Source organism: Budorcas taxicolor, chromosome 7 (assembly GCF_023091745.1).
Source record: "Budorcas taxicolor isolate Tak-1 chromosome 7, Takin1.1, whole genome shotgun sequence".
In the NCBI taxonomy this organism is placed as follows: domain Eukaryota; kingdom Metazoa; phylum Chordata; class Mammalia; order Artiodactyla; family Bovidae; genus Budorcas; species Budorcas taxicolor.
The window spans coordinates 5,920,417-6,024,871 of NC_068916.1; the positions used below are offsets into that span (position 1 = coordinate 5,920,417).

A 104,455-nucleotide genomic window follows, 5' to 3' on the forward strand; every position below is an offset into this window, starting at 1 on the left:
AGTACTCTTGCCTGGAAAATCCCATGGACGGAGGAGCCTGGTGGGCTGCAGTCCATGGGGTCGCCAAGTCCGACATGACTGAGCAACGTCACTTTCACTTTTCACTTTCATGCATTGGAGAAGGAAATGGCAACTCACTCCAGTGTTCTTGCCTGGAGAATTCCAGGGACAGGGGAGCCTGGAGGGCTGCCGTCTATGGGGTGACGCAGAGTCGGACACGACTGACGTGACTCAGCAGCAGCAGCAGCAGCAGCAGATGTGGTTCTTCCCTGGTAGCTCAGTTGGTAAAGAATCTGCCTGCAATGCAGGGGACCCTGGTTCAGTTCTTGGGTTGGGAAGAGTCCCTGGAGAAGGGAAAGGCTACCCACGCCAGTATTCTGTTCTGACTGTATTAGCCCATGGAGTCACAAAAAGTCAGACACAGCTGAGCGACTTTCACTCATTTCACGATAGATGCACTTGCCGATTTCCGTACACCTTCACCTGCGTCATGTGTCATCACTTGTTGCCTTGGCCAGCTTATTAGGTGAAAAAGAATCTCTCTCTGTGGGTGTCACTTGCAATTCACTTGTCACGTGAAGCTGACCGTCCTCCACTTCGACCTTCGCTGCCAGCTGTTGAGTAAATCATAAATCATTCTCAGTTCCAATACACTGTCACCATTAAAATATGCAAAACCTCCCTCTTGTGAAATTTATTATTTCCTTTTACTTATATGTCCTAACTTGTGTTTCTTGGTAATCTGAAAAGTGTGTATTATTTTATCGAGCATATTTTGTAGCTTAACAGCCATCTTGTTTCCTTTTCTTTGAGCTTTTTGTTCATATCCTTTGCCCATTTGGCTATTGGATTATTGGTTGTTGTTTTTTTTTTCCTGTTGTGGACTGGTAGCTCAGTGGATAAGAATCCACCTGCCAATGCCGGGGACACGGATTTAATTGTAGGAGCTCTTTAAGGCAACAATTCCATTATCTCTGATCTGAAACTTGTTTCCAAGCTTGGCATTTGCCTTTTGATCTTGTTTATATTGCTTTTTGTCATTACTGCTTTTAGAATAACGCCCACACTCCTCATGCAGCCCATATTGCCCTGCGTGGCTCATCCTCTGCCTCTCTGACCTCATGTCCCCCCACTGTCTACCTCTGTCACTCTCTCCCAGCCACTATGGACAATTTACTGTTTCTCAAATGAACCATGTTCCCTTCTGCAAGGAGACTTTCACTTTTACTCTTCCCTCCACCTGAAACTCTCTTGCTTTCTTCCCTTCTTCATCCAGCTAACACTATTCTTCCTTTAGATTCTGTTCACCTCCTCCAGGAAGATCTCCCTGACCACCTCCCAGGCATCACAATCTGTCCTGTTCATCACTATCTCCCCAACATCCAACATAGTACATGGCTCATAATAGCTGCTCAGTAAGTCCTTGCTGAATGACTGAATGAAGGTGTCAAGAGGCAGGTTGAACTGTTAAAAAATTTTATTAAAATGTCCAAGAAGTACAGTAATGTCCACAGTGTCAGATACCACAGACCCACGGAACACTGCAGCTGGCAGCAAAACCAACGGGACCCAAAGCTGTTCACGCGCACACACACTCACACAGATGCCACACACGCGGCACACGCAGACACATGCACACCTCAAAGGGGAAGACCAAAAGACAAACCACCCACTTTAGAAAAGATCGAAGCCCCCTCCTGCCGTGGAGCTGGGGTGTGGGCAGGGCAAGGGGCGGAAGGGGCCAAGGGCAAGGAGCATAAACCAAGACCTCTCAAAAAGGTTGCACCTCTAGAGTCCCTCACCACTCCAAACAAAGGGAGATTCTTCTGTGACATGGATGACTGAGATGTGTTATTATGTTTTTTAAACCAAGAGGAATTATCAAAGCTAGAAGGCAAACCTATATTCCTGGGCTTTCTCAACAATAAGCGTAGGGTGGGATAGTGGATAATGTCTACGGCAGGGAAGACTAAAGATCATGGTCAAGGATGTGGGTCTAGTTTGGACTTCTCAATCTTTTCCTAAATCTTCCTGTGTGTTGAGCATAATTAAGTTTCAACTCCTTTCCCCACAATAGAGAGCAGGGTTTGGAAGCAGCCAGAGGCAGGGCCAAATCCTTATTCGTCTTGCAAGCCAGTGCCTTTTGCTTATCTGAGCCTCAGTTTTGTCTTGTGTAAAATGGGAAAATAATGGTTCCTAAGTCACCGGGCTGTTGAGAAGATTCACGGAGGCAGTGTGTGAGCCCTTAGCTTGGTACCTAGTCCATAGCTGTCATCTATGATGATGACTTCCCTGGAGGGATACAGGCTCAGTCACTCCACTTCTTCCTCTACTGAACCCTTCCATGGACCACATATTTGCTTATTTTTCTTTCCTGCACAGGGCCATGCTCCACTGTGGTTTTTAACACTAATCCACAGATGTTACCCAAACTAGAGAGGCTGAGAGTGGACAAAGGGCGTGGAGGAAAAGCTATGGATCTTTCCTTGCCAGAGACCAGGACACTGATCCAGAGATCTGGCTTGGGGAGACGTTTTACACATTGTAGATTCTGGGGAGGAAGGCAAGGTGATTTCTTTATCACTTGAAAAACTAAAAGACTAAAAGAAAAATGTGTGTGTGTATATTTCGGTTTTAACACAGCACAACTCTCTACATTACCATAGGTAGATATTACTACTTCAAGGGTTAAGCATTTCTAGTCCACCAGGCAATGAATGGGCTGAGGGGAGGGATGGGACCCAGGGCAGGAGCACTACCAAGGTCTGCTTGAGGGATGGATATGGGCACTGAGCTAGAAAACGTGGCACCTCCTTGGTCCACAAAGGAGGTTCTTTGTCTCCCTGAGAGATGGAGGGGGAAGAAACCTGGGCTTGTCAAGCCCTAAACGTCCTCTCATCTGTGTGTGTGCGTTTGGGTGTGCATAAAATTCACCACACATGGAAAACCACCAAATCTCAGCACTGGACTAGACCTGGGAAAGTCAGCAACACAAATGCCCTTCCCTGTCCACAAATTTCTCTGACTATTCTGACCCCTAACCCTGAGGGCATGGAAGGATGTTGTTCAAAAAAACATTCCTAGAATTCAGCACATAGGAATTCCACACTCAGTTTATCCACCAAGACTAAGGACCAAGCTTGGGCGGAAGTCCACGTTCAAGGAAGGGCAGTCATCAAGTTCAAGCAGTGTGCTTCCAGGTAATATTCTACTCCCAAAGCCAATGACCTTCACTAAAGGCTTCAGCCTGCGCCCAGGACATCTGACAGTTAACTAATCTGGAATTCTGGCAGTCAAAGCAATTCCTTAGTGCAAATCCAAACACACATTCTTGCACCCTTATCAAAGCCTTATTTTCACAACTGGCAATGAGCCTTGCCAGCAAAAGACTAAACCCCTGCAAAGAATGATCTCTGCCAATTGTGCTTCCCTCCACTGGGAGATGCTCCCAGAGGTCAGCCTCACTAGAACTGACTTTCCAGACACATGGCTGCACCTGCCAAGAGGACCCTGTGTATGTGAGAAGGAGGAGAGAGGAGCTTTTTACAAGTGGGAATGTATGGTGGGGGGATGTGGTTTGGGGCTTAGGGGCTTCCGGACCCTCTTGTTTCTCTCTGGGCTCTGTCTCCCCAGGTGAAGGCTCCAAGGGAGGTGTGGGAAGGAGGTTGTGCTTTCTTATGCCTGGTTCTTCAACAGAAATTCCCTTCTTCCTTCTCCCAGTCCTCTGCTGGGTGCTTCTTGTGTTTTCTGCGCTCCTTGCGAGATTTGTGGTGGCGATGCTGGTGGTGATGCTGGTGGTGATGGTGGTGTCGCCGCATCCTATGGGACCGTCTGGCTGCAGGGAAGCAAGGGAGGACAGAAACATGTCAAAAGCCGGTGGGGGGGGGGGGGGGCTGACACAACAGGCCTCCTTGGAGGAGGGGGAAATGGAGGGAACACCAGGTAGGCTGGTAAGTTCTCGTTTATCGGCAAGGGCGTATTATGGCAGACAGCCAGTTGGATCAATGTGTATAGTCACGAGGTGTTTAACTGGAGACTATATATAGCTGGACACATGGGTTGGGATGTCTGGGGGAAGCCACTTACGTTTGGTGCAGACGATTTGGGGCCGGTCCCACTTGCCATTGCTCCGGCACCGGATGACGGCCACATGGTGCTGGGCAAATCCTTCGTCGCACTGGTAGCGCACTGTGGCATGGACGTTATACTTGGCTTTGCGGGCGCCAATGGGCGAGGCGTTCTCCACTGCTGGAGGGGGACCACACAGCACTGGGGACAGAGGGGTTTCCCGTTAGAGAAGCGGACGGGACTAGCGCCAAACTGGCTTCAACTCCTGTCGAGAGGGACCCGCAACAGGCCCCCCTTTGCCCAGCTGTGACCCTGAAAGGCTAGAAGTGAATATGTCTGTCTCCTCCACTCAAACCAGGAGCCCTCTGAGGGGCAGGAACCTCCTGGACCCATCTCACCCTGTAATACTCAGGCATGATGTGAACGAAGGAGATGGGAGGCAAGAATAATCCGAGCAAATGAAATGAAGAAAGGACACGAAAACTGGCAAAGAAACAGAAGCCAGAATGAAGAAAAGTGTAAGAGAAAGGAGGACATGAGAATCTCTCTCTATATATATACATATATATATACTTAATATGTAAAGAGCTCTTACAAATCAATAAGACCAATGAACCTATAGAAAATTACACAAAGGCAATTAACTGGTAGGCCACAGGAAAAGTACATGCAAAGAGCTTATCAACATATAAAGAGCTGGTTATTCTCATCCTCAAACATACGCAAACTGTGAAAACAATGATATACTGTTTTTTTCAGGACTTAGATGAACAAAGAACAAAAAGTGTGAGAACACACAGAGTTGGAGAGGTTGGGGGGAAATGGGTACTCTCACGTGTGAAGAGTGAAAACAGGGCTGGAGTGACGCCACACTTGTGAACTCAGACGAAAAAATGGATCAGTGACGGGCAGGAGGGACAGTCGGGGCGACAGGGTGGGAAGCAGGCCAGAAGCATACCTGTGCCCTTCTTACAGACATAGGGAAGGTTGTAGTTGCAGGGAACGTCGTTCCAGCGCCCGCTCTCGTGTGCAACCATCACCACGCAGTCCTCCCCACCCGCGAAGAAATTGTCCGGCTGATTTTCCCGCCAGTTCTCAAATTGCTGTAAGAATGGGGAGCAGGGGGTGCTCAAGGGACCTGCGTCCTGACCCAGACTCTGGCACTGTGGGACCACTCACATTCTTAGGGACTCAGTGTCCCCACCTCTACAATGAGCACTGGTCTAACTTCCCTGAGGGTGGCTGCCACTGCAGGCTAAGTCAATCTTCTTCTAGCTGGGAGGCTGTGGTGCCCTCCTCCCTGGTCCTCATGCCTTCTGTTTCACTGCCTGACAGTTTCCCACATGGGTCACACATTGTTATATAAATAGTTGAACAAAAAGTGACTTCAAACTGGAAGTCCAGGAGGGCTTCCCTGAGGAGGCAATAGGAGAGCTGAAGACTCAAGGATAAGACTGATGCAGGCAGGGAACAGAGTTCTAAGCAGAGGGAATAGCTAGTGCAAAAGCCCAGAGGCAGGACTGAACTTGTGCTGTCTGAGGAGCCGAACAGAGTCAGGAGGGCTGGGGCTGCTGGATCCAGGTAGAGTGTGGTCAGGAAGTGGGCAGGGGCCAGTTCCCATGGTGGAGGAAAAGAGGTGGATTTTTTTTTCTAATTGTGATAAAAATATAGAATACAAAATTTACTATTTTAACCATTTTTTTTCTCTTTTAACCATTTTTAAGCATCCGATTCATTAGCATTAATTGGATTTACAATGTTGTACAATCATCACCACGGTCTGTTCCCAGAACTTCTTCATCACACCAAACAGAAACTCTGTACCCATCAATCCCTCACGCCCCATCGCTGCTCCCCACCGCCCCTGGCAACCACTGATCTACCTTCTGTCTCTACGGATTTGTCTATTCTAGATATTTCATGTGAATCGAATGTGACTCCTTTTATGTCTGGTTTTTTTCACTGAGCATAATGTTTTGAAGCTTTATCTACATTGTAGCATGTATCAGTGCTTTTTCTTTTTTTGCCTTCTTTTTAAATTGAAGTATAGTTGCTTTACGCTGCTGTGTCCGTCTCTGCTGTACAACAAAGTCGATCCACTATATGGACACACATATCCCGTCTTTTGGATTTCCTCCCCATTTAGGGTCACCACGGAGCACTGAGTAGAGTTCCTGAGTACAGGAAGTTCTCATCCGTTATCTAGTTTAGACACAGGAGGCTTTACAAATAGTTGAGGAAAGAAGAGAAGCGAAAGGCAAGGGAGAAAGGGAAAGATATACCCAACTGAATCCAGAGTTCCAGAGAATAGTAAGGAGCGGTAAGAAAGCCTTCTTAAATGATCAGTGCAAAGAAATAAAGGAAAACAACAGAATGGGAAACACTAGAGATCCCTTCAAGAAAATTTGAGATAGGGAACATTTCCTGCAAGGATGGACACAATAATGGGTAGAAATGGTAAGGACATAACAGAAGCAGAAGAGATTAAGAAGTGTCAAGAAAACACAGAAGAATTACACAAGAAAGGTCTTAATGACCCAGATAACCACGATGGTGTGGTCACTCACCTAGAGCCAGGCATCCTGGGGTGTGAAGTCAAGTGGGCCTTAGGAAGCATTTCTATGAACAAAACTAGTGGAGGTAATGGAATTTCAGCTGAACTATTTCAAATCCTAAAAGATGATGCTGTGAAAGTGCTGTTCTCAATATGTCAGTAAATTTGGAAAATTCAGCAGTGGACACAGAACTGGGAAAGGTCAGTTTTCATTCCAATCCCAAAGAAGGGCAAGGCCAAAAAATGTTCCAACCAGCACACAATTGCGCTCATTTCATATGCTAGCAAGGTTATGCTCAAAATCCTGCAAGCTAGGCTTCAGCAGTATGTGAACCAAGAACCTCCAGATGTACAAGCTGGGTTTAGAAAAGGCAGAGGAACCAGAGATTGAATTGCCAACATCCGCTGGATCATAGATAAAGCAAGAATTCCAGAAAAACATCTACTTCCGCTTCATGGACTACGCTAAAGCCTTTGACTACATGGATCACAACAAACTGTGGAAAACTCTTAAAGAGATGGGAGAACCAGACGATCTTACCATCTCCTGAGAAACCTGTATGCGGATCAAGAAGCAACAGCTAGAACCCTGCATGGAACAACTGATTTGTTCAAAATTAGGAAAGGAGTGTGACAGGGCTGTATATTGTCACCTTGCTTATTTAACTTATATGCGGAATACATCATGCAAAATACCAGGCTGGATGAATGACAAGCTGAAATCAAGATTGCCGGGAGAAATAACAACAACTTCAGATATGTAGATGATACCACTTCAGATATGCAGATGAAGAGGAACTAAAGAGCCTCTTGATGAGGGTAAGGAGGAGAGTGAAAAAGCTGGCTTAAAACTCAACATTCAAAAATCTAAGATCATGGCATCCAGTCCTATCAGTTCAGTCACTCAGCTGTGTCCGACTCTTTGTGACCCCATGGACTGCAGCATGCAAGGCCTCCCTGTCCATCACCAGCTTCCACAGTCCACCCAAACCCATGTCAGTTGTGTCGGTGATGCCATCCAACCATCTCATCCTCTGTCATCCCCTTCTCCTCCTGCCCCCAACCTTTCCCAGCATCAGGGTCTTTTCAAATGAGTCAGCTCTCCGCATCAGGTAGCCAAAGTATTGGAGTTTCAGCTTCAACATCAGTCCCTCCAATGAGCACCCAGGACTGATCTCCTTTAGGATGGACTGGTTGGATCTCCTTGCAGTCCAAGGGACTCTCAAGTCTTCTCCAACACCACAGTTCAAAAGCATTGATTCTTCTGTGCTCAGCTTTCTTTCTAGTCCAACTCTCACATCCATACATGACCACTGGAAAAACCATAGCCTTGCCTAGACTTGACCAGTCCCATCACTTCATGGCAAACAGAAGGGGGGAAGTGGAAGCAGTGACAGATTTTACTTTCCTGGGCTGCAAAATCACTGTGGCCAGTGACTACAGCCATGAAACCAAAAGATGCGTGCTCTTTGGAAGGAAAGCTATGACAAAACTAGATAGGGTATTAAAAAGCAGAGATGTCACTTTGACAACAAAGGTCCATATAGTGAGAACTATGGTTTTTCCAGCAGTCATGTACAGATGTGAGAGTTGGACCATAAAGAAGGCTGAGCACCGAATAATTGAAGCATTTGAATTGTGGTGCTGGAGAAGACTCTTGAGAGTCCCTTGAACTGCAAGGAGATCAAACCAGCTAATCCTAAAGGAAATCAACCCTGTATATTCACTGGAAGGACTGATGCTGAAGCTGAAGCTTTGGCCACCTGGTGCGAAGAGCCCACTCACTGGAAAAGACCTTGATGCTGGGAAAGATTGAAGGCAAAAAAAGAAGAGGGAGGCAAAGGAGGAAACTGTTAAATAGCATCACCCACTCAATGGACATGCATTTGAGCAAACTCCAGGATATAGCAGAGGACAGAGGAGCCTGGCACGCGGCAGTCCATGGGTAGCAAAAAGTCAGATACGACTTAGCAACTGAACAACAGCAACAAGAGTATATATAAGCCAATCTACTAATTCATCCCACCCCTCCCTGCCCCTTAGGATCCCTGTGTGTTCTCTATGTCTGTGTCTCTATTTCTGCTTTACAAATGAGATCATACCATTTTTGTAGATTCCACATACCTGGGTTAATATACAAAAAACAGTGGTTAGATGCCACGAATTTGGAGGCAACGCCTTAACCGTAGGCTTGTCAGGCCCAGGGGCCTCTTCCATCCTTGTCAAGAGAAGTACTAACCTTCTCTCCTTTCGTACAATGCTCTCACTACTTTTTAATTAATTTTTAATGACCAAATTGTACTTGTTACACGTATGGATCGCATCCTCTTCATCCGCTCATCACGGACGGCCATCTGGGTTGTTTCCACCTTTCGCCTACTACGATCAGTGTTGCTGTGAACACGGTTGTACCGGTATCTGTTTGAGTCCCTGCTTTTACTTTTTTTGGCTATCTACATAACGCAGGCGGCGGCGGCGGCGGCAGCGGGCTGGCGCACTAAGCGCATAAGCGCGGCCGAGAGCTACCCCACGTCCGGAGTCAGGGACAGCGCCCAGAGTGCCAGGCTGCGACGGCGCAGGAACGGCCGGGAGGAGCCACCCCGCGTCCGAGGTCAGGGGCAGCCGGGAGAAACCACCTCGCGCCCGAGGCCAGGGGCTGCAGCTGGGAGGAGCCACCCAAGCCCGAGGCCAGGGCCGGCGGCCAGGAGGAGCAACCCGAGGAGCGGTGGCTGAGCAGGCACAGGAGGGCCTAGAGGAGCTATCCCACGCTGAAGGTCAGGAATGGTGGCAGTAAGGAGATACCCCTTGTCCAAGGTAAGGAGCAGCAGCTGTGCTTTGCTGGAGCAGCCGTGAAGAGATACCCCACGCCCAAGGTAAGAGAAACCCAAGTAAGATGGTAGGTGCTGCAAGAGGGCATCAGAGAGCAGACATACTGAAACCATACTCACAGAAAACTAGTGAATCTAATCACACTAGGACCACAGCCTTGTCTAACTCAATGAAACCAAGCCATGCCTGCGGGGCAACCCAAGACTGGTGGGTCATGGTCCACTGGAGAAGGGAATGGCAAGCTACTTCAGTATTCATGCCTTGAGAACCCCATGAACAATATGAAAAGGCAAAATGATAGGATACCAAAAGAGGAACTCCCCAGGTCATTAGGTGCCCAATATGCTACTGGAGATCAATGGAGAAATAACTCCAGAAAGAATGAAGGGATGGAGCCAAAGCAAAAACAATACCCAGCTGTGGATGTGACTGGTGATAGAAGCAAGATCTGACGCTGTAAAGAGCAATATTTCATAGGAACCTGGAATGACAGGTCCATGAATCAAGGTAAATTGGAAGTGGTCAACCAAGAGATGGCAAGGGTGAAGGTCGACATTCTAGGAATCAGCGAACTAAAATGGACTGCAATAGGTGAATTTAACTCAGATGACCATTGTATCTACTACTGCGGACAGGAATCCCTTAGAAGAAATGGAGTAGCCATCATGGTCAACAAGAGAGTCTGAAATGCAGTACTTGGATGCAATCTCAAACACGACAGAATGATCTCTGTTCGTCTCCAAGGCAAACCATTCAATATCACAGTTATCCAAGTCTATGCCCCAACCAGTAACGCTGAAGAAACTGAAGTTGAACGGTTTTATGAAGACCTACAAGACCTTGTAGAACTAACACCCAAAAAAGATGTCCTTTTCATTATAGGGGACTGGAATGCAAAAGGAGGAAGTCAGGAAACACCTGGAGTAACAGGCAAATTTGGCCTTGGAATGCAGAATGAAGCAGGACAAAGACTAATAGAGTTTTGCCAAGAAAATGCACTGGTCATAGCAAACACCCTCTTCCAACAACACAAGAGAAGACTCTACACATGGACATCCCCAGATGGTCAACACCAAAATCAGACTGATTATATTCTTTGCAGCCAAAGATGGAGAAGCTCTATACAGTCAACAAAAACAAGACCAGGAGCTGACTGTGGCTCAGATCATGAACTCCTTATTACCAAATTCAGATTCAAATTGAAGAAAATAGGGAAAACCGCTAGACCATTCAGATATGATGTAAATCAAATCCCTTATCATTATACAGGGGAAGTGAGAAATAGATTTAAGGGCCTAGATCTGATAGATAGAGTGCCTGATGAACTATGGAATGAGGTTAGTGACATTGTACAGGAGACAGGGATCAAGACCATCCCCATGGAAAAGAAACGCAAAAAAGCAAAATGGCTGTCTGGGGAGGCCTTACAAATAGCTGTGAAAAGAAGAGAAGCAAAAAGCAAAGGAGAAAAGGAAAGATATAAGCATCTGAATGCAGAGTTCCAAAGAATAGCAAGAAGAGATAAGAAAGCCTTCTTCGGCGATCAATGCAAACAAATAGAGGAAAACAACCGAATGGGAAAGACTAGAGATCTCTTTAAGAAAATTAGAGATACCAAGGGAACATTTCATGCAAAGATGGGCTCGATAAAGGACAGAAGTGGTATGCACCTAACAGAAGCAGAAGATATTAAGAAGGCATGGCAAGAATACACAGAAGAACTGTACAAAAAAGATCTTCATGACCCAGATAATCATGATGATGTGATCACTAATCTAGAGCCAGACATCTTGGAATGTGAAGTCAAGTGGGCCTTAGAAAGCATCACTACGAACAAAGCTAGTGGAGGTGATGGAATTCCAGTTGAGCTATTTCAGATCCTGAAAGATGATGCTGAGAAAGTCCTGCACTCAATATGCCAGCAAATTTGCAAAACTCAGCAGTGGCCACAGGACTGGAAAAGGTCAGTTTTCATTCCAATCCCAAAGAAAGGCAATGCCAAAGAATGCTCAAACTACCGCACAATTGCACTCATCTCACACGCTAGTAAAGTAATGCTCAAAATTCTCCAAGCCAGGCTTCAGCAATACGTGAACCGTGAACTCCATGATGTTCAAGCTGGTTTTAGAAAAGGCAGAGGAACCAGAGATCAAATTGCCAACATCCGCTGGATCGTCGAAAAAGCAAGAGAATTTCAGAAAAACATCTATTTTTGCTTTATTGACTATGCCAAAGCCTTTGACTGTGTGGATCACAATAAACTGTGGAAAATTCTGAAAGAGATGGGAATACCAGACCACCTAACCTGCCTCTTGAGAAATCTGTATGCAGGTCAGGAAGCAACAGTTAGAACTAGACATGGAACAATAGACTGGTTCCAAATAGGAAAAGGAGTACGTCAAGGCTGTATATTGTCACCCTGCTTATTTAACTTGTATGCAGAGTACATCATGAGAAACGCTGGGCTGGATCAAGCACAAGCTGGAATCAAGATTGCTGGGAGAAATATCAATAACCTCAGATATGCAGATGACACCACCCCTATGGCAGAAAGTGAAGAGGAGCTAAAAAGCTTCTTGATGAAAATGAAAGAGGAGAGTGAAAAAGTTGGCTTAAAGCTCAACATTTAGAAAACTAAGATCATGGTATCCGGTCCCATCACTTCATGGGAAATAGATGGGGAAACAGTGGAAACAGTGTCAGACTTTATTTTGGGGGGCTCCAAAATCACTGCAGATGGTGACTGAAGCCATAAAATTTAAAGACGCTTACTCCTTGGAAGAAAAGTTATGAGCAACCTAGATAGTATATTCAAAAGCAGAGACATTACTTTGCCTACTAAGGTCCGTCTAGTCAAGGCTGTGGTTTTTCCTGTGGTCATGTATGGATGTGAGAGTTGGACTGTGAAGAAGGCTGAGTGCTGAAGAATTGATGCTTTGGAACTGTGGTGTTGGAGAAGACTCTTGAGAGTCCCTGGGACTGCAAGGAGATCCAACCAGTCCATTCTGAAGGAGATCAGCCCTGGGATTTCTTTGGAAGGAATGATGCTAAAGCTGAAACTCCAGTACTTTGGCCACCTCATATGAAGAGCTGACTCATTGGAAAAGACTCTGACGCTGCGAGGGATTAGGGGCAGGAGGAGAAGGGGGCAACCGAGGATGAGATGGCTGGATGGCATCACTGACTTGATGGACGTGAGTCTGAGTGAACTCCAGGAGATGGTGATGGACAGGGAGGCCTGGCGTGCTGCGATTCATGGGGTCGCAAAGAGTCGGACATGACTGAGCGACTGAACTGAACTGAACCTAGGAGCAGAATTACAGGGTCATGTGATAATTCAAGGTTTAAGTTTTGAGGAAGTGCCAGAATGTTTTCACAGCAGGAAGAGGTAGATTTATTTTTATCTTAGTTCAGTTCAGTCACTCAGTCGTGTCCGACCCCATGAATCGCAGCACGCCAGGCCTCCCTGTCCATCACCAACTCCCGGAGTTCACTCAGACTCACGTCCATTGAGTTGGTGATGCCATCCAGCCATGTCATCCTCTGTCGTCCCCTTCTCCTCCTGCCCCCAATCCCTCCCAGCATCACAGTCTTTTCCAATGAGTCAACTCTTCGCATGAGGTGGCCAAAGTACTGGAGTTTCAGCTTTAGCATCATTCCTTCCAAAGAAATCCCAGGGCTGATCTTCAGAATGGACTGGTTGGATCTCCTTGCAGTCCCAGGGACTCTCAAGAGTCTTCTCCAACACCACAGTTCAAAAGCATCGATTCTTCGGCGCTCAGCCTTCTTCACAGTCCAACTCTCACATCCATACGTGACCACAGGAAAAACCATAGCCTTGACTAGATGGACCTTAGTAGGCAAAGTAATGTCTCTGCTTTTGAATATACTATCTAGGTTGGTCATCACTTTTCTTCCAAGGAGTAAGTGTCTTTTAATTTCATGGCTGCAATCACCATCTGCAGTGATTTTTGTCTTAAGAGGGCTTAAAGCACAGACAATCCTGATCTGATATATGATCTTTAAAAGGCCCCTATAGGGAATTCCCTGGTGGTTTAGTGGTTAGGACTCAGCACTTTCACTGCCGAGGGCTTGAGTTCAATCCCTGGTTGGGGAACAAAGATCCCATGAGCTGTGTGGTGTGACCAAAAGAATAAATTAAGAAAAGAAAAAATGAATGGCCCCTGTGTACAGGGTTACCTTTTGGGGTGCTGAAAATATTCTGGAACTAGATCAACATGGTTTTTGCACAATATTGTGAAAGTAATAAAGTCACTGAAGTACACACTTGAAAATGATTAATTTTGTGTTATGTGAATTTAAGCACAAAATTTTTTAAAAGCCCCCAAAAGCTGCCAGGTAAAGGGGCAGGAGAGGTGGTAGTTGGGGGGAACTGGTGTAGGTGTCCAAGAGAGTGCTAAGAGAGACTGCGGAGGCTGGAAGAAGAGGGGGAGTGGGGACCCTTGAGAATTCACGTCTCATGGGCCAGGCAGAGTGAGCGAGGTGGGGCTGTCAGACTGAGCCCGAGGTTGGCCGCCTCAGCCACTGGGTGACCAGGCTGTTCACAGGGCTGGGAAGTCAGGTGTGATGGGGGACTTCACTGAAGTTCCTTTACCCGCTCCAGCATCTCAGAGTCACTGCCTTTTTTTTTTTCAATTTGTTTGTTTGCTGCACCGAGAGGCTTGCGGGATCTTAGTTCCTCATTCAAGGATTGAATCTAGGCTGTTGGCAGTGCAAGTGAGGAGTCCTAACTACTGGACAGCAGGGGAGGTCCCCACGGGGGGCTTTTGATGGCCACTCCTGGTGGTACTTTTGCCCAAGATAGCAAAGTGAAGCCAGAGGGTCTGACTGCTGCACTTCACCCAGCTCTCTCCATTTCAGGCAGGGTTAGAGTCAACAGTCTGACTGCAGGGCCCCAGGCCCCCAGGCTCCCGCCACTCACCAGCCCTGTGTTGTCCGTCCACTGGAAATCCCTTTCCACGATCCTGTCATTCAAGCCGATCCATGTGTTTTCACGCCCAAAACCTGTGGGGTGGAGGTCATGAGGGCAGGGTACCCACGCCTCTGCCAGCCTAAGTTACTGGCTGGGGGCAGGGGGACTGGGGAGCGGGGCTGGGGCACAGAAAGGGCTGGGATTAGGCTCCTGGCCTTGCCACACCTTGTGACTTAAACCAAAGGCCGGAGGAAACAACAAAGACAAGTCAGGTCTCAGGAGAAATGAGTGAGTAGGAGCTAGGAGAGCTGTTGGGAGGGCTGGACAGGCAGGCGGGTGAGTCCGAGGAGAAAGCAGCTGGATGTGTGTGTGTGTTTGATTACATAGAGGGGAAAAAACCTGTGAACCAGGGAATGGACAAATGAAAGAATTAACAGGGGATAGGATGGGGCAGATGCGAATAAATAAGTGGACGAAAAAGGGCAGAAGGGGTGATGAGGAAATCGGTAAAGGCTGCATTTAATTTGTGGGATGCGCCTCTTTCTCTTAGTCTCTTGTTCTCCCTCATTTCATCCCCCACATCACAGATATTTCTCCATCACCCTTTGACGCCTGGCCCTGTTTTAATTTTCATCAGTGCACTTAAGACCAGTTAAATTATAGGATGTGTGTGTGTGTGTGTGTGTGCCAGGGTGGCTAAGTCGCTTCAGTCAAGTCTGACTCTTTGCAACTTTATGGACTGTAGCCCGCCAGATTCCTCTGTCAATGGGATTCTCCGTGCAAGAATACTGGAGTGAGTTGCCATGCCCTCCTCCAAGGGATCTTCCCAACCCAGGGATCGAAACCTCGTCTCTTAAGTCTTCTGCTTTGGCAGGTGGGTTCTTAACCACTAGCACCAGCTGAGAAGCTCCAACATTTAATTAGACGTTTACTTGTTTGCCTATATCCTCTGTAAGAACCTTACTCCTTCAGGACGGGACAAAGTGTTTCTCTGTGCCTGGAATGATGCCTGGACCATAACAGGTGCTCACTAAACAGTTGGTGAATGAATGAATAAAGTGAATGGGTAAATGAACTGACAAGTGAATAAACAGACAGTTGAGTTCATTATTGGTCAGGGCTTGCATTGACTTCCCTGGTGGCTCAGTTGGTAAAGAATCTGCCTGCGATGTGGAAGACCTGGGTTCAGTCCCTGGGTTGGGGGATTCTCTGGAGGAGGGCATGGCAACCCACTTGGGTATTCTTGCCTGGAGAATCCCATGGACAGAGGAGCCTGGCGGGCTACAGGGTTGCAAAGAGTCAGATACGACTGAGCGACTAACACTCACTTCCAGGGCTTGCATTCATGAACACGGCTTCAGAAAGGTGGTGTCTTCGGAACCCTGGGGGGAATCCCCCTGACAAAGGGCCTGTAAAGGCTACCACTGCCCACCCCAGAGTCCCTACTGTTAATGAAGTTGTGTTCTTCTGGTGAGTGGATGCTGGTTAGGTGGCCGGCTCGGCGGCGGCAGTCCCTCTCGGCGTCCTCCCACGCCCGCCGGTGCGCAAAGTAGCGGTAGCAGTGGCCCAGAAACTTGTGCCAGCCGTGGTCACAGCCCTCTGTATCTGGGGGGCAGAAAGAGAGCATGAGGGGCTGGCATCGGGCTGAGGTCGGCCTTGCCAACTGTGAGTGCAGCCGGGCCACCAGAGAGGGGGCTCAATCCGAGGTCACTGTGCGGCTAAGCCACCCCTTGCTGGGGTCCATCCCCACCCCACCCCGGCTCTACCCCATCACCCTGTCACCGCCCTCCTCCCCTATTCAGATCTTTTCTCTTTGCAAAGTAGAGATTCAACTGGAGGATCATTACAGCCATCCCCTCTCGTCCTAACTCTGATGTCTCCTTCTCTGATCTGGCCACATCCTGGGAACTCAGGAAATGGTCTCAGGAGATTTCCCTCCTGGGCAAAAGCTCCAATAGACATTTCTCCCCCAAAGATATACAAATGGCCAACAAAATAGACATTTCTCCCCCAGAGATATGGCCAACAAGCCCATGGAAAGATGCTCAAAATCATGATCATTAGGAAACGTTAATCAGAAAATAATCACAAAGATAGTAAGTGTTGACAAGGATGTGGGGCAGTTGGAACCCTTGTGCATTGCTGGTGTGAATGGAATGGCATCGCCCCTTTGGAAAACAGTCTGGCAGCTCCTCAAAAAGTTAGACACAGAATTACCATATAACCCAGCCGTTCTACTCCTGGGTACACCAGAAAGAATGGAGGGGAAGAAAAGAATGGAAAAGAGGTGTTGAAACAAACTTGTATGTGAACATTCATAGCAGCACTATTCACGTTAGCCACAAAGGGGAAAACAGCCCAAATGTCCATCAAACAACACGTGACCCATGCAATGGAATATGATTCACCCACAAAAAGGAAAGAAGTGATGACATGTGCCGCAGTGTGGCTGAACCCTGAAAACATCATGCCGAGAGGAAGAAGTCAGACAAAAAAGGGACACGTAGCAAATAACCGCCTTTGTATGTAAACATATTAAATAGGCAAATCCATAGGGACAGAAAGCAGATGAGTGGTTTCCAGGGGCTGGAGAGGAGGAAGGGGGAGTAAGTGCTCTTGGGAACAGGATTTCCTCTGGGGATAAAGAAAACGGCTTGGAACGAGCTAGAGGTGGTGGTTGCACGACACTGTGATATATGAATGCCACTGAGTCACACGCTCGGGAAAGGTTAATTCTATGTTACGTGACTATCCGAGGAAAAGATTTGCTTCCTGTCTGAATCATGGCGGTGGGACCAGAGGCAGAGGCCTGGAGCTCCACGTGTGGGAAGCCTGTGGCCCAGCACCCGACCCCGCTCCTGTACTACTCCTGGGGTCTTGGCAGAGACTCACCTTTCTCGCAGAGGCTTCCCCCATAGCTGGGGAGGCAAAGGCAGATGAAGGCGTTGACCTCGTCGATGCAGGTGCCACCGTTCTCACAGGGGCTGGAGATGCAATCGTCAATGTCTGGAGGGGAAGGTGGGGCTGAGTCAGAGGCCAGTCTCCCCTTGGCTCCCAGTCCACGGAAACCAGGCAGAAGATGCAGTCCTGCCCCTCCCATCTACCCCAGACCCGAGGACATCAGCAGTGGTCTGCCCTGATGACCCGCTGGCTCTGGCAGTCAAGGGAGTGGGACCTCAGACAACTGACATGAACTTGCATCAGTGAGAGCAGATGCCACTAGACCGGCTAAAGGCCGGAGTGTGCAGAACGTTCCCCCTGGTTCCAAAACAGTGAAGGTGGGTCTGCAAAAGACCCATAGAACATTGAAGCTGAAGGGTCTTCAAAATGTGGAACCTAGGAAATTGGGTTCCAGAGCATTTCAAGGGTTTGCACACTCACAAGGCTGTTTGCGGGCATAGGGAGCTATCCACTGACACCTATGCCAACCCCTGTGTAGACAGTGCCCGAGGCACTTAAATGCCAGGCAAGTCACTGGCCCTCTCTGAGACTCAGTTTCTTTTTTTTTGCAAAGTCATGATAATAATACCTCAGTGGTGGCTGTGAGTAGAGGGTCAATGGAAGAGCTCAAGAAATTATGTCACTTATAATTATTTTTATAATTTCATAATTTGGTGTATTTCTTGTGTGGGGCTTTGGGGCTGGCATGCAACAGTTCTGGTGGTAGTGCCTATACCCCTGCCCATCCAGAAGAGGGTAGGAGATCCCCAGGGACAGTCTGAACCTTACCATCCCTTTGTCTTCCCCTCCCCCACCTCTGCCTGGTAGTAATGGGAGGCAGCAACCCAGAGCCTCAGCCCCCAGAATGAAAGCTCAGATGTTTGGCGATGAGGCTGGTTTACTGGACCCAAGGAGTGAGGGAGGGGAAAGGAGCATTGGAAGCCAGCCTCTTGTGATCCCGTGATCCCTCATGGAGATGTCTGCTGGGACATCAGTGTTTAGATCCTGATTCCGCAGTACTCACCGATCTCACAGTTCTCTCCAGCGAACCCCTGGTCACAGCTGCAGCCGTACACGGTGCCATTGGCTCTACAGGTGCCCCCATGCAGGCAAGGGTTGTTCTCACAGGGATCCAAGGGGACTGCAGGAGGGAAAGGCAGTGTCGGAAGGAGTCAGACCATCAGGCGGCCTCTCACAGAATCCAGAACTCAGACCTCGAAAGGCCCCCTCATTCAGTCCCTCTCTGTGGGGTACCCTCTATACCTTCCCAGTAAGTGGCTGCTAACTTCCTCTTGCATGACCCTGTAATGAGCTTACTCCTTCCAGGAATCTGTTTCCAAAAAAATGCTCTTTACAAAGCATCTGTTGGCTGCGCTGCCTATGGCAAGGGCTTTCCTTGGACTGAACTAGAATGGGATTCCTGGTTAAGACGCCACGCTTCCAGTGCAGGGGCCATGGGTTCAGTCCCTGGTTGGGGAACTAAGAGTCCACATGCTGTGTGATGGAGCCAAAAGATAAAAACAATAAAGTAAATTTAAAAGAAGCCAAGGATTTTTTTTTCAAAGAATGGGATTCCTTCAGCTTCCCTTACAAAGTCTTCTCCTAGAACATGGTCTAAGTGGCCTCCTTGACTTATCCCCCCTTCTAGACATACTCTGCTTTCATTGCGCTCCTCATACTTCAAGGGCAAAGTAGACATAGATTCTAGATGGGGAATGAACAGCACCGGGACCAGCAGGAACCATCATCTCCTTCATTCTTGTGGCTCAGGCTCTTCTGATGCAACCTCAGTGGTTACAATGTGGAGAAGAGGTGAATTACAGCAGTTACTGAGCATAGGGGGTGCAGTCAGAGAGTCTGGTTCAATTCCTGCCTCTGCCACTCACTAGGAAGTCCTGGGCAAATTCTGTGAATTTCTGTTGCCTCATTTACAAAACAACAATAAAAAGAGCTCATCCTTCTCCCATTCCTGACCATAATGCCATGTCTGGCTCTGTGTATATCAGCCTGGGGCCTCTTGAGGCCTCTTGTCCATTGCTTACCATGGACAGGGGGAGTGACTGTGAAGCCCTCTCCCCCTCTCTCATCCCTTCAGCGGTGTTTCTCTGGAGGCAAGAGGGTCTCCCCTCCCCATCTCAGGGGCCCAGATGCCTTGGTGGGTGGGCTCTATCCTGGAGCCTTGGAGGGGCACAGCAAGAACCCCCAAGCACTCCAGATGACGCCCATCTCGTCAGGGCAGTGGCCGCTTTTCCACTGCAAGACACTAGAACTGAGACTCAGAGAAGACCCAGGGACCCAGGGCCTACCTCAGAGTCACACAGCAGGAGAGCACAAGAGCCGAAACTGGCCTTCGGGGTTCTGACGGCCCAGCGTAAAGCCCTCTCTCCAGCCCCCATCACCCGGAACGTGTTCCTGCTTTGTCTTTGTCTGGGGCCCCAAAAGAAACAGACAGTAACGACAGGCGCCTCCTCCCTGGCCTCTTGGCCTCCACCTTCACCCTTCGCAGGGTGGTCCCCCACAGCTGCCAGGGGAAGCCCGTGTAAACCTGAGTCAGATCCTGCCCCTCCTCTGCCTAGATTCCTCCACGGCTCGTAGGGAAAGTCAAAATCCTGACCTCAGCCCTCAGGGCCCTGTACAACCTTGCCCAGTATCTCCCGGCCTGATTCTCATCTCCCTCCTTCTCTTACTCAGCTTCCAGCCATGCTGGGCCTCTGTGCCTTCACTGGACCAACCACAGTCCTACCTCAGGGCATTTGAACAAGCCGTTTCCTCTGCCTGAAATGCTCTTCCCCCCACATCTCCGTATGGCTCCTTTCTCAGCCTCCTTCAGGCTTGCTCAGATTTCATCCTAACCCCCTCCCAAAACCGAAACTGCCCACTGGCATCCCTCATCGCTTGCTTTATTTTTCTCTTTTGTCTTTCTTACTCTCTAACCTCCAATATAACTTATTAAGATCATTTCTTATCCATGCCTCCCGCGAGCAAGGTGATGGTCCACATGGCAGTCACACCTAGCTATTTAAGTAAAATGGAATAAAAATTAAACTGTAATTCTGGGACTTCCCTGGTGGTCCACTGGTTATAAGAATCTGCCTTCCAGTGCAGTGGGTGCAGGCTCAGTCCCTGATCAGGGAAGTAAGATACCACATAGTGCCAGGCGCCTAAGGCTGCGTTCCACAACTTCTGAGCCCACACACTCCAGAGCCCTTCCGCCACAACTGGAATGAAGCCTGACTGCCAGGATGAAAAGCCAGCGTGCCACAGTGAAGACGCCGTGTGCTACAAAGAAGGCCCAAGTGGCTGGCTGCTATCGTACCAGACAGTGTAGCCTGAGAACATTTCCATCACTAGGAAAGTTCTAGAGTACTGCTCTAGCATGTCAGCTTCCAGAGCTGTCTCGATCTCACCCTCCTGCCTGGAATACAGCCAGCACTCAGGAGTTGCTTGCTAACTGAATGAAGGTAGCCGCTGGCCCTCCTGCAGCGACAGAAGCCTGTCCCTGGGGTGGTAGCTTGCGCCCTCGCGGATGGCCAGAGAGGCCTGTGGCTATGTCTGTGCCTGGCGCCACCCGGGCACGTGTGTGCACACATGTGGGGCTGCCAGGCACCAGGATGCGTAAGCCCCACCAGGTGCCCCGTGCCGCTGACACCTGCCCACGGGCTGGCGGTGACTCAGTTGCTTGCTGGTGCTGCGTTTATTTTGGGCCTCATTAGCATTTCTGCTGCATGCAGTAGGTGAGTAGGCGCCTGGGTCTCCCCCAGCACTGGCTGCCTCCCTCCACCTCGGCTGCCAACGGGGAGAGTCTGGAGCCAAAACACCGACAAAGTCCAGCACAGATCCAGCCATGGCCCTGGGGGCTCCTCTCAATGCACTTTCCTCAGCACCCCAATATGTGGTCTCCCTCCCAACCTTCTGACCATTCCTCCTCTAGCTCCTCTGAGCCCCTTCCCATACCCATCCTCCACAGCCAGTCTCTTCTCTGCCCCCCTCCCAGGATGAGCTTACCCCACCGCTCCAAAACCTCAGGGCGTTTTTTTTTTTTTTTTTACGCCAGTGAAATAAACATCTTAGATTGAGACAAAGATTGTTGTCAGACAGCCTGGATTCAGACTTTATCCTTGACATTCCCCAATTGCAAGGCTCTGCACAAGTCACTTGACTTCCCTGTGCCTCAATTTTGCTATCTATACAGGGAGAATCATAGTAGAACTTGCTCCCTAAAGACATTAAAAGGATTAGCTAGGGGTTTCCCAGATGGTCCAGTGGTTAAGACCCTGTACTGCCAATGGCGGAAAGGGTGGGTGGGTTCAATCCCTGGTCAGCTAACTAAAACCCACCATGCTGTGCAGAGTGGCCAAAAGATAAGAACTCTTAAAAAATAATTTTAAAATAAAAAGATTAACCAAGTTGATTCCGGTAAAGTGCTCAAAATAATCCAAACACAAAGGCAATCACCGATAATCATCAGCCTTTACCAAAGCAAGTGCCCCTGCCCAGGGTCTGCCTGCCTCCTGGGCACCTAAGAAAGGAAGATGGGGCCCCAGACACAGCCCAGAGATGACAGGGTGGGCGATGAAACCCTGCATCAGCCGTTTCCATCGCCGTGACAGCCTTCAAAAAAAGGAGCAAGTGTAAAACCAATTGTGTTAATAAGAGTGTTTTGCAACTCAGAAAAAGTGACTTTTAATTAGCTGCTTCTTTTTTTTTTAAGCTCACTTGACCAAAAAAATAGCTCAATATGACAGGACCTAAAAACTAAAGGGCTGGAATTTGCAGGCTGAGCTATGGGCAGACCTGAGCTCAGAACAGGGTGGTGGCTTTCTCTGGACTCCGCTGGGCACACAGCAGCTAAGGCGCGTGTGGACTTGAGGTCTGATCACTGGCTGGTAGTGACATACCTTGCTGAGCTTCAGTTTGCTATCTGTGAAATGGGGGCAATGCAACCACTCCCGCCCCTTCCCAGCACGCACACTTCCTTGTGGCAAGAGGTCCCTCAAGACGTGCACCACTGAATTCCAGCTGCAGTTCAACCCTTGTCCAGGAAGACCTCCCTGCCAAGCCTCTTCCTTCCCCCACCCCACCCAGGGAGGGGTCTTTGCCAGCCTCATCTTCAGACGGAGGCATCACTGAAGGCAGGACCCCGGCCTTGCCCAGCGCTGTCAGCTCAGAGAAGACACGAGCATGATCTGCTGATGGTACTCATTCCCCAAACCAAACTCCGCCCAACTGCTCATCATCGCCTCACCACTCACGGTGTGCAAAACACATCATACACAACTTCACCTCGTGCCAACTCAGGTTGGTGCCTCTGCCAGGAACACCCTTTCTGGAATTCAGCCCTGTCTGATGAGCCCCCATCTTGAACATCATCCCCTGCTAGACACCTTCCCAGGCACCAGCCCCAGGTCCCTGAGCACCAACGCAGTGGCCTGGATGAGACCACAAGCTTCGAACTCACCCTCCTCCACACTCCCATTTGCAGGACTCCCTGGCAGGGCGGGCTCCTCTCCACTTGCTGCCTCCTCCCAGAAGCTCTCCACACCTGGGCTCCCCATCAGGACCTCCAGCTCAAATTCCTCTGGGCCCAGGGAGGCAGGCAGGAGGGTGCTGGGGGAGTCCCACGGCACTGTAGGCTCCCCCGAGGAAACTGAAATGGGCTCGTCCTTGTTGGCTGCTGTCGGCGTCCAAGGAGGAATGGGGTCCCCTGAGAGGCTGCCCTCCTGTGGAGGCTCCAAGGCTCCCAGGGTTCCCTGGGTCACCAGCTGGCCCTTTGGCTCTGGGTGGGGCTGGGAGCTTGAGGAGGCCACTGTGAACACGGCCAGGACCCCGACCTTGTCCCCCAGGTCCAAGGACGTGAGGGGTGTCACCACACTTGCATCCACAGCCATCTGAGGGCTCAAGGTGGGGCTTTCTGCTCCCTCCACCATGTGGGATCCAGGTTCCCAATGCCCACCAGCGTCGCTGGTGCCCAGCGTGACTGTGGGGTCCATAGGATCCACCGTGACTCCTCCATCAGTAGCAGCCCAAGGCCCCAAACGTGGGCTGACCTTCGGCATCAAGGAGACTTCAGGGACCCCCAAGGGTGCAGATGGGGAGTGGGGGTCCAGCCCTTCCCTGTGCAGCGAGGCCCATATTCCCTGCGTCTTGACAATGGAGGCCTGCAAGCTGGAAGTAGGACTCTCTGCTGTGTTGAAGACCCCAGGCTCAGACTCCGAGATGCCTCCGGCTCCCATGGGCTCAGTGGCAGCCTCAGAAATAATGGCATCTGCCACCACACTCCCGTCCACAGAGGCCTGTGGGCTGGATCTGGGGTGCTCAGCTTTGCTGAGCTCAGTAGGGCTGGCCCCCCTAGTGTTTCCAAAGTCTGTTCCAGGGGAGCTGGGACTGGCTCCAGCTTGTGTGTCTGTGGCTGCCTGTGAAGGGGCCGGAGGACTTCCTTCTCTGTGGCTGCTGAGTGACAGGGAGGTGGGCCCTCTGTCTTGTCCTGCAAGGCCCGAGGAGGAAGGCAGGGAGTACACTTCCAGATGGATGGGATCCTGCGGGCTGGCTTCGATTTCTGAAGCAGAGGAGGGCGGGGCAGTGGCCAAGGCCTCACTCCCCCCCTTGACCCCATTGCCCTCAGTGGGGAGGGGTGTAGGAGGCGCCTGTGATAGGAGCCACAGTTTGGGGGCACGAAGCATGGCCACGACAGGGAGGTCTGGAGAAATGAGCGCGGGAGAAGCCTCCCAGGGGGCAGGGCTGGGGCCACTGGATGGGTTGGGAGTGGTCTCCGAGGCAGACCAGGGCAGGTCAGAAGTGACTGGTCTCATACTAAAGCGCTTGGCTTCTTCTAGTTCCAGGCCAAGGGCTCTGCTGGGGTCTGGGATGATGGGTGGGACCACGGTTGGGGGCCACAGCCAGGGCTCTTGGGGGCTCCTGCCACCAAGGGAACCTGAAACAATATCAACAGTTATTATTATTATCTGTCAGCAGCTCCTTCTTCTGATGGTCTCCTTGGCTCCAGGCCTGAGGAAGACGGGTCTTCAGAGGCTTGGGGAGGCCAGGGGACCCAGCTGTGATTCGGAGCTTCCTCCCCTGCCTCCCTTAGAGCCCCAGGCAGGTCCCATCTCCCCCGGGGACCCCACTCACCAGCTCTGGGCATTTCCACCTCATTTGTCAGCACAGCCCAGGGGCTTTGGCTCTGGCCGCTCCCCAAGGCGTCTGTGGCTCCAGTGGTCATGGGAGGCTCCACATAATTCCCAGCAGCCTCTGGGGTGGGGGGCTGGACGCTGGCCTCGAGTGCCCCCTTCAGCCCTTGCTGGGGTTCCTGTTGCTGGAAGTGGCGCCCGTTCAACCCTTTAAAGCGCTCCCTCTTCCTGGGCGTGGTGCTGGCCGGGGCTATGTCTGTGTGCGTGCCCACAACAGTGCCTGCCTCCACGCTGCTGTGGCTGGGGGCCACCGTGCTCAGCCACACCTCCTCAGCCTCCAGGGCAGGACTTGAGGCTAATGTGGGGACCCCAGGGGCACGGCTGGGGGTCGCTTGAGACTCCTGCTTCTCTGCCAAGATCAGAGACTCTTCTTCCCCACTAGACACGAGAGGCTCTTGTACGTCTGGGGTGACTACCTCCTCCTCCTCCTGCAGACTGGGCTCCAGTTCCCCAGCAGGGGGCCCTTCTGCCGACAGAATCTCCCCCTCATCTCCAGATGAGGGGGTCTCTGGGTCTCCATGTTGGGATGTGGGGTGATGAGCTGTGGGAGAAAGCAGAAGAGGTTGTGCTAGGCCCAGGGCCTAGCTGGGAAGTCCTGCCTGAAGTCTACCCACATTCCAGCATGCTGTAGCACAGATCTTCTACGTATTTCTGTCTCTCTGTGCCCTTCTGACTCCCTGGGTTGTTTCTGGGATCCCCCTGACTGAGAGACGGAGGTACGAAGTTTTCATCCCCATTGTTTAGACAGGTCCACTGTCAAAGTCAGAGTCAACTGGTCGCAGTAAAGGGTCAAGAGACATCTTGGCCAGTGGGTGAGGCTCAGGCAGTGCCAGCTCAGGGGGGCAGGTCAGACCTGCGCGTGGCTCCTTCCCAGGGAGATAAAGCGCCTAATGGGCATGGCCTCCCTACGAGGAGATTCCCTCCGACTCCCGGCCTTTGACATAGACTCAGCTCCTTTGGATTTGAGGTTGGCAGCTTCTGAGGGTATGGAACCAACCCAAGGGCGGGGGTCATCCCCTGGTCCTGTCCCTGGGGCCGTGGCCTTGCCTAGGGGGCGTGGCTAGCCGAGGCCCCTTCTAAGCGGGTGCTCCCGTGCAAGGTTCCAGGCAAGAAACTTTCCATCCAGAGGTCTGAGATCCTCTCTTAGAGATCTCAGGAGACATACGTGCTAAGTCGCTTCAGTCGTGTCCGACTCTTTGCGACCCACGCTCCTCTGTCCATGAGACTCTCCAGGCAAGAATACTGGAGTGGGTTTCCATGTCCTTCTCCAGGGGAGCTTCCCAATCCAACTATCAAACCCGCGTCTTTCGTGTCTCCTGCATTGGCAGGCGGGTTCTTTACCGCTAGCGCCACCTGGAAGACCTAGACCACGCACTAAACAGGGCTTCCCCGCAGAGCTTGGCTTGCCTTGGGCTTGTCCTAAGGAGGGGCGGGGCTCCTACGGAAAGCCTGTCTCAGGGGTGTCACCTTTCCCTGGGGGCGTGGCTCACCGCGGAGTAAGTTTTCAACCTGTTTCTCCCCTGCCTGACCTCCGCCTCCACTGGAAACCCAAACTTCCAGGGGCGTGGCCGTTAGCAAAGCGCACGCCCTCGGGGCGTGGCCACCAGGGGACGCACCCTCCAGGGGCGAGGCTTCACACATACCTCTGAAGCAGTAGGCATCGAAGCGCTCTCCAGGTGCCGGGAAGCCGGTGCGGTTGGCAAAGCGGTATACGGTGCGCACGCCAGGGGCTGGGCCACCGCAGCGCCGACGCGGCGTCTGGATCGGGTAGCGCACGCTGCCGTCGGCCAGCCAGCCCGGGTCGCACTGGTCCAGGCCCTCATGCCAGGCTAGGTGCAGCTGTCCTACCGAGGCCAGCACGGCGCCCTGGCGTCGGCACTGGGCACGCGCGCCGGCCAGTGTCAGGCGGCGGGCCAGGCCTACGTAGAAGACCTCGCCTGCGGGAAGGCGCGGGAGAAGGTCAGAGGTGTCCCAGGGACCCTCCCCCGGAGCCCGGGAAGGGGGTCTCATCTCAAATAGCCCTGATCTGGCCGGATTTGGGTTGTGGCTAAACGAGATGGAGGCAGCCGCAGCTGCGCGCCCCCGTCGCCAGAGCATCACTGTCATTGCCTCTCAGGTAGTGCTAAGACGGGGCTTCCCTTTTTTTTTTCACAAATGAGGTAACTGAGGCGCCTGAACGAGTTGGGCTTCAGAGAGAGGAAGGGGCTTGGGGAAGGTGTGAGGAGGGAGGAAGTAGGAAGAGGGAGAAGGGGGCAGGAAGGGGGAGAGATTCGGAGGAAGGGAAGGGGCACAAAGGAGAGGGCCTCAGGGAGTGGAGGAAAAACCGGCGGGTCCAGGTCTTGGCTGTGGGTTTAGAGAGGGATGAAACTTAGGAGACCTAGGCAAGGACTTAGGGAAGGATGAGGGTTAGGAAGCATAAAGGGGCTCAGAGAAGGGGGCGTTCTACCAGCCCCAGACTTACCCCCCAGCTCACGGGCAAAGCAATACACATCGTAGAGTTCCCGTGGGTCTCGCCTCCCATAGTTCCTCACCCCCGGAAGGCTGCTACGGTCACCATAGCAACCAGGACGGGACTGGGTGATAGGATATCTGACAAGACAAAGTGGGGGCCTCTCTCAGATCTGTGCTCCGGGGGCTCCCAAGGAACATCTTTCTCCAGCGGCTAGCTCTCCGTCTCCCTACCCCGTGTACCCGCTCACCGAACAGTGCGGTCAGAGAGCCACCCGGCATCGCAGTTGTCAAAGCCGTCCTCAAAGGCAGCCTGCAGGTGCCGCGGGGCTGCAATGGTGGCTGAGTTGAGACGACAGGCCTCCTGAGCCTCAGCAAAGGTCAGAGAGTAGCGATCCAGGGCTGCTCGGTAGTGGAACACAACACCTATGCAGAAACACCCAGGGTAGGGAGCTGATTTACACGGAAATCTTCAAGCACAGACCCCCCTCTTACAGAATGCCCCGACTAGACTAACGATGACAGACAACCTGCTGCCCTGCCCTGCCCTGTGCCATGTCTGCTCACTCAGCACCAGGCATAGGGCTAAGGTGATGATGGGGAGTGCAACTGATGTGCCCTGGTTTTACAGATGAGGAAATTGATAATGGCCATAAAGGGCTAGAATCTGTTAAACATTTGCTGTGTAAAAAACATTTACAAGCACTATGTACGTACATGCTAAGTCACTTTAGTCGTGTCTGACTCTTTGCACTCCCATGGATTGTTGTTCACCAGGCTCCTCTGTCCATGGGATTCTTCAAGCAGGAAGAATGTTCATGGCATGGGTTGCCATGCCCTCCTCCAGGGGATCTTCTCCACCCAGGGACTGAACCCAGGTCTCCTGCATTGCAGGCAGATTCTTTACTGTCTGAGCTACCTGGGAAGCCCTGTGTTGGTCATGAGCCAACAATGTCTCACTGCATATTTTATTGGGTCGACCAATCATTCGCTTTCCAAGGCCTTTCCAAGGGGATCTTCCCAACCCAGGGATTGAACCCAGGTCTCTGCATTGGCAGGTGTGTCTTTACCACTAACACCACCCCAGAAGCCCCTTTATACTCATTACCTCATTGAAATCTTACAACCCTATGATTATCCCCATTTCCAGAGGAGGAAACGAAGGCTCAGAGAGGTTGAGGGACAAGTCTAGGGCCACATAACCAGTGTAAGGGAGAGCCAGAATTTGTATTCAGGAAGATCTGGACTCCAAAGACAGCATTCTTCATGCCACGGTTAGGGACTGGAGGTAACAGAAGGCACGGACAAGAGTGAGAGAGATTCCTCCTTTCAGGAGCTAAATGCACACACAGGGAGAGGAAGCAGAGAGCAACCGGGGATCAAACATGGCTCTTGCCCAGTTTAGAAATGGAGTCGCTCACGGCTTCCCGGAGAAGGTAACGTGTAAGTCACATCCTGCTTTATCAGATGTGAAGCATCAGTAAGCTCCGTGTGACTCAAATTCTGATTTAGGGATGAGAGAAATGGCTGAGCGAGACAAAGAAATTAAACATTTTGCTCCGTCTTGTTACACTGAGAGCTCCCAGAAGGCAGAAGCTGTGTCCCACTCATGGCTGTGTCTCCAGCATCAGGCTGTACATGGTAGTTGCTCAATAAAGGTCTGGCAGAATGAATGAATCAAACCAACCCAGAGGTGGAATTCCCTTCTTTCATCACTTATCAGTTTTCTTGAGGTTTATTAGTTTTGAGAACAAGGCCTTAGAAAGGGAATCATTGGCTGACCCCACAAAATACGCACTGAGACACTGGGTGTGGAAAGACTGTGTTCCAGAACAGGGGTTGCAGGCACTTTCCTTATGGCCAACATAGGGCTTCCCAAGTGGCTCAGACAGTAAAGAATCTGCCTGCAATGTGGGAGACCCAAGTTTGATCCCTGGGTCAGGACAGTCCCCTGGAGGAGGGCATGGCAACCTATTCCAATATTCTTGCCTGGAGAATACCATGGACAGAGGAGCCTGGCAGGCTACAGGACAGACTGACTAACACTTTCACTTCCACTTTTCAACACAGGTTAAGGGAAATTGACGTCCCAGCTGGCATCCACAGGCTGTTCTCCACACAACGGTCCTTTCATTGATTCAATGCTCAAATATCTATTGAGCATCTTCTGTGTGCCATGCCCTTTTCTAGGACTTTGGTTTAATAATTTAAAAAAATATATTTGTTTGCCTTGTTCATCTTGACTGGTTAGGAAAACAGAAGCTACACTGAATATTTCAACAGAAAGAATTTAATGTAGGAATTGGTTAAACAGATATTTGAGAACTTTCACTTCCTTAATATATAATTCCTTTTCATAATTTTTTAAAATGAATTCTACCTGCATTTTAAAATGTTTATTATTTATTTATTTGGCTGCACAGCTCTTAATTGTAGCATGCAGGATCTTTAGTTTTGGCCTGTGGGATCTAGTTCCCTGGCCAAGGATCAAACTCCAGGCCCCCTGCATTGGGAGCGTGGAGTTTTAGCCACTGGATCGTCAGGGAAGTCCCCTTAACATATATTTTCAATCGACTTTTTAAAAAGAACTTCCCTTTTAAAAAACATGTATTTACTTTAAAAGGAAATTTGTATTCCTATTTTAAAGACAAAACCAATATCCTCTGCCTTATGTGAAAGTAGATGGCCATGCCTTGAACTGCAGGTTATGAAATCCTGTGAAATGCTGTGGCCTATAAGAGACTGGTCAGAGGCTGCTCTCTCTTAGCTAAGAAACGGAGATGCTAAAAAGAGAGGTGTACGCATACAGGCTTTCTTTATGATTCTATCAGAATTTGGGGCAAATCACTGTACAGGGAGTATTTCTTTCTTTCTTTTTTTTTGCCTGCGGGATCTTAACTCCCCTAAAAGGGGTTGAATCCAGGCCCTGGAACCCAGGCCCTTGGCAGTGAAAGTGCAGAGTCCTATCCACTGGACACCAGGGAATTTCCCAAGGAGTGATTTCTAAGATGACATTCAGTGAGTGCACTTCCCCGTCCCAGCCTTGGCCCCTCCCCTTCCCCCAACTGACCTGTCACCTCCAGGGGCACCAGGTCCTGCTCATCCTCGATGCCCCTCACCACCTGGCAGCGGTAGAGCCCGGAGTCGCTGGCCCTCAGTGGTCCCAGCAGCAACGTGGCGTTGGCCCGGTGCCGGGGGTAGGCGGGAAGTGACACACGTCCCTGCCAGCCCTTGGCGACTCGGACCACGTTGTCCTTGGCCACCAGGATGGGCAAGTCCTGCCGCTGGCCTGATGCAGTCCGCACTTTGGTCCACTTGATCCGTGGGGCTTCTCGAGTTGCACCTGGCCGTGGCCGCAGGCTAAAGAGACAGGGCAGGGCCACCAACTCCGCCAGTGCAGCCCGGACTGACCCAGACCCCACTTTCTGCATGTGGAGCCCCTTCTCAGCAGTGGCTGCAGCTGCGGTGGTGTGCTGTGGGCCTGGGGTGGAAAAGGTGGAGAAGAGGGCCTGATTGAGAGGCAAGGACCAGCAGAGACTGCAGTTTTCCTCACTTTACAGACAGGGAGACTAAGGCCAGAGAGGTCAGGCTGCCTATACAACATCACAAGGCAGCACACAGATCTGAGATCTGCAGCCCAGTCTGTGAGCAGAAGAGGGGTAACCGAGTCGAATCCTTTCCTGGTTCTGCCTCCACTCAAAGTCCAGATCCTGGAGACCAGAGATTTGACTCTCAGTGTCACTGACGTGGCCATGGGAAAGTCAGTGTTCTCCTCTGAGCCATGGTTTCCCTAAAAGTTAAACGAGAGGCAACCATCGGAAGGGAAACGGTGTTTGTGGAGTACCTTCTATATACCAGGCACTATATAAATAGCAATCAGCTCATTTGATTTTCATAACCATCTGCAGAGGTAGCCATCTCTCATCCTCTTCTGGGGGAGTTGAGGAAATTGAGGCTCACAGACATCATACTTGCTTAAGGCCACAGAGCAAATCAGGAGGCATTCCTAAAGTCTGGCCTTTTGACCACCACTGGGGAGATGCCAGGGAGAGGCATATGGGGTTTTATTTCTATTGCTACACCCATGGCAGGCATCACTAATCAATCTTCATATGATTCTCTCTCCCTCTTTTTTTTTTTTTTTTTCCTCTCTCCAGCTCATCTCAGCAAAACAGTGAGAGGCGGGAACCTCTAGCCTCTGCTGGCAATGACTAAAAATAACCTCTCAGGTGTCTTGTTCGCTTTCGACTGTTCAAAGACCTTTTTCATCTATTCTCATTTTATTCTCCAGACCAAGCCAGAGAAGCAGCAGGAGAAGGCTCTCAAGTTAAAAGGCTGCCCCATCTTGTCAGTTCTCCAGACCCCAACCTCTCCCACCTCACAAGCAAACTCACCCTGCTCCCCAGCCACAAAGAGAAGCATCTGGAGAGTCAGGAGGCCTGAGACCCAGACAGGCAAGGCCCCCATCCTGGACCTGAAACAAGATGAAGAGGGAGTAAGGGGGGAGTACATCCCTTCTAGATAGTTGACATGAAAGGACCAATTCCTCCCCCTCTACAGATCTGGAAACATGGGCTAAAGAGGCCATGCATCACTCAAGGTCACACAGTCAACAAGCAAGGGCAGATCCGGGATCTGAATCCAGGACCAACTTACTTCAGAACCCCAGCAAGTGAAGTCTGATGGTCAGAGCATGAGTGCTCGAATGACTCAAACCGGGGTTGTCTCTCTGCCTGTTCCTTGCTGTGTGACCTTGAGCAAATAGCTTAGCTTCTCTGTGCCTCAGTTTCTTTGCAAGTCAGATGGGGATAATATCAGGTATTTGGAAGGAATAGATCAGTCAATTCAGTCAATACATACAAAATACTTAGCACTGCCTGGCATGAAGGGGTGAATTTCAGCTGTTATTATTATTGACTCTAACAGCCAAGATCAAAATCCCATCTTACAAGTTGGCCTCCTAAATCAAATTGGGGGCTCCTAGAGGGCAACATCCAGTCCTAGTCTGCCTGGGGTCCCCAGTTCTGGCAGTAGGCTGGCCTCCAAGCCAGCCTGTAATCTGGGTTTGCTGACTGACACGATTCTCAGCTTCAATTCCAGGATCTGGTTGTCGCCAAGATTCTATTCCTGGTTTCTGGGATTTTTGAAGAGCTGCCAAGTCCCAGCTGGAGGAAGGGGCCTCGCCCTTGCCCATCCCATCCTCCGTCTGAATTCACACTGCCTGGTGAGGAGGCCTCCTCGATCCACAGAGAAACTCCCGCTGTGGGTCCAGACTTCTGTAGAGGTTGTGGCACATGATGTTCAAGTGCACAAATACTGAGCACTACCTGTAAGCAAAGCCCGCTACAGACACTGGGACACAGCGTGTCCTCCCAGACTTCACATTCTTCCCGAGACTAGAAACCCTGGGGTATGGCTCCTCCCTAAAGCCTCCCACTCCTCTGAAAGGCCCCTCCCGGTGTCTCCCCACCCCCCACCCCCCCCCCCCCCCCGCCCACCAACGCGCCTCAGCAGGTGGGGACAGATGGGAAGTTAGAACATTACCTATAAACCCAGCCCCTGCACCCTCTTCCTGATAAAAGAATAGCCCCGAGTAGGGGAGTGTGAATGGAGTCGGGAACAGGGTCCTGCGGGGGACGGCGGGGCCCTGCCAGGTTCCATCTCCCAGAGGCCCCGTAGGAAGGCAGGCCCGGGACCTGTCCGTGGTGCTGAACTTTGGGGCGGCAACATAGCGGCACTACCCAGTCTCCTTGCCTTCTTAGGGCAGTGACTCGGGGTCCAGAGAGGGTGAGTGGTTTGCCTAAGACTGCACAGCAGGACAGACGTCAGCTCCTGGTACGGTGTCCGTAACTACCAACCTGCAAACCTCAGCAGTTTCAACCTACATCCCTGGCTGTCCTCATTTCCCCCTTTCAGAACCCTGAGCGGGGCAGGGTCCCCTGAGAGCTCAAGTCCTGGATAGGTATTAAGGGGTGGGGCAGGACTCTGGCTGTGCCTGCCCCAGGAGAGCCTTGCGTGAGTGCGTGCTAAGTCACTTTAGCCCTGTCCAGTTCATAGCCCGCCAGGCTCCTCTGTCCATGGGATTCCCCAGGCAAGAACACTGGAGTGGGTTGCCATGCCCTCCTCCAGGGGATCTTCCTGACCTAGGGATCGAACCTGCGTCTCTTACATCTCCTGCAATGGCAGGCTGGTTCTTTACCACTAGTGCCCCCTGGGAAGCCTTAGGAGGGGGCAAGTACAGAGAATTCTCATGCACACGCACAACCACACACCCCACCACACACACACTTTGTATGATTAACAGCTCAAACTATATCCTCATGACTAGGTCTCAAGGCCTGTCTCTACTCCCTACATGTTGCTTCATCACTCTGTGCCTCAGTTTTCCCACTTGTAAAATGGGGATCACCCAGCACAGACCTCAGCATGTTACTGAGAGAATGGAATGAGCTGACTTCTGAAGCCTAAGAAATGTTCACTTAAAGGACTGCTACTTGTACACAAAGGCTTGTGTACACACACAAATATACAATGGTGATCCAACAAGGTGAGAGACACAGGTTCCGGTGCACTCTCCTCCTGCCACACACATGCCTTCCCACACATACCCCATCCCCTCCAACAGCACTCTCACACACCCACACCCTTTCTCTTAAAATACCTCTTCTGCAGGGCCACCAGAGGTGAGCATTTACACAGCTGTCTGGGGCTTGTCCCCTTATTAATAATGCATGAGTCTCATACATATGCAAGTAGGGGCCTGTGGGCTTTGGGGGAGGGGTGGCCAGGAAGAAAGAGAGAGAAGAAAGTGTGTGTGTGTGTGTGTGTGTGCACGCGCGCGCGCACGCGTGTGCACGTCTCCCCCTCCCTCACACCCACCTCCTGTCTCAGAAGGCATTGAGTGAGGGTGAGTTTGCCAGCAGGCGTTTTTTTGTGTGTTGCGCCTGGTTGTGCATCAAGGTGCTGTCCAGGCAAGGATGCGCTCTGTGGTATGGGACCATGTATGAGGGTTCACAGTGGCAGTGTGTACTGGGTGGGGCACAGGGGACCGAGTGTGGTCCCTGGGTGTGTGAGCACCAGTAATGCTTAGCAGAGGCTATGAGCACACACGTGTATGTTACTGGCCTTGGAGTCAGGGTGTATTTGTGTGCATGGGTTCAATGCATGAACTCCTTGGAGGAGAAAGGAAGCCGGGCTCAGTTAATCAGCCCTGGTTGCCCCTTGGAGACCTGAACCCCCTGCCAATGTCTCCCCTATTAGCTCCCCAATTCTGCACACAGACCACATCTCACACTCCCCCACCCAGGGGCCACACTGCCAATCACATGGAGAGGACCTGGCTGTGCACACGGGACACACACACAGCCACACACTCTAGGCTCAGAGCCTTGGAGACTCACACTCACAGATTCTCAGTGACTTTAACAAAGAGAGACAATACGGGCACTTACAAGGCAGGCAGCATCTTCTACACAAAGACACACACCCACAGTCTCAGGCTCCCCATGGAAAGCCCTCGATGAGGCCATGCTGCCAGACACAGTTCCCCACACGCACTCACACATGTAGCTGCCAGCCCCTGGCACAGACCAGACTGGGCAAATTGTGGCTTTGGTGACTGGTGGCACATCATTTTGCAACCAGGTGATGTGGCCTCGGCACAAGTTTCCTGACAAAGACACAACCTCGGTCACATTAGACTCACAGAGGACACCATAAGCACCCACCTCCTCCCAGCATGGGGTAGACATACGCGCACGCACACACATACACACACGTCCCTAGCTCCTGGGGGACAGCTTCCATTTGGGAATGTCCCCATGCCAGCGAGGCTGCTGAGGTTCTGGGGTCCCACGGTCTGCCCAGGCTTCCCTCCCTGCCCTTCCCCCACAACCCCCGCTGGGGCCCAGCGCCAACCCTCTCTTCAGCCTGGCTGTCTCCCATTAATGCTGCCGAGAGGAACAAAGCCCCGCACACAGGGATGGGGGTCGCTCCTGCCCAGGCTGGGCCCAGGGCCCCAGCCCCTTACTTCCCAGTGTCTGTGCCCCCAAACCAACCCAGGACTTCCACATGCATCCATATGGACAGACAGAACTGAAGGGGTGAGGCAAGGGTCTATGTCTAGTGGTGAGGACGTGGCCAGATGTGAAAGTACTGGGGGCGGCTCCCCCTTAGCGACTGGGTGCTCTGATCGCTAGCTGGGGGTTTTAAGGGACTCTCACCTAGTATTCACCTCGGACACACAGCGTGCTCCCCGAGAGAAGGGACAGCACCCCAACTCTAGGTCCCAGGAAACAACAGGAACCACCGTGGGATGGAGCGCCCCCAGAGCCTCCTGCCTGAGTCAAGATGTGGTAACAAGACCTGAGCCAAAAGGGCAGAGACACCGCAGGACACCCCTTCCCTATGGGGGTTCAGTCTTTGTACAGACCCCCTTCTATCGGGCTCAGGCTGGTCTGGGGAGCCCCCTCACCGCTGCAGTCCATCCTGGAATCCTGCATTCATCTGCAAACTGGGAATCCCCACTTAAAATCTTGGGGTGTCTCAGCTCAGACACGGGGTGCCCAGTTCCGGAGTCCAGCGCTCAGCGGGTGGCTCTTCTCCTCTTATCTCTAAACTTGGGGCGCCCCTTCTTTAGCCTTGGTTTCCAGTGCCTCCCCGGCTCTAAGACCCACCCCCAGCCCGGCCCCTCCCCATCGAAGGGTTGTCTCCGCATTCTCTAGACAACCTTACCCCGAAATCCGAATCCCCCTGACAGTCTCAAGCCCTCTCCTAGTTTGCGTTCCCTCCCCAACTCGAGGCTTCCCTCCCCCTCTAAGCCACCACCCCATGCTAGGGGCTTCTCTATGATCCCAGCCCCCCACCCCAATCTTGAGCTCTGTGTGAATGCCCGAGGACCTCTCCCTCAACGTAACCCCCTCCCCACGACCGACCCCCACCTGGCTCCTAGCTCCAACGCATCCCGGGGCGGTCGACCGGCACAAAGGACGCTCCGGCTGGGCTCAATCCGCGCCGGGTCCACCCCTGCGCCCTGCGCTCTGCTCGCCCCAGCGCCGCCTCAGCGCTTATAAAGGGGCTGCGGGGCTGCTTTGCGCATGCGCCCCCGCCAGCCTGGAGCCTCCAACTGTGCGAGGGAGGGGGCTCTCTCTGCCTAAAATCCCCTCCCCACTCCCAAGACCACTCACCCCACCCCAGAGACGACTGTGCCAGACTTCCTCCCCATTCACAATAACTGTCCCCAGAAGTCCCATGGTGGGGCCCGCTCCATCTTACAGATGGGGAAACTGAGTCTCCAGGGAGATGAAGTCTCTCTCAAGGTCACGCCTAGGCAAAGGGCAGAGCTGGAATTCCAATCCTGGTCTGTCTAGCTCTCCAGGTCTCACACTTGAAACAGTTTTGGCTACAGTTACTGTTTTACACCACAGTATAGAGAGGAAGCAAGACTCAGAGAGGAAAGAAAGCTCCTTAGGTCACACAGATGAAAAGAGGCTTGCAAAGTCAGGGCCCAGGTGCGTCACACCCAGAGCTGTTTCTGCCAGTGCCAGCCAGAACTACATCATTCATCCACTCATTCTATTATCTAGCCAGCTTTTACGGAGCACCTGGGGTGGACCAGGTATTGTTGTTACAGAAATATTTTTGCTTTGATGGGGGTGTGGTGTGCCTGTCTTTGTAGGAGATCCCAGATCTTAAAGGGTCTACAGTGGAATATTATTCAGCCATAAAAAAGAACGAAGTACTGATACACGTTCCAACACAGATGAACTTTGAAAACATTATGCTGAGTGAATGAAGCCAGCCACAAAAGCGTCACAGTCTGAGTCCCTTTATATGAAATGGTCAGAATAGATAAATGCAGAGGCAGAGAGTAGATCGGGATGACCAGGAGCTGGGGGAGGGGAAATGACTGAGAGACTGCACGTGGGTACAGGGCTTCCTCCGGGCACGTTGGACATATTCTAGAACTAGACAGTGGTGATGGCTGCACAGTAATGTGGGTCACTGCCACTAACCGTGCACTTTCAAATGGTAAATTCTGTGCCCTGTGTATTTTCCCATAATGACAAGTGGAAATGAGGGAGGACAGAAATATAAAGAAATCAGCCCCTTGCCCAGCAAGCCTTTCTTCCCAGGGTCTCCGTTTCTCAGCACCAAGACTGGGCTGTGCTGGCTGAGTGTCCTGCATCCATGTATGTGTGTGGCTGCACCTCTGAGAGTGGGTCTCGACTGGTGGAAAAACAAAGAAACAGGGACGTGGATGATTTCAGCAAGACTGTCCAAAAGGGGGTGAGAATGAGTGAAGGATGAGGGAAGACCCCAGGGGAGCAAGTTTGCCCTGGAAGGTCTGTGTCAGCAGGCTGTTCTAGGGGTGGGCTAGTGGTGGCCGTAGGGACCAAAGTGACACACTGGGGAGCTTCTCATCACAGAAGAGGGATGGCAGTCAGGGATCACAGTAATGTGTCTGCAGGTGGCAGGCAGCAGGGACAGGAGTCTGGGTGACATGTGTCGGGGCAGCTTGGCCCCAAGTCCAGAGTTCAAAACCCCTTTCTGAGGAGTTCCATGCTGGTCTAATGGTTAGAATTCCACACTTTCACTACCGTGGCCAAGGTTCAGTCCCTGGTCAGGAAACTGAGATCCCACAGGCTTTGAAGCATGCCCCCCACCCCCACCAAAAAAAATCCTCTCTGAAATCCCTAACAGTGTAACTCTGGATCAGCCATTTCATTTTTCTGTGTCTCAGTTTCCCTGTCAAAAACAGGGATCATTAAAAGTAAACCACCTTACAGGGTTACTGGGAGAATGAAATGGGAAGTAAACACACAAGCTGGGAGCGGCTATCAAGCTGCTGCCCATTTTTCAGCCAAGAAAATGGCTCAGGGAGATAGGACCACCTGCCTGAGGTTGCAGAGAATGGGTAGGGGCCAACTGGGAGCCCTGATGCTGAAGCTGAAACTCTAACACTTTGGCCACCTAATGCGAAGAGCTGACTCATTTGAAAAGATCTTGATATTGGGAAAGACTGAGGGCAGGAGAAGGGGGTAACCCATGGTGAGATGGTTAGATGGCATCATTGACTCAGTGGACATGAGTCTGAGTAAACCCAGGGAGACAGTGAAGGACAGGGAAGCTTGCATGCTGCAGTCCACAGGGTCACAAAGAGCTGGACACGACAGAGCTTCTGAACAACAACAAGTGAGAGATCAGGTCTGTGGCTTCCGAACCAAGCCAGTCCCCACCTTGCCTCCCCCCACTTGTTCCCTCCCCACTCCTCCCCACTCCCAGGCTCCCCTCACTGGTGCCAGAGCTGAGCTTAGAGGGACTGGCCTGGGGCCTGGGAGCAGGCTGTTGCTGGGGGCTTGAATGAGGCAACCTTGCCTGGGAATCTGCTGGGCTCAAAGAGCTATTTATAGGCCTGCACTGGGAATGAGCCAGCAGCCTCCCACCCTCAGCCCTGAGTGCCCTCTCTGTCTCCCCCACACTGGGTCTTAGGCCAGGGACTGCTGCGAGTCGGGGGCGGGAACAGGGGAGGAGGCTGGTTGCCCAGAAGATGAGCTAGGAGGCAGGACCCTCCTGGAGAGCCGGGCCTCAGGGACAGACACTGTCCCCTGAAATGCCTCTCACACACCAAGGGTGACATATCCACAGGGCACGTGCAAGCATATTCACACCTGTCACATACAACGTCACTACCAAGCACTGATACGAAGTCATATCCCAGACATACAGTAACAGCACGCACAGCCCAGCCACACCTGGCCAGGCCACATGTAAGTCCCACAGGCCACACACAGTCACCTGGCCACACACAAGTCATATCTACTGTACAACCAAACTCACAACTCTGAGCCCAGCTGCACCCAGCCCCTTCACACTCAAACACACCTGTTGCTGTGCATACCCACGGAAACTTAGCCTTCCTGGCAGCCACAAACAGCTCATGGCCAGCTCAGCTCAGTACCTTCATGTGCGGCCACCCCCTCTCCTGCCCACTGTCATCTCCACTTACCCAGGCTCCCAAGCTTACCTCCTGCAAGACCGACGAGTCCTGCCAGAAACAAGTGAGCATCCTTTTACCCTGAGCTGGGCCCTGCGGTACCCATGCAGGCCCCGGTGGATAAATCAGACCCAAATCTGCCCCACAGGGGGCTGCCAACCCCAGAGGATTCCATCACCCTTACCTCTACAGACTCTCCAGGGTGCAGCCTTGGGGCAATCATTACACTTATGCCCCAGGGGTAAACTAAAGCTCAAAGCAATCTGAGGGCTTTTCCCTGCTCTTCTCCAGGGTGACAAACTTATGGGAAGTGGGGCCTGTTTTCTGCCATGAGGGTGGCTGCCTCCCCAGAGTCCTTGCTGACCCATACTTGCTGTGTGACTTCAGCAAATCCATGACCCTCTCTGAGCCTCCATTTCCTCTCCTGAAAAATGCAGAACTCAGCTCAACTCCAGAGTGAGACTGAAGTTTGCATCCCGGTTCCCCTGGGTGACCTTACATAAACGACTTCTTTGCCTCAGTTTCCCTCAGCCAACCAGAGTTACAGTTCCTGGCTCTTCTAAACTTCCCTCTGCCCCACCCCCTGGGGTGAGGAAGGAGGGAGTGATTAGTCTCTTCTCACTAAGGAAAATGAATGGACCACTTTTGGCTGCTCTGCTGGGAGCTTAGAGCTGCTAATTCCCTGGAGAAACAGGAGGTTCTTTCATACCCAGGCGCCGGTGGGGTGAGGAGGCGGGAAGAGGGTACGAAGCTGGCTTCATCCCAGTGGGCATGGTGGCTCCATGCCAAGACCAGGAGTGGTAAGGGGGGCCTTGGGGCTGTGCATATCCTCCCTGGGGAACCTTGGCTGCTGAGTAGCTGAGTGGCTGTATCCTTAGCTGTAAAATGGGAGTGACAAGGACCAGCACAGCAGATTTAATGATCTAGTGGATGGAGACAGACGTGGCTTCAAGTTAAACACAAGGTAGGTGCTCAACAAATGTCAATCACTGTTGTTACATGTCAGCCTGAAGAGTTCACTGAATTCTCTAGCAGTCCTATAAACAGAATTCTCAGCGAGGTCAACATATTTGTCCAAGATCACACAGCCAATGAGTGAATGGCCTAACCAAGATTTGAACCTGATCTGGACTCTCCAGGGTCCATACTCTTCCTAAATTCTTCTAGAGGTAGGGAGGTATTTTTTTGACACCCCTCCCCCAACCCCACCAGCCCTGGCCCTCAGACCAGCAGAGCCAGGTCTGGATGGCACGAGGCCACGACTGAATGCAGGAAGTCCTGGCAGGCAGGGGCTGATGGGGTGGCCCTTCCGCTGGTGTCCCAGTTTCCCAGCCAGCCCCCACTCCTGGTGTGGACTTGGGCAGACAGGAGGACCATTCCCCTAGCCCTTGAAGAAAGGGGCTGGATCCCAGACCATTCAGTTACAGCCAGGAACTGCAGCCTCTTGCCAGTGGCTGCTCTGTCCAGAAGTCTCCATTCACGCAGATTGGATGGTATACCGCCTTTCTCAAACACCTTTCTTGACTGCTTTAGGCCCAGCAGGATCTGGACTCACATATTTTATTCAAATTCATGGTCTTTTTATTCAACCAGGCTTGTGCTGCCTGCCCATCCACCTCCCCACTCCAATTTTTCTCACCTTGGTGAATTGCTGCCCACTCAATAAGGTACAGGCACAATACCCCCTCTCCCAGGAAGCCCTCCCTCAGGTAGACCCTCTACTTCCCCAGCCTTATCTCTCCCTCTGGCTCAGCTCTGGTTCCGTGGGGCTGGGATTATATGTGTCTAGTTCTTTCTTCCCCAGATTGGGAGATCTTCAGATAAGGGACTGGAACTGAGATCTTTCATAGTCCTCAGAATCACTCATCACAGGGCTGGGCAGTAGGGAGTGGCAGTTGTTTACTGAATCAGTGAGCCAAAACTTTAGCCATGGCTTTGTATAATCCAGATTGGCAAACTCCTGTTCATCCTTCAAAACCCACCTCACGTTACCCCTCCTCCAAGAAGCCTGTCCCAGGCAGCATTTACTACGAAGACAGATTTGGAGGCCAGGACTTCTGTGTCCCAGTGGTGACACACAAGGCTGATAAAGACGCCCAGTACTCGCACCATCATGGCTTCTTCCTCAACTCTTCCTTTGGCCTCTGGGAGGCAGTGAAGTGCAGGGATTCCCAGGCTTGTGGGCTTCCCTGGTGGTTCAGTGGTGAAGAATCCTGCTTGCAATGCAGGAGACATGGAAGATGTGAGTTTGATTCCTAGGTTGGGAAGATCCCCTGGAGAAAGAAATGGCAACCAACTCCAGTATTCTTGCCTGGGAAATCTCATGGACAGAAGAGCCTGGAGGGGATTGCAAAAGAGTCAGACGTGACTTCCCTGGTGGCTCAGACAGTAAAGAATTCTTCTGCAGTTAGGGAATGCACTCAGCAGACTTCATTCTACTGGTGGGAAGACATCATTATAAGAAGTCTCTTGCATTCTAAAACTAGCGCTCTATACCCGCAGGCACCAAAGGACAGCCCCCTCCCTTTCCCCCACAGTGGGCACACACTTGCTTTAGATACCTGCATTTTCCCTCCAGATCCGAGAGACTTGCTTGTGGAAATCCATGGCCCCCTTGTTTTCCACCGAAGTAGGAAATGTCACTGCCTTTCTCCTTGTAGGGCTGACCTTGCGGAAGTCCTAGGGAAGGAAGGCTCCTTCTCTAGTAAGCATCTCCAGCTTCAGTTTGTTGTTGGTCATTGTGCTGTGCTCTTAGTCACTCAGTCAACCGCCATGGACTCTGTCCATAGGGATTCTCCAGGCAAGAACACTGGAGTGGGTTGCCATGCCCTTTTCCAGGGCATCTTCCCAACCCAGGGATCGAACCCAGGCCTCCCTCATTGCAGGCGGATTCTTTACCGTCTGAGCAACCAGGGAAGTCATGTCTGACTCTTTTGCTACCCCCTGGACTGTATCCTTCCAGGCTCTTCTGCCCCTGAGATTTCCCAGGCAAGAATACTGGAATTGGTTGCCATTTCTTTCTTTCCAACCCAGGAATCGAACTCAGGTCTCCCACGTCTCCTGCATTGCAAGCAGGATTCCTCGCCACTGAGCCCGCAGGGAAGCCCGCCATCACTCGATGGGGCCCTTTAAGAGACAGGCACTGAGGGGCGGGGCAAATTAAACCACGCCCCGGGCGTGAGGGCCGTGCGCGCCTGCGCGGCTTTCACGCGCTTCCGGGTCTTGCTTTTGGTTCCGAAAGCAGTTTGAGAGAAACTGAGGCTCCGAGAAGGGGCGACCGCTCCCTAAACCGATAGGAAACCTATTTACCTTCCTTGGACCCACTGTGAAAGGCCTGGCCTGGGGTCGTTAGCAGTGTCTCCGAAACTCCAGGCTTTGCCAGCAAGGGGTTGGTTGGTCAAGGCGACATTTAGGCCTGGAGAGACCGGGCAGTGACGGATCTTGTGCCCCGCTACAGGGGAGGACGCGGAGATTTTCAGGCGTGAACAGGGTCGCGCTCTGGCTGCCTGGATTCGAACCTGGACTGAGCCCAGCTCTGAGTCCTGCGAGGCCTCGTGGAACCGAGATGTCCCACTCTTTGGTTTGTCCAGAGACAGTGAGCAGGTGAGAGCCCCGGGCAGGGGTGGGGTGTGAACGGGGGCGGGCAGTGGCAGACGAGGCCCTTGGCCTGGAGTGCAGTCCCTAAGGGGCAGACAGAAATGAGAGAACCGGTGGTGAGGAAGGGGTGAGCCAGGGAGTAGGCGAGCCCTCGCCACGGTGCTCAGCACCGCTCCACGCTGCGACTCTGCCTTTAGGGTGAGTTCGGTGCTGAATCGGAACACCAGGCAGTTTGGCAAGAAGCATCTGTTCGACCAGGACGAGGAGACGTGTTGGAACTCGGACCAGGTGAGGCACCCTCTCCCTGGACTCTCCACCCCTGGTGTGAATCAGAATCAGGGCGGGAAGTCTAAGAGATTCCCTGTTGGGCCAGTAGTTGAGACTGTGATTTCCCTGCTGAGCGTATGGGTTCAACCTCTGATTTTAGAACTAATATCCTACAAGCTGTGCTGCACCGCCAAAAGAATGAATGACTTAGGGGTCTAGTGTCCCCTGAGAATTTGGGGGCTCCCTAGCTGGGCAGGTTGGCCAGGAAGGGAACCTGTGCTCACACTGTGCTCCCCACCCCTCACGGACTGTGTGAATGAGAGACAAGCATAGCAGGGCTGAGTCTGAAGTGCTCATGGGCCTTTCCTTTTCTGTCTGCTTCCAGGGTCCTTCCCAGTGGGTAACACTGGAGTTTCCCCAGTGCATCTGTGTCTCCCAGCTGCAGATCCAGTTCCAGGGGGGCTTCTCCAGTCGCCAGGGCCGCCTGGAAGGTACTGGAAAACCCTGGAAAGTGGGGGACTAGAGAGGGCTCTCTGGCCTCACTGCTTCTTTCTCTGCTGCAGGTTCTCTGGGGAGAGAGGCTCTTAGCAAGATTGTGGATTTTTACCCTGAGGACAACAACTCACTTCAGATATCCTGTTTCAGCCGCTGGGTGGGATGATCTGTGCCTCTGAAAGCTGTGGGCCCTGGCATGTGACCTTGGGCAAGTGGCCTCTAGGTCTCCACTGGTTCAGCTGTAAAATGGGCTCATAACAGTCTGTTCTGTGTGAGAGCTTCTGAGGGACCAACAGAGTGCTGGGTCACCCAGCACGGTGGATGTATCTGAGGTGGGGCTGGCAGGTGGGAAAAGATAAAGAAATCTGTTTCCCTTGACTGTTCCGCTTACACCTTCCCAGTGCCACCTGCTGAGGTGGACCGGCTGAAGGTGACGTTTGAGGACACCACTGATTTCTTTGGCCGAGTGGTCATCTATCATCTACGTGTGCTAGGGAAGAAGGTGTGAGGCTGCTGGGTGGCTGCCTCCTCCAGGAAGCCCTCCAAGAAGCACAGCAAAGTCCTTCAAGTTCTGCACAGAAGGTTTATTGGTTCCTCTAGGAAAGGGCCCCCTCCCACCGTCTGTCCAGGAGCTGCCTTTGAAGCCGGTTCTGGGTTCCCCCAGCTCTGGGTCAACCATTTTGTTCCCTGAGTGTTCTTGAGTCCCTGGTGGGCAGTGTCTACTCGGGGTCGGCAGGCACCAGGTTGCTCTGGAAGAGTTTAAGGATGTGGTTCTCGATCACCTGTTGCACTGGAAGCAGAACAGGGAAGAGGTGGCCCGTGAACTGAACAGTGGCTGCAAAGGCCCAGGCCAACCTGTACCTTCCCCTCAGGGTATGAGCAGGGCCCTCAGCCCTGGGGCCTGGATGGAGGACCCATTTCCTCCTCAAGGAGATCAGATCCTTGCCAGAGAATAGCTAGGAAGACAGAGGCTTCAGGAACCTCAATTTCCCTGAAGTTTGTAAAAATGCATTTTTGGAGGGTTTTCAGTTATAAAAATATTCCTTACCCAACAAAATTGACAAACTGGAACTTTTAAAGTTGAGAGGGACTGTGAGAAATTTGTTTCAAATGGACTAAAATTCCATCAAGGAAGGATAGAACTGGATATTTCCCATGCACCACCCCGCATAATCCCCGGGGTTAGTTCTGTTAGGATCTCCCCATTTTCTGAAGTAGGGAGTCAAACTGGGGTCTGTCTCCAGCCCCTGTTCACATCTACTTCCTGCCATGGAAGGGCTGGTCTCCCCGGCCATGCGCACTGTGGCCCTCCTGGTATCCTCGCCCCATCGGGGCCCTCTTTAGACCTCTCAGTGCCTGCACGTCCCTCCATTACGGCCCCTGTTGCTGACACACATCGGCGTCCTGCCCCAGAACATGTGGAGCCCCGAGAGCTGGGACTAGTACACGCCCAGGCCAAGTATACACCAGCACCTGATGTCTGCTACCATGAACACTTTCGCTGCTAGCATCTGACATCCAAAAGGGATGTCCTGTGCACCCTGCTGTGGATTATCCCACCTACAGCACCCTGACACTGCCTCCAGGTGTCTCAGGCCAACCTTTCCGATATCCCAAGGCCACGGCGAGGTCCATCGGGGTGTAGCCGGAGTCTGCCTCAGTGGTGAGATCAGCTCCTCGGGCTGCAAAGCAGAACAGGTGCTGCAGAGGAGGCTGGGCAGGGATCAGGAGGGGTGGGGCGCGGAGGTGCAGGGACTACCCACCACGCAGCCACGGGTCTGCTGGTAGCTGTGTGGCCCTGGACAAGAGCCTGACTTGATGAATGTGGCCACTGGGATCTCCACCTCTAGGGTCTCTGAGGTATGCAGAGTGTGGGTGCTCAACCCAGTCGGCCACCTTGCTGTTCCTGCCACCTCCTGTCCCCACCTCAGTCCTCCAGGAGAAAGCTCTTACCCATCCTAAGAGCAGTTCAGACAGCTCAGACCCCTCCCTGGCTGTCAGGATTCCTGAAGGGCCAGCCTCTACTCCACTCACCCAGCAAGGCCTCCACACACTTCACATGGTTCCCACGCACGGCGTACAGCAGTGGCGTCCCTCCATTCTGTCACAAACGGGTAGAGGACAACCGACACCATCTTTCCCAGATTCTTCGTGACCCCCCCCGACACCTTCCAATTTAATGTGGTTCTTCCTCCTGTTTGTCACTTGGCCCATCTAGCTTCTTCCTTGGATCTCAGCTTAGATACTGCTTCTTCCAGGAAGCCCACCCTGACTTCCCTTGGTTCTACAGGCGGCCTCAGCTCTGTTTACTATATCTGAGCTGTTTATGTGTCAGCTAAACCCCTCAAAAAAAAAAAAAACTGGGAGCTCTATGAGGCTTGAGGATGGGTCTCAGCACCCCTAACAGACTTGGTACCCTGTGAGGTGCCCAGGGCCAGTAGGTGGCGCCTCACCCAGTCATAGATGTTGATGTCCACATCACGTTCCAGCAGAAGCCCCACAATGTCCGTGTAGCCACCGGTACTGGCCAGTGACAGGGCACTCTCCCGCTCCTTGGCCAGGATGTGGGGGTCGGCACCCTGGGAAGAGCAGAGCGGGCAGTGGCAGAGCCAGGGCAGAGGGAGGGGTGGGGGCAGCTTCTGCAATCTTGGCCCCCGTGTTAGCGCCATCCTACAGTCACAGCCCCAGCAGACTCAGCTGAAACCGCTGCCCGCCCTCCAGTCCTCAGGAAGCCCCCAGCTGGGCTGGGACGCACCCACTCGAGCAAGAAGCGGACAGTCTCGATCTCTCCAAAGGCAGAGGCCCAGATGAGGGGGGTGAAGCCGCGCTCGTCCGGCTTGTTGATGAGGTTGTCGCCTGGCGGGAGGGGGGTGGTACCACTGGGATGTACCCCTGCCCACTCTCCGCAAGGCTGCAGAACCGGGGACGGGGTGGGCGGCTGGGGTCAGGTGTGGGCAGGGAGGCATGCCTGTGGATGGCACACGTGGATACGTGCAGGCACATGTGCAGACAGGCGCACGCGTGGAGGCTCAGGTCATGTCAGCAGCCACACGCACACACCAGCAGGTGAAGCCACACTGGCGCACGCGTGTGGGCATGGACACACTGACACACGTGTGTGGACACACACCTTTCCTCAGATGCTCCTTCAGTTGGCTCAGCTCCCCTTGCGCTGCGAGCTGGTGGATGGACAGGGCTGGGGGCCAAAGAGAGGCAGAGTCCTCACCCGTCCCATCCCTGTCCAAAGTTGCTCCTCTCAGCCCCTGCCACCCCGCCACTTCTCTCGTCCCGGGGACCAGGGGCCCACTCACAGTCCAAGGTTGCTGGCAGGGCCGAGACCTCATTGCCCCGCTGCCGGTTGGTGAGGGTCGTTGAGTGCTTCAGGGAGCTGCCTGCTGGGAGAGAGAAAGGGCTTCAGTTTCCCCTCAGTATGTCTTGGGTTTTAAGGCCAGACCCTGGAGGCTTGGCGGAGAAGGCAATGGCAATGCACTCCAGTACTCTTGCCTGGAAAATCCCATGGACGGAGGAGCCCGGTAGGCTGCAGTCCATGGGGTCGCTGAATTGGACACTACTGAGAGACTTCACTTTCACTTTGCACTTTCATGCATTGGAGAAGGAAATGGCAACCCACTCCAGTGTTCTTGCCTGGAGAATCCCAGGGATGGGGGAGCCTGGTGGGCTGCCATCTATGGGGTTGTGCAGAGTTGGACATGACTGAAGTGACTCAGCAGCAGCAGCAGCTGAGGGCTTGGAATTACCAGAGGCTGTGCCTGGCTCCACTATTCACTCACTCCACCCTCTCAGATGCCCAGGGTGTATATTTCTCCTCCATCCTGGTGAGGTTCTGTTCAAAGTCCCTGCCCTCAAGGGCCCATGGACAAGCCAGGGAGTCAGAAACAGAAAATGAAAGCTTAAGCTGAAATACGGGCTCAGGAGAAATGAAAAGCAGGTGGAAGAGGGGCAGAAAGAAGGAAGGGCAGGGGGTGAGTCCCTTTCAGAGAAATTGGTCAGAGAGGACCACTCTAAAGAGGCCCAGCTGTGAGCTTGGCAGGTTGAAGAAACCTGGGGAGAGGTGCAGGAAGAGCATTTCACACAGAGGGAACTGCAGGGGCAAAGGCCCTGGGGGGACTGAGCAAGACACTCTCAAAAGATTCCCGTCAAAGAAATCCTTGGATCCTCAACAAGTCAGACACAGAATTATCATCTGACCTGGCATGGTACCCCCTCAAAGAGTTGAAATCACGTGTTCAGCCAACAATTGTACATGCATGTTCACAGCAGCACTATCCACTCACTAAAAGAGGAACAACCCAAATGTCCATCAAGGGATGAATGAATAAAGTAAACGTGGTCCTCCCACACTATGGAAGGCTATTCAGCGATAAAAGGGACGAAGCGCCGACACACATCGCAAGGCAGGCGAGCCTTAGGGACACGCTGAGCAGGAGCAGCCAAACAGGAAAGGCCACATGTCGCATGAGCCCACTGATAGGAAATGTCCAGAGCAGGTGAGTGCATAGGGACAGAAAGCGGACTGTGGTTGCCAGGGGCTGGAAGAAGGGGGTGGGAGTGACTGCTAATACCTCTGGGGTTTTCCTTTGGGGGCGATGGAAGCATTCTAGAACTACAAAGATGAAGTGACACACCGTGGTAACTTACTGCCACTGAATTGTAAGCAATTCCAGTTAAAATGGTTAATTTTACGTTATGTGCATTTTACCACAATTAAAAAAAGAGAACAAAACAGTTAAGCAATCCCTCACAGGGTGGAGAGGGAAAACACATTCAAGGTGATGGGACATACAGACAGAGGGCTCGTCTTAGGCCTGACATGCCACCGTTCTTGCATCCCAGAAGCAGAGGAAGTATCCTACCTTGAGGTGAGGAGCTGCCAGCATCTGACTCAGGATTCCCAGGCTCCGGGGTACAGGGGAAGAGACTGAGGACCACAGTGTCTGAGCCATCAGGGGCCTCGTCCCTGGGGTCTTCGGGGTCCCCAAATTCTGGTGTTGAAGGCTGCTGGGTCAGGCTGAGATCCTCGGCAGGTTGGGTGTGCTCCATGGGGAAAGCTGGTGGAAGGGCCAAACAGGGAGAGATGGCAATAATTATCAGCAACTCATGAAGTAGGCACTGACTGCATACCTGGCCTTACACAGAAAGGGTGGATAAATTCAGACTCAGCCAGAAAATTAAAACCAGAGTCCAGTTTTAGTTGGACTTCTTGAACCCACTCCTCCCCACCACCAGAGCACACACAACAGGCATTGCTTAAAAGCCCTGGCTCTGGGGTCGGCTGTCTGAATCTCTCCACTTTATATGCTGTGGAAGCTTGGGCATCTGACTTAATTTCTCTAAGCCTCAGTTTCCTCATTTAAAAAATAGGGACATGAGGCCTAAGAAAATCATGTCTGTAAATACCTGAGCAGGAGGCCTGATACCCGGACAGATCTTAATAAATGTCTGCTATTGTTTTTTTGGGGGAGGGGGGAAATCCCTAGAATGAGCGAGGGCTCAACAAAGATGTGATTGGCTGCATCCCACCCGCCCCTCCCAAGCCAATCCATCAAGGTCCGCTCACCTCCAGCTAGCCTCCTCTGTCACCCGACGCCGCAAGTCAGGGTACCCCCAAACTTGGGGGCGCAACTCACAAACTTTTCTCTTCCAATTGATGTAAGGGGTAGCAAGATGGAGGCTGTACCGTCTGCGCTTTGCCTGCTTCTGCTGGGACGAGAGCAACTTGATACGCGACCGCTACCCCCACCCCGAGTTCTCCCACTGCGCCTGCGCACCCCTGCCCCCCGCAAAAGTGCGGAAAGGCTGGAGCAGTAGGAGCGGTTTCTGGCCCTTTAAGGCTTGGGGGCGGGCCATGGCTTCCGCCAGGGCAAGAAGTATGCAATCGCGCCTGCGCATTCCCGTCCCCGCCGCCCCGGAGGGAGCCTGGTAGGGTCGGGAGGGATGGGCGGGGCCTCAGAGGGCTCTCTCTCGAGTTCTCGGCTCTCGTCCTCCTCATCCCTAACTCCGCCCACGTCTTTCCTGACGCAGCCAATCGGCTCCGCCTCCGGACAGACGGGCCGGGGTTTCTTTAGTAGGGGTGCGCGAGGGACTCCGCCACTGCTGCGCCCTTCCGTAACAATATCTCCTGTGCACGCGTGGGGGCTCAAGAGCGTCTGCAGGGATTTGGTGGCAGCAGTGGGGTACAAGTGCATGGAGTATCTCCCCAGTTTGTCTGCCTCCGGAAAAGGGGTTCGGTAAAGGAGGGGGCCCTTGCCCCTCCTCCGCCTGAGCGTCCCTCCTGGAGCTTCAAGGGGTCTCCGGGCCCTCTTCACTCACCTCCGGATTGCCTCTTTCCCCAGTCTGTCACTCAACGGCCGCTCTGTCTGGGTTGGCTAAGAATCTAGAAGGGAAGACCAATTAGTGCCGGAACTGGATAAGCGCGGCGTCTAGTTTCGCAGGGAAAGTTTAGGCAGTTGTGTTCACTCCAGACTTCCGGTTCCGGTCCTCGGAGTAGGGCCGTGGCTACCATGGAAGAACCCGAGATGCAGCTCAAGGGGAAGAAAGGTGGTGTGGGGCCCCACGCGGGGCGGGGCGGAGGGGCCAAGGACTCGTAGACGGGCGATCTGAAGCGGGTGACAGGGGGCCACGGCGCTGAGGGAGCGTTTGGGGGCAGTGATTGAATTGCCAGGAAATCCCGGCTCAACCGCCGACTAGTTTTGAAACCTTTAGACACTCTGCCTCGGTTTTGTCATCTGTAAAATGGGGTGTATCATAGTCCCCTTGCCTCCCCCCGTAAAATTTTGAGAATTCAGTAACCTGATATGTTAATATGTAAAACACTGGAAGAATGCCAGGGGCGTGGCAGTTGTGTGTAATGTTTCCTTTGTATTTAAGCATTTGTATATATTTGTTGTTGTTCAGCCGCTAAGTCGTGTCCGACTCTTCGGGATCACATGGACTGTAAGCCCACCAGGCTCCTCTGTCCATGGGATTCTCCAGGCAAGGATACTGAAGTGGGTTGCTGTGCCCTTCTCCAGTTGGATATATGTACATATTTGTAAATCACATAGTTACAAGTTACAATACCACAAGCTATTTTTAAAGTGTCAATGTCGTTGTTAACTTGTTACATACATTATTGCTAGTGAGTTATTTACACGTCACAAATACATTTAATTCCACATCCTTCAAAACAGCACTGTGCTGCTAAGTCACTTCAGTCCTGTCCAACTCTGTGCGACCCCAGAGACGGCAGCCCACCAGGCTCCCCCGTCCCTGGGATTCTCCAGGCAAGAACACTGGAGGGGGTTGCCATTTCCTTCTCCAGTGCATGAAAGTGAAAGGTGAAAGTGAAGTCGCTCAGTCGTGTCCGACTCTTAGCGACCCCATGGACTGCAGCCTACCAGGCTCCTCTGTCCATAGGATTTTCCAGGCACTGTGAGGTGTAAGCTATTACCACTGTGTTCATTTTCAAAAGGAGGAGCCCTAAGAGGGTAAGAGGACATACAGTTTGGAGGTGGCAGGCTTGGCTCTGCCTGAGTCAGGGCACAGTGGTGAGCTGGGCACACCCAAATTGGACAGTCTCAAGCACAGCCTCCCTTGACTCCCAGACACCAATAGGTTCTCCTTCACTAACTACACTGTCTTGGGCAGTGGGATGGCGTCCATCTCTGAGGCAAAGCTTGAGGTGGGTTCTGTTATCCTCCCATTTTTCCAGATGAGAAAACAGGCTCAGAGATACTCCTGCCCTCACAAATCCCAAGTTTTAGAGAAAACGTAATAAAGAATGAGAATTTTTATAACTGAAACTAACAAAACATTGGAAGTCAACTATACTCGAATGTAAAATTTTAAAAAAAGAATAAGAATTTAAGTATAAGGGAAATGAATAAGTTCTGACTGAGGTTGAGGGTGAGGTTGAAGGGACATCTGATTAAGCTTGGTGATTAGGGAGGGCCAGGAGGTGACGCTTGAACTGAGACATGAGGGATGAAGGGCAATGAGAGGTGGGGATGGAGGCAGTGTCATTGACGGGATCAAGTACAAAGGGCTTGAGGTGGCCGTGTGCTGTGATGCTAGTCACAGTATTTACTCAAATTTAAATGAATTAAAATTAAGGAAAATTTAAAATTCGGTTTCGAGTCACATTTCAGGTGCTCATTAGTCACTAGTGACTGCCATATTGGGCAGTATAGATTATAGAACCCCTTCATCATCTCAGAAAGTTCTTGTGGAGAGTGCTGAATGTCCATGGCACAGCCATGAGGCCATTGTGCCTGGGGCAGAGGGCCAGGCTGGCGGTGGTGGGGGCGTGGTAAGAGCAAGCAGAACATGCAGAGCCTTCTGGGCCACGTGAAGCAAGGCAGATTTAATTCTCTGGCTGATGGGAGTCACGGGAGCGTTTCAGCCAAGGGAGAGACCTATCTGATATGTTTAGTAGGAGCTCATCTCGTCTGTTTTGTGAGGATTGGATTGTTGGCAGGAAGGGGAGCAGGGAGCAGCTAAGTTTGGGATCTAGGTGAGTGACGGCTATGCCTGGACCAGTAAGGGCAGTGCGGTGGTAGAAGTGGGTGAGTTTGGGGCTTTGTTTTGTGACCGAACAAGCAGGAGCTGCTCATTGATGGGGTAGGAAGGGCAGGGACCACCATCTGGCTGCTGTTTTGGAGGCAGACCCTGGGACGAGGAGTTGTCTCCAATTAACTTACTAAGAGAGCCCCACAGAGGAGAGGGGGAAACAGGACAGGGTTGCGGAGGAGGCCGAGCAAGCAGTGACCTCAGGTGGAATCCTGCAGAGGGGAGCCACGGTCCATTCCCACAGGGCAGTTTACGGGGACAAGTCACACCTCTGAGTTGTTCGGACACTCAGCATGGGTCATGGGCTTTCCTCCCCCTCAGTGGTCAGTCATGGCCTAGAGCCCCATGTAAACTTGTAGGCACTTTTGGGTCCAGTTGCCAGTGGGTACCTGAGGAAGAATCTCTGATTTTGTCACAGGTAAATGAAATGTGAGTGGATCTGAGTGGGTAGCAACAAGCAAGTAGGCTTAGGAAAGGAAGGACCGTGACTTCACTGGATACGTTCACGTCATCAAGATTGAGGCCTTTCTGTGACTCCCAGATGGAGTCTGGCCCTGCTGTGACCATCTGCAGCCCGTCACCAGGGCCACGGGTGACCCAGCTGGGAGGGATGCTGGGCGCTCGTCTCCTCTGGGTGGCCTCACAGGTTGGGCAATCAGGAATCTAATGCTTTGTCTTTTTGATCCCCCGTCAACCCTCTCCCCGCTCCCCACGGGCCCCACGTTGTCAACTGTCCATCCTGGACCCAGTTACTGACAAGTTCACTGAGAGCGTCTACGTCCTGGCCAACGAGCCGTCTGTGGCCCTGTACCGACTGCAGGAGCACGTGCGCCGCTCTCTGCCTGAGTTGGCCCAGCACAAGGTGAGTGTCCTGCCCTAGCGATGCCCTCTCCCAGGCTCTGCACCTTGTGAGCTCCGGCCTGCTAGGTGGAGCAGGGACTGTTGGTGCGGGAGTCAAGGCTGGGATACGAGCAGGGAGGTGCATGGTCACTGACCCAGCTTGGGGCTGGACGGATACATCTGGGGTGGATTTGGAAGAAGAAGAAGGTGCTGCGTCTGCTGTGACCCATGTGGTGAGAAGGAGGCAGCCACAGGAGGACCCAAGCGAAGGATGTGCCAGGCAGAGGGAACGGCCTGCGCAAAGGTCCTGAGGCATAGCTGTCATGTGCTCACAGAAAGAAAGCTGAGGAGGGGAGGAAAGATTGGGGCTGGAGGGGGCGGGTCTCTGCAGCCGTGGTGATTGGCTTTCGGGTGCTCCATTCCAGAGAACTGGGAGGAAGGCGGTAACAGCCAGCCCTGCTCACAGCTCCCCACCCTCCACAGGCTGACATGCAGCGGTGGGAGGAGCAGAGCCAGGGAGCCATTTACACCGTGGAGTACGCCTGCAGGTGAGCACCGCCCGCGTTGCCCCACAGTGGCCCAGGTGTTCAGGGGCACCTCCGTCAGCTGCCTGCTGAGCCCTGGCCTGCCAAGCCCACCTGAGTAGGGGCAGGTGGAGCTCGACTCAGCTGGCCGCAGCGCAGAGTTCCAGCCCAGACCCGGGCTTCTCACTTTTGACTCATCCTCACGCGTCTCGGTCAGGCTTCTTCCTCGTCCTCAGCAGCCCCCGCCATCTGTCACAGGAGGGGGTCATAAGGATTCCAGGAGGTGCCTCAAGAGGCCAGTGTTTCCCACCCACAGTCAGGACCACAGACTGGCTGGTGGGGTGGATGGCAGCCGGGGGTAGTGCCCAAACACAATACTGTTTATTTTAATTTTTATTTCTTTCTAATTTTTTATATTGTTGTAAGAGGCATGTAAGTAAAATTTATCATCTTAACCATTTTTAAGTGGACAACTCAGTGGTATTAAATATGATCATAATGCTGTGCAGCTATCCCCACCACTCACCTCCTGAGTTCTTTCCATCTTGCAAAACTGAAACTCTGTCCCTGTTAAAGATGAGCTCCCCGTTCACCACCCCCATCCCTGGCTCCTGCCATTCTTCTTTCTGTCTAAAAATCTGACTGTTCAAGGGACCTCACAATGGGATCATATATATATATATATTTTGTCTTTTTGTGACTGTCCTCTTTCATTTGGCATAGTATCTTCAAGGTTCATCCACGTTGTAGCCTGTGTCTGAATTTCCTTCCTTTTTTAGGGCTGAATACTATTCCAGCCTATAGATGGATCACATTTTGTTTATCCATTCATCTCTTGGACATTTGGGTTGCTTCCATGTTTTAGCTGCTGTGAATAAAGTTTCTGTGACCATGAATATATCATCTATTATTTGTGTTTTCTAGTTTGCTGAGCTTTCTCTAAATACCCAGAATTTTTAACCCCAAGTGAAAGATGCACCCGATAATAAAAAGCAGCAGTTGGTGTTTCTCCCCGTTATTGCAGCCTTGCCCACCTGCCTCCTCTGCTGCTCTGGCTCCCCATGACCGTGTTTCACGTCCGGGCCTACTCCGTCTGCTTTAGGAGTTGGTGGCCTAGGAGTGCTGTTTGCTCCTAGTGCGGGCTGTAGGTTGTTTTGGTGGAGGCTAGACACTCCCCAGCAGTCCTTGTCCGTGGCACTGTGGGATCTGCCTGCCTGTTTCTGTTGTGTAGTCAAAGTTCCTTGACAGGAAGTCTTGTTGCTGGGAGTTCTACCATTACCAGCCTTGACCCCTCTGCTGGGGCTGGAGGGTGATCCAGACTGATGGCATCTTCCTGGGGATTGTGGTCACAAACATTCTTCTCGGCTCCACGAAGAGTAGAAAAGATAAGGGAGTTTTTCTTGCAGCTACTAAATAGTTCCTGGTCCGCCAAGAACCTTTCGGCCCAGGTGTGGGACTTCCCAGGTGGTCTAGTGGCTAAGAATTCAGGCCCCCAATGCAGCAGGCCGGGCTTGATCCCTGATCCGGGAGTTAGCTCTCATGTGTCACAACTAAGAATTTGGATGTTGCAACTAAGGATCCTATGTGCCACAACTTTAGACCTAGCGGAGCCAAATAAAAACAATTTTTTTTTTTAAAGGCCTAGGTTTAAGGAAGAACAGATCAAAGCCTGTATTTTCTCCTAGTTCCTATAGCTGTCCTGTCCATTGCAGGAGTTTGGACCCTGGCTGGCTGTTTACACTTACATTTTAATGAATTGAAATGAAATAAAATGAAAGATTCAGCTCCTCAGTCTCACGAGCCACACTTACTTCAAGTGCTTAACAGCCATCTCAGTGGATAAAGAATGTGTCCATCATGTTCCAGAATGTTCCATTGGACTGCCTTGTGGTAGGCAGGGGCCAGTCTGCTCTGAACTCTGAGCACTTCTCTTTAGTGAGATGCAAATTTCTCTAATGCTGATAGACTGTTTCCTATGGACATGAAAGCGCCCTTTTGGTTTAAAATACCTTATGCAGTGTTAATGGTTGGTGTGAATCTGGAAGAAGATACTATGTGGTCTGTTGGTTGGGCCAGTTGTGAACTTGTGTTAGACAGCTTTTTATCCAAGTTGACAGATACTAGGAAAGCTGACTGCATTTGGTGGTGTCAGATGAGCAAATGGACAGTCTGGGTTTCAGCCAGCGCTCCCCACCTTTGATCTCATGGCCATTTCCAAGCAGGTCCTTGACTGATAATAAATGGGAGTGACTTCTTTGTCTTTAATAGAAGGAATTGGAAACAACCCTTTTATTTTTACTGCAGGTGTCATTGCACAGGCAACTTTCTGGCCTTAGCGATGCCCCCAAGAGGTCTGGTGAATATTTCCTGTAGTGCTGTTGGAAACAACATTTTTATTAGACATGCATCAATGTGGCAGCAACATCAGAGCTTAGCACAGCTTTGCAGTAGTGCCTCTCTAATGGTGCTGAGTCTAAACCCACTTTTAGCGCTGTTCACAGTCCGGCTGACTAGCTTCCTTCAGAGGGAGGAATAGGTTACCTGAAAGGAAAGCATGATATTTTACAAAATGAAAGCTGAGTGCTGAAGAATTTATGCCTGTGAACTGTGGTGTTGGGGAAGACTCTTGAGAGTCCCTTGGATTTCTAAAGGAAATCAGTCCTGAATATTCATTGGAAGGACTGATGGTGAAGCTGAGGCTCCAATACTCTGGCCACCTAATGCGAAGAACTGACTCATTGGAATAGACCTGACCCTGATGCTGGGAAAGATTGAGGGCAGGAGGAGATGGGGACAAACAGAGGATGAGATGGTTGGATGGCATCACCAACTCGATGAACATGAGTTTGAGCAAACTCTGGGAGTTGGTGAAGGACAGGGAAGCCTGGCGTGCTGCAGTCCACGGGGTCACCAAGAGTCGGACACGACTGAGCACCTGAACTGGACTGATGTCATTTTTCGTTACACGAGGGCTTTGCTGTGCATGCGGGCTTTCTCCAGTTGCGAAGAGTGGGGGCTGCTCTCTAGTTGGGGTGCTCAGGCTCCTCCCTGTGCTGGCTTCTCTCGTCGCAGAGCACGGGCTCTAGGGTGCACGGGCTTCAGGAGTTCTAGCACACGGCCCCTAGAGTGCCTCTGCAAGCAGTTGCGGTGCACACGCTTAGTTGTTCCAAGGCATGTGGAATCTTCTTGGACCAGAGATCCAATCCACGTCCCTTGCACTGGCAGGCAGATTCTTATCCCCTGTACCACCAGGGAAGTCCAAAGCATGTTATTTTTGAGGTCGTCTTTGAATGCTTATAGCTCCTTCGAAGCATTAAATGGTCTAGCAGCCATCAAGCAAAAGTTGTATCTTGCCACCTGGTCCATAGGGAAATGTAAACTCTAAGCACACAGTGAGCCCTCGGAGGCCCACGGAACCCCCAGCAGCTGGACAAACCCCTGGGCCAGTGCGGGCGCCCCCTGAGGTCTGGTTGCAGGCGCCCACTGGTCTGGTCTGATGCTGCTGACTGGGTCCCCCTCCCGTTGCAGTGCCGTGAAGAACCTTGTCGACAGCAGCGTCTACTTCCGCAGTGTGGAGGGTCTCCTCAAACAGGCCATCAGCATCCGGGACCACATGAACGCCACGGCCCAGGGCCACAGGTAGCTGCTGGGACCGCCCGCCCCTGCTGCCCTCAGCCTCCTTGCTGCAAGGACCTTCGCTGCTCAGCCAGGAACTGCACCTTCTCGCTCCTTAAACAACTCCCTTTCTTGGTCTCGCAGTGGCTGGTGACTTCCTCTTGTCCTTTGCTGTCTGTAGCGGGAGTTGAGTCAGTCCGCCCCCAGCTCCTGCGCGCTGCTGTGTGCTTGGGCTGGTTGCTGGGGGCATGGCAGTGACCGAGACAGGTTTGCTCGCAGCCTCACGGAGAGGCACCCAGCAACCAGGTAGACACGGAACAGACAAGAACATTTCAGATATGTGTGAAGGAGGAGAAGGGGGCCCCCTCTGAGGAGGCGGCAGAGATGTAAACAGAAGCTTGAACAAAACGCAGGCCAAGGTGACCATGAGTGGGTGTTGGGTGTGGCGGGGCGGGACAGAGGCCCTGGGCCTGGTGAGCTGGAGGTGTTGGAGGAACATCCAAGGCAGTTGTAAGTGGAGTGGGTGCAGGTGGGGAGACGAGGCTAGGGAGGTGGGCAGGGACCTCGAGGGCAGCAGGGAGGGTGCCCAGAGCTGAAAGAGGCTTTGAGCCGATGACCAGGTGGTCCAAGAGTGGAAAGTGCTCACAGTCCTTACATAAGGGGGAGAAGGAGCTCTGTTTGGTTTTGTTTTCATTATAGCTTAATAAACATGCATTTGAACACCCATGTACCTGCTGTACCACTTCCCAGGTGGCTCGGTTGTAAAGAATCCATCTACCAAGCAGGAGACGCGGATTTGATCCCTGAGTCGGGAAAATCCCCTGGAGTAGGCAGTGGCAACCACTCCAGTATTCCTGACTGGAGTACGGGAGTATTCCATGGACAGAGGCGCCTGGTGGGCTATAGGGTCGAGAAGAGTCAAACAGCTTAGCGAGCCAAGGGCGGCTGTAGCAGCACCTGCTGTAAGCTGTCACTCAGCCTGGAGAGGGGTCTGACTCCCGCAGTGTGGGGTCCTGGCATGCCTGTCCCCCACAAGGCTTTAGAAAGGAGGATAACGCCTTTGTGTTGCTGTGTGTGACAACAGACACAAGAACTGCCAAAACCGAAAAAGCCTCGCGTGTGTGTAAGACGGGATGTGCGTTGGCCTGCCCTCCGAGGGTAGCGTGAGCGGGGCTCTTGGGGGTTCACCAAGTCACCACCTGGCTTCTCTGCCTCGGGTGGGTGACGGCCACTGGGACTGGAGTTCACTGCGGCCAGCTTTGCACAGTAACCCCCCCCCCGCCACAGCAAGGCCACAAGACCGATAGCTCCTGCTTTCAGCTCCGTTGCCCAGCTGCTTCCGGAAGCCCTGCTTGTGCCCCTGAGAGACACCAGTAGCAGCAGCTGTGTAGTAGCCGCTCACCCCCTCTCGCCTCTCTTCGCAAGCCCCAGGGATCTGAAGCTCCCAGACCTGCATGAGACCCAGCTGCAACCTCTGAAGTGGGTAGCTGGTCCTATTTTTACAAAGGATACCCTGAAGGCTCAGGCCAGGAGTGCTGGGAGACTGGAGCGTGACCCCAGTGTGCAATCCAGTCTAGCCAAGCACGGCTCAGGGCCTTGGACCTCAGCCTCATAGACGCTGCACATGTTTTGTTCCAGCCCCGAGGAACCGCTCCCACCCTCCTCAGCCTGATCCCGGAAGAGACGTGGAGGTGCTTCGGCCCCTCTGACCCAGGTCAGTGCCAAGTGGACCTGGAGCCCCTCTGCTCCGAGCTCTGAACTAACCCATCCCCTCAGCATCTGAGGAGGGACCTGCTTGACTAACCACTGGGGTTTTCTCCCTGGGCTTCGTTTCTGGGAAGCTAGAGGGTAGGGGCACCTGGTGCCCTCTGCTGCGCAGGGCTGTCTTCAGCCCATCTCCCTGGTGCTCTCTGTCGTCTTCCTGCTTCTCATCCAGGCCACAGACCCTGTCTGGATCCCAAGGGCCCCTGCCCTTCAAGAAGAGCAGAGCGCCATTTTCGCTACCCTCCATGTGCCACTTGCTTGCTTTACCCACTGTCTCAGGCAGAGCCCAGCGTGGCAGTTATCCACCCGGCTCCGGTCCTCTTTCTACTGGTGACCTGCTGTATGACCCGGAGCAAGTCCCTCCCCACCTTGGTCTCTGCTTTTCCCTCCTGTCACGGTGGTTCACTAGTGGCAAAGAGGACGTTACTACATACGGTGATGCCTGTTGCAGAGTCAGCTACTGCTGCATGACAGACTGTCCCTGAGCTTAGCAGCTTATGACACCAGTCATCTGCCTGCTTACAGTTCTGCAGTTTGGGCTGGACTTGGCCAGGCCGTTTTGCTGGGCTCACGTGGGGGCCATCCGTGGTTCTTGATGGGGTGCGGTATTCTGAGGTAGCCTCGCATCTGGCCCTTGACCAGCGCTGCCTGGTGTTGGGGGGGAGTGTCTGGTTCTCCATGTGGACTCTCTAGCCAGCCAGCGCAGGCGCCTCCTGGTGCTTGAGTGCCCGGGGTGCACACGCTCCTTCAGCCTTCCCTTGCTGCACAGTTAAGGGCGTCCCATTGGTCAAGGCCAGTCGTGTGGCCAGGACCGGGACCAATGGGAGAGGACCGCAGGAGGGCTAGTACCGGGAGGTGTGGTTGGCCATCTGAGGAGAGCAGGACACCAAGACCGGCCTGGCGTCTTGTCATTCTGTGCTCATGCAGGGCAGACACAGGCAGACTGGAGGTGCCGAGGGGCTGACCGTGCCCGTGGCTTGTTTAGCTCTCAGAGCCTCCTCATTTGCCGTGGTGTGTGCTTGCACTGCGGAAGTCTTCTCAGAGGGTCAGGGGAGGCCTGGGTGGGGACAGGGACCCCTGTGCCTCCTCGAGCAGCAGCCCTGAGTGCCAGGAGGTGGCAGTGTTCATGGGTGTGCAGTCAGAGTTCTTTTGGGGTTCCTGCCACATGCTGGGCTTGGCTCTGGCTATTGGGGTAGTGAGGAACACTATGGATTGTGGAGTTGCTCAGGGGACCCCTGGGAGGCCCTGGAGCAAGAAGGGCTGCCAAGGGGGTCAGCAGCCCACCCCATTTCACCACCCAGTGTTGCCCACCATCCCTGGAGCCACACGCCCCCATCTCCTGCATCCTGTGACCTGGTCCCACCCACCCTCACGCCTCAGGAAGCTGCCCTGCTGCCCCTTCTACCCCCTCCACACCCAGCGTGTTTCTCCTGCGCCTGCCTGGAGGCTCCAGGCCAGCCATGAGCGCCCCGAATCATCTGCTGTCCCTTGACTGCTGTACCCCCTCAGAACAAAGTGCTCTGTGGCGCCTCCTGATCCCACCTTTGCCACTACAGAGCCTGCTGTTCTCCCCAGAACTGCCACCCCACACCCCTCTCAGAGCCTCCACTCACACTGCTCCCCAGATAACCCCACAGGGTTATCGGTGACCTTTCACAGGGCAAGTCTTGGTCTTCCCTGCTTCTCCAGGCCCAGGGCCCTACACACATCCCCATTTTGCAGAAGAGGAATGAGGCTTGGAGAGGCAAGGCAGGGTCAGCATCGTGACCGGAAATGCCGGGATTCACACCCAGACTCTGACTCCCAGCACTTCACCTCTTCTCTTGGCCCCACCCAGGATCTTGCTTCCGATGCCACCTCATTGGGGCTCCCCTGAAGCCCTGGGGGCATCTCAGAGTTCACCTTGACCCTCATCTCTACTCCTGTAGCCTGACCAAAGCTGGACTCTTTGACACAACCTTATGGGACTTGGCAGGGACTGAAGACCAAGCAAGTGTGGCCAGCGCATCCCTCCTGCCTCTGGGCCAGCCATGAACGTTCTGAGACGAGACTTTGCTGCCCTTGGGTTCTTAGCCGCCCCCTCACTGGCCCTGGACATGGCCATGGCCCCTCGGACCAGTAACTGCTGCCACGACCACACGCCTGCTGTGTGTCCAGCTCTGTGCCGGGCACTTCACAGTGGTCATCCTTCATCCTCAGCCGGCCCTGTAAGGGAGATGCCGCCCCGAATACAGATGGGAGAAGAGAGGGCCTGAGAGGTGCCCTCATTTGTGCAGCGTGTCACAGCTGGGGGGAGGGGACCCTGGTCTAACGTGGCCCCAGCCCTGCCTCTGACTTGCTGTGTGACATGGGGCCTGGCTCTCACCCTCTCTGGTCCTACCTTTCTCCATCTAGACAGGAAAGCGTGGATTGGAGCCTTCTCTACAGGCTGCGGCAGACATTTGTGTAATTGCCTGCCTGGACTGTGTTCTACCTCAAACAGAAATGCCCATCCCAAGCTCAGGCCATATAGAGAAGACACCCTGACCCCAGGGGTAGGTGTGGGACCCTGGCCTGGCTAATCAGAGCGCCCCATCTCCCAGGTCACAGTGCTTGGTTTGAGAGGGGCACGTGATCCAACAAGAGGTCTTCCCTGAAGATTTTGCTGGAAAAGTACAAAAAATACCATCTTCTTTCTCGGGTTGGTAAGCTCAGCAGATGGAACGTGGAACCTAAGAACATTGCCTGGGACCTTGGATCTAGCTGTACCTGATACTAGAAAAATCTTAATTCTTCAGTGTCATGAGTCCCTAAAATCACTGCATTTGCCAAAATTGATCTGAGTCGGTTTCTGCTGACTTGAGGAGATCCCACACTGATCCCCGAGGATTCCAAGCCTGGGAGATCAGGGCCCCTGGTTTGTATGGCTCTAGGGTCAGCTATGTGTCAACACAGTGCCCAGCAAAATCTATCAGGATGATCAGAATGGAGTTGAGGGTACAGCCAGGATGGGCCCCAGGCTCACTGCTCTGGGAGCAGCCCCTAACTTGGCCCTGTAAAGTGGTTAGGAGGGGTGGGGGCAGAGAGGGTCCCGGTGGGGTGTCGGGGCTGTAGAGGGGCCTGCGGGCCTGGGAGGAGGGATGGGGAAATAACTGCCTCCCACCATCAGGAAACGGTCAGCCCTCCGTCTTCTCTGCTAGGGTGTCCTGGGGGTCTGGGGGCCACCATCCTGTCTTCCCTCTGCCCTAACTCAGTTTGGAGGGAGGAGCCTCAGGTTCACTATTGTAGGCCCTGACTGGTATGTAGTTGCCCCCCACCGCCCCGAGACACTCTGTCTTCATCCGCTCTGAAAGCACCTCTTGTCCATCTCTCCTTCCACCAGGAAGCCATTTATCCAGCAAACATTGATCTGTCTGAGCTAGGACCTGTCTACCCCAGGGGATGCCCTGGTGAGCCAGACGGACCAACCCTGGCCCCAGAGCTCACACCCCCTAGACAGTCAGCTTAGTGATGTAATCTCATGAATCCGAGGGCCAGCCTTGGATGGTTCAGGCACAGTGAGCTAGTGGGGAGCACTCACGGGGTGCCCTAGACCTTCCGAGGCTCCCTATCACCCACAGCCTCTGAACACGACCTCAGCCAGGGACTAATAGTACTCTCAAAGAGATCTGTGTGGGACTGTGGGTTGTCAGATCCCACCACCACCTCAAGTCCTGTGCACCCAGGGGGTGTGATTAATTTTGCCTTTCATTCCTATGGCCAATTTGCCCTTCACTCCTGGTGAACGTCCCTGGGGCTTCCCCCATAGCTCAGTTGGTAAAGAATCAGCTTGCAATGCAAGAGACCCTGGTTTGATCCCTGGGTCGGGAAGATCCCCTGGAGAAGGAAATGGCAACCCACTCCAGTATTCTTGCCTGGAGAATCCCATGGACAGAGAGATGAGCTTGGCCCCCCTACAGTCAATGGGGTCGCAAGAATCGGATGCTGCTGCTGTTGCTGCTAAGTCGCTTCAGTCGTGTCCGACTCTGTGCGACCCCATGGACGGCAGCCCATGATGCTCCCCCGACCCTGGGATTCTCCAGGCAAGAATGCTGGAGTGGGTTGCCATTTCCTTCTCCAGTGCATGAAAGTGAAAAGTGAAAGTGAAGTCGCTCAGTCGTGTCCGACTCTTAGCGACCCCATGGACTGCGGCTCACCAGGCTCCTCTTTCCATGGGATTTTCCAGGCAAGAGTGCTGGAGTGGGGTGCCATGCTACTTAGCGATTAATCCACCACCTGGCGAACGTCCCACCCCCGACGACCGCAAGGGGGCGCAAGAGGCAAAGCCTTGGCGGGTCTCTGCGGTCATTGTCCGCAGTCTTGGCAGATCCTCGAGAGTGCAATGTGACCCTCTGCCCTTTTTCACCTCATGCGTCCTTGCTCCAGTTATCCAGAAAGTGAATTAAGACTTCGAGAGGCCACTACCCAGAAAGACCTCGCACCTGCCCCCATGCACTAGTGGCTTTATCTATTCACCAGAGTGGAGGGTGTGGGGATTCCCTAGCTCACTAAGACTTGCTCTCAGAAACGACCTCCTCGTGCCAAGAGACATTCAAGTAGGGATCCTAGCGCCCGTGAGAGTGGAGGTAACCTGGAAGGGCTCCCTGGGTAACGTGTGGGACCCCTCTTTCAGATCTCTGGACGGAGTAAAAGGAGGCCCGAGAGGGCAGTGACTTGCCTGTGGTTGGTCCACAGTGGTCAGGACAGGAATCAGACATGAATTTTGACTTTCTGTTTTTAGCCCTGATCCAAATCCTGGTTTTTATTTCACTCCTGTCCTGCCCCTAGGAAGCCCCTTTGCCAGCCCCACCTCATCCCTCAGCAAGGCCTCTGGTTGCCCCAAGGTTGGTCCCCAGACCCCTAGACTATTCAGAACCTCTCCAGTTTTCCAAGAAACCCATGAAAACACCCCTTTTGTGCTATCACAATACACGGCCCAATCACAAGGAGATCCCAGACTCCAGGAGACAGAGACGAACACAGGCATTTCTGAACCTCTGGGCCAGTGCTGAGGTGGAAGGAGGAATGGGGGTGTCAGGACACCAGATGGAAGGGGGATAATGAAGGCTTTTGGAGGAGGAGGGGGTATTGGAGACCGAGCTTGAAGCACTTCTACCCCTGAGGAGGCACCACTGTTGTCCCCATTTTTCACATGAGCAAACAGGCTCAGAGGAGTGAAGTGACTGGCCTGAGGTCACACAGCCTGTGGGAGTCAGAACAGGTGGGAACCCAGGGTCTGAAGCCTGAAGCCCTACCCACTGGGAAACACTGCCCTTACCATGGAGGAGCCATCAAAGGCTCCCCTGCTGGCATTCTGGGAGAAGATATGGAGAAGGGAGACTTGGGGGAAGCAGCTTCTACCTTCCCACCCCTGTCCACCTTCCCTATCTACCCTCTTCCCAGATCCCGCTCTCCAGCCTTTTCTATTCCAATCTCCCCTGAAATCTCCCTTTCAACCCCCAGTCTCTTACTCCAGCTCCTAAGAGGGTCCCCTCATCAGAAAAGACTGAGGTCAAGGTTCCCGATTGCCCCAGGGGAGGATGTGGGCCCACACGGGCTAACACAGTCAGTGATGGGCGCACGTATAGGACAGGAACTGGGTAAAGGCGAAAAGGAGCCATCATAGGAACCTGTGAATGACGGAAGAGGGTCTGGACTGGGTTGGGAAGGGGGTTTGGGAACGAGGGGGGTGAAAGCGGACCACACAGCAGGGGCGAGAACACAGGAGGGAGCCCCAGTGGCAGGAGGGGGCGGGAGGTGTGCCCCACGGTGAGCATCCCCAGCTGACTCAGCTCCGGCTGCCCCCAGGGCTGCTCCAGCTGCTGCGCTCACGTAACCAGAGCCTGCCTGTTGCATCAGAGGCAAGCGGGCTGTCTCGGGTAAACAGAGCGGCCCTCGAGGGGCCTGGGGCTCCCTAGCCACCTCCACACTCTGCAGGACTTGTTCTGTGCCTGGGAGCCGAGGCAGAAGCTCCCAGACTGGCCTGGGTCACCCGAACATCTGGTGTTGGGCACTGAAGGGCAACAAGGATGGTGTGGGAGAGGCAGGAAACCTGATCCCCACCAACCCTAGTTTGTTTTTTTTCCCAAAGAAAAATCTGTTTCCAGGCTAGGGGTGCAAACTGCCCATGTTGCGGATGGGGAAACTGCTGTGTGGGGAGAAGCACAAGCCTTCCAGGACCTCTGTTTCCTTCCTCGGTGTCCCTCACATACTGATATCGCCACATGTCCCCTCCTGAGTCCAGAGGTCTGATCATCTGTTGTGTTCTGAGGATGACAGACAGCCACTGCAACTCATCTACTCTCCCCTTTCATCTGCCCCAAATGGACCCCCTCCTCCTATCTCCAAGCCCTCCTTTAAAAGGGCCCCCAGCCCAGTCTACTTCCACTCACTGCTCAGGCTTCATCTTTCCCCACCAAAGAATGTTCTTCACTTTCTCTGCCCCTTTGCAAGTCCTCTTGGAAAAACTCACCAGTGACAAACTCTTACTCATGCTTCAAGGCCCATTACAAATGCCCCTCTTTGGGGGAATCCCTCCAGACTGGGGGCTTCTCCAGGATCACCCAGTCCAAAGTCATATTCATCCTGGAATCCTTTCCACCATGATTCACTCCCTAATCTTGCTCTGATCCCCCTCTGGGTTTGGGACCTGTCTTGGGTGGTGCTGGGATCCCAGAGAGGCGTCGAGTCCCGGAAGGTGACCACTTCAGGAGGAGGGTGCCCAGTTACCGAGGGCTCTGTTACCCTCCTGTCGAAGCATGTGGGTTACACATGCCGCTGCAGAAGGCACGCAGCTGGGTGAGGCCACAAGCGATCCCAGAAGCCTCTTCTGCAGTCCCTGCATCTGGGTGAGGGCAAGGGTCAGGGCTGGCTGCGAGAAGGTCTCTAGGTCTGGGACCTCAGGGTCCCGATTGGAGTTATATTTCACTTAGGTTGGAGTAAGTCCAGGGTAGGAGATAGCAGGGGTTACAGACAGGGTCCGAATTAGGGTCAGGCTCAGTGGTAAGGTTAGGGTCGCCCACTGACAGCGGGGGATGCCTGGCAAGTCTGATCCAGCCCCCTTCCGTGTGCCCATCCCTCATTATACTATTTCCCCATCTCAGTCTTCCAGCGTCTGATTCCCGGTCCCGGAACTCCCGGGGCCCGGCCACGCCCAAGTGCCCGCCCACCGCAGCCCTCGGGCTCGCCCTCTATGCAAATTTACGTCGCGCCCAATCAGCTCCCAGGGGGCGGGGCCGCCGGCTCAGAAGGCACCTGTGGCCGCCCGGCGCTCTGTCCGAGTTCTGAGCCGCTGCCGCCCGGTCAGTGCGAGAGGGTCCAGGTGGAGCAAGTGCGTCTCGCGTCGGGCCGAGGTCTGTACAGCGTCCTTTGAATGGCATCTGTGGGCTGGGATGAGTTTGAAGGTCCGAGGGTGCTGCTGGACGCGGGAGAGCTGTGTCTAAGAGGTTTGCAGCCCTAGGATCGTGAGTTTGAGAGGCTATGCGTCCACGGTTTGTGTCCAAAGGGTATATGTCCAAGGGGTGTGAATCTGAGGGGTGTGTTCGAGGGGCTTTTCAAGGGTTGTGTTCCTGAGAGGTTTGTATGTCCAAAAGGGTGAGTGTCCCAGGGTTTGCATGTCCAGGAGTTATGTCTGAGGGAGTGTGTGTCATCGCTGAGAGGTTGTGTGTCCAAAGGGCATGCTACTGAAGGTTTCGATGTCAGTTGGGGAGTTGTGTGTCTAAAGTCGTGGTGCCATGAGACTCTGGTATGCGTCTGTGAGCTCCAGCGGTTTCTTTTCCTGGGGCACACCCCTTTGCGCATCCCGGAGGCCCCGGTGCACAACCACAGTCCCCTGCTTTCCTGCTGTGAGTGTGCCCTCGTGTGTCACGGCCCTGCACCTTCGTGTGGCATGGCACCCACGTGTGCCTGTGACCGCCGTGACCCTCACCCACCCTGTGGGGTCTGCATCTCGTGCAGTGAACCAGGGGCCTCGGCTGGGCCCACGGGGCACCTCTGTGGCTGTGGGCAGGACAGTGGACACGGAGCCCTGAGCAGGGGACCACAAGTGCCTGGGCCACTTCCTCCCCACGCCTCAGTATCTCATCGGAGGAACAGTAGTCACAGCCCCCGAGGCTGTCAGCATATGACAAGCTGGTGGCCGGGTTATTTTCCTGCTTATGGTCCCCACCCTCTGTGTTTCTCAGGGTCCTGGGCAATGGACGTCACCAGCTGGGGTCCCGGGCTATTCCCTGTCCCCAAGCTGCATGCCTGAGAGGTCAGACACAGATGAGGCCTTTTGCCTGACCCAGCTGAGAACCCTCACAGGGAAAGGTCAGGACCTCTGGACCTTTGGCGCATGGGGTTGAGCACTTGCAGACTCTTGAGGTGAAGGAAATGGGGTTCAAAAAAGTATTTAGACTTAGAAGGACAAGTGTGTGGAATTTGATCCCAAAAGTCAACGGAGCTTTGGGAGAAAGCCTTGCTCCCTCCTGTCCCCATACCTGCCTTCCTTCACCTGTCTAAGTCCAGAAGTGAATCTTGGCTTCCAGGGAATGGAATTTGGGGACATTGAGGGTCCTGGGGTCTCACCTGTGACAGCTGGAAACTCACTATCTAGTCTGAAGCTGCCACTGCAGGAGCGAAGACTGAGTCCAGGTGGAAACACCCAGGCCCCTCAGAGAAAGGATGGGCTCCAGGCTGCCCCTCGGACCCTAGGAGAACAGAAGCCAGAAGTGACGGGCTGGCCGCAGCTTCTTCTTGCCCCTCTCTGTGTGACCTCAAACAGATCACTGCCCTTTTCTGAGCTCTCTGGATGCCCTTGTGACCTAAGCAATCTGAGCTCGTCTTACTTCCCATCTCCAAGTAATGATTGATTTCATTAAATCATTACCCAACCAGGCAGACATCTGGAAAATGCAAATTAGAGGAGAGAGGGAATTAAGGTCATTTGTCACCCCAACTCAGATGCAATGAGTGTAGACATGTTGGGGATTTGACCTTCCGGAAGATTTGAGGCACATAGGCACTTGCAGACAGATGTCATTTTTTGGAGAGGATTTATCACACGCCTGGGATCCCATTTGGGGTAGCAGAGGTCACCCCAGCCCAGGCTCATGAATCCAAGTCAGGTGAACACAAGGACTGGATCCCATTTCTCAGCACCCCCAAAGGGGTTCCCTGTGCCTGCAACTTGGGGGCCTTGTGAGGCTGCCCGTTGGCCCAGGCAGTCCAGAAATGAGTATCTCAGACCCCACTAGTACCCAGGCCCACTTCTCGGACTGGGTTGGGGGACTGGGGGGCTGGGTTTGGGTGCAGCTGGACAGCCATGGGATACAAACCCACACTTGAATGAGGATCTGGGGTCCCACTGTGTGGCCCTGGGAAGGAGCCCACTTCCTGCTGTGTAAAACAGGGCAGCCACCTCCGCTTCACTGGGCTATCTGAGTCAGGCTGGTCCTGTGTGTAAATGAGGTGGAGTGTGGGCCCCGGGCAGACAGCAGGCACCCAGAAACAGGAGGTGCCATCTGAACCATGACCAAGTGGAGTGCTGTGAGCCCCATCCAGGCCCACCTCACCCCACCCTGCACCAGGGGCCAAGCAGGCCTCAGGCCTATCAGCTTCCCTGTCTGACCCCATCCAGGTTCATGCTCACTAGAGGTTGAGCTGGGGGTCTGCAGAAGGGAACAGTGCAGGGCAGCTGTCACGAGTCCCTGCGGCGACACAGGCCTGCCTCTGTCCCGTTTCCACAACCAGAGCCTCATCTCCCGCTGGACGCTGCCCTGCACCTAAAGGGCTCCTCCTCACAGCAACCGCTGGGGCTGCTGAAAATCCAGAATCATACTGCAGTCCCCGCCCCCCGCTCCGGGCTCGTACACCCTCCAGGACTCAGTTGCTCTGCAGTCCCCTCTGTCACCCTGATTCCCAAGTCCCCTGTGGCCTCCCTGCTCCCCTCTGCTTCTGGCTGCCCATTGCTCACCCATTCTCAGCAATGCCAACCTCCGCCATACCTGGAACCCACCTGGCACATGCCCGCCTCCGGGCCTTTGCACCTACCATTCTCCACATCCTTGCAGGGTCGGTGTACTCTCCTCCTTGTGGTTCCCTCCTCCTTGTGTTTCCCTTTTCAGAAGGCCTTTTCTGGCCCCACTGTTCGAAGCAGCTTTCTCCACACCACCTCCCCTCTGCCTCCCCCTGTAGAATTCCAACGTTAAAGTCTTCCTGACACCGTGATGTGTCTGTCGTCTCCCTCACCAGACAGGGCAGTGCAGAAGGTCAGGCTGATCTGTCTCCTCCCTGCCCTTGTATCCCCAACAACTTGGTGAGCCATAGACATTTCTGGGGGAAGAAAGTGGGGACCAGGGACACCCCAGGGGCCCCAGGGTGGGTTCCCCACTGGCTGCATCTCTGCTCTGCTGGGCTGTGCGATGATTCCCTTCCGCCCAGCTCTGACAGATGTGTTAATTTCCCAAGCAGGGAGGCTCAGGCCTCTGGGGATGAATTTCTGGGGCCCTATGGGGACATCTTTCTCTGGAACAAAGAGAGAGACCTTGGGCCGTTCCTGTGGCTGCCACTGCAGCTTAGGGGACATCACTGGGGGCCTTGGACTGGGCGAGGGCCCTGACTTGTGTGAGATAGCAGGGCTGGGTGTTGAATGTACGGTCTCTCCCAGCCCCAGGGGTACGGGTCCTAAGCCCCACGGGAGGCGAATGGGGCAATGAGTCGATTTTGCAGTGGCTGTGGCAGAAACCAGCCTTCCTGGCGGGACCTGCAGTGGCCAGGGCAGCTGGGCCCTCATGACTTCAGGACGTAATTTCCTTCCGAGGTGGGCGTGGGAACGTGGGACTGAGAGAGGCATGAGCACCATGCAGTGGGCCGTTGTGCTGGAGGCTGTTTAGCGTGAGGATGTTGGGGGGCCTCTCACACTGGCAGCCTGTGGGCCAGATGGGGCCTCGAGTTTGTTTTGTGAGCCACGAGGTGTTTAAAAGAAAATGGAACCCGTTGCCGATGTCCTTTCCATCTGTTAAGCGGTTGTTGGCTGGCTCGTTCAAGGAAGGGTGGTGCAGACCTGCTCTGTGCTGGGCACTGGGAAGGCCCCGTCTCTGCCCTCATGGAATGGACCTCTCAGGGCCGCAGTACGACCATCAGAGAGGCTTCCTTGGGCTCAGATGGTAAAGAGACTGCCTGCGGTGCAGGAGCCCTGGGCTCGATTGCTGCATCAGGAGGCTGCCCTGGAGAAGGGAATGGCTACCCACTCCAGTATTCCTGCCTGGAGAATCCCATGGACAGAGGAGCCTGGTGGGCTGCAGTCCATAGGGTCCCAAAGAGTCGGACACGACTGAGTGACTAACACACACACGATCATCAGAGAAACTAACAAAGAAGCACCAAAAATACCCGGTACGACTAAGCTACACAGGGCAAGAGAAGTCTGCTCTGGGGAGATCAGCACTCCTAGAGATTTTTCCCTGAAGGACACGTAGCAGCTTCTCGAACCTGGGTGAGCCTGAGAAGGGCCTCCGGGACAGAGGGCTCGGCGGGGCAAAGACCTGGCGATGGAGAAGAGGCAGGTCTGTCTGGGGCTGGTGTCTCAGGTGCCAGGAATGGGGCGGAAGGTGAGCGAGTCTGCTGTTAGATGCGGCCTTCCTAAAGTGGAGACACAGGTGAGCGGGCGCCAGGGCCTGCTGCATAGATGGGGAAACAGGCTCGGAGCACGTCAAGCAGCGACTGTGCGGTGGAGCCAGGGTGGGAACCCCGGTCTGGCCAAGCCCCCAGCCACAGCCAAGCCCGCAGACCTCTTAGCACACAGCCATGCTGGGCCCTCCCGGAAGCAGGCCTGCGGAGGGGTCTGTGGAAGGGGGGCGGTTGAGGGTTCCCAACTGGGCGTCAGTTTCCCCATGATTGTCAGAGGGACCGATAGACAAAGGGACCTCCCCCCGCAAAGGGCCTTCTCCACCTGGAACCTTCTGGGTGTCTGGGATTCAGAGCTGCATGTGGGTAACGAATCCCACCCTGAACCCCCACCCCACCAGGCCCCAGAACTACCCGAAGATGCCCACAACGCCCTGCCACCTGCACCGATGCAGCCTGCGGTCCCCATGCGGTGCCCAAACATATGATCCCTGAGGCCTTCCTGGCCCCTCGCCCCACCCTCAGAACCCCCACCCTCTAGCCTGCATCTCTCCCCTGGAGAGTGCTTCCACCCTGCCTCAGGAAGCCAGAGGGTGGCCGATACACTGCAGAGTTAGAGGCCCGATCTGTGTCCAGGTGCCCGCTTGGAATGGGGGACCAGCACCCAGGTGCCCACTTGAATGGGGGACCAGCACCCAGGTGCCCGCTTGGAATGGGGGACCAGCACCCAGGTGCCCGCTTGGAATGGGGGACCAGCACCCAGGTGCCCGCTTGGAGTGGGGGACCAGCACCCAGGTGCCCGCTTGGAATGGGGGACCAGCACCCAGGTGCCCGCTTGGAATGGGGGACCAGCACCCAGGTGCCCGCTTGGAGTGGGGGACCAGCACCCAGGTGCCCGCTTGGAATGGGGGACCAGCATCCAGGTGCCCGCTTGGAATGGGGGACCAGCATGGGTCTGGGGAGTGTCCCTGTGTTTGGGGGAGCTCTGTGTGTGTCTAGAAAGGTTACATGTTGGGGTCACGGTGTGTTTGGGGGTGTCTACATATAATGAGGGTTTGTGTGCATTTGGGGGATTGGCATGCGTTGGGGAGTCTGTGTGTGTGAGAGAGGTCTGTGTGTAATTGGGCATCTGTGTGTGGTCTGCAGGGTACGTGTGTTTGGTGAGCCATGTGGGCTTGGGAGGGGTCTACAAGACCAGTGGACTGCACGTGTTCTGGGTGGTTCATGTGTTTGGGGGGAGTCTCCCTATGAGGGGAGCCTCCCAAACCCCCATCTGTACATGTGAGGAAGGGCTTTCTCCCTGAGCCGCCTGCCCCCAGCACCCCTCCTGGGTCTGCCTGGTGCCCTCAGTCTGACCTGGGCACCCCCGGGCTGAGGGGAGAAGACCCTAAGGAGTTCTGCTGCCTGCATAGAGAAAGAGGGATACAGCATCTCAACCACGCCTACTTCAGAGAGCCCCCCATCTCAGGGAGGTGTCCCCTGCTCTCCTCATCTTCTGGGGTAGGAAACAGGCCTGGAGAAGCTTGGCCACACAGGAGTCACTGCCAGAGCCCGCCTTCTCCTGAGGGCACGAGAGGGGCCGCTGTGGGCTAGCCAGCCCCTAGGTCACCCACAGTGCCCCCCCCCCCAACCTGGGCCACCATCTCCCCAGGCTCCCAGGGGAGGAGGCGGCCCAGGGCCCCGGCTGAGGTGGGGGAGGGTCTCCAGCAGCTGGGGTCAGAGCCTCCGGAGCCCTCAAGAGAGGGGAGGGGGGGTCCCGACTTTCCAAGGGGCTCTTCCTGTCGCCCGTAACGAGGTGCTTGGGGAACAGGTGATGAAACCACCGCCTGGGTTGCGTGAGGCCGGGCTGCTGGCCTGATTTGCTGCCGGGCCCAGGCGCAGCGACCCCTCCCCGCTTCGCCGCGTCCCCTGGGCCCTCACCTCCCCCCACCACCCACCTGCCTCTCACTTCTCCTTTCCTCCCCTCCTTCCCGGCCTGGGTCCCCCGCCACACTGTGGCCTCTGGGCTCAAGGGTCGGGCAGCCTAACTCTGCTGCTGGCCCCTCCATTAGAGCCCCACTGAGAGCCGAGAAGGGGAACTCGACGGTTCCTGGTCTTTTATCTCAGACCCTTACTGCAGAACCTTTGAGATCAGGATTCCATGACCCGCTTTATGGAAGGGGGGCAGGTAGGGGCCTGATGTCACCCAGCTTGCTACAGGAAGGGTCCCCGTGGCCTCACGAGATGGCATGCTGACTCAGCACCCCCAGCTCCAAAGCTCCTCTGCCTTCTGGCTTCTGGGAGTCCAGAGACAAGGTCGAAAGACCCCTCCACTGCCCCCTCCTCCTCCGCTGGTGGCAGGTGGATTCTCACTTCCATTTATAGATGAGAAAGCTGAGTCCTTCCACAGGAAGAGGCCCACAGTGAAGGGTGAGTGGGAGGGTGGGATTCCTTCCAGACCTCCACCTCCATCACCAGGACGCTGAGAGGCCTCTTAGAGGGAGGTCACAGTCATGGCCTGGAGGACTTCAGGGGTGCTTGTTGATGGACTTAGTGACCACAGGTGTCACAGTGAGACTTAGTCATGCTCCGGGTGCTTGTGAGATCTTCCTGTGTGCCCCCGGTATGGGGCATCCCCAGTGGCTCAGCGGTAAAGAACCCGCCTACAATTCAGGAGGCTTGATTTTGATCCCTGGATTGGGAAGATCCCCTGGAGAAGGGAATGGCAACCCACTCCAGTATTCTTGCCTGGTGAATTCCAAGGACAGAGGAGCCTGGCGGGCCGTATAGTCCATGGGGTCGCAAAGAGTTGAACGTGAGTTAGCATGCATGCATGCACCACACACACCCTCAGTTTCCCCCACAAATAATGCTCAGGCCTGAGACCCCAGGCTCCCTCCAACCTCAGGCATATGCCACCAGCATATCCTGTCCCCTCGGTTGCCAAACAGCCCATCCTCTGCCTTCCTACAGCCCCGGTCTCAGTTCGGGCCCCACATCTCCTGCCTGGACGTCTGCCCCAGCTTCTCCCTGTCATCTCACTCCTGCCCAGACAGATGCTGCCGTCACAGCAACCTGAGTGGGGGCGGGGGGATACTTTTTGAAAAATCCTTTTGGTTAAGTCACGTAGAGGGAAATGCAAAAATCACTGGAGTAGGGCTAAAAAACTTGCACCAACTGAATACAGCTGGTCCAGGGGGCAGAACACTCCAGCCCCCTGACTTGCACTATCCTGTCACAGCACCTGCTTAGCGTGGCCGCTGTGCTCATATCCATCACTGGAGGTGAGTTTTGCCTGTTCTGGAACTTCGTATCGATGGAATCACATGGCATGTCCCCTCTGCAGAGCCCAATACTGTTGAATCAGCCCGTGATCTGGGAGCTCCGCACACCTGTGCGGTTGTGTGGAGCTGAGACACATCCTTTTTCTGTGCTGTATAGTAGCCCATCATAGAATTTATGAGAAAGTAGTTGTCAGTTCTCCCACTGAGGGCATTTGAATCATTTCCAGTCTGGGACTATGATGAATGAAGTTGCTGAGGATGTTCTTGTTTGCGCGATTTCTTACATGGGCCCATTTGTCTTCGGTAAATACAAGAGGAGGGGAAGGATCGCTGGGTTGGAGGGTAGCTGCTTGTTCAGCTTTAGTAGATGCCAGACAGTTTTTCAGAGTGGCTTTTCTTCTTTCCCCTCCCACCAGCAGTGCATGAAAATACGGGGGGATTTTAAACCATCAAAATCATATCTAGGTACTCCTTTGCCCCCCAAATTCTCTATAGCTCCCTAATGCCCTCAGAGTAAAACCCACACTCTTCACTGTGGCCCACAAGGACCTACATGATCCAAAGCCCACGCCCACCACCACCACCCCCCTCCCCTCTCTCCCTTGTTCACGTTGTCCAGCCATTCAGACTTCTTTGCTGTTTTCAAAATGTCAAACTCGTGAGCACTCCGAACTTTTGGCCTTGCAGCTCCCCTGCCAGGAACACCCTTCCACCAGATCTTCTCACTGACTCTTCCCTTCGTTGCCTGTGTCTTTCTTGTGCCTCTGGTCTCAGTTCAAACGTCACCTCTTCAGAGAGGTCTTCCCTGAATCCCTGGCTACTAACATTGCCCCTTTTGTGGTCAGTACTTCTCTCTTTTTAGACTTAGGTCCTGACCTATAAGAGTTTCATTAAAATGACTTGGAGTGTCCCTGTTTTTAAAGGTCTGAGTTAGTTTAAAGAACACTTCACTTTCCTGTCCTCTAAGGTTTGATAAAACAGCTATAAGACTGTAGGGGCCTGTTATCCTTTTAATGGTACATCTCGAGACACTTTTAATTTTCTGTAGTCATTGGTCTACTTAAGCTTTCTGCTGCTTTTGAGGTCAGTTGATCGCAATGGTTGGCACACAGTTGACACTTGGTAAGTGGGGTACAAAGATGGGGTGGGGAGGTACTGGGCTCTTGACTTCAAATGCCCACTCCTCTGGCCGTGCGCTCAGGCCCCATCCAGCCCTCCCACAGAGGCCCAGCTGCAAGCTTTCTCCACTGAGGTGCCCTCTTGGATTTATCCTGGCTCTTCTTCCCTTTCCTGGGTCGATGGGCTCACCTCTGCCACTCTGCTGGGCAGATGCAACAAGCTCTAGGCTTTCTAGCTGGACCTTGGTGGCAGGGGAGGTTGTGCCCAGAAGAGGCCTTCCCCAGCCTCAGCCTCTCCCAGCCTCAGCCTCCCCCCTCGTGCCCTGCACATTCAGCACGCACCACCACCTCCCCCCAGCAGTTCCGATCACCATCACGCCAACATCTGGAGAACTGGCCGCCCGGTCTGTCTGCGGCTCAGGGTGGGGATTTGCATGTGAGCACAAATATATCTGCACACCCTGAGCCTCCGCCTCTGCATTCCTTGGCTGGCCCTTCACACCTGGGCCTGAGGCAGGTCAACGCTGAGCGGTTGGATTTGCATGCGCGTGTATTTCTGGGTGGGGAGTCAGCTGGGGGAGTCTGAGAGGAAGTTGTTGAGGGAAGCTGAGGGGAGTTCAGACGTGTCCCTCTTGGCCCGCTCCATGTCTTCCCAGTCACCCCTGTGACTGGTCCTGAGGATATTCCAGGCTAGGGGAAGGAGAGAGGTGGATATATGACCCCTCATCCAACAGCCCACGGAGTCAGAACTAGAGGAGAGGATGGAGGCTGTGGGAGACCAGAGTGAGAGGGCAGGGAGGGCTTCCTGGAGGAATGGATTTCTTGAGCTGGGTGTTTGAAGTGTGAATAGGAGTTGGCCAGGTGCAGAAGAGGCCAAAAGGGGATTTCAAACAGACGTTTTGTTGAAGGTAGAGAACAGTGGGCAGGAGCTGATTAGGGCAGGGCCTTGAATGCCAGACCGAGGACTGGAACTCCCTTCCTCCTGAGGGCAGTGGGGAGCCGTGAGGAGTGTGTAATCAGGAAGGGGCATGATCAGAGCTCCGTGATGGGTAGATCCCTCCAGGACCAGAGCAGGGGGTGACTTTGGTTCCTAGGTGAAGACTGGGGGTTCCAAAGTCATCAAGGGTCAGAAGGCGCGAACCCCTGCCTGAGCCCATCTGCACCTGTCAGGCCTGCCTCCAGAGATGGCAGGGGACCTGGCGGGCTCTTGAGGAACCAAAGGGCCCTAGAGCACAGTGGGGCGAGGCAGAGCGCAGAGGGGGCCTGACCCCGGTCTCGGCCCAGACGCACCCAGCTCCGGCCTCCCTCAGCTTCCCGTCCTCTACACCTCTGCCTCCAGCAGTCTTGCTCCCCACGACAGCTATGACCAAGTTTTTGTGTTGTTTTCTGACTGAACCAGTTTTTTGTTGTTGTTGTTGTTGTTGTTTTTTAAATTTGGGGCTATATCAGGTTTTAGCTGCAACACCCTGGATCTCAGTTGAGGCATATGGGATCTAGTTTCCCGCCCAGGGATCAGACCTGGTCCCCTGAATTAAGAATGCAGAGTCTTAACCACTGGACTGCCAGGGAAGTCCCCATGTTCAAGGTTTTAAAGTCCTGTCCCTTCTTGGTGAACCCCCATCCGTCACGGCTCTCCATTGCTCTTAGAGCAAAACCCAGAGGCCTCGCTGCGGCTCAGAGGACCCGGAGTGGCCCTGTCTCTGCACTTCCCCCCTCTTCTCGCTGTAGCCTTGTGGATGCGTCTCCTTCTTCCTTAGGGACTTTGCACCTGCCGTTCCTTCTGCCTAAAACTCACTTCCTGTCTCAGCTCGTGAGTCTCAGTTCAGAGCCCCCCTCTTGACCTGCTGACTCTCGGGGGCGCCCCCATTATGTGAACCCTGCCCCGGCCAGGGGGTCCTTGTCTAAAATGGGGACAGACGGAGAAGGGGCCAAAGTTGGATCTTCCAGACCCCGAGACTCATGTCCAAGTCCCACGTTCCCATGGGATTCCAGGCGTGGGGGGCATTTCCGGAATCATCTTGGCACCAAGACCTCCGGGCCAGTGCCCCCCTCCTGTCCCCAGGGGCCTGTCAGGGCGGGGATAATGCATCCCAGCCGTGGGAACTAGCCCGATTCCGGACAAGGATTAAAATTAGCCCCAAAGGTTAAATTTAGCAAGTCAGGCTGGAACTGGGGGACCATGGTGGGGGCTCATTTTGGCCTGGACTTCACTTCGTTATGACTACTCAGAGACCCAGACCAGGGAAGGTGGAGGGTGTGCCTGGGGTGACCTAGTGGGCTGCATATGACAGGCTGGGGTGACTCACATTTCCAGCTCTGGATCTTTGGGAAGATGGGAGCCCCCCCCAGACCCCTCCGGCTGGGGTATCTTTCTCCCAGAGACAGACCTGCATTTCCCTACTCTTCCCAAGACCTCATTCTCAGGCTTTGTGCGAGGTACTCTGCCTTTCGTACCCACCCCGTTCACAGAACAGCAAACTGAGGCTGAGGGAGAGGCTGCCCCTACTGAAGACCTCTCCTCTGGTCCGAGGCTGGCTGGGGCCTGAGCACGGGCCCGCTTCAGCCTGGGGAAGGCCTGTGGCGCGACCTCAGTCCCCTTTGGCACGAGAGGGCCGGGGGGTGGAGTGTGGTAATGGGGTTGGCGGAGGGGTCACGGGGGCCATGGATGGCTCTCTGTACAGTGGGGTGGGTGCTGCAGGACAGACCATATGATTCCTTGATTCCAGGAGCCCTGCCTGGGGGCTGCTGGGAAGGGTCTGGGCCAGGTCTCGGTTACTCGTTGCCCTCACTGACCTGCCCATGCTCACCTTGGGGCCCCCACCAGGGAGATCCCAGATCCCCATGAGGAGGATCCAGGCTTCCTCTCTAGTTTGCATGAGCCCACCCCTCCTCCCAGTCTGAAGTCTCCAAGTCAAAGTCTTCCCAGGGAATTCCCCCTCCTCCCACTGGAAAGAAGGTCAGGGATGGGGTTTCTATTAGGCTTCCCCCCATTTTCTATTTCTGTTTATCTGGCTGTGCCATACAGCATGTGGGATCTTAGTTCTCTGACCAGGAATCCAACCCAAGCCCCCTGAGCTGGGAGAGCAGACTCTTAACCACTGAACCGCCGAGGAAGTGGCCCCCAACCTCCGACCAACACACATTTTATAAAAGAGAAATCTTTAATCACCGAGGGAGAATAGTTAGAAAATTCAAAAGATAAAAATGAAAAAGAAAAAGATGAAAAGGCCACACATTGTATGATTCCACTTATAAGAAATGTCCAGAACAGGCCAAATCCATAGATTAGTGGTTGCTGGGGGCTGAGGAAGGGGGAGCGGGGAATGGCTGCTATGGGGCTGGCTCTTCTCTTTGTCTTATTTTCTGGGTTTTTTGGTTTGTTTGGTTCTGGTTTTCTGGTCTTGCCAAACTGCATGTGGGATCTAGTTCCCTGACCAGGGATTGAACCCAAAGCCCTGCAGTGGAAGCACGGAGTCTTAACTACTGGACTGCCGAGCAAAGCCCCTGGGGTCTCCTTTTGAGAGGATGTGAAGTTTCTGGAACTAGGTAGAGATGATGGTTGCACAACATCGTGAATGCTCTTAATGTCACTGAATTGCGCGTGTTAAAACAGCAAATCTTATGTTAAGTGAGTTGCATCTCAAGTTTTAAAAACTCACCCATAAATTTTCACCCAGCACTGACTCCCAGCTTGAGTATTTCCTTCTAGTCTTTTCACGCAATGCAACTTTTAAATATATGTTTTATGTATATTTTAATGTATGTTTTCTGGTAACCACAGCCCTCAGCTTTGCTCATGGAAGGGCTGTCGTGGGTGGGTTGAATGAGTTGAAAAGTGTCTGCTGTGTGGATGAGGCTTGCTTCCAGATCACTGCGCCCCGCTGGGTACCATCATCGGATGGCCCTCCAGCCTGGCCTGTTGAGGACTTCCAGGCTGCCGCCAGTGCTCGTAACGACAGTGCACCCGCGGCAGCTGCTGTCTGCAGGGCAGATCTGAGGGCCCTGTGTGGGCTGGCTCATTTTATGCTCCAGTACACTGGGCAGTGCACTGCGCTGGTATCCATGCACAGACAGGGGGTCAGGCTCCCCTGAGGTCCCACAGCCATCAGCTTGTTTTGCTTTAGAGCCTCAGTTGGAGGCACCTGTACCTCTCAATCTTTCCCCCTTGGTCAACCTTTTCCTTATAAGGCACTGGTCTGAGGTGTTCAGTGAGCATTTGATGCGTCTTGGGCTGGTTGAGGGTGTGAGATGTGGGGGTGACCCAGCCCACCTCATTCTCCCCATTGTCTCCTGGCAGGGGTAGGAGGAAGACAGGCTATGCTGGGGTGCCTGTCCCCACTGTCCACCCACCTGCTCTGTTCTCTTCTCCTCCCCAACCCCCACCCCCAGACAAAGGGCACTCCACCCAGCCTGGGACATGGGGAGGAAAAAAATTCAGATCTCACGCATTCTGGACCAGAGGAATCGGCAGGTGAGTTCGCTGGGTGGAACAGTGGCTGGGGGAAGGCTTTCCTAGCAGAAGAAACACAGCCTGGGCAAAGGCTTGGCCATTTTGGGGAACTGCAAGGGAAGAAGGAGACTCGATGTAGGGTCAGGAGTTTGAGATGTAGCATTTACCCCTTCTCGTGATGATTTATTCATTGATTCTCTGTGATGACTGGAGCTCCAGTCCCAGGGGAGATGGAACTCAGCACAAACACATCCAGCTCAAAGTGCTGGGCCAGAGACAGGTACAGAACTGGGGAAGCTCAGGGAGTGTGGGATCTGCCTGGAGACCAAGGAAAACTTCGCTAAGGAGAGGACATTTGGGCCAGGTTTTGAAGCATCAGTAGGAGTTTGCCAAGTTGAGAAGTGAGGCGTAGTACAGTTGGAAAGAGCGCATGCAAAGGCATGAAATCAGGAAGCGTAGGCCCCTCAGCGCCCCCCTCGGCACGCTGACCTTTTGTCGTCTCCTGCCCTGCCTTTGGATACTGAGTCCAGGTAACATTCACCAAGCGGAAGTTCGGGCTGATGAAGAAGGCCTATGAGCTGAGCGTGCTCTGCGACTGCGAGATCGCCCTCATCATCTTCAACAGCTCCAACCGCCTCTTCCAGTACGCCAGCACCGACATGGACCGCGTGCTTCTGAAGTACACGGAGTACAGCGAGCCCCACGAGAGCCGCACCAACACCGACATCCTCGAGGTACCCCGGGGCCCGCCCGCCTGGCCGCACGAAGCCCAGCACTCTCTGCGCACTCAGAGCCTAGGGACTCTTGGTTTGCACAAAAGATGAGCGTTGCAGTTTGGCTTTGCTGGATCCCCTGGAGAGGAAACGGCAACCCACTCCAGTACTCTTGCCTGGAAAATTTCGTGGATAAAGGAGCCTGGCAGGCTAGAGCCCGTAGCATCACAAAGAATCGAACACCGTTGAGCAACTGAGCATGCATGCTCACTCGCATGCCAGTCAAAGCAGGCCTGGGGTAGCGGAGAGTCCCTTCTAGGGGCAGCTGCCTAGCACCACCCAGGATGGGCAAGATCACTATTACTTCATTTTTTTCTTCTGATTTCTGGCTGTGCTGGGTCTTCACTGGGCCCGCATCGTGGCACGTGGGCCTTTCTTCGGATGTCACAGGCGGGCTTCTCTCGTGGAGCATGGGCTGTAAAGCGCATGGGCTCAGCAGTTGTGGCGCGAAGATCCATGTCACTTTGGATCTGGGCGTCTTTACCCAGGAACGGGAAGCTGAAGCCACTGGGTGGACAGAGCCCTGGGCTAGGACTGACTGTCTGGGGAGCCCCAAGTGACAGACAGTGGGGAGGAGCTGGTAGAGGAGAAGCAGGGGTCTAGGAGTACGGAGATCACTGGTCCCAGGGGGGTGACAAGGGGGAGAGCCTGTGAAGTAGCCTCTAGATGCTCATTAACCACCTACTGCATGCCAGGCTCTGAGGCTGCCCCTGGGCGCAGAATGGAGACCCCAAATCACACTCAGGAGGAGCATTAGGATAATGCCAGCAGGCCTGGGTGGAGCTCCGCCCCTGCCGTGTGACCTGGGCCTCTCTGGTCCCAAGGCAGGGCAGTCCCTCTCTCACATACAGTTGGAAGTTACTAGATGACTCCCTGGGGTTTTTGGTTAATGGGATTTAGCTGGAGGAGCTGTGCACTCTGCCTGCCCACAGAGCTGGGTGGGATGTGGGGGGTCACCCTGCTGTCTCCCCTTCCCACAGACACTGAAGCGGAGGGGTGTGGGCCTTGACGGACCCGAGCTGGAGCCAGACGAGGGGCTTGAGGGGCCAGGAGAGAAGCTGCGGAGGCTGGCAGGTGATGGGGGTGACCCAGCCTTGCCCCGGCCCCGGCTCTATGTAAGTGAGTCCCTGTCCCACCTTGCATGGGCCCTCCCCCCACTTCCGAGGCCCAGGTGGCTGGGGCTGAGGCTGAGAGAAGGACTCCAGACCAGGATTCCTAGAGTGGGGGTGGGGGTGGGGCGGGGAGGAAGTCCTGGAGGAGCAGGAATTATAATAGGGGCTTTGAAGGATGGAAAGAGTTCAACAGACAGACAATTCCTTCTTTCTTTATTTCTTTGATGTATCTAAACCTGGGAAGCCCCTTCGGGACCAATCGTTTGCTTAGTAAGAAGTTTCAGCTCTGGGCCTAGCTGTCAAGGAGTGACAGAGGCAGACACAGGCTCCCCAGCCACGTGGCGTTTAGGCCAGAGTGGGGGAGTAGTGAGGGCTTCCAGAAGGGGAAGCTGGCCCTCGAGCTCACTGGGATTGTCTAGGCTGAATTGATGCCCTCATCTCTGTGTTCCTCAACCAATCCTGGCCTCTGTGCCCGCAGCCCGCAGCCCCCACTATGCCCAGCCCAGACATGGTATATGGGGCACTGCCCCCACCAGCCTGTGAACCCACTGGACTTGGGGAGGCCCTGCCTGCCCAGAGCCGCCCATCCCCCTTCCGGCCAGCAGCCCCCAAAGCTGGGCCCCCAGGTGAGCATGGGGCACGGGCCCTGGGCAGGGGGTGGAGGCTCCAGGGGGCTGTGCCGCGGGGAAATGTGGGCTGTGGGCGTCACTCTGGACCTCAGCCTGCATCAGATGACATGGCCGCCTGCCTCCTCTGGGGGTCCCCTGCTCCCCAGGCCTGGCGCACCCTCTCTTCTCGCCGAGCCATCTCGCCAGCAAGACACCACCGCCCCTGTACCTGGCAGCAGACGGGCGGAGGCCAGACCTGCCTGGCGGCCTGGCCGGGACCCGAGGGGGGCTGAGCAGCTCGGTGAGTGAGGGGAAGGGGTGGAAGGGCTGCGGAGCCAGGGCGGCCTGGCTGCGGGTCTCAGGCTACCGTTTACCCTGTCTCCCCGCAGAGAGGCCTCTATGGTGGCCTGCAGAGTCCCTGCTCCACCGCCGCCCCCGGACCCCCGCTTGGGAGCTTCCCCTTCCTCCCTGCCGGCCCCCCAGGTATGCACTTGCCCTGGCTTTGGGAGGGTGTCTCCACACTCCCCCGCCTGCCAGAACTGCAAACTGGCGGGTAGGGCGGCTCAGGCTTGGGGAGGGGCTCCCTGGGGTCAGGGCCTCAGTTTCCTCTTCTTGTCCCCGCAGAGTATGGCCTGGGGGATCCTCCTCCACCTCCAGGCTTGCTGCAGCCCCCCACCCTGGCCCCCTGGCAGCCCTCCAGGGCTGATGGGCCCCCGGCCACCCCCACGCAGCCTAGGTAAGTGCCCCAACTGTCTCCCCGGTCCCTCACTCCCCGAGTTCGGGTTCACATTTGGGCCCCACCCCCCAGTCTCTCAAAGCCCCTAGCCACGGCTGACCCCTGGTGGCCACTCTCGGTTCTGCACACAGCCCCTCCCGACTGGTCTGGTGGGATGGGCGGCTATTTTGGAGGCCCCAAGAGGGATCGCCACCCCCTCCTTTCCCAAGGTTCCCCTGCCCAATCTTTGCCCAAGCCATGCCACCTTTCCGGCTTCCTCGCTGAGCTCACGGCCCCGCTCCTCTCTCTCTCTTTCTGCAGTGGGGGCCGCAGCTTGGGCGAGGATGGCCCCACGGCCCGCGGCACCTCCTCACCCACCCCTCCAGTCAGCATCAAGTCCGAGCGCCTCTCCCCGGCCCCCGGAGGCCCCGGCGACTTTCCAAAAACCTTCCCTTACCCTTTGCTCCTGGCCCGACCCCTCGCAGAGCCCCTGCGACCCGGACCCCCTCTGCGCCGACTGCCCACTGCCGACGGCTGGCCCCGGTAGTCGGCCCGGAAATGGCTCCGGTTCTGACCCTCACGCCAGGCCAGGCGAGGGCACCTGGAGTCCCAACCTCCCTCCCTGCGTCTTTGGAGAAGACGTAGCAGTTACCACTGTCTCTGCGATGGGGGCGTGGAGTGGGGAGGCTGGGTTCGGATTCACGGTGGGAGATTCTTTTCCCCTTTCTTGTGTGTGTGTCCATCAATAAAACACACGTGGTATCCGTGGGCGAAACTGTCGCTGCTCAGAGCCACACCCCCGCCTGGCTCTTCCCATCTCTCTCCAGCGGCCTCAGTCTTGCCTAGTCTTGATTTGGGTACCTACTCCGGAAGGAATCGGAGGCTGAGAAGAGGCCTCCTGTGAGGCTTGGAAAGGGGTGTAGTAAGGGGGAAAGCCCTGTAGGGGCGCCAACGAGCAGGTGACCCCCTGGCAGTGGGTGCACAGCCCACTGGGGGCCCTGCGCAGAGTACTCAGAGTGATTCCACCCCAGGAGCAGCGGGCTGGGCTATTTACCCTCCATCTCCTGGGAGTGTTGGGTCAAGGGCTCAGGCTGGGTCACAGTTCCTTGCAGCAAGGAGCAGTCGGGATCCGTGAGTGAATGCTGGGTTATGGGCTCGCTGGAGTGGCCGCTACACTGTCCGTCTTTAAATGGGCATGTCTCGATCTCTTGACTCAACAGTTTCATTACGGCAGATGGAGAAGGGGGCCAGGCATTTATCCACCCACTTTGGGATATGGCCAAACTCCTTCCACTTTGGCCTGTCCCGTGTGAGGGCCGACTTGGGGGTCCACGGGGAGCCAGAGGGAGCTGCATCTGCTCCTCCTCTCCAGCTACTCCCCAGCGGTCTCAGTGGGATCTTTAGAACAGACCTGACCCCTGACCTTCCCGAGCTCCTCAGCAGCCTCCACCCACTCTGTCCCCTGCCCTGAGGTCTCTAGAAATACTTGTTGTTCCACGCTAAGGCTGTACTGACCTTTCCTCCTGGGCTGCCTCCTGCAACCCCCAACTGACTTCCTTTTTAGACTGTTTCCTACCCTTTAAGGCCCAGCTCCATGTCCCCTCCTCCAAGAAATCCTCTGTACTGCCCCAAGCTGAGAAATGGCTCTGACAGTTCTCAAAGGGTTTGCTTAGTAGAGATCACTGATTCAGACCAAAAAAATATGAAAAACATACAGTGTTGGTATCAGCATTTGTAAGATTTGTGTGCCCCTATCCCATATTGTGGCTCAGATGGTAAAGAATCTGCCTGCAATGCAGGAGATTCGGATTTGATTCCTGGGTTAGGAAGATCCCCTGGAGAAGGGAATGGCTACCCACTCCAGTATTCTTGCCTGGAGAATTCCGTGGACAGAGGCGCCTGATGGGCTGAAGTCCACGGGGTCACAAAGAGTTGGACATGACTGAGCAATGAACACTTTCACGACTTTTCATCCCACCATCATTCTAGCAAGGTCCAAAGCTGACTGGTCTAGCCTGGCCGGGGACAAGCGAGTCAACTTGACCAATAATTTCAGGACCCTTGTTCTGGGACTTCCTTGGTGGTCCAGTGGTTAGATCCCTGGTCAGGCAACTAGATCTCACATGCTGCAATGAAGACTGGCTCAACCAAAAAAAAAAAAAGAAAAAGACCCCGACCCTGTCGCCCAGCACCGCACAGCGGGCCTCTCCCAGTGAAATTCAGTCTGGCATTCCACCACCAGTGCACACAGACCTGGACGTGGATACAGAGGCAACGTGTGTGCAGGCTTCAGAATCTTCTAAGGGGTAGGAAGAGAGGGAAAAAGTATAAACTGATAGACCCTCCTTGTGAAATGAGAGCTCTTGCTTCAACAGCCACATGTATAACACCATTCATGTCCAGATCCAGCCTGGGCTTTGTCCTCCGATCTTCCCAGTCCTCATCACCTTCATCCCCAGTGAAGTTGGGGCTGCGGAGTTGCAGTTTCCAGGGGAGAGACATGATAAGATCCAAGTTTGTGCAAGCCTCCATCCCTGGGTCTTCTATGGGAGGGAGTGGAGGCGGGGTCGGGGAGCAAAAAAGGCACCAGACCGAGGGCGCAGTGGAGGGACACTCCAGGATGTGTTTGGGGGCACAGCCACCAGGACCTGTGGATGGCTCGGATGTGGGGGTGAAGGGCTTCATACGCAACTCATACAGGGAGTTCCCCCTTACACAGGGAAACCTGCAGAGAATGCAGAGGCTGTGGGGTGAACTCAAGGCCTCTGTGGAGTGTTTAAGTTCAGGTGCAGAGCTCTCTCCCCCAACTCAGACTCAGGTCCTAAATCCTCCCACCTGCTTCCTTCTGACCCTTCCTACCCCCAGAGACCGGGTGGGCCGCTGTCTGCGCCCCAGCCCGTGACAGGGCACTCTGGGCACCTGGCTGAGCACACAGCCCCTCTGCCACGCCCAGCAGCACCATCGCCACACGCACCACGGTCGCTATGCGAGTGTGAATCTCTCCACCTGGGGTACCCTTCTGGGGTCTCAGGGACCCTGGCCTTACACATGAGGTGCATGAACTGCCAAAGTAGAACCGCCCCCCTCCCCAGGCCGCCTCCTCACCACAGTGTCGCAGTCACAGCTCCACATGCAACCAGACACAGGGCCAGGCACTTAGGAGGAAGAGAGAGGGCAAGGCAGCCAGTCCTCTTGGGGAAACTGAGGTATGGCCAGAAAGGGCCCCTTTTCGACCTCTAGATCTTACCCACATGGTGGATAAGAAGGTGGGCCGGGCCCTGAAGTCAGTGCCCAGTGTGGAATTCATAAAAATGGGGACTGCTTTCAAACGCCGGGGGCCTCCACGGCCGATGGGTGTGGCTTTGTTCAAGCCCGGGAGGTTGCACTTTCACCATCTGCCTCTAGGTGACGCCCAACAGTGCCCTCTGGATTCCTAAGTCCCCACGTAAAGTTTCAAAATAAAGTGAAATAATACTAACTGGGGCTTCCCAGCTGGTGCTAGTGGTGAAGAACCCACCTGCCAACGCAGGAGACATAAGAGACACGGTTTAATCTTTGGGTTGGGAAGATCCTCTAAAGGAGGGCATGGCAACCCACTCCAGTATTCTTGCCTGGAGAATCCCATGGACAGAGGAGCCTGGTGGGACACGGTCCATAGAGTCACAAAAAGCTGGACAAGAACTGAGGCGACTTAGCACGCACAATAATAAATAAATCTATCTTGGCTTCCAGGGAGTCTGCTCCATATTTTTCGTCTGAGGCTGAGGAATGAAAAAGGAGGAGCGGCATGACACGTCGTGCGTGTGTGACTACACAAGTTCATTAAGGTGCACTTGTGGGCATGCTACGAGGCTCTGGAGGCACCCCTGCGCCCAGCGCTCGCTCTGCCCCTGCTGGCTCTGTGACAGCGGAAGCAAGGAAGGTTGTGTGGGAGTGTCCCACCACCAGTCTTTCTGAGAACACCATGGTGATGCTGGCCAGAGCCACTGTCATCACCAGAGGGGGTCCAAGTCTCCCAGGAGCTTGGTCACTGGCTGGAAGCACAGTGGGAACTCTGACTTGGATAAAAACAATGATGAAAGTCGGAGATAGGAAAGATGCACTTTTGAGAGCACTATAAATAGAGACAGTGAAACAGTGTGGAATGAGCGCGTGGACCTCAGTGTGGTCAGAAACTGTGGGACATTAGACAGAGGGAGTACGTGAGGATTAGGGGAAATGGAATAGCCGGTGTAGGGCAGAGAACAGGGACTCACTCAGTGCAGAACAGACAATGAAGAACGTCCAGTGGAAAACAGGCAACAGGAACATCCAGTGTGGAACAGAGAACGCAGAATAGAGGAATGTCCAGTGTGGAACGAGCAACATCATACGTGCAGTGTAGGACAGGGAATGAGGAAGGCTTCCTACTGTATGCCTGAAAAGCTGGCATTTCCTGGGGGCCCAGTGGCTAAGACTCCACACTCCCAATGCAGGGGGCCTGGGTCTGATCTCTGGGCAGGGAACCAGACCCTGCAGGCTGCAACTAAATAGTCCACAAGCTGCAACTAAGACTAGACACAGCCAAATAGATATATATATTTTTTAAAGGAACTGGAGCTTCCCTGGTGGCTCAGGGTAAAGATCTGCCTGCAAGTGCAGTAGGCAAGGGTTCGTGCCCTGATCTGGGAAGATCCCACATGCTGGGGAGCAGCTATGGGGCCCGTGCTCTACAGCGCGGGAGCCGCGACTGCTGAGCCCGAGTGCAGCCCAGAGACTGCTCTGCGACAAGAGGAGCCGCACAGCGGGAAGGCTGCACGCTGCGCCTAGAGAGGAGCCCCTGCCTGCCGAACCTGGAGAAAAGCCTGCGCAGCAGTGAAGACACAGCACAGCCAAATATAGACATAGAGTTATTATTCTTATTTCTTTAAAGAACTGACGTGTTGAGCAAACAGTGAAGGGTGGAGTACATGGGCCAAGAGCAGACTTAGGCATTCGATCTGCGTGAGGTGGGAGCAATGGCTGGTTTCAAGCAGAGAAGGAATACAGTCGGGTTAAGTGCTAACAGGTGCCTTTGAGATGCCTGGGAAAACAGACTGTGGGAGTGGGTGGGGAAAGGGGAATGGAAGCTGCAGGAGGCCGGGGAGGAGGGGGTTGCGGGTGGGAGATGAGGCTGGACTGGGTGGAGGCTGTGAAGGGAGCGACGGGGGCTGGGTGGGACAATGGGCACAGTTGGAAGGTGAAGCCATTGGCAGGGACTAACAGGTCAGGTATGGAGCAAGAGAAAGAATTCAAGGCCAACTTAGGAATTTGGGAAGAAGCACCCGGAAGATGTAGCTGCCTTTTCTGCAACAGGGAAAGGCTCCAGAGGGATCAGAGCTCCACGGGCCAGAATGTGCGCGAGCTGCCTGCAGTTCACCACATGAGGGCGCTGTGATGCCTAGACGCAGAAACCCTATGGCCCCAGGAGAAATCAGGGTGTGGATTAGAGATTGGGGCCTTCCAGAGTCTCAGTATATCTATCAATGCAACGGAGACAACTGTCCCAGCACCCTGATCTGCTGCAGAAACAGTCGAGTCAGCCCTCCAGCCTGGCGAGCAATGGACCTGCAGCAACAGTCCCCCTTTTCTCTTGGTCCACCTTTTCTGACACCCTCCCCAAACCCCAGCTTCCCTGGATCCCACCTGGATGCTGCAGCCCTGAGGGACGTCTCATGACCCCCATGTAGGACCTGTGAAATCCTAGTGGTCCTCACTGCCTCTGTCATCCACCCTCTCTCATTGGGTCCAGAGGATCAAAGTCACAGAGTGAATCTCCTGCAAACAGACATCCACATATGCTCATACACAAAGACAAGAACACTCACAGAGGCAAGGCAATCAACGATACATATGTGTATGCTGCTGCTGCTAAGTCGCTTCAGTCGTGTCCGACTCTGTGCGACCCCACAGACGGCAGCCCACCAGGCTCCCCTGTCCCTGGGATTCTCCAGGCAAGAACACTGGAGTGGGTTGCCATTTCCATCTCCAATGCATGAAAGTGAGAAGTGAAAGGAAGTCGCTCAGTAGTGTCTGACTCTTCGCGACCCCCTGGACTGCAGCCCACCAGGCTCTTCCATCCATGGGATTTTCCAGGCAAGAGTACTGGAGTAGGGTGCCATCTCCTTCTCCGACATATTTGTATAGTTATATACAAATATACATATATAGTATATATACATGTGTATATACATATACAACTATACACAGGCCCCACAAAAACCCTCAGTCACACCCACAGAATATGTCCACGTTCAGGCAGACGTACTGACTTATCCATAGAAATACAGCTGCAAAACTTGGGCTGGACGCCCTTTCCTCTAAGCCTTGAAACAGAAAACAGTAGATTCCTGAGGCTGACACTTCGTTCTTGCTCTAGCCATGCCGGAAGCTGACAATGCTTTTGGAGTTTTCACACGGGCCGGTTTTTTCCCTTTATTACTGGAGCCCATGTAGGTTGGCCTCCCCCACCCCCACCCCCACCCCCGGCCCCCACTTGCAACCAGAGATGAATAAGGCTTTTGCCGGATGAAATAAAGGGTTGAGGGGAAGATACGAGAAAGCAGGGCTGGTAGCTAGCTGTACTATTGTGAGTACAATAGTGTTGGCAGCAGATTGAGGTCAGGCAGAGGACTCTGAATTCAGTCTGAGCAGTCAGTGGGGGTCACCGAATTTCTTGATCATTGGAGTTTCACGCTCCGAACTCTCTAGCGGGAGACGGTGACTTGATGAATGAGTATATTCGCTTTAAACCTGCGAAATAGGTGCAGGTGAGGAGATTGGGTCTCAGAAACAGTCCCCGATCGGAGCGCGTCAAACATCTTTAAACTACAACTTCCGCCAAGCAATGCGAGTGACTCCAAGCCTGACGATTGGTTGGATGGGCTGCTTGTCAGATCAAAATCGGATTCTGATCGGTCGAGTTCCGCGCTGAGCTCTGAGCTCCAGGCCCAGGGGTCCCCGCGCCGCGCTCCAGTCCGCAACATGGTAAGCCCGCAACTCTTAGCATGCGGCCCCCTGAGAGGCTACGGATTCCGCCGTGGGCGAGTCCAGGAAACACCGAGGAGACGGAGATCCCCCTGTGGGGACTGAGGGCTCTGAGGGACTCGGGATCGCGCTGAGGGCTGTGCTTCCCTCTCTGGGGTTAGGTCTCACTCCGCGATCTATGAGGGCGGTCGCGGTTGTGCAAGAGAACTGGAAGGCCTTGAGCTTTGTGGGGTTCTGACAAGTCCCTGGGGTGCCTTCTAGGGGCCTGGAGTCCTGCTGAGGGGCCGTCCCTTGGAGGGTGCTGGGGATCTGAACACCTTCGGAGCCCCGGGAGGGAGATCTGGGGTCCGACTGGGGCCCACTCTGGGCATGGTGTCCTGCGGGAGCGTGGGGACGCACCGACAGGGCCCATCTGGGCTCCCTCGGGGTATGGGGTGTGCTGAAGGACCAGGGAGAATCCTGAGCGGACAGGAGGGGGGGCATGCTGAAGGGCTCAAGGTGGGCTCTGAGCGGGTGAGGGCCCTGGAATTGGAGAGAGAACAGTTGGAACCCTCAGGTCTCACGTGGTTCTGGGTCCAACCCATTCAGTTTATTCTTCATTATCCTGGCCTCTGTGGGCAAGGCTGGTGTTGGGTGAGGGCCGAGGCCCCACCCCCCACCCCAGTCCCTAGGACTGGGCAGAGGCAGCCGCAGACTGGAGGGGCTGGGAAAGGGGCCTGACCTTGCCTGCAGTAGGGGCCGTCCCTGAGGTGGGGTGTTGGAGGTGGATCTGAAGTAAGAGCATTGATGAAAGAGGTTGGTGAAAGAGGAGGTCATTCCAGGGACAATGTGGGACATTGTAGGAGGTGAAGGGAATGGCTGTCTGAAATGGTATGCAGGAAAGTCCCATTGATGTTGTTGAGTGGCTAAGTCATGTCCGACTCTTTTTCGACCCCGTGGACTGTAGCCTGCAAGGCTCCTCTGTCCATGGGATTTCCCAGCAATACTGGAGTGGGTTGCTATTTCATTCACCAGGGGATCTTCCCTGCCCAGGAATCGAACCTGTGTTTCCTTCATTGACAGGTGGACTCTCTACCTCTGAGCCAGCAGGGAAGCCTGCCGCACTGATTTGGTGTTACTTCGCAGGATTCTGGGATCATTGATCTAGGGAAGGGGGTTGAGCAGAGGAGGGACATGGGGTGATGGGAGGCTCCAGAGATCTTTCGAGATCTGCAGAGCGTGGACCCTAAGACCAGAGCTGTTGGGGGAGGTCCATGAGAAACATCGTTGGACAGACCTTGGGTGCCTTAGGTGGGGGGATGCATGCCTTCTCTTCTCTTCCTCCCTCTCTTTCTTCTTCTCTTCCTCTCCTAGGTGCTGGGATCACAGTTTGAACCATGGGTCTCCTCCCTGAGAGGTGTCGGGGGTAATGGGGTTAGTGATGGAGAGCCCTGGGGTCTGGGAGTGTCTCTGAGACCCGAACGGTTGGGCGCAGAGGGCGTTGGGGGAGAGAGCTGGGGCGTGAGGCAAGTTGGTCCCGAGCAGGGTCCGCCGGGCCTTGTGGGCTGAGGAGTGGAGCTGGACGTTCATTTGTGAGACTGGGAAGGTCCTGGGCCGCCTGGAGGAGCCATGTCCAGGAGAGGGATGGGTGGGTGCTGGGGTCTCCAGGGAAGGGCCTGGAGGAGGCATGGTCTGCGAGCTCAGCAGAGAGATCTTGGCTGGAAGTGCCTGTGGGCTGGAGTCGTGCTGGGCTGTGTCGGTGGTTAAAACCCTGCCAGGGGCTGGGTCACAAGGGAGAGGTGTCTGGAGAGCTAGGGAGACTGGAGAGCAGCTGCTGGGAGGTGCTGGATTTCCTAGGGAGGAATGGAGGGGGGTGGGGGTGGGGGGGGTCCATGGGGAAGGGCGGGGCCGTTTAGAGAGCCCGCCCACTGGGCTCTTGGTCATTAATGCCTGCTAACCAGTCTGCACTCGGGTAGGGGTAAGGGTGAGCAGTGAGACCAGAAAGATGATGCCCCACCTCCTTACTGAAAAAATGCTCCTGGTCTCGGTTTACAAGTCACAACATAGAGAAAACATCCTATTAGTCCTTTTATTTTAAAGATGAATTTCTCAACAGTCATTCTGAATTAAAGGGCTAAGCCCGATAGCCGTCACATTAGAGCTTTTCCTATTGAAGTTAGCTTATTTTGGCCTGATTAAAGGATAATTTTAATAGTTAGTTTTAACATTAACATAATCTTTATTTCATTTAGTTGCTAATACCATAACAGTAGCTGACAGCCTCCCTGAGCACTTTATCTTACATAATTACTGATAGCAAGTCGGCTTCCCAGGTGGCGCTACTGTTAAAGAACCCACCTGGCAATGCTGTTCCGTCCCTGGGTCGGGAAGATCCCCTGGCGGAGGAAATGGCAATCCACTCCAGTATTCTTGGCTGGGAAATCCCATGGACAGAGGAGCCTGGTGGGCTACAGCCCATGGGGGTCACAAAAATTCAAACACGACTGTGACTTCCCACTGTTAGCAAATGGTTATTTACTGCATTCATGCAGGAAAACCCATCTTCAGACTGATTACCAGCAACATTTTTTTTTCTAAAACATTTTAAAATAGGTGTATGGAAATGTGTTATGCTTGTTTATGTTCCATAAACATATATGGAAATATGTTTAAAATGTTGTTAGTAGCACTTGGTGAGAAAATTCCTAATTAAAAAAATTCATCCCACTCAAATGTGTAAATGTTAATCCTGAAACAGGTAGTGGCCAGAAATAGACCAGACCTCTTTTCTTCTTGGTTGATTACAAAGGAAGGGAGAGGGAGAAAGGATGATTTCAATTTTCAGGGATAATTTCAGATGGAGGAAGACGTGGGGGACAGTCAGCTGGGTGAACAGTGAAGCTGGAAGTTCAGCTGAGACACAATTGGTGCGTGGGGGGGGGGGGGGTGGTTACCCTGGGAGAGGAGTCGCTTTCACTGGGTGTCCCCGGCTCGCTGTAGGTCCCGGAGGTGGTCGTGTGAGTATATGAAACAATAGGAAGCACCCCATTTCCAGATGCGGAAACTGAGGCCCAGGGAATTGTTACCTTAAATCCTTAGCACAGGAGGATACTGAGCCCCAATCTCTGCTCCAGCACGTGCTCTCCGCCACCGCATACCCCTGCCAGGTGATGGGGCGGGACCCGCGCCTTGCTGGGGCTCCCAGCGTTGGGTCTGAGCCCACCCTCGGACCCTTCCCCAAGAAGCAGCCGGAGCCAGGGAGGGCCTCCCTCCCCCACCTGGCTTCAGCTTCAGCGTCTCTCTATAAATAGCCGGGTTTTCGAAGGTGAGCTGTGGCCCTCTAGCAGGCACTGCCATTCCCGTCTCCTCCCGCAGGCGGTCCTCGGAGTGCAGCTGGTGGTGACGCTGCTCACTGCCACCCTCATGCACAGGCTGGCGCCGCACTGCTCTTTCGCGCGCTGGCTGCTCTGCAATGGCAGGTGAGCCACGCCCCCTCCCGGGCGGTGGGCGGGACCCAGAGGCTCCGCCCCCTTGTTTTCCCCAGCCCCGCCTCACGCCCTGTAAGGAGAGGGGTTTTTTTAAAGAACTTTATAGAGATAATTGAACCAATAATTGCAGATATTTGAAGCACACAGTTGGATCAGTTTGGACAGATGGTACACATCGCTGAGACCATCTCCACACTCAAAGGGGTAGCTGCTCCCCGACTCCGGCTCCCCTTGCTCCCTACTCTGCCTATAGATCTTATTTCCTAAAATTCTTTGTCAGGGTTTGGGTCTTGGACCCTTTTTGAAAACCCAGTGGCAATTGTGAACTCTCTTTCCAGGACAATTCACATGCCAGTTCCGCCAAGAGAGTTAAGCCAGAAGAGTCTAGGGTGTCTAGGACCCCTGCGGCACTCCCCTGTCGACCGCCCACCTCCCCCACCCTTCCTTTGACCTTCGGTGACCCCTGCCCATCCTGTCCCAGGCTTATCAGGTCCAGTCTTCCCTCTGCGGTCTCAGCTTTTGAGGTTCACCACGTTGGTCCCCTCCATGCCCAGGCTTTCCTGATGGCCTCTGTTTGCCTTCAGTCTCTTCCGATACAAGCACCCTTCGGAGGAAGAGCTTCGGGCCCTGGCAGGGAAGCAGAAGCCCAGAGGCAGGAAGGAGCGGTGAGTGAACCCCCAGCCTGAGGCCAGTGGCTCCCTGCCAGGGGAGACCCTGAGGGCACAGCGCCTGCCCTGCACACCTCCAGGCACTGCTCTGGGCACAGGCAAGTTGGAGGTACCCCAGGAGAACTGGGAACACCCCAGGCTGAGGAGGTGGTCGCTGTCTTTCACTGTTTGCCTCCCGCTGGCATCCAATGCTCATCGGAAGTTTGCTCGGGGCCAGCCCTGTGGGTGGGTGGTGGCCACCCGCTGGCGTTCAGAGGACACCCAGGCTGGGGTGAAGGTACCCTCTAGACCAGCTCCTCCTGTGCTCTGAGGGTGATACTAGAGCCTCCCAAGCTGGGGTGGAAGAGGCCCCCATGGCTCCCTGGACAGGGGAAGAGGGAGGCTGCCGACTCCATTCCCGCTCCTCTCCCCTGCTCCCAGGCGGGCCAGTGGCTGTAGTGAGGAGAAGCCGTTATCTGTGCCCCGAGACGCCCCGTTCCAGCTGGAGACCTGTCCGCTCACGGCTGTCGACGCGCTTGGTAACAGCTGGGTGCCCACCCCCCCACACACCCTGGTGGAGCTGGTGGGGAGCCTCCTGGGCCGGCTAAGCTGGGGGCTGAGTGGCGTGCTCTCTGCAGTCCTGCACTTCTTCCTGGAGTACCAGTGGTCTCCTGGGCGGGCTAAACTGGGGGCTGATGGCGTGCTCTCTACAGTCCTGCGCTTCTTCCTGGAGTACCAGTGGTTTGTGGACTTCGCCGTGTACTCAGGTGGCGTGTACCTCTTCACGGAGGCCTACTACTACGTGCTGGGCCCAGCCAAGGAGACCAACATCGCGGTATTCTGGTGTCTGCTCACCATCGCTTTCTCTGTGTATCCTTCCTCCTGCCAGGGGAGGTGGAGGCCCCCGGAAGCTGGGTCTGAGCCTCCTTCTCCCCACTGAATTGGCGCATCAGGTACCGGCTGCTGTGCGGTAAACCCGCCCGAAACTCGGTGGGGGTAAAGCAGCCGCTCTTTTATTTGTTTTCCTGGCTGGGTTTCAGCTGGGTTGCTTCATCTCTGCTCCAGGTTAGAGCAGGCTTCCTCACCCAGAGCGGCCAGGAAGGAAAAGGGGGCACTGCAGGCCCCCTAAGGCTTGGCCTGAAGTTGGTCCACCCCATCCCTGTCCTTTCTCTGGGTCAAAGCAACTCAACAGGCCAGGATAGATGGCAGGGACTGGCAAAGAGACACCCCTCTGTAATTGTCTTTACTAAGCTGCACAGAGAACAGAGGCGAAACAGTGACCTTGACGACCCAAGTTGGAGGCGGCGTCCTTGTGGAACGGGGTTGCAGAGAAAGGCAGCCCATCTTGAAATCCACACCGCTGGTTCTGGAAAGCCCTGGAGGGTCCCTCTCAGGAGAGGTTAGAGATAGAAGCTGTATCTCTGGCCGTCTCTCAGAGGAGCCGGAAATAGGACCTGTGAACACAGCCGGGAGGCCGCGTGGGTAAGGGGGACTTGACCTGAAGAGGGAGTTGGTGGCCAGTGCTTTTTTCTTTTTAAAACTGTTTTTATTCCTTGGTTGGTAGTATTTACTTTTGGCTTCGCTGGGTCTTTGCTGTCGCAGGCGGGCTTTTCTCTCTAGATGAGTGAACGGCAGGTTCTCTTGCTGTGGCTCACAGGCTCTAGGGTGCGAAGGCTTCAGTGCTCACAGCCTGTGGGCTCAGGAGTTGCGGTACACAGGCTAAATCGTCTTAAGCCTTGTGGGATCTTCCCAGACCAAGGATCGAACCCCTGTCCTCAGCACTGGCAGGCCGAGTCGTAACCACCGCGCTCCCAGGGAAGCACGGGGGCTACTCCAGGCTGTGGTGCTTGGGCTTCCCCCTGCAGGGCCTTCTCCTGTGGGGCGGCACGGGCTCCAGGCGCACGGGCGCCAGTCGTGGCGGCCCTCAGGCTCTGCAGTGTGGGTTCAGGAGGTGTGGAGCCTACACTTAGTTGCTCCATTGCATCTGGGATCTTCCCAGACTGGGTACCGTGCCTCCTGCATTGGCAGGTGGATTCTGAACCACTGGACCACCGGGGAAGCCCGCGCTGGCCATTTCTACCTGACCACAGGCAGGGTGATGAGGCCAAGCTGGAGGCCTGGGTCAGGCTCACTCGCTCCCCGGTAACCCAGGCCTGAAGAGTAGTGAGCCTTGTGTCCTGGGCTTTCCCAGCATCTGTCTTCTTTATCACACCCCTGCTCTCCGGGACTCTGAACCTGAACTTCCATGTTTGTGGTCTGGAGTTGAGGGGGTCACTGGCTGCGGTTGGAGGATGGGGTGGGGGGGTCACTACAGGCACCTGAGGCCTCCTTAGCCCTGCCCCCAGCAAGGTGTTCCTGACGGTGACCCGGCTGTACTTCAGCGCCGAGGAGGGAGGCGAGCGCTCTGTCTGCCTCACCTTTGCCTTCCTCTTCCTGCTGCTGGCCATGCTGGCGCAGGTGGTGCGGGAGGAGACACTGGAGCTGGGCCTGGAGCCAGGTACGTGCGTCCGGGGCCTGGGGGCGCCACCTCCATCACCCCCTTGTGTGAGCTAGTGAGGGTGGGGTGTGAGTGCCTTTTCACCTGCACACAGTAGGTGAAGGAGGGGGCCCTGGGGCCGGGGCAGTCTCCATGGGTGCTCGGCACCTGCGTGCCCCCTTGGGCTTTGGGGAGAGAGGACACCCCTCTCACCGATGGGGGCCTGCGCCAGGACTTTTCCTGGGCCCTTCTGCTCCCCAGGCTGTCTGCTACCCAGCGGCCATGGAGATTTAATATTTACCCACTCTAATTCAATTTGGGAGAGGAAATAGATATATAGAGTAATATTCAGAAAGTACAAGAGGGTATAGAATAAGATCATCCTTTCACACTAGTTCTCCCCAGAGGAAACCTAGGGTGCCACATTGCCATATTCACCTAAGACAGAGCATATGGCTCTACACCTTGTCTTTTTCTCTTAAAAACAATATTATTATGATATCAAGTGCAGTAAGTCAGACAAAGACTGATAGTATATGATACTACTTATATGTGGAATCTTAAAAAATGATATAAATGAACTTATTTACAAAAAAATAAACCTCACAGGCATAGAAAACAAACTTTTAGTTACCAAAGGGGATGGGGAGGGGGAGATAGGAATTTGGGATTAACATATACACACTATTATATATAAAATAGATAAACAACAAGGGCTTACTGTATAGCACAAGGAAATATATGCAGTATCTCATAATAGCCTAGATAGTGGAAAATAATCTGAAAAAGAATAGGTTTTTGTATATATATCTGAACCACTTTGCTGTGTACCTGAAATTAACCCAACATTGTTAATTAGCTGTACTTTAAATAAAAACAAATAATAAGTATTGGAGGTTGTCCCTAGATGCTACATACAGTGATAGAATGTCACAGTAACACAGTAAGAGTAATTTGATCCTGCATTTTGTAACTTCATGGATTTTCTGTGATTCTTTAACTAGCTCTCAGTTTGTGGACCTCTGAGTCTTTCTCCTATTAAATGCTGTTGCACAAAGCCATGCTATTATACAGCAGTGCTGCATAGGAGCAACCTTGTCTCTGTGACCCTGTGCAAGAAAGTGCATTTGTAATTTTAATAATGTTGTTGGAAAATTGCCCATCAGAAAGAGATGTGTGGACATACATATCCCCACATCCTCTCCAATGTATTTCCTCAGACCTTTTTGTCTCGGGGGATCTGACGGGTCAAAATGTAAGTGAGGATGAAGAGCCATGTGTTGAAGAGCCATTTCTATTTCCCTTCTGGGAAAGATTTGTTCTTTTGCACAGTTTTCTACTGGGTTGTTGACCATGTTATTGATTTGTAGGAGCTCTTCATATATTAAGGAAATCAGCCTTTATGTGTGATAGGAGTTGTACATTTTTTTCAGTTTCTCATTTTTGTCTTGGTTTTTTTTTCTGCTTCTTGAATGATCTTTAAAAAACATAATTTGGATCCCTCTTCTGCCCAACACCAGACTCTAATGGTCTTTGGATAATGATAAACATCCTCACCATGGCCCACATGACCCTGCTGACTCCTTGAGCTTTGTTATCACCAATACTTCCTACCTTTCAATTTTTAAATTATGTGATGAATATATATATATATACATGAGAACCTGTATATAAATTACAAGGCCAAATAATGTAAACACTCATGAATCTACCTCCTCCATTCACTAGGCTGCCTTTTTGTTTTGTTGATAGTTTCTTTCACGGTGCAAAATCTTTTTAGTTTAATATAGTCCCATTTGCTTATTTTTGCTTTTGTTTGCCTTGCCTGAAGATACATGTTCAAAAAATATTGCTAAGACCAATGTCAAAGCGTGTACCACCTATGTTTTCGTCTAGGATTTTTTTGGTCTCACATCTTACATTTAAGTCTTTAATCCGCTTTGAGTTTATTTTTATATATGATGTGAGAAAGTAACCCAGTCTGGCTTTTTCGCATGTAGCTGTCCAGTTTTCCCAGCATCATTTATTGAAGAGGCTGTCTTTTCCCATTGTACGTTCTTGCCTCCTTTGTAGCAGATTAATTGACCTTGTAGAGTGCTCCATGTATTCTTGATTAACATATATTCTCCTCCTCTCTGTGTCCAATAAATTCAAATTTCCATCTTTACTAACTTTTTGTTTCTGATAATCAGAAACAAAAAGGGGTAATCTCCCTCTGGGATGGTACTGTGCTGTGCTAAGTCGCTTCAGTCATGTCCGACTCTCTGTGACCCTATGGACTATAACCCTCCAGGCTCCTCTGTCCATGGGATTCTCCGGGCAAGAATACTGGAGTGGGTTGCCAGGCCCTCCTCCAGGGGCTCTTCCCAACCCAGGGATCGAATCCTCCTCTCTTAGTCTTCTGCACTCGCAGGTGGGTTCTTTACCACTAGCGCCACCTGGGAAGCCCCAGACTTCTGGGATGGTGGAAGTCTTCATTTCTCTTAGTAGGTCTGTCAGGGTTTTCTTTATATATTTTGAAGCTAATTGACAAGGTGTTTACAGGTTTAAAAACGCTACATCTTCCTGGCAAATCAGCCATTTTTTCCCATGATGTAGTGACCCCTTCTGACTTACTTCTATCTTAGCCTAGTCTGTCTGTATTGATTCAGTCTTTTCAGCTGCTTTCTTCCTTCCATTCTATCTAAATTGAGATATTGACATATAACATTATATTCGTTTCAGGTGTATAATATGGTTCAATACGTGTGTGTATTGCAATATAATCACCACCATAAGTCTAATTAACAACCATCACCCCACATAGTTACACATTTTTTTTTCTTGTGATGAGAATTTTAAGATCTACTTACTTAGCAACTTTCAAATATACGGTACTGCCTTTCTTTTGACTAGTACTTTATTTTCAACCTTCCAGTGACCTCATGTTGAGATATGTCTACTTTAAAACGCAATCAGGTCTGACAGGCTGTTATCATTTAGCTTCAAGTTTAATCCACTTACATTTATTGTGATTTCTAACCTCTCTGGCCTTGTTTCCACCATCTCACATTTCCACTTTCTGTTTGCTTTCTGTTCTTGCTGTTGAGAGTGACTGCCAAATTAATTGTCCTTCCTTTTAGGTGATCTGTCGTAACTTCTGACTGCTCTGTGAGTTCTTTGTTCTTGGTATTCCGCAGCTTTCCCACAGTGTGTCTAGGTATGGATGTCTTTGTATTTGTCGGGTTTTATATACTTTGTATGTATCGTGCGTTCTGCAGACTTTTCAGTCATTCTCTTCCACTATCTCTCTCCTTCATTCTCTCTCTTCTCTCGCTTTGGGGCTCTGCCTTAACTTGTATTGAACTTCCTATCGTGTCCTCCTCGTCTCTTAATCTCCCTTCGTATTTCACACCTTCTTGTCTTTCTGAGTTGGAATCTGAGTGATTTCTTCGGATCCAATTCATCAGTTAATTCCTCGGACTGTTTCTAGCATGCTAACAGCCTACCATTTCAGTAATTATATTTTCCTTTCGGAAGAGCTTGATCGGTTCCTTTGCAAATCCACTTGGTCCTCTGAGGCAGTCCCACGGCACCTGTTCTGTGACTCCAGCCTTTACTTTCCTCAGTCATTTCACACAGAATTTATAATACCAATTTCTGAAGTCTTTGGAATTTAAGCTTTTCTTTTTTTTTTTTTTTTTCTGCTGATTCACTTTGATGATGCTTTGTTTCCTTATGTGTCTGGATTTTGGTTGTGAGCTCATATTTATTTGCTTCTGCTCTGTGGAAGATGTGGGTGCCTGAGCTGAGAATTCTTTCCAGGATGTTGATAGCCCTTCTTGACCCGCCAGCATCCAGGAAGCTCAGACTCAGTGCCCGGTGCCCCCACGTCCCCTAGTCAAATCAAGAGTGTCCGCCTAGCACCTTCTCCTGAGCTGCACAAGACTGGGAGAAAACTTGTCCTCATGCTTGTCACAGGGCCTGGCTGTCACTATTACGTTCTCATCTGGGGAACAAATGGATATCCGGGAGGTGAGGCACAGTGGGCCCTGGGGCCCCGGGGGCCTACTGGACACCGTCCTCCTTTTGTCTTCCCCAGGCCTGGACAGTATGTCCCAGAACTTGGAGCCACTTCTGAAGATGCAAGGCTGGGACTGGGCGTGAGTCCTGGGAAGGGAGGGAGAACTGCAGCAGGCTGCGACCTGTGCAGGCCTGCCACAGGAGCCCCCTGACCCGTCTCTTTGCCCCCAGTCTTCCTCTGGTCAAGCTGGCCATCCGCGTGGGGCTGGCGGTGGTGGGCTCCATGCTGGGTGCCTTCCTCACCTTCCCAGGCCTGCGACTGGCCCAGACCCACCACGATGCACTGACCATGTCTGAAGACCGACCCATGCTGCAGTTACGTGGGGGACCGGCGGGGTGCAGGGTGGGGGTGCGGGGACCAGCGGGGTGTGGGGTGCGGGGGCCCGGAGGGGGCGCAAGGGGGGCGGTGGATGCCCACGCCTACCAGCTCCGTGCCCTTGCCCCCAGGCTCCTCCTGCACACCAGCTTCCTGTCCCCCCTGTTTGTCCTGTGGCTGTGGACCAAGCCCATGGCCCGGGACTTCCTGCACCAGGCTCCCTTGGGGCGCACGTCCTTCTCTCTGTGAGTATGGCAGTGGGGATGGGAGGCCGGGCCGCTGGGGCCCCCTCTGGGTACTCCGGACTCTGAGGCTAAGGGAGGAGCCCTGGGTCCTGCGGGAGGGTCCTGGGCCTGAGGACGGCTTCACTAGCCCCGTCGTCGCCCCTCTCGGCACAGGCTGTCTGACTCCGCCTTCGACTCGCTGCGCCTCTGGGTGCTGGTGGTACTGTGCCTGCTGCGGCTGGCGGTGACCCGGCCCCACCTGCAGGCCTACCTGTGCCTGGCCAAGACCCGCGTGGAACAGCTGCGGCGGGAGGCCGGCCGCATCGAGGCCCGAGAGATCCAGCAGCGGGTACCAACGCCGGCTGGGAGGGAAGCCGGGGCTCGGGGTGTGGGCTCCTGGCCCCCGGGGCCTGAGGTTACCCGGAGCGCGAAGGCCCCCGGCTGCAGCCACTGCCACCTGCCCCCAGGTGGTGCGGGTGAACTGCTACGTGACAGTTGTGAGCCTGCAGTACTTGACTCCGCTCATCCTCACGCTCAGCTGCACGCTGCTGCTGAAGACCCTGGGTGAGAACCAGCCTGGGCGGGGCGCGGTGGAGCGGAGCCAGGGGGCGGGGTCTGGAGCTGGAGCAGGGCGGGGCTCGGGGCTGGGGTTGCAGGGGGGTGTGTGAGGGGCGGGCATGGCCCGGAATGGATCTAGGGGACGTGAAGGCGAGGCCTGGCGATGAGGGAGGGGGCGGAGGCTGGGGAGCCTGGAGGCTGGAAGGAGCGAGGCGAAGGGGCCGAAGATGGGGTGCGGTAGAGCCTCGGGCGGGGCGGGTGAAGCCGGGGTCTGGGGTCCTGGAGGCCAGCACCGCCTGTACCTCCATCCGCCCCTCCCTCTACCTTCTTCTTGCAGGCGGCTACTCCTGGGGCCTGGGCCCGGTCCCCACGCTGTCCCCTACCCCACCTTCAGCCCACAGTGGCCCGGTCGGCCCCGAGGAGGATGAGGCCCAGCAGACTGCAGCCCTGATCGCTGGGGCCCTGGGCAGCCTGCTCACGCCCCTCTTCCTCCGCGGAGTCCTCGCCTTTCTCATCTGGTGGATCGCCGCCTGCCAACTGCTCTCCAGCCTCTTTGGCCTGTACTTCCACCAGCATCTGGCGGGCTCGTAGCCCTCTTGCAGACACTCCTGTGGGCCTGGGTTTGGTCCTGGGCCAGTGGGCCCCGGCTCACCTCCTCGGTGTCCCCAGGTGCAAGGCGCTCCCGGGAGTTTCTGCTGCGCGGCTCCCCCTTCACCACAGTGCCTGAGCCGTTGGCCCGGCCTTGGACGCTGAGCTTCTGCCTGGAAACCACCTCCCCAGACCAAGCAGCAGAGGGCCACTGTTCCCAGAAGGCACCTGCCCAGTTTGACTGCAGGGGGCGTGTGCGGCGTCGGAGGGGGCACTCTTCTGAACAAATAAAGGAGCCAGCCACTTTTAACAAACAGGATTCAAGTGGTTTGGGAGGCAGCTTTCTGCATGTTGTGGCAGGGTGGGTGGGGGCCTGGTGAGTCTACAGAGGGCCTACATTGCTGAGTGAGGGGAATGATGGAGGAAGAGCTTAGCAAAGGCCTGGAAGGAAGAAGCGAAGCCCTCGTAGAAAGCTGACATGGGAACAAGTAAAAAAAAAAAAAACTGGGGAAACTACATGAAAAGAATTGATTTCTTCTTACAAGGAATGATCTCAGATGGACTCCGGGGAGAGACAAAAAAGCAGGCAGTGTTAAATCGTGAGATGCTATTTTTTAACTTGTCAGATTATGGAAGATCAAAAAGGCTGGTGTTTATGATCTGAATTCTGTCTTCCTCCCAGCTCCTATGTTGAGGTCCTAACCCCTAGGACTTCAGGATATGATTGTATTTGGAGATAGGGATTAAAAGTGATTAAGCTGAAATGAGGTTGGAGACTTGACTAGTGGTCCAGTGGTTAAGAATCCACCTGCCAGTGCAGGAGACACAGGCTTGATTCCTGGTCCGAGAGGATCCCACATGCCGTGGGGCAGCTAAACCCGTGTGCCGCACCTACTGAGCCTAGGCGCGTAGAGCGCGTGCTCTGCCACAAAAGGGGCCACCCCAACGAAGAGCAGCCCCTGCTCGCCACAACTGAGAAATACAAATGACAAATAATTTTTTAAAAAATGAGGTTGATAGGGTGGGCCCTGATCCAGTAGGACTAGTATCCTTACAAGAGGGGAAAAAAATTTTTTTACAAGAGGAAATTTGGACCCGAACTTATGTTACCTGAAAGCTAGGTTCACCTCTTGTGAGGTGTTGAGCCGACTGACACAACCAAGCCAAAGATGAACGAAAGGAAGGGCTTATGTTGACTTTCAGCAAGTAAGGGAAACACTGGGGATGTTTCCCAAAGCAGCGTCTCCCTGAACAGCAAAACTGGGGAAGTTTTAAGCTCAGGGTACACGTATATTCATGAAAGGGCTTGAGCAGAGAATTCAGCACAGAACTGGGGCAGAGGTCCACAGAGTCCAAGCTTTAGTTGACTGAAGTCAGAAGAATCAATGTCATTCCACCCTCCACCTGCTTGGGGCCTTAGTTCCTGCAGAACTCGAAGATGTATTATTATTGGGAAAAGAATCTGAAAAAGAATATACATATTCTGTGCTGCACACCTGAAACAATATGACACGATAAATCAACATCAATTAAATGTGTTTAAAGAGGCAGAACTAGGCCTCTGCTTTATTACTACACTATTACTGTTTGACTGCCTTTTCTGTTCCTGCCTTCCTTTGTTCCCTTAAGATCGTTAATTACTGAGACCTGTTCAAGGATAAGCATTGCAGCCTGGCTTAGATCACAAAGTGGCTTAGGCCAAAACGGCTTCTCTTATGTCAAGAGAGCCATTCCTGGTTCTCTTTCTCCTGGAACCACCTAACTTATCTGCTTACACCAGCACAGAGGAAAGACAAGGAGGAAGACACGGGAAGAAGCCAGTCACTCAGAACTCAGTCACAGATGTAGGGCACATCCTTCCCTCCTGGCCCTCAGAACCAAACCTGCCAACACTTTGATTCTGGACCTCTGGCTTCCAACTTTGACAAAATTAAGTTCTGTTATTTTAAGCCACTCAGTCCACGGTACTCTGTTAGGGTGGCCATAGGAAACTCAGACTCCGAGGGCCCGTGGTGTATATGGACACAATCTCTTTGCAGGAATAGCTGATGTTTCTATTCATCTTGGGATAGATTTCCCCCCAAAGATGACCCTGTCTCTAAGACTCGGTTACCTCACCTGAGAGGTGACCTCAGGAAGCCTCTAGGAGGGTAGGGATGTGAGACAGGGAGGAAAGCAGCCAACAGGGAGTGCCAGTGAGCCAGCGACTCTGGGCAATCTGGGCTGAGTCCTGCTGGGGACCTCAGGGGGAAAAGCACAATGCGCAGCCTTAGAGTGGCCCCATGCCGGTGCTGAGGGGCTGCATCACACACCCTTCAGCGGTCCACAGTCACTGGCTCCTGGACTGCGTTCCAGCGGGGAACCCTAGGCTGGCTCCAAGTGACTTATAGTTAAAAATAGGATTGGAACCATGAATGCCAGGCTTGCCACCAGCATCAACTATACTATTAATATGCCCCTGATATTTACCCAGCAATTTCATTCCTAGAAACTCAGGCTACAGGAACACTACCTTATGACCTCAAAGAGGTAGATACAAGGAGGTTTGTGTCGGAAAGGGCCAGGAAATTCAACTCTGTTTTAAATATAGAGAATAAAATGACTTGTGTTGGAAGTTGAGAGGCAGTTTGGCTTCAGGTAAAGCTGAATCTAGCATCCCAAACAATGTCACCAAGAAATCCAATTTCTCTGCGCATCTCTGCTCTACTTAAAAACAAATTTACTTGGCCAAGTCAGGTCTTAGCTGTGGCCTGTGGGATCTAGTTCCCTGACCAGGGGCTGAACCTGGGCCCCCCTGCGCTGGGACCGTGCAGTCTTAACCACT

At 53.8% G+C, this 104,455-nt stretch overlaps 6 protein-coding genes and 1 non-coding gene across 10 annotated transcripts; 4 read left to right on the forward strand and 3 right to left on the reverse strand.

Moving 5' to 3' along the window:
* Positions 1–3,689: 3,689 nt before the first annotated feature.
* NCAN (neurocan) lies at positions 3,690–41,171 on the reverse strand. The gene is made up of 15 exons (XM_052644056.1): positions 41,062–41,171; positions 31,354–31,433; positions 30,030–30,440; positions 27,211–27,385; positions 26,973–27,100; positions 26,155–26,448; positions 24,453–25,052; positions 22,783–24,255; positions 18,349–18,465; positions 17,277–17,390; positions 15,831–15,989; positions 14,394–14,476; positions 5,027–5,171; positions 4,087–4,269; positions 3,690–3,835 (listed from the first exon to the last, which is right to left on the reverse strand). The coding sequence occupies exons 1-15, from the start codon at positions 41,067–41,069 to the stop codon at positions 3,690–3,692; spliced, it is 4,116 nt and encodes a 1,371-aa protein (XP_052500016.1). The 5' UTR covers positions 41,070–41,171.
* Positions 8,761–8,883, reverse strand: LOC128051831 (U6atac minor spliceosomal RNA). Its single transcript, XR_008199760.1, has one exon. It is a non-coding gene; the product is annotated as a U6atac minor spliceosomal RNA (small nuclear RNA).
* Positions 41,172–42,176: 1,005 nt separating the features above from the next.
* Positions 42,177–44,389, forward strand: NR2C2AP (nuclear receptor 2C2 associated protein). The gene is made up of 5 exons (XM_052642788.1): positions 42,177–42,557; positions 42,749–42,839; positions 43,204–43,309; positions 43,382–43,449; positions 43,705–44,389. The coding sequence occupies exons 1-5, from the start codon at positions 42,520–42,522 to the stop codon at positions 43,819–43,821; spliced, it is 420 nt and encodes a 139-aa protein (XP_052498748.1). The 5' UTR covers positions 42,177–42,519; the 3' UTR covers positions 43,822–44,389.
* RFXANK (regulatory factor X associated ankyrin containing protein) lies at positions 43,877–49,694 on the reverse strand. Of its 3 annotated transcripts, XM_052642786.1 has the most exons (10): positions 49,644–49,694; positions 48,892–49,031; positions 48,188–48,382; positions 46,625–46,708; positions 46,444–46,509; positions 46,069–46,169; positions 45,767–45,892; positions 45,348–45,414; positions 44,915–44,995; positions 43,877–44,103 (listed from the first exon to the last, which is right to left on the reverse strand). In XM_052642786.1, exons 3-10 carry the CDS (start codon positions 48,372–48,374, stop codon positions 44,033–44,035), a joined length of 783 nt encoding a protein of 260 aa, XP_052498746.1. In that variant the 5' UTR covers positions 48,375–48,382; positions 48,892–49,031; positions 49,644–49,694; the 3' UTR covers positions 43,877–44,032. The 3 variants fall into 3 exon arrangements, with proteins under 3 accessions (XP_052498746.1, XP_052498747.1, XP_052498745.1); XM_052642787.1 differs by lacking the exon at positions 49,644–49,694 and having other exon boundaries at positions 46,625–46,705; positions 48,892–49,049; XM_052642785.1 differs by lacking the exon at positions 49,644–49,694 and having other exon boundaries at positions 48,892–49,049.
* On the forward strand, positions 49,502–57,290 carry BORCS8 (BLOC-1 related complex subunit 8). The gene is made up of 4 exons (XM_052642789.1): positions 49,502–49,871; positions 52,631–52,743; positions 53,205–53,269; positions 56,774–57,290. The coding sequence occupies exons 1-4, from the start codon at positions 49,835–49,837 to the stop codon at positions 56,886–56,888; spliced, it is 330 nt and encodes a 109-aa protein (XP_052498749.1). The 5' UTR covers positions 49,502–49,834; the 3' UTR covers positions 56,889–57,290.
* On the forward strand, positions 56,862–82,966 carry MEF2B (myocyte enhancer factor 2B). Its single transcript, XM_052642784.1, has 10 exons — positions 56,862–56,884; positions 58,499–58,574; positions 79,020–79,101; positions 79,611–79,814; positions 80,834–80,968; positions 81,444–81,591; positions 81,741–81,874; positions 81,963–82,056; positions 82,198–82,309; positions 82,610–82,966. The coding sequence occupies exons 3-10, from the start codon at positions 79,048–79,050 to the stop codon at positions 82,833–82,835; spliced, it is 1,107 nt and encodes a 368-aa protein (XP_052498744.1). The 5' UTR covers positions 56,862–56,884; positions 58,499–58,574; positions 79,020–79,047; the 3' UTR covers positions 82,836–82,966.
* Positions 82,967–89,900: 6,934 nt separating this feature from the next.
* TMEM161A (transmembrane protein 161A) lies at positions 89,901–103,169 on the forward strand. 2 transcript variants are annotated; one of them, XM_052643951.1, is made up of 12 exons: positions 89,901–90,088; positions 92,648–92,751; positions 93,345–93,425; positions 93,849–93,946; positions 94,046–94,277; positions 95,753–95,904; positions 99,965–100,025; positions 100,117–100,260; positions 100,393–100,506; positions 100,660–100,834; positions 100,953–101,049; positions 101,381–103,169. In XM_052643951.1, the coding sequence occupies exons 1-12, from the start codon at positions 90,080–90,082 to the stop codon at positions 101,632–101,634; spliced, it is 1,521 nt and encodes a 506-aa protein (XP_052499911.1). In that variant the 5' UTR covers positions 89,901–90,079; the 3' UTR covers positions 101,635–103,169. The 2 variants fall into 2 exon arrangements, with proteins under 2 accessions (XP_052499911.1, XP_052499910.1); XM_052643950.1 differs by lacking the exon at positions 89,901–90,088 and adding an exon at positions 92,101–92,199 and having other exon boundaries at positions 94,121–94,277; positions 101,381–103,168.
* Positions 103,170–104,455: the final 1,286 nt, after the last annotated feature.

Excerpts from the sequence above, each read along its gene's own strand:
- NCAN (XM_052644056.1), bottom strand. Across the intron at positions 26,449-26,972 it reads CTTTGCCCGTGAGCTGGGGG|GCGAGGTCTTCTACGTAGGC; the intron begins GTAAGTCTGGGG and ends GCCTTCCCGCAG. Across the intron at positions 17,391-18,348 it reads TGGAGAGAACTGTGAGATCG|ACATTGACGATTGCATCTCC; the intron begins GTGAGTACTGCG and ends CTTCCCCTCCAG.
- NR2C2AP (XM_052642788.1), top strand. The coding sequence starts at position 42,520 with ATGTCCCACTCTTTGGTTTGTCCAGAGACAGTGAGCAG. Across the intron at positions 42,558-42,748 it reads TGTCCAGAGACAGTGAGCAG|GGTGAGTTCGGTGCTGAATC; the intron begins GTGAGAGCCCCG and ends CTCTGCCTTTAG. Across the intron at positions 42,840-43,203 it reads CGTGTTGGAACTCGGACCAG|GGTCCTTCCCAGTGGGTAAC; the intron begins GTGAGGCACCCT and ends GTCTGCTTCCAG.
- RFXANK (XM_052642786.1), bottom strand. The coding sequence starts at position 48,374 with ATGGAGCACACCCAACCTGCCGAGGATCTCAGCCTGACCCAGCAGCCT. Across the intron at positions 46,709-48,187 it reads TGGCAGCTCCTCACCTCAAG|CAGGCAGCTCCCTGAAGCAC; the intron begins GTAGGATACTTC and ends TCTCTCTCCCAG. Across the intron at positions 46,510-46,624 it reads CCTGCCAGCAACCTTGGACT|CCCTGTCCATCCACCAGCTC; the intron begins GTGAGTGGGCCC and ends TTTGGCCCCCAG.
- BORCS8 (XM_052642789.1), top strand. The coding sequence starts at position 49,835 with ATGGAAGAACCCGAGATGCAGCTCAAGGGGAAGAAAG. Across the intron at positions 52,744-53,204 it reads CTGAGTTGGCCCAGCACAAG|GCTGACATGCAGCGGTGGGA; the intron begins GTGAGTGTCCTG and ends CACCCTCCACAG. Across the intron at positions 53,270-56,773 it reads ACCGTGGAGTACGCCTGCAG|TGCCGTGAAGAACCTTGTCG; the intron begins GTGAGCACCGCC and ends CTCCCGTTGCAG.
- MEF2B (XM_052642784.1), top strand. The coding sequence starts at position 79,048 with ATGGGGAGGAAAAAAATTCAGATCTCACGCATTCTGGACCAGAGGAAT. Across the intron at positions 79,815-80,833 it reads CCAACACCGACATCCTCGAG|ACACTGAAGCGGAGGGGTGT; the intron begins GTACCCCGGGGC and ends CCCTTCCCACAG. Across the intron at positions 81,592-81,740 it reads CCCCAAAGCTGGGCCCCCAG|GCCTGGCGCACCCTCTCTTC; the intron begins GTGAGCATGGGG and ends CCTGCTCCCCAG.
- TMEM161A (XM_052643950.1), top strand. The coding sequence starts at position 92,101 with ATGATTTCAATTTTCAGGGATAATTTCAGATGGAGGAAGACGTGGGGG. Across the intron at positions 94,278-95,752 it reads CTCACCATCGCTTTCTCTGT|CAAGGTGTTCCTGACGGTGA; the intron begins GTATCCTTCCTC and ends CCCTGCCCCCAG. Across the intron at positions 101,050-101,380 it reads GCTGCTGCTGAAGACCCTGG|GCGGCTACTCCTGGGGCCTG; the intron begins GTGAGAACCAGC and ends TTCTTCTTGCAG.